At 36.3% G+C, this 121,896-nt stretch overlaps 1 protein-coding gene across 2 annotated transcripts; it reads left to right on the forward strand.

Annotated features, from left to right (window-relative positions):
* Positions 1-51,255: 51,255 nt before the first annotated feature.
* On the forward strand, positions 51,256-104,278 carry OPRM1 (opioid receptor mu 1; the record flags this gene model as incomplete). Of its 2 annotated transcripts, XM_082669212.1 has the most annotated exons (5): positions 51,256-51,413; positions 51,516-51,917; positions 84,581-84,933; positions 85,847-86,367; positions 104,240-104,278. In XM_082669212.1, the coding sequence occupies 4 exons, from the start codon at positions 51,625-51,627 to the stop codon at positions 104,276-104,278; spliced, it is 1,206 nt and encodes a 401-aa protein (XP_082525338.1). The 2 variants fall into 2 exon arrangements, with proteins under 2 accessions (XP_082525338.1, XP_082525337.1); XM_082669211.1 differs by lacking the exons at positions 51,256-51,413; positions 104,240-104,278 and adding an exon at positions 88,972-89,016 and having other exon boundaries at positions 51,625-51,917.
* Positions 104,279-121,896: the final 17,618 nt, after the last annotated feature.

Genomic DNA, 121,896 nt, shown 5'->3' on the forward strand with positions numbered 1-121,896 from the left:
ATTGGCAATTATTTATTTCATTATATTTTCCAATGAAAATACACTGACTTTTGTAATAAGACAAATGTCTCTGACATCACTATTACCTAAAGGGAAAAGAAATAGTAACTGTGAAAATTATCTTCCAAATATAAGTTATCTTTTATAAATCCATTTAGAGATACAAAATGATATTGTATCCCCTCTATATAAATATCTTAGGAAAGAAATTGGAAATTTGAAGCAATTTGTTATGTGATGTAATGTCTTCAATGTTACTTTCGTAAAGGAAAGTAAAAGACATGTTGTATTTTTTTAAAAAATACCTACTGGCTAATTTGTAATTGCTATTCAATAATTTCCCCAAATTGGTATTAGACACATTCGAAATTGCATCCCCTTCCAATTGTGGATTTGACTTTTTAAAAATTTGAAGTGTAGTTGCTGTGCAGTATTATATAAGTTACAGGTATACAATATTGTGGTTCACAATTTTAAAGGTTATACTACATTTATAGTTATTATAAAATATTGGCTATATTCCCCATGTTTGACTTTTTAAGATGGTTATGGAGGAGAATTAGGAAGTGTCTCCTCAGAATGACAATGAGCTGAAACTTCTTTTTTTTCTTTTTTCACACACACACACACACACACACACACTGTATTTTATTTTTACAAGAGATAAATCAACTGACACAAAGCATTGTAACTGGATGATCACAACAAAAGCAACAATGATTGCAATTACCAAACACGAAACACACTCATACTATGTCATAATATTGACATTCAGTCCAGGAATCCTCCACTGTAACAGCTCCTTTACTTTGCAGTGAAAATTGATTTGTATATTTTTTGCCTCTGAGTGCTTGTGGGATTTTTTTTTATTCAAACAGAAAGTCACAAAAATTATAATCATCCTCATCAGTTCACTCATTTCTCTTTTATCCTCATTATGAGAAAATAGCAGAAGATAATTTTCAACACTGCTTATATTCCTCACTAAGAAGTCAATTAGGGAAAAAAGGACCTATCTCAAATAAATATCCTTTTCAATAAATGTTCCTGATAATTTTCCTTGTATTAACCTTTATATTAAATATAGAAACAGTGACTTAGAAATCCTGATTTCAAATTATTTTCCCAAACTTAAGGTTTCATTTATTCATGTTCAATCATTCATTAAACAAAAATGTAGACCTACCAATCTTTGGACTTGGGCTAAGTACTTAGGTCACAAAGTGGTCACATATAGTTTCTGCCTTCATGGAGTTTTGTTTAGTTTTTCTGCAGTAGTAATTATTAGTATGCTACATATATCAAATAATTAATGACTATAATTATAAGCTTTTAAAAACTTTTTATTGTAAGATGTTATATGTATAATGAAAAGGAAAAACGTGAAAGAGTTATATAGGTGAATTAGAATTTGTTACACGAAGCTTTAAAAAGGCCTTCTTATTTCTTGGAAATTGCTCTAAAGAAATCATAAGAGTTTATGCAAAGATGTATGTACAACAATAGGGATTGGTTAAAATGATGATGAAATATCCATACAATGGATGTAATTCAGCCTTAATGTCATAATGTAGAAGTGTGTTTAGCAACTTATAAATATATTTACAAAATATGTTAAGCGAGTAAAAGGTGAATATACCACAATCCACTTATTAAAATACACCAAAATTATAACAATAGCTATCTCTAGGGTTGGTATTACAGGTGACATTTTTTTCATTTTGTTTATTTTCTAATTTTGTATAATGAACACATACAACATTTTCAAGTTATTTAAAAATAAATGCCTTACCCCAGAATCAGATATTTTGAAAATAAGTGTAAGAAGTAAAGACATCACAGTGCTTCTACTGCTAAATTACCAAAAAAATTGCATCTCAACCTGATGAGAAACATACCAAAGATTTCCATGCTTTCAAATCCACAAAACTCTGCCTGAATCCTAAGTAAAGTAAATATAATAAGGACATTAATATGAACAAACCATCAAAACAAGCTACGTATGATCCTGCAATCTCACTTCTGAGCATATACCCAGAGAAAACCATAATTCGAAAAGATACATGCACCACAATGTTCATTGCAGCACTGTTTACAATACCCAGGGCATGGAAGCAACCTAAATGTCCATCAACAGATGAATGGATAAAGAAGATGTGGTATATATATATATATAAAACACACACACACACATATATATACACACATATATATATACACGTATATACACACATATATATATACACATATATATACATATATATATAATGGAATATTACTCAGTCATAAAGAAAATGAAATAATACCATTTTCAGCAATATGGATGGACCTAGTGATTATCATAAGTGAAATAGGTCAAAGACAAATATCATATGATACCACTTATATGTGGAATCTAAAAACATGATACAAATGAACTTATTTACAAAACAGAAACAGACTCACAGACATAGCAAATTTACAGTTACCAAAGGGAAAGGTTGGGGAGAGGGATAATTTAGAATTTGGGATTAACATATACACACTACTATATATAAAATAGATAAACAATAAGGACCTACCATATAGCACAGAGAACTACACTCAATATTTTGTAATAACCTATACAAAAGAATAGGGAAAAGAATCTGTAAAAGAATATATTTATATATATATATATAAAACTGAATCACTTTGCTGTACACCGGAAACTAACACAGCATTGTAAATCAACTATAATTCAATTAAAAAAAAAATTTACAAAATCCATCAAAACCACAATGCAAACTTTTTTACCATGAGTTTGATGAGAATTAGCCAACATGGAAGCTACTTATCAACATGTGTTCAAAAATAAACCATGCACAGAGGTCAAGATGTGGTTGTGTGAGTGCAGATGTATTTGCAAGGACACTTTCCTATCTTAGCTAATAAGAATGAAACTTTATGAATGGTCATCCAGTTAGATATCAGAATTACATTTCTGTTGGTGATTTATCTTCAGAAGTACTCCATGAGAACTCTTGCTACAAAACACCTTCATTATTTCATTTGCGAATGACATAGATCTCCACTCCCAGAGCAGGATTTCCTGCCTCTAAGTCTTTTGTTCTTGCTATTTGTTTTGTCAGAAATAATCTTCCTCCAAATTTTTAAACTCAAGTGCATTTTGTTCATTTCTATTATTCCTCAGTGCATGAACCAAACCTGGTACATAGTAAGAGCTAAATAAATATTTGATATTTGATGAATGAATGAGTAATTGAAATGCTAATTCTCTGTGGCTTGCACTTCAGATAAAAGTGTTTTTGCCTTCCTCCAAATGTCTATAATATTTTGTTGGTATTTTTCATAGGTTACTTAAAACATACTGCCTAAAACTACTGTTTTGTTCTTAGATAGGTTCCTCCCCAATAAATTGAGAGACTATGAGTGATTATTGTTTTAATCTTTAATTTTATTTAAGAAATTTCCCTCCATGGGAAAAAAGACAGCTTTAAATAAAATAGACCAAAAAAGTAATACACAAGGGCAATCAGAATGGAAAATAAAATTTTAAATGTAACTAATATGTTTCTGGAGTCTTGTCCAAAACCTTATTTAGTCTACATTATTTCAAGTGGAATAAACTATAAATAAAGAATTTATCAAATATGTTGCTAAAGATAAACTTGATGGGAGTGTGAATTAATTGAACAACTGAGTTCATATCAAAAAAGAACTTTTTAAGGCTGCAATAATTGATGAAAGTCTAACACACTAGAATTTAATTGATATAATTATATGGGACTACATTCATATCCAGATAGAACAACTATATAAATTCTAGTTCTGAGTGATTTTAACTTAACAGTAACTTACATAAGACTAATTTAGTTGATTTTTTCTACATTAAAATGAATACGCACCAAAAACTTGATGTGAATGGTCAAAAATCAGCAGAACAGGAAGACGATATCATATTTACTAGGTACTGATGAGAATACCCTGAACAATTATATTCAGTTTTATTTATTTATTTTTTAATTTTTTAAAGACTTTTTTTTGATGTGGACAATTTTTACAGTCTTTATTGAATTTGTTACAATATTGCTTCTGGGTTTTTTTATGTTTTGGTTTCTTGGCCACAAGGCATGTGGGATCTTAGTTCCCCGACCAGGGATCGAACCTGCACCCTCTGTATTGGAAGAGTGGAGTCATAACCACTGGACTGCCAGGGAAGTCCCCATATTCAGTTTTAGACCACACTTATAAAAGGTACAGAAACCTGGAGAGCAAGCAGGTGGGTGATGGGCCTGGAAACCAAGTTACACAGAATTCTTAGTTGAGTTCAGAGAAGAGTCAAGAGGACATGATGGCTTCAATTATTAAAGGAATTATCATGAAAGAGTGAAAGTCACAGAAAGAGAGGTTAGGACCCAAGTTAAAGTGGGAATGTAAATGGTCAGAGCTGGCAGGTGATAGACTAGGCTGATCCTAGAGAGATTAGGGTTTCCTGCCACTGAAGGTGTCCACATCCCTGATGAAGGACCACGTGATGTACTCTGCAGCAATAAGAGCATGATATAAATGATTTAAATAGATAATCTTAATGTGATTTTCCTTGCAAAGCTGAAATTCTAATTTAAGGTCTTAACAGCATAATTTGCTAAGTGAGCTGCTATGAAGACTCTATCTTGGCTGTCCCCCTATATGCATTAGATTGGTCCAAGATTAGGGATCTTTCTCCTTCAAGTTCCCTTGCCCACTCAGAAGAGCTACTACAATACATTAGAACTATTGTAAGATTTTCTTTGTAGTTTCTCTTTGTGCTGCAGTGTGGCAGCAAATGAAAAATCACCCAATAATTTTTAATTGACTGAAAGCCTCAAACAGTAAGAGTTAGTCTGCCAGAAACAGACTTAAGAATTAGATATGCTACATAAAGAATGAAAAAAAGATAGCAGGACAGAACACCGAAATATGATCATTCAATCATGAAAAACAATAAGCTTATCAAAGTTGTGTGCTGAAAACCAGGGACAAGCGAAAATTGAGTTGATGCTTATCAAATAAATGAGCACGGAAAGATGAAACTCTGAATGAATAGTCCCCTGTTAGCTATTGGTATATGACATGGCAATCTCTTTCTTCCTGAACTTGAGATTCCTAGTAAATATTATTTTCTATCTCTTAAGAACATACTAGAACAACTCATTTGCACCAACTTTTCTGAAGCTAATTCCTTAACACAAATTTTAGTTGGAGCTTTCAGATAGATGGGAATAAGGAGTGATAATATAGAAGGTCTGAAACAGCAAGTTTTTAATATTTTTAAATAAACTCTTAAACACTGTTACCTGTGAATTTCAATCTCTTCTGTCTCTTATTTATCATTCTATAATGAAAAAAGCATAAGTTTTGAGAACAGGTAAGCTGGGTCTGAATCCCAGCAATTCTGTTAATTAGATAGATGTATGACATTTCTCAGTTATGTAATTTTTATGAGAGTTGATTTGGGGGAAAATGATCTTATAAAGGAGTGTTTTGATCTTATTCCTTTAAGTTTATGTGTTTACACTCTAAAAGGGCAACTTGAAAGCAGAACAGTAAGCTCAAGTTTGTAATACTTAACAGCTACTCAAAAAAATTACAAGATGTATGTGAGTGAAACTTGGCTGCGATAAATCCTTAAATTTCATTTTTAAAGCATTCTTTTAAACATTCTCCTAATGTTCCTGAAGAAATAACACAGTTTAAAGCACCTTGATTAGCTGAGCTGTACCTATTGGCTTGGCTGGATTCCATAGTTTTTCCCATTTTCATCTGTTTACAGAAATTTTTGCCTTCCATTGATCCTTGAATAGCCCTTTTTTGCAGATACCTGAGCAATATATAGTACACACCTCTAATTTGAAATTAGTCCTTGAGAGTCAATATTATTCTCAATAATGTTTGGGGTATATTTTTTAATCTTCCCTACTTCATATATATGCTGCGCATTCAATCACATGTATCAAACATTCACTATGTACCTAGAACCAGGCTTAGCAATTTGTGTGCTCTGAAGAAGCCACTTTTCTATTGGTATTATGCATAGGGTTGCCAGATTTAGCAAATCAAAATACAGGAGGCCTACTCCAACTTGAATTTCAGATGAACAACTTATAATTTCTTCATATATGTGTATCCCATGCAATATGTGGCATCCTGTATTTTATCTGACAGACCTAATTATGCCCCACATTGTATTATACAGCATTCTTCGTGAGCACATTGCTGAGCCAGATCTAAAGGATATTCAGATCAAGGTAATGTTTAGATTAATATAATATTGTAATATTAATACTAGTGTATTATTGCTTATCCCAGATAAACTAGAAAATATAACCATACCATGTTTTCATGATATTTTCTGAATTTGTTCAAAGCCACTGTGTACGTACAATAAAGCCTAAAGCATCCTTAATTCTAACTGTAGAACTTTTGAATCTATTATTGTACACTTTACATTATGTCCTGAAAACAGTGCATGATAAGCCAAATATAGAAGGAAATTGACTATGGGTGGAAAGAAAACCAACTTTAGAAGGTAAACTCTTTGAAAGCACTTAAACCTACATTAGCAAGGTCCATGTAGATATAAATATTGAATTAATTTTTCTATGCTCATTCCCATTTGTTTTTCATTTTTAAAATCTATTTAACTTTTTCTCTAAGAGATCGTTACCCAACAGAAACAAATTAGATACTAGTGCTGATACTATGTATAAGAAATTACATAAAATTATACTTCATTTTTATAACTGTGTAATTCAAAGTTCTATAATTCCCAAATTTTATTTACTTTTGAAGAAGTTTATTGTAATTTATTTCCATGAATACTAGATGTTTTATATTTATATCAGGTAATTTCACAGCTGTATTATCTGAAGTTTTGCTGATGCAAAGGGCTTATGGATTACCATTTTCCTAAACAAGGATGAATTACTCTTCCTCAAATAAGGGTTGGAAAATGAGTCAAAATAATCTTATCCCACAGATTCACATAAAAATACTTGTTTGTCTGTCTTTAGAAATTGTCATATTATATGAAGAACTCATAGAACTTAAAGAAGAACTCAAGAAAGCTTTAAAAATAATTCACAATTAAAAACTAATTCACAACTGAAGAATGAACAGCAGTTTGTGTTGTCCGTTAGCATCTACTAGGAATATATTCCAAACTGTTCATCACTTATAGATAGATTGATAATAGAGATAGATAGATGATTAATAGACAGACAGATAGATAGAGTGAGCTATTTTAAGGCTCTAATTTAATCCATAAAATGAATCAGAGCAATGATTGAAAAGTGGTAGAAATGTTTCCTCAATCAGAGATTTTTATTCATTTTGGAGTTGGTAACACTAAAAGAAACTGTGAATTAGAATTTCATGTATTCTTGGGAACTCTGCCTCCTTTACTCATGAGACTTGGCTTTCTTTAAATGCTTTGTCAACTTCATTTCACTGTAAATCCTGAAATGGTGTGTTTTCCTACTTTGAAAATTGGTTCATAAAATAGATCTCTGATATTTCCATGAAATTTAATTCTCTGTGTGTCAACTTTTGTCATAACCATCCTGAAACCTCTGATGTCACTCAGCATTGTGTAAAACTATCACATACAATTATCTCTGGCAATTGGAAATCTTGCTGTCCAAATTTTGGAAGAATTTTGGGCAAATACTTGATGAATGCTTTACTATTCAAAATCTCCTAAAAAAAAAAAAAAAAAAAGCAAAAAACCAAAATCTCCTTATTCATTCTATGAAATCAAGGACCCAAATGGAATTGGATATCAATATATCCTCTTTATACCTGGCATTGTTATTGATAGTTTCATTAATCAAACTCAGGAAATAGAGAGATTTGACTATTAGAATATATATATATATATCCACAAACAAACAAATGTAAATATCTCTATGTTGAAAGAAATCAAAAGGTACCCTAATGATGCATTAAGAAAGACTACATGTTGAGAAAAGGAATTTCCAAGTCTCCATCATAATAAAGATCAAGCTTAATATCCACTGAATAACAATTATTTTATAGCAAACACCATTCCAATCATAACTGCCTGGTTTCCATAGCACATAATAATACATTAAAATAATCAGCAATTTTAATAACATAATCATTGAAATTATTATATTTCTAAAAAGCTATGATACCTTTTATTTTTAATTTTTTTTAATATACAAAATATTTGCTGTCTAAAATATATGTGTTCATGTATCTCCTATCACAAATATTCCCCAAGCTGGTTTTTCCTTCCCAGCTTAACTGAAATGACTGATGGAGAGCTGCTTTTTATATCCCACTGCTAATATAGAAACATTTGGAAACTTGACAAAGTAACCAAATATTATTAAAATTTCTTCTAAAGAACTGAAGATGATGTACCTTACCTAACAAAAAAGATGTTGTTTTACCAATGCCAATGGTAAATAGACTTTAAAAGGTTACCTTTAAATAATAACCCAAGGAGGTAACATTCTCATATATAAAGCAATAATCACATAAAAAATGAATACATTCTTTAGAACTAATTTTATTAGGTTTCAAACTACTGAGATTTCTTATGCTAAACTGATGTGACTGAATTCCTAAATTTATCACAATGTAACAGAAAACCTTATGTACATCGTAAGTTCTTTAGAATATACTAAGGCTTCCTTTGAGACCTAGTACCTGATTGATTTTCTTGTAAGTGTGTTGTAAAGATAAGTTTACATTATCTTTCTTGGATGCAGATCCTCTCTATATCTTTTAGGTCAGTTTTGTGAATCATTTTTAAATTGTCCATATCTTGTACTTTTTGAGATTTATCTATTTCTCCCTGTGATTGGAACTTATGCTCCATAGGGTCAAAGACTTTGCCTTTTTTGTTATGTATACCTAATGCTAAAAGATTGTTAAATGAATGAAGGATTAATTATATAATCGATCTCAGCAGTATTGGAAGACAAATTAACATCTGATTCTGAATATATTATTGAATAATAAAGGTACAATAATAATTAAAATGTGATAAAATGAGAAATAATGGGTTTTGCAGCCTAATAGATACTGGCATATTACAAAGCTATAAAAATTGACTTCTTTTAAACTTGATCCATGCTATTTTTTATTCTTTACATATTATTAGAAATAATATACCATCAGTCCATACAAAGCTGAATTGTTTCCTTCATCTGAAATAATAACAACAGAAACTGTAACAGTTGACAAAAACAATATAAGACTAGATAAGAAAGGTAAATAGAATTATAGAAACAAAATAGAAAATCCAAAAACACTTCTACATGTTTATAGAAATTGGGTATATAAAAATGTGCCATCACAAATGCTCATGTAGGAGCTAACATAAAAGTACTCACTCTATGCCAGATACGATTATAAGTTCTTTACATAAGTCACAGCTATTCATGATATGCATGGTATTTTTATCTGCGTTTTACAGATTAGAAAACCAAGCCACAGAGAAATGATAAAATTTGCCCAAGGCCAGAAAACTAAGAAATAGCAGAGCCAGAACTTGAAACAGGGTAGTCCTAACCATTCTGTCATGCCGCCTTTCCCACAAATAGGTGGAAAGGAGATAGATAACTTATTAAATGTTGGAAAAATGAGTTCAATACACAGAAAAAATGAAATTAAAATTAGATCATTTTAACACTTTATTAAAAATACAATACATAAAGTTTAAAGAAAAATGTAAAATTCAAAACTGTAAAATTATTCTGATAAAATATGAGACTACATTTCTGTAACTGAATTGGAGAACAAAGTTTTAAGTGTAAAACCTACTTCCAGTTCTAGCCGTAATGGAGTAACTGATATCAAAGTTACCCAGTACCCTCAAAAATGAAATACATAAAGCACCCATTTTTAGGCATTGAAGGGCTGTGATACTTAAGAGAAGGGAAACACATGAAATGATCTCAGGTTTCTCTTGGCTTCCTGCCTGGTGACAATTGTCAAACCATGGTCCAGGGAAGTAGAGTCCAAGCAGGGAGGATCAGCCTCACTGAGTGGAAGAAACAGAAATCAAGTTCCAGAGAGGCTGGGGTGATTGGAAATAGCGGGACAGGATTTTCCCAGAACATTTGGCTATATAAACATCTATATAGTTTCCGCCAAATACGACCAAGCTGTTTATGCCAAAGGCAAGACTCAAGGCAGTCAAAAAACAGATCCTGTGGGTTGTAGGCTGATTGAGATCTGAGAGATTACATAGTGCTGGCAGCATAGTGCTGACCATTCAAAGTGGACAGAATACACCGAACACCTGACCTTCAGTGAAGACTTCAAAAAAGCCACTTCTTGAAAGTAGGGCTAATCTGGAGAGAAAACAAAAATACAACTTTGGACAAAAGTTGATACAGACCATTTAATACTGAATTAGTAATTATGTAAGGTAATGGATCTTAAGGCTGAAAAATGAATTCTTTGGGTATCTGTGCAAAAAAAAAAAATCAAGTAACTGTTATAAAGAGATTAAAAATCAGACTGGCTTTATTTATATTTCTGCCCAGGCACATTCAATACTGGAAACAATGAAGCAAATATTTCTCAGCCTCAGCACTACGATATTTTGGGTCGCATAAATTTGTGTGTGTGTGTGTGTGTGTGGTATGCGGGCCTCTCACTGCTGTGACCTCTCCCATTGTGGAGCACAGGCTCCGGACACACAGCCTCAGTGGCCATGGCTCACAGGCCCAGCTGCTCCGTGGCATGTGGGATCTTCCCGGACCGGGACATGAACCCATGTCCCCTGCATCGACAGACAGGTGGACTCTCAACCACTGCACCACCAGGGAAGCCCTGGGTTGCATAAATTTTTATTGTGAGGTGCTGTCCTATACCTCTATCTACAAGATGCCTGAAGCACATGGTCCTCCTAACAAATGTGACTCAATATTCCTGATGTTACTGCTATGGTCTGAATGTTTGTGTCCTCCCAAAATTCATATGCTGAAATCCTAACCCCCAAGGTGATGGTATTAGGATGTGGCACTTTTGGGAGGTGATTAGGTCATGAGGGTGGAGCCCTCATGATAGGAATTAGTGCCCTTATAAAAGGAGCCCAAGAAAACCCACTTGCCCCATTTTATATGTGAAGACACAGCAAGAAGGTGCCCTCATCAGATACCAAATCTGCCAGCGTCTTAATCTTAGATTTCCCAGCCTTCAAAACTAAGAAATGAATTTTTTTTAATGAAGTCACCCAGCTGGCAATATTTTGTTATAGCAGCCCAAAGATAATAAGACAATCCCCATAGTGGAGGATGAAATTAAAATTGACTTGTCATTCAAAACTACTGAGCGAGAGTATTAAGGTAGAGAGGGAAAGTATGATCTAAAAGAACTGTATCAAGGATGCCATACAATCCAAAAAATGAAAGAACCATTGGAAGTCATTCTTGAATGATATGAATCATTCTTTAAAATGAAAATCAACAATAGAACCCAGGAGACCAAGCAATAGGAGTATATGTCCAAGTCAGACTAGCAGCTTATGATTATTGACTCTATTCAAATAATAAGGAATAAATCTAAACAACCATGGATATATGGCCACAGAAGATAAAAGCTATAAATGGAAGAATCCAAAATAACACTTTAACAAGTAAAATCTGTGAGATGGTGACAGAAAATAAATTGAAGAATATATGTAATTTCATCATATGTCTTAAAGGAAATTCAACAGCTCTGGTAATGGATAATTTAAGGATGAATGAGTAAGTCAATTAGATAAATTTATTAAAAGAGAAGAAATAAAATCTTTACAAGGAAGAAGGCAGATGTAGTAGAAATATGTTTATGTTCTCCTCTTTCAAAATAAGATATTAATGGATGAACCTACAGTGGTTATACAAAGAGATAAAGGGTTAAGTGTTATAAAGATTCTCAGTAAAAGAAGTAAAAATAGGCTAGAAACCTTAAAAACAGTCACATAGAAACTCACACATTCACTCTATTCCACATAGAACAAAACGGAAAAAAGGAAGTCCAACTAGCAAAAATAGAGTCTAGGAAACGTTCTAAACAGAAAATAAGATTTAAAAATAAACACTAGTTATATCAATTTTATCAGAAATTTTAACTGGAACTTGAGCTAACCTATTGAAACATAAAGATTCATACCTGGTTGAATAAACCAAGACAAGCTATGTGTTTTGTACAAGTAACACAACCAAAATGTGCCTCAGATAGATTACAAGTAAAAGGATGAAAATATTAAATTAAGAAAGTAATAACAAAAAGGATATTGGAATTGCAAAAATAATATCAACTAAGGTTGAATTCACAACAGGTAATGTTAAATAAATCAAAGAAGGGCCCTAAATTTATCAATTAATAAAAACAGGGATATTTAGCCTCTCTAAAATATGGAGTCTTTCATTTAAAAAGAAAGATATTACAAAATGTATTTTAAATTTTTTTTAGTGTTCTTAAAAGTGTGTTTATCTTTGTATTAATAGAAAGAAAACTAGATTTTTTAAAATTACACAAACCTTTTGATACAGCGTTCCTACATTGGGGACTATGTCTTACAGAAATAAATTTTCCATTATGTGAGGTTTTGTATGTAAAACTGTTTACCACAGCTGGGTTAGAAGTTTGAAAGTATAATGTATATACATCCAAAAGTGAATGGCTGCATAAATTATGGTATATCAAAACTACTAGGAATTACTTAAAACAATGGGTTACATAAAATCTATCAGGAACTGCACTTTAAGTTGCAGATTGATATATAATGTATAGTTCTTAAACATATGCACAACACAATACCCATACTCCATGCATGCTTCTTTCTGTTTGATTAATCATAGAGCAACTTGTGGAGTATATACATCAAACTGTTAATATTTTTTATTCCTGGCAGGGAGATTTTACAGATTTGGTAAAAAGATTTTAATTTTTTCTAAAAGCATCTCTTAATTATTTGATTTGCTATAAAAAGCAAGTAGTACTTTGGCAGTTTAAAATATAAAATCTTAAGAATTCAGAAAGAAAATTTTAAAAAAAAGGCTGTTTCCTGAAAGATATATTATTGAGTCTAAACATAGAGGCACTCAATATTATTCTAGATCAGGAAGTACCATGTGGGTGTTTTTCTGTCTTCTATGTTAAGGTAGGCAAATGTTATCTGTAAAGGGCCAAATTGTAAGTATCTTAAGCTTACAATAATATTAATAATTAAGAAAAATAATACTTCTATAGCAAAATATGGTCTCTATCACAACTACTCAGCCAGTACAAAAGCAACCACGGGCAGGCAGACAAATGACAGTGTTCTAATAAACTTTATTTGTGGACACCAAAATCTAAGTTTCATTTCATTTTCATGTGTCACAAAATATTATTCTTCTTTTGATATCTTGTCAACTATATAAAAAGGCAAAAACCATCCTTGGTTCACAGGTTTCCGCGAAACAGGCTTTGGACTAGAGTCTCCAACCCTTGTACTAGGGAGTGCAAGTGGAAATGGAAATACACCTGCTGGAATTGGGTCCCACTGTCCAAGCCAATGCCTTTGGGACCCTGGCGAGCCCAGTGCAGAACTTACATAAGATTGGAGGTTATCTCTCCGCCATGACATGGTATATGGATTTGGAAAAATAATATCTCTCCATGTTCTTTCCTGGTAAAATGTACTCGATTACTTTACCAGCTCTAATTCTATACTTAGAAGTCTCATTGTTTCAAAAAAAACAAAAAAAAGCTAAAATTCTAAGGGAGAGAAATGCATCAGGCTGTGCTCTCTCTCACTGTGTTGAATAGTGAAAATGATTTTCTCCTAACAACTATACCCAGAAAAAGGAGGTTGTAATGGGGTAGAAGAGAGGAGGAAAGCCCCCTTGTAGGTAATGGACCACTACTAAGAAAGGCTGGATGAGCTGTGAAGGTGGGGTGTTGACCAGGAACGGAGAGACGAGGCACGAGAGACAGGGCGAGGGAGGCAATGCAGACACTGGGAGCGTAGGAGCAAACAAGATAAAACAAATGTGTTAATAGTTGGCCCCATTCTGCTCAGTACTCTGTAATAACCTAAATGGGAAAAGCATCTGAAAAAGAATAGATACTTGTATATGTATAACTGAATCACTTTGCTGTACCCCTGAAAATAACACAACATTGTTAATCAACTCTACTCCAAAATAAAATTAAAATTAAAAAATAAAAATAGCTCGCCCCAGACAGTATCCTGGTTTTACCACTAAGATCGAAACTGAATTTTTTTAAAAGGCATTTGAAGGAAGGAAAGAAGAAAAGCAAGAATCGTTTCCACTTTAATTCAGATTTCTAGCTAGGAATTACTCAGATGCCTTTCAGTCAGAGAGCAAAACTGCATCATGCATTGAAAATGTGGGCCTCTAGAGTATGTCTTAAAGGCCAACCAGGATTTCATGAAGTGGGAACGTTGAAGGGAAAATGTTCAGGTTCAAAAAAATTTGAGGAAGAATGTGTTAAGGAGGTTCATTTTCTGTAGGACTATTTAAAGTCTTAAATATTCTCATATGATTTGTTAACCTCCAAAGACAGTGCGTGTATATGTGTGTGTGTGTGTGTGTGTGTGTGTGTCTAAAACCTCTCAAGATTAATCCCCACAAAACATATTTTGGAAAAATACTACCTTAGTTGTAACGTTCTATGACAAAAATTTGCCTTAAGACAATAGATATCACCAAGCACATACACACACTAATGTAGAGGGGGAAACAAAATTTTAATATGCATTTATGTGCAGTTATATGCATTTAACAGAATTGTCCTCTTGTGGCATAGATAGTGGGAGATTTTCTAAAAGCAAAGATTTCAAAATACCAAAGGGATTTCGTATTCTAAAAGTTCGTTTGTGTTACTCTTAATAACTCAGAATATACTTCTAATAGAAACTAATAAAAATGGTGGCGAAGTTCCCAGCCAAGCCTAATACTTTTTAAAATAAATTTGAAATAAAATTACTGGTGATGCAGTAAAACTTTAAAAAAAAAACCACTATTGTTAAAACCATAGTAGTTAAATAAAATGGAAATGCAGAGATCTATTTTTAAAATAGTATATTAAATTTAGTGCTTCTGGAAAAGAAAAACAAGTGAAAGGAGGTATAAAAGTTTAAGAAAATTATAAAGGGAATTTTGTTGCCTGCCACAAGGTTGAGGTACTTGGTTTTATTTTTTAATAGTTTTATTTTCTTTCAAACTACAAACAAAATGGTATAACAAAATATGTAAAATAAAGAACACTGAAGAGTATAAAATCATCTGTAATTTTACCATACAGTGTAATTGGTTCAAAATATATATTCCCAGACTATTTTGTTTGTCTACATGCACATTTATCAGAAAGAGATTTTGCCTTAATAATATTCCTTTTAAATCTTTTTATTTAAGCGTAACAAAAACACAGAAAATGTGTTCAGAACAAATATTCATCTCTGTGATTTATCACAAGATGAATACCCTGTAACCACCACTTAAAAGATATTGTATGCATGCCAAAAGCATCCTTGAACAAATTCACAATCATTACCCCTCCCTCCTCACATATAACATGATCCTGACTTCTAACATAATCATTACTTTGCAAGTTTTTGAAATTTATGAAAAGGAAAAACACAGTATATCTTCTGCTAGGTATGGCTCTTTTTAGTCAATATTATGTTTGTGAGATTTATCCATGTAATCATTTCTTGCTGTAAATTGTTTACCTTTATTGATGAATAGTGTACCACTATATGAACATGCTACTATTTAACTACTTTTATTTTCAGGTTTTGGCTTTTTTACATTGATATGTCGTTGATACCTAGCAGTGGAATAGCTAGGTCATTGGGACTAAGTATGCTCTAATTTAGTAGATAATTCCACAATTTTGCAAAGTGGTAGTTGTTATTTACATTTCTTCCAGAGTTTCCATTGCTTCATATCTACGTTAACACTTGGTATTATCAGTGTGTTGAATTTAGCCATTCTGTATATGTATGGAATGTCATTATGTTTTCGTTTACATTTCTTTAATCACCTTTTTATATATTTATTGAACATTTGTGTATCTTCTTTTCCATTCAAGACACTTGCCCATAATTTTACTAGGTCATCTATCTTTTTTATTTTTATTTTATTTTAATAGTTCATATTATAGCCTGGATAAGCCCCATCTTATTTTTCAAATTATTTTTTTTAATTTCACATTTTGGTGAGTTTGTCAGGTTAAGCTAAGCATATGCTGAGGGAATAAATAACCCCAATGATCAATGGATTCACACATAAATGTTTAGATTTGCTGCAGGTCATTGAATTTGGGGACAGCTACTTTGCTCCACACTGTCCTTCAAGATTCCAGAGTGATCAGTGTTCCACCACTTGGAATGTTGCTTGTTACCGAGGCAAGGAAAAAGAAAGAAACTGGAAAATGTCACACCAGAAGTGATACGTTTTATTTCTGCTCATATGATGTTATCCAGAACTATTCACTTGTTCATACCTAACCATGAAGAGATGGGAGGTACAGTCTCCAAAAAGCCCAGGAAGGAAAGGGGGATGCAATATTTGTGGGAACTAGTAATCTACCATGTCTGGACACTTTCCTTCTCAATAATATAAATCTACCTTCATGTTTCTAATATTTGCTGTACATTCCAGTGGGCTTATACTTTAGTTAATTACTTCTTCAAATTATTCACACAACAGCACAAGAAAAATAATATTTCTGTAGCAACATAGGATAAATACTGGGGTATTGGATCATGCCAGTGGCATCTATATGGTATGTGGTAAAACAAATGTATTACACTTTCTTTTTATTATTTATTAGAAAAACAAAGTGTTCAGTCATACAACGCATGATGAATTTCTATAAAACATTGAAATTACAGGTTTTCAAAAATGTAAATGAGAAATTTGAACTTGTTTCTGTAAACATGTACATTTAGTATCAGATTTTGGCTTGAAATGGTAAGAGGTACTTCCTGATCAAGGCTTTTAAGTGATGATATTTTCAAGTTCTTGATGTGATCATCAATAAAACTTTGTTCCTAATAAGTTTGTGGGAAAAAAATTAAATTACCACATTAGAAATTATATTTGAAGATTCCAACAGCACTTCTTTTTCTTTCTTGACAAATTAATGTTGAGATTGCTTATGAAAATATGGATGGATTTTGAAAACCGATTCAACATTGTCAACTCAACTCTTCCAAATTACTGATGAAGGTCTAGTTTGCAGAACATGCATGCATTGTTAGAGCAATACTCTACCACTAGCATAAACATTGAAAAGGGACACAGCCGCAAAGGGATAAAAGTATCCGATTTATGCAAAAACAAAAATTTAGAGATTGGGCCAGGTACACGCCACCAAGAGCCCCTGCCTACCTCCATACCTAGAACTGCATGCATTAACCCTTGGACTTCCAAAGCACCACTCCTCCTAGCAGCACACGGACCCCAGGATCCTGACGTGCAGCAACACACTCTGCAGCTGGCCGCTAATGAACTTGTCAAGGTGATAGATGCTGACCAGTGTGTGGCAGAGAAGTCATTAGTGCCAGATGTTGCTGATCAACTGCAGAGAACTTGAATGTATCACAGCCTAGCTCCAAGGAGCTCTGCGGGAGCTTCATGCTAAGGCAGAGGCAACTGGCAAGAAGACGTGTTTGGCTAAGCTCCATGTGGCTGGACTCTGACTTTTTTCACAACATTTTGGGCACCAATTAACTAGACTGAAACAGGAGGTCACGGTGACATTCACTCAACTTAACACATGAGGAATCGGGGCACAGAAAGATCTAATGACTTATGCACGGTGACACAGATTGTTAAATGGAGAGTTAGGATTTGAAACCAGGGAATTTGGCTCCATTACTGGCACTCCACATTCTAGAGACATTCATTGATTTTTCTCAAGGTGAAACAAAAATGACACAGTTGAAAAGAATGGATATGTTGTGTTGATTTTAACTATCCTTCAGGGTGTGCCCTGTTGATCTACAGATCGTAAACATCTGCAGATTTGTACTAAAAAATTAGTGCAAACACACTAATTTTTGCAACACATCATGACACTGGCTCTTCCTTACTGAACGAAATGAACTGAGGAGAACTAGTTTGCCTACAAGTTTAACATATTAGAATCATATGATGAAAATTGTAGTGGTTTCAGTTGTAGTTTGGAGAGAACGTTTAAATTTTTCAGTGTTTGAACATGGTGTTAATTATATCATAAAATTGTGTTGGATACTTTTTTTTCATGGTGAGGCAAGTAGAATTTTAGTTGCCAGAATTGGTCATTCATTAAATTAGAGTTTGAGTAGGTACATTATTTTAGTAACACAGTTTCCGTATTCTCTTGTAACAATAAAAAAGTCACATCTACACTAAGGAAATCAAAAATTATTTAAAGTAATGTGATCTTGAGAACTCTTTATCAAGCATATTCTCAATCTATTTTCTTATACAAGATTCGTCTAGTTAATATGATTACTTAAACTCTACTGACAAAGGAGTATTACTGGAGATTTCCTTAAAGTACATAATTACATTATAGGAGCTATACTAGCAGATTTAGATTAGTAAAAATAAATCTAGTAAACTTTTCTGACACCTAGATCTTTAGAAATGAGGGAATCCATATGGCATTATCTTTCTAACTAAAGCAGATCTGATAATATTTTAATTTCAATCCAATACCCAAAATCTAAGAAAATATTACATAAGCTAAGCATAGTTTGAGCTCCAACAAGATCCTGCAGCAGGGTGTGCTACACACAATATTATTCTGATATGGTTCTTGCCTTGTCCAATTTGTTGATTTTTGATATGATTTCACTGCATAAATTGCAACTTAAAGGAAATAGGAAATAGCTTGTTATTTTGTTGTGTTTTCTGGAAGGCCATTTTATTCTTTTGGACTTCAAGTGCATAGAATTTGGGCAATCAGCCATAGTTTATGACACACTATAATACTTGCTCTCTGTATTCTTCTTTTTTAATTTATTTTCATCTGCTTTTATTTTCCTTACCTTTCTCCCTTTGTATCATCCCTAGTATCACCTCATCTTCACCCCCACCCATCTTATCACCATAAATTATGTAAATACAATTTACCAAATGGCTTGGGGCTATTCAACTCTTTTTGGTTTTAATTTTTTACTTTTTGGCCACGCCACGTGGCATGCAGGATCTTTGTTCCCTGACCAATGGTTGAATCTGCGCACCCTGGAGTGGAAGCACAGAATCTTAACCACTGGGCCACCAGGGAAGTCCCTATTCAACTCTTTATGTTACTTCAACATTTTCGTTCAAAATACTCTTGTGCGTCTCTATTCTGTACCCTGCAGGCACAGTAGTTTCCTTTTCACTGTAGCGTGGTATTCCTTCATTGGCAATACCACATTTTACCTATCCAGTCCCTGTTGATGGTTATTTAGATGATTTCCCATTCTTTGATTTTACTAGCAATGCTGGAAATTTCTTTGTGTAGATATAGAATGGTTTTTTCTCAAGAGTACATCTCAAGAAATAGAGTTGATGAGTTATGCACATGTACATACACAAATTCACTGCAAATTGCCCTGAAGAATAATCCACCTATTTATATTTCAGAAGTAGGAAGAGATTCAGTTTTCCAAGCAATTTCTTGTATGCTTAAGATTTTAATCCTTTTTAGTTGTATATTATGCCAGAATCATCTCCAGTTCTACGCCTCTCTGTTAATTTTGTCCATGATGCTATTTGGATAACAGAAATCTTTATTTGTGCTGTATTCAAAGCCCCTAAACTTTGCATTTATGTGTATGCTTTTTGCACATTTTATTTTTTAAGGTTTTGTTGAGGTCAAACATGCATAAAGAACACAAATTTTGAGTGTACAGTTTGATGAATGTTTATGAATGCTTGTATATGTGTAAACCCTTGCTTCCGTTCCCAGACAAAACCCACTCTTATACCTCCTAGACCCAGATAGCCACCATTCTATAGCCAGACATTAGTTTTGTTTGTTCTTCAACTTCATATAAATAGAATCATACATTTTGTACTCTTTTTGTGTAGTTTTGTTTACCCATCATTATGACAGTGCGATTCATCCATGTTGTTACAGGTGGCAGTAGTTATATTTAGTAGCTGTGTGGTTATATATAAATATACCGTAATGTATCTAACCATTCTACTATTAATAGGCATTTAGGTTGTTTCCAGTTTGGAGCTATTATCAATAAGATGTTACATATTACACAAAATATTTTACAGACATATTTTGTAAATATCTTTAAGTGGAAGTATACACGTATTTCTCTTGAATACATTTACACAAACTATATTACATACATACATAAGTATATATAAAATTTCTGTCTCAAGGGTTGTGTATGTATTTCGTATTAGCAGATATTGCAAAACTGGTTTCCAAAGTGGCTGTCCCAATTTACACTCCAATGAGAGCTCTAACTGCACCACATCTCTGCAAGATTTTGTATTGTTGGTCTGTTTAATTATAGCCATTTTTATGAGTGTGTAGTAAAATCACATTGTTTTCATTCTTTTTTTTTCCCTCTATATTTGACTTCATTTCTCTGACTTCTTTGTCAATTGTTTTGATGAGAGCATTGCCTGGAGTACCTCAGTACTAAAGTTATTGCCTATGGGCTATTATTGCCTATAGTATGGATAAATCAATTTCCTATTCCAACACATTATTTAACAAGGTAAATTTCCAATCACAGGTAATAACCTTTATCAATTTTATTTTCAGCATTTATTTACATGTAAAATTACTATTTTAATGTATTCATTGCTGAATTATATCACTAGCTTTTCTGGTGCTGAGCCTTTGTTACATAACTAGAGTAAAATGCAGTTTATTGCACTGCTAATGTTTTGTTTGCTTAGAATCTGTTTACTTAAACTGTTTCTATCAGTATCCATATGTGAGTTTGAGTTACTTTTATGTGCTATATTTTGGGGGAATTAAGATCAAGGTTATGTTTGTTTCATATAATAAATCGGAAATATTTTGTTTCTCTTCTCTGGAACGGGTCAAATAGTATTCATTAGATCTTGTTCAGAGCAAAGCAGAATTCTCTTTGCCTCTCTCTAGCCTGATGCTTTTTTCTGGAAATAACATTTTGACAGCAATTTCTATTTCTTCTGTGGCATTTGGCTTGCTTATGTTTTCTTAGAGGCAATGTAGTAAACTTGCTGAAATCATGGACTCTGGTGCTGGAAGCCCACTGTTAGAATCTTGGTTTCAGCACTTCCTAGCTATGTGTCCTTAGCGAAGCATTTATCCTTCTGTGCCTCCATTTCTTCATTGAAGAATACGAATGATAAAAAATAATGATAATTCTTACCTCATAAAATTGTTGTGAAGATTAAAAGAATTAAGGTATGGAAAGCTCTCAGAACAGTACCTGGCACAGGATAAACAACACTTAGTACTATTATTTTCTCTCTTTGGGGGGCAGTTTGGGCAGTTTACATTCTTGTAGAAAATGTATTTCATCAAATTAAAATGCATAATATGGGCAGAACCATCTCTTTTGCATCTTTAAATTACCTTTGTAGCTTTTGTTATTTCCTTATTATCATTTTCTATTCTTTATTGTCAAATTCTCCTCTCTTTTCCTTGACTGGTTTTGCTAACAATTTTAATAATTTTATGGTCTTGTTTTGTTACCTAAAAAACCAACACAAGATTTGTTCATTATTTCTAATGATTTTCATTTTCTAATTCATTATTTTCTGCTTTTACTTCTATTTATTTCTTACTTGTTTTCTCTAGGTTTATTTTTTTTTTCTAAGTTCTTATGTTAGGTGCTTAATTTTTTTTTCTTTTCATCTTTCTTGATTATTTACTTAGTTTATTCCAACTATATGACAAATGTTCAGGTATGTAGTCTTTTCATTATTTTTATTTTTCAGATATAGACTTCCTCTTTTACCAAATAATTCTTTGAGAGGTTTTTATCTGTTGATTTTGTTTTTCTATTGTTTCAATTTTCTTTTTATAAATATTGTCTTATTCTCCAATTCTCTTATGAGTAAATTAATATTTATTGAATTATGATCAGGGGAATTCCCTGGTAGCCCAGTAGTTAGGACTCTGCACTTCCACTGCAGGGGACAGGGGTTCAATCCCTGGTCAGGGAACTGAGATCCTGCAGCGTGGCCAAAAAAGAAAATTCCTCTGAGTTTTGATAAGAAAATGTGCAAATGTCTTCTGTTTTTCTATAACTTGTTTTTCGCTTTTCCTAGTGTTGTCTTTTAATGAACAGAGTTCTTTAATTTAGGGAAATTTGTCAAATGTTTTATTTATTGTTATTTTACAAATATTATTTTTAAAAAAATTTTATTTCTCAAAGGTCATACAGATTCAGCCTTCATTTTTTCTATTTTCATTTTGCTTTTCACATTTAATGCTTTAATCTACCTGAAATCAATTTTTGTATGCGATATGGGGTTCAACTTCAATTTTCCCCATTTCTAATCTATTTTCACAACATAGTCTATTACATTTTTCCTCTTCTACAATTCCACTTCTCATATCTCTTGTGTTTATATAGATTTATCAGTTTGTCTTTCCTAAGTCCAATACTACACGGACCTAAACTATCATATCTCTATAAAGGTTTGATGGTTGATAGGACAATTTTCTGCCTGTCATCTTAAATACCTTGCTAAATTTCACACACATACACAAATTTAATCCTTATTGGAATTTTAATTTCATTTGTGTTCAACTGACAGATCAATTTGGGGAGAATCAACATCTTCTAAGCTAATAACACAATATACTTCTCTATTTACTTTCTTGACTATGTGTCAGAAGATGTTTACCTTTTTTTCATACATCATTTGCCTATCCATTGTTAGACTTAAATCTAGGTAGCTTATATGCTAGCTTTAATAGACATATTAATTTATTTTTCAAATTTAATTGCTTGTGTATAGAAATGCAATGAGTTTTAATATATTGACATTACATTCAGCTGTGTTAGTGAACTCTATTTCTTCTAATGGTTTGAGTATCTTTTTAAACTTTGCCTCTTTTATTTTCTTGCCTTACAGTGGTAACAGGAATTTTATCTTATTCCTAAAATAAAATGAGCTTTTAAAATATTATATCATTCAAAATGTTTGCTTTTGGTTTATGTTAGATTTCAATTATCAAGTAAAGGAAATCCTATTTTCTATTTTGATAAGAATTTTATCATGACTAGATGTTGAATTTCATCAAATGCTTTTCTTATATGTAGCAGTATGACCATATATATTTGTCTTGTTAATATGTTAACGTGGTAGAAGATATTTCTAGAGACTTATGCCTTCCTGGGATAAATTAAACTTGTTCATGATTTTATTCATCAACATTTTGCTTGGGAATTTTGCATCTTGTTGAGTGAGATAGGTCTGTAATTTTGTCTAATATGGACATAAAGTTTCTATTGGATTCAAATGAGTTAGGAGATATCTCTTATTCTATTCTCTAGAATAGTTTTTATAAGATTGCAATATTCTGTTCCTCAAGAATTTATTAGAATCAGCCTGTAAGGCCATCTGGTGCGAGTGTTTACCTTGGGAGAAAAATTTTAACTATAAAGTCAATTGTATGAAGTTTGTAGGAGTAGTCAGACTATTTCTTTTTAATAAATTATAGTAAATTACATTTATGCCCATTTTATCTCCCTAATCTTATTTTATTTTGTCTAACAGTTTTCTTGCTAAAACTCTACAAAGATTTTCCTTTTATTTTTTTTTTTTGCAAAAGAACCAACTTTAGATTTTGTTGAGACTATGTCATCTTTGGTTTCTGTTTCATTAATGCCTACTGTAACCTCTTTATATTCTTCTTTCACTTTTTAAAAATTTTGTTCTGTTCTATATGTGTGTGTGCATATATATATACATTAAGTTCTACCCTGTTAGCAAATTTCACTTGTATAATACAGTGTTATCAACTATAGTAACCATGTTATACATTAGATCCTCAGACCTTATTCATCATACAGCTAAAAGTAGTTCTGTTCTTTTTCTCATTTCTTAGGTTGACTGCTTAGCTCATTCATTTTCAATCTTTCTTTTGTTCTAATACAAGATTTTAAAGCTATCAATTTCCCCTTAAATAGTGCTTTTCTTACATTTCACTATTTTTCTATGATTCTTTTTAATTTTCTGCTTTATTTTCCTTTTGTTCTTTCATTCTTAAGTTTATATATATGTATGTATATTACACACTTATATATATATATATATATATACATACTTGTGTGTGTACATTTGATTGTGTTTTTTTATTATTGTTCTTATTGTGTTCTAGTACAATTACACTATAGTCAAGGAACATTGTTTGTGTGTTCCAAAGTCATTTATTGAGGTCGACTTTAAGGCCTGTATGGGATCAAGTTCTGTAACAGTCCCGTGCATATTTGAGAAGATTGTAGTTGGGTCTAGTTTTATAACTGTGCTTTTCAAATCTTAGACATGTTTTCTAAGTTTTTCATTTTCTTAGCTTCTCAGTGATTGAGAAAACTGTGCTAAAATCCAGTATGACAGTAAATTTGTCAGTATCTCCCAATAAGTCTCCAAATTTTTGCTTCAAGTATTTCAAGGCTATTTTAATTGACATATACTCTATTAGAATTACTCTGTCATTTTGGTGAACTGAATTTTTTATCGTTAAGTACTATCCCCTTGAACTTTAATAATATGTTTTTTCTTAATGTCAGTTTTTTTCTGATAGCAATATAGCTACCTCAGCTTTCTTTTGGATAGTGTTTGTACATGTTTTCTATATCTTTAAACTCCATCCATGTCCTTAAGTTTTAGAGTGTCTCTTGTAAACCACATACCGCTAAGTTTTTAACTTATTTTGCTTCATTTTATTCAAATTCACATTATTTTTTAAATTAACAAGTTAATTCGTGAATTATTAATAAAGTTACTAATATATTTGACTCACTACTGCCATAATACTTTTAGCCGTTTTTGCTATTTTTTTCTCTTCTTTTTTCTCTGTTTTATTGCATTTTCTTATTTATTTCTCATATTCGATTTTACTCCATCTTATCTAATTGTAATGTATACAATCTATTACTATACCTATTAAGCTTAACAAAGTCCAAATTGTATTTTTTAACCCTCGAAAACAATACAGGAACTTTGATTGCTTAAGTGTAGATCAATCTCCTCCACCTTAAGTTCTACTATTTTTCCACTTTCTAGTGCTGTCACGTGGGTCCTAATAATTAGACATCATTATTATTACTATTTTTTATGAATTTCTTTGCACACCGTTATTTCTTACATCAGAAGTTCCTTCTGAAATAAGTTGCCTGCTTCTGCAGATTCATCTTTTAGAATTTAATTTAGTCTCTCTTCCTGGTATATATTACTAATATTCAGCAATGCCCTTCCCTTCTCTGATACTACATGGTTCCTGCGTAATTAGGTAGGCCTTTTGACTACTTCTTGGCTAAGGAAGTGAGAAACGCTTTCTCTGCCTTACAGATGAAAGTTCTATGCCAACATGGAGTCAGAAGATATAGTATATAAAATCCTAAGTAAAACATTTGGAAAGGTCTACCTTGGAAAACCCTAGAAGCACAGCAAAATTCGTATGATTAAGAAATAACTTTTTAATGTTTTCAGCCGCTGAGATTTGAGGTGAATTCATACTGGATCCTAACCTAGAGTTACTCTGTCTAATGTAACATATTTTTTGGTGAACCAAATTTTTGTTTATTTGAAAAAGTCTTTATTCCTTCTTTGTTATTTAAAAATAGTTTTGTTGAATACATAATGCTAAGTTGTCAAATATTGTTCCTCTGGACTTCACTTATATTAATATTATACTATTGGCTTCTGGCTTAATTTTTTTTTCCTGTTGAGAAATCTATTAACTGCCCAAACTTTATTCCTTGTGGGTGACTTCCTTTTTATCTGATGGCTTTTAAGATTTTTCTCTATACCTATTGTTTTCTTCAGTTTCACCACAATTTATGTAAGTATAAATTTCATTGTGCTTATCCAGACTGATGGGTGTTTTGCTCTCTTGGGAGTCTATGGATTTGTTTCTTTAATCTATCAAATACTCAGAGAGTATCTCTTCAAGTAGTCCCTTTTATACACTTTTTTCTATGCTCTTTTACTGGAAGTCTACTTAAACAGTTTAAACCTTCTCATTTTTTTATCCCTCTATCTTAACCTGTCTCATTGTTTCCATCTCCTTGTCTCTCTGGGATGCATTAATTACCACAGTAGTACCTTCAAGCATGTTTATTCTGAGCTATGTCTTTGAGTTATTCCAGCATTTTCTATTTCCAAAAGTTATATTTGGTTCTTTTTTCATATCTGCCTATTTATTTTTCTAGTGCCTTTTACTTGTTCATTTTTATGTCACTATTTATTTCTTTAAACATTTTATCCATAGTTATATTGTCTTTTCTGTTTCAAGGATTTTTACTCTAAGAGAGCCTACCTGAATTCTTCTACACCGACAGTTCGATAATTTCTGGAGTCACAATATTTTTTTCCGTTAGGAGATGATTTAAGATGAACTTAGAGCCCTTAGTGTTGCAAATGAATAGTCAACTGTCAGACTAACTTTTTCCTTTGTAGATAACTTATTCTATCTCTATTGACTTTTATAAGATTGTCCTGTTTTTTTTTTTTTTTTTTTTTTTTGCGGTACACGGGCCTCTCCCGTTGCAGAGCACAGGCTCCGGACGCACAGGCTTCGTGGCCGTGGCTCACGGATGCAGCCGCTCTGCGGCATGTGGGATCCTCCCGGACCGGGGCACGAACCCGCGTCCCCTGCATCAGCAGGCGGACTCTCAACCACTGCACCACCAGGGAAGCCCTGTCCTGTATTCTTAGAGTTAATAAATATTATCAGAATATGTTTGAACCAGTTAATTTTTCATCTTTCCTACTAGGAATTTGATAAGCCCTCTTCAATTTATAGATGCAACTTTATCTTCAGCTCAGAGATTTTGTTTTTCTTTTTTTAAGTAATATATATCCTTTATATATTTTTTTTTCTTTCCTTTCACAATTATTCACGTTAGGTTCCTGGATCTATCAAACAAATCTGTTATCTTTCCCCTCTTAATTGTGATCTCCTTGTCTTTATTCTCGGTTTTGAGATAATTTATGCTCTTTGACCTCAAAGGCTTTTCATTCTGGCCTCAACAGTGACAATATATTCCCTCAATTCATCTACTGAATGGATTTATTTAGATAATCGTGGTTTCTAACTCCAGAAAAATCTTTTGTGTGCTGCATTTGTATCTCCTTAAATGCTGTCAGGGTATCCCTAAATTTTTTATCTGTCTATAAAAATCTGGTCTATTATACCAAGTGTCTATTTGTTTTAATTGATAACCATTTTTCCAGCTGTTGGATCCCCTTAGGGGAGGTATATTATTCTTACCCAGTCATCACAAAAGCTGAGCAGCAAAATGCCTGTAATATAGAATGAGACATGCTTCTTGCCAATGCACCTGGAAGAGGCCTCCCTTCTCTTTAGAATCCTGAACTCTACCGCCTCAAGGACTGGAATGACTTAGTTCTCCTTCAGCTTCTTTGACCCTCTGGGTCATGGAGACACCAAGCTCCCTGGTGGTACGTCTGCCCGCTCTGATGCTTTCCAGGGCTCGTCCCAGAATGCCCGGCAAAGCGTCAAAAGCTCTGCACAATTTTCTCTGCAGAGACCCCAAGGGAGCCCTATTGTTTGTACCTAATTGCCTATAGGCCCATCATTTCTGTATTTTGGCTTTGCTTTCCACTATTTGTCCCTCATTTAGCTATTTATAGGAGACAGAGAAATATTTTAAGATTTGGACTTATTCGACCATCTAAAAATGGTATTTTTTTCTAGAACTGGGTTTGGTGTTATTGCTGCTGTTTTGTTTTCTCTATAAAATTTTTTTCCATGACCCTCCAGATTGGAATTATTTTAGTGTCCCTGTCCTCCAGATATTGCGATAGTGCTTCTCTAAGTGCCACAGTAAGGGTTATTATAATTACCAGGATCACCATTTAGTACTTGTGACCCTTATGGTTTTATGTAAATTAAATTGTTGTACTTTTCCAAATCTTAGGAGATTTCTGTTTGTATCCTGTGGCAGACAGAATGGAATTAGAACCAGACTCCTCATGTCTTCTGAATAAAACATAGTAGAAAGAGAAAAAATACTTTTTCCTTATGACAAACATTGCCTTGGCTCTATACGAGAAGTTGTTCATTCTGAGAAGCTTCTTCCTCTGTCTCCTGAGCTCTAAACATGCTGGAAGAGCCCTCCTGGCACAATGAAAGCTTTGCTATGACTGTTCCATGGTGCCTGAGCTCCTCGTCCATGTCCAATATCAATAGATGAGAAAAATACCCCAAAGTACACCAATCCTATATTTCAGGGGAAAGGTGAAACAATCTAAGAAAACTAAAAGGCAAGTTAATATCATGTGGCTTTGTTTCACAGATAAGGAAATGCAAGGTAGGAGTCTTTACCATTATTTAATTCAGCTATAGTTATAATTCTAATTCCCAGTATTTATATTGAGAACCCAAGATACCCATCTCCTATTCTATTCCACCTTAACAAGGCCAGGCACCCTCAGGCACCCTCTCAGCTTTTCCCTCTAGTGAATGGGAAACGTGTGTTCTTTCAGCTATCCTCCCAATAACTGTTGTCTGGCCGTGCCCTGCTACACCAACTTATTACATACCTGAATACCTTCTTGCCATGCTTTGGTCTGAGTTTAACCCCAGCCTGTGGACATCCATCAGCCCCATTTCCAGAAGTTCAATTACTTGGACTAAACAGTTTCTCTAGAGCCACAGGGCTGAGAAAATTCTGGGTGCTATCACTGTTATTTCAAAAGCTAATTCCCATTCCACAGAATGAAATATTTATCCCCCAGGGGAACCAAAGAAGCTAAAGAATACGTTGAAATCATCTGCCCATTATCACTTCTGAATGCTTTTGCTGCTCGTTCCATTAGACAATCAGTAACTCAAAGCCAGATGTCTTTTTTTTATCCCCAAATGAGAAGTCCTACATTTGACCTAAAATTACAAATATACTGCAGTACAGAAAATGACACTCTGAAATTGGCCAGAGGGTTTGTATTTAACATCAGAGCACTTAGAGCATTTCTGAACTAGCACCAGAAATTTCTCTCTCATAAGTATATTCTCTGTATCAGTATGTGTTTCATGATGTATCAATACTTACTATTCTGACCAATAAGACTTTGTTTTCATACAGCTCTGGTATGAGGTAAATGAAGTTATGGCTCAAAAATAGATTGTGACAACTTCTTTTTTCTTTTGGCTCTGGGAAAGACAAATCACATTTCCCTGTTACTCCTCCATGAGTTTCATCACCAGGTCATTTCTTTTCTCCTTCTACGATGTTGGATATTCTATTCATTTTTTAAAAATACAGTAAATAGTCTATTCTTAAAACAGGCTTCTGCTAGCAATTTTTTTATTTACCACTTGATGAATAACTGAATGATTATCTTTTAAAATCAGTTATATATATATGTACATATATATATATATATATATATATACGCGCACACACACACACATATATATATATATGCACCTCAGGAATCCATGGTATTCAGGAGTTTAAGATCTTGCTGTAGTCCTATGGTTCTTCACTGATAAATAAGGAATAAGTCAGAAAAAAAAATGTGTTGATGGATGAAAATGTGTTGACAAAAATGCTGGAGCAGCAAGATAGAATGATAACACACTAATAATAATTCATAGTCATCTGAAGAACAAGAACCATCCTGAAGCCAGCTGCATGGCTTCAACAAGTCAGCATATGCAGAGCAAACACAGTTTCTACCTCCAGAATGAAATAATATCCTTTGAAAGAACTCTGCCATAGGGTGATGTTAAAATTTTCACAATGTTAGGCAAAGGCATTTCTGCCTATATTGAGTCTGATCAATACCTCACACAGTGGCACGTCCATCCTGAATCTGTCCCTAACACATATGGAATCTGGGACAACTCACTCAGCCTACTTACATAAGCAGTCTGGCAATATTAATTCAGAACAATTTCAGCCATGAGTTTTGGGCAGAACAGCACAGTATGTAGCAACAAAACAGAGAGTCAGGATCACATCATTCTTCTGTAGAGAAACAGAAACTCAGAACTTCAAATATGCGTCCAGATGCCTGGTCCGTTTACTCTACTCAGATGCTTATTTCACAATATTTTATTTCTCCTCAAAACTCTATCATCATGTCCCCCAAACATCATTCTAGAAACAAAAACAGAAGCATCAGAAGATAACTTCCTCATTCCATTCCATCAAATCCACCAAGATCAAACATCTGTCCTTTGTACACTGCTTCCTTCCTGAATGATAGGTGAACAGCATTTCTCTTAGATAAAGTCAATTCCTCCAACTGTGTTCTGGATCCTAGCTCCTGAAATTACCTATTTCATCTCCCCTGCCATCAGGTTTCTCCATTCACTGGATTATTCTCAAGACGTAACATATATGCAACATCTTCCTGCTTTTAGAAATCCTCTTGCAATCCTACATACCTCCAATTTTGGACATACTTCTCTGCTCCTTTAGTGGCAAAAAGATATAAAACCATTTTTATCCTCGTTGTCTCCATTATTTCATCACCAACTCTCTCTTGATCTTGTCATGTCAGACTTTTATCTTCTCTACTCCAGTGAAACTAGTCTTGTTCTTGGCCAATAATGATAGTCATAAGGTCACATCCAATGGTCATGGTTGATCCTCTTCTTACACAATCTCTCAGGAGCATTTGACTCAACAATTCACACTTTCTTCTTTCAAACACCTCTTTACTTGGATTTAAGGACATCATATTTTTCTGATTTTCCTCTCTCACTGGTCATTTCTTCTTGGTCTCTTTTTTTGGATTCTACAAATCTTCCTGACTTCTAAGTACTGGCATACTTGGGACTACACCTTGGACCACTTCTGTTCTCTGACTACAGTCATTTCTGGCTGACCTCATCCAGCACCATAGATTAGTGTCACCCACACATTAGTGCCTCCAATAATAATACCTCAACTCCAACATTCCCTCTGGGATCTATCTAACTACTTATATGACATCTCTATTCAATATCTAATAGTCACATTAATAGTGATAGCTAAAAGTTCAACTCCTATTTGTCCTTCTTAAATAGATTTTTTCTAAGTTTTTCTCAACTCTATGTGGTATCATTGCTATCCCAGTCATGCCAGCCAATAAACATGGAATACCTTGATTTTTCTGTTTATCTCCCACCCCACCATCAGTCCATCAACAAATCCCATCATCTCTGACTCCAATGTCTTCTTACCTCCTGAAATGTTAGTTCAAGACCACGTCATCTCTCACCTGGACAACTGAATAACCCTCTGTTCTCTCTTCTTCTTTTGCTTTTCCACATCAATGTTCTATCTATTGTTGTGTAACAAACTTTCTTAGAGCATAGTGACTTGAAAACAACAATAATTTTATTGTTCTTCATGGTTCTGTGTGATGACTTGGCTCAGCTGAGCAATTATTTGGTTCATCTCACTTGATGTCTTTAACACAGTTGCAGTTGGATAGTGATTAGGACACTGAAAAACCTGGACCTTTCTTTCTCCATGTGGTCTCAGGGTTTGTCCTTTTTGGGGCCCAGAGTAGGCCACCCCAAAACGTGCCTCCATGGCATACTGATTATTCTGAATTACAGTTTCTTAAGAAATGGCCAACACAAGAGGGACACTCTGACCCTTCTTTCTGTCTCCTTGAAAGCAGGAAATAAATCTTCTGCACCTGGAGGTAGAAGGACACCCTATCACCAAAGACAGGAACGTCAGGCTGAGAAGCCTGTACAAACAAAACTTGTTAGTTCTTTAATTTACTACTCCAAATGCAAACTCTGTTTAGATTCTTCACTAATTGGGTACCTAAAACCTGAGTTTCATTGTCCTGTCAGTTCTTCAGAAAGGTTTTCCTTCTTTTTCTAAAGAGTATGAAAGCTGCCTGCTTTGACCACTTCTTAAGTTTCATTTCTATGAGATCTCGTTGTGCAAGAATTAAAATTTGCTTTTTTCTCCTGTTAATCTGTCTTGTGTCAATGTTATTATTAGTCCAGCCACAAAAAAATCAAGATGTATAGAGAGGGAAATTTCTCCCTCTCTAACATCTTCTCCGTGTGATCTCTTCAGTATGATAACCAGGCTTATTACATGGTAGGTAAAGACTCCCGAAGTAAGTGACAGTCCTCTTAAAAACTAGACCTGGAACTGGTACAGCAACACTTTTGTACATTTTATTGGTTAGTATAAGTCAAAGGCCAGGCCATATTCATTGTGGTGGGAGAGAACTACACAAGTGTATGAATTCTGGGAAATATGGCCCATTTTGAGCCATCTTTTGAGACTACCTGCCACATTCTTTTTTTTTTTTTTTTTGCGGTACGCAGCCTCTCACTGCTGTGGCCTCTCCCGCTGCGGAGCACAGGCTCCGGACGCGCAGGCTCAGCGGCCATGGTTCACGGGCCCAGCCGCTCCGCGGCATGTGGGATCCTCCCGGACCGGGGCACAAGCCCGTGTCCCCTGCATCGGCAGGCGGACTCTCAACCACTGCGCCACCAGGGAAGCCCAAGAGATCCTTTTAAAACATAAATTATATCATGTAACTCTGCTCTCAATGCTCCAGAAAAATTTCCATGACTGTCAAAATAGATTTCAAAGTCCTTCACGTGGCCTACCAGTTCCTACACGACCTTGCTCCTGGGTACCTCGCTAATGTTATTTACTGCCACTCTCTGGAAATGCCAAACACAAGTGTACTGGTTTTCTAAATTATCTGCACAATGGCTTCCATGTTTTAATTCATCTTACATTTTTAGTCTCTGATGGACGGTAGGAAATGCATATCCAAACAAATTCACAGGTGAAAGAGTGGATAAGAAATTAGCATTGTTCCTGCAGAACCAAGAGACTCAAAAACACCATTTCTATTACCTTCTAGGGTTTTGTTGCCTGTAAAGGCCATCACATTTATCACATCCCCTGAACACTGCACTAACAGGCAAACTGGGAATTATTTTCCTAGTTTTCAATTTAAGAACCCATAGTGACTTGTCTAATGTCAGAGATGTAGTAAGTGGTAGAGCCAGGACATAAACTCAACAACTCTAATTACTTACTCAGTGTTCTGGCTACTTTCTCATAATAAAAGTTCAGACAGGAGAAACTCCGAGATATCAGACTATCACAAAAGAATAAACTGCATCAATTTATACTTGTAGTGTGCTGTCTTATCTCCTCAATTCAGTTACTGGATAAAAATTATGTTGCAAGGTGCTCCTTGACATTTTATTTACTTTATTGTAGACAATAACCAGAGGCACATGGGCACAAATTATAGTCTTCACAGAGCTTTTTAACATGGGCTGGAGTGATTTGGGATTCTCCTTATCCTGGTATTCATTAATTTATCAATACATTCACACTTTCTTTCCTTCATTTGACCACTCAACAATATCTTTAAGTGCTAGGCAACCCCTGTTTGTGCAATGCCTTTGTAACTGGTGCCACCTGCGCCAAACAAATAAAGGACAAGCTCTCTCCAAAAAGGATTTGAAGCCTAACTGGAAGGATAAGAAGGACATACATAACAATGTAAGAACAAAGCAAGAAATTTAGCCACAATGCAAAATAACAAAAGTAAATGTGGGCACATGAAAGACTTTTAAAAAGTTCATTACCTCCTAAAGGAAGGTCTCAAATTATTACTGGTCCCAGGCATAGACTGCTTCTCACACCATTCCCAGGAATTGATGCTTCTCAACTGTTATTGGGAAAGCTATTCCCTACAAAGATCTGAGGGACTTTAGAATATATAGTTATTCTTTTGGACAACTCACCCACTTATTTTACCTAAATATTTGCAATATGTTATCAAACTGGCTCACACTGATGAAGTCTAGTTACTGAATAAACTTCAAAACTTGCCTCATTTTGCAGACAAACATCATGCCCACTGTGCTTAACATTAAAGGCTAGAAAGGATAACCCATATATTTTCATCATTAGCTTCAGAAATCTAACAAGCCATGCTGATTCACAGACAACCAGAGCAACCTCTCCTGTAGAATTTCAACCTCAAAGCATGTGGGGGTGTGTCTAAATAAAAATAGAAGCCATAAGAACAGAGTGGAGCATATTTCCAAAGCAGTACGCTCACAGATGTCCTTGTCCATTGACAGCCACGTGACTTGCCTATCCATTTTATGAGAACCAGCAGGGAAAGGTACCCTTGGTCTCAGTAGCAGGAAGAGTTGTGCTTCTACAGAGAAACTAGGTATTGAACTTTGTGAAACACATAACTGCTTATAGTCCTTTTTTAGCAAGTGTATAATATTTCATGACTGTGATGATTAATTTTGTGTCAACTGGGCTGGAGTGTGGTGCCCAGTTATGTGGTCAAATATTATTCTGATTATTCTGTGAGGGTAATTTTTTTGGATAAGATTAACATTTGAATCAGAGGACTCTGTGTAAAGCAGATCGTCCCCTATATGTGGATGGGCCTCATCCAATCTGTTGAAGGAATTAATAGAACAAAATGTTGACCTCCCCTGAGCAAGAGGGAATTCTGCCTGCACACGGCCTTCAGACTTGAACTGCAGCATTGATTCTTCCTGGGTCTCCAGCTTGCCAACCCACACTACAAATTTTGGACTCACCAGCCTCCATAATCATGTGAGCCAATCCTTAGAATAAATATTTATTATTTATTATAAATACTTATTATATTTATTTCTTGAGTACATATTACATGCCAGGCTCTGTACAAAGCAGTGAACAAAACAGACAAGATCCCTGCCCTCACGAGATTTATAGTTTAGACCTGTGCTAATCAATAACTACCATAGCTGCTAGACACATGTGGCTATGGACCACTTAAAATATGGCTAGTCCAAGTTGAAATGTGCTGTAAGTATAAAATGCATACTGAATTTCAAACACTTAGTATGAAAAAAAGTTAAATATCTCAAATTTTTATATTGATTACTTGTTGAAATGATAATAGTTTGGAGATATTGGGGGAAATAAAATATATTAACAATTTTTTAAAGACACAACCTGGTACAACCATTTCTACACATCCACAAAGAGAAGGGCAACCCTGGCAGAAAGAGAGCAGGTAACTGATGACACAAACTATTTATCCCGAGATGTGGTCCACAATTGAGGTGGTAGAAACAAAAGAATCCTGGTAGCAGTGTATGCTGAGAACTGCAGTTTTTATGCTCTATAGTAATTCAGAGTATAAAAGGAAATTAAGAGCCCAAGAACAGGAAAATTATGATGAGCCCTAAAACCAGATAAAGTAGAGGAACTTCTAAATAAAATTAAATTAAGACTTCCCTGGTTGTCCAGTGGTTAAGACTCCACCCTTCCACTCCAGGAGTAACGGGTTCTATCCCTGGTTGGGGAAGTTCCACATGCCATGCAACCAAGAAATTAACTAATTGATTAATTTAATTTAATACAAATATGAACTTTTTTTCTTAAAGAGAATCTACATTTTGAGGAAAAAAAAGGTATATATCTTCTATATACATATTTTATCTGTTCTGTTTCTCTGGAGAACCTTAATACAATGGTGCACATTTTAGATACTGTGTATTCTTTTGGCTTTCACAGGCTTTCTTATCATTAATGCTTCTTTGACTGATTTCTCTTACCAAGTTTCATTTTAGTTTATCTAGAGACAGAGAAATGCAGTCCCTGACAGTCAGGAGCCAATCTGGCATTCATAGCTAGACCTTGACGCTCTCCTATGGAAAGTCATTTCAGAGAACATCCATGTCACACAAGGCCAACTGTGACTCTGATGGATCAAGGACAAGAGCATAATCATGTCTGAATACAAACAAAAATATTACCATTGCCCGAACCACAAAAATGTCTAAACATCCCCCTATCTTGGCTAGTAGGAATGACTACAATTTTAGCCTCAGTCTAGTCTTTTCTCCTTTTAGATAAGATTTATTAAGATAGAATTACTCCCACTCTCTGACAGCATCCAATTCAGAACAAAGTCTGCTTCCTCAGTTCTATTCAAAATTGATAAACCCAAACCCTTTAAAATGTTATTTCTAAAACTCTTCTACTGAGGTGACTCACAGTTCTTGATGGTGTGTATTTTCTTTTGAAGAAACAAGCAGTAAACCCAACTTGTTCAACCATAAGTATATTTCTGATGGTCTTTGGCTAGAGAGCATTGACAACTTATCATGTATCATTAGTTGCCTTCAATTACCTCTGGATCAAATCAAGGTGGCTGCAATATTTAAGCAACAGCAACACAAAGTGTGAAATTTAAAAAGACCAATAATAGTTTTGTATTCTAAACACATTCTCAATGCTACATTTGCTGATTTCAATGTTTATTTTAGTATATTATGGCTATAATCCAATGCTGAATATCAAAAGCACTCTACAAATTGCTGTCTAGGAGTATAAAATTAATCTCAAATAGCTATATTGTTTCCTTTTCCTGAAGAAAACTATGGATTTATAATCATTGTAATTCTAGGTGTTATGAGTATTCTATAGCAAATACTTTTTAACTGCCACTGTTAATGCAACCACCAAAAGAAAAAATGTAGGATTATAAATTCCAATTCAATTTAGGAGGTAACAGAATGACACAGTTACAAACTCAAATGATAAAAAAGACCAAACAAATTTGAGCACAGAAAAGAAGTACAAAGAGAAAACAGAAAATAACATGACAAACAAATCCAAATGTATAAAAATACAAAACAAATTTAAAGTTCTTCTACTATCAAAAGTGGAGTTATAGAGACTTAATTAATGATCCTACTGAAGGAATCAAAAACAGGATAAAATAAGTAAAACAGAAGTCTTCAAGACATCGGACTATGGCAACAAAGGATGGTGATGCCTGAGAAATGCAAATGAGGTGCGTCCTAAAATTGCCCCTAAAATTTGCCTTCAAGTGTTTCTAGACCACTGAAACAGGAAGGGGGAACTTAGGCAGAGAATCTGAGTCATAAGGAGATGGAGCTAAGAGCCCAGGTAAAGCAAGACAACTAGACTTTACCAGACAGAATTCTCAAGAGGAAAGGGCTACACAGAGAAAGGACACTGAAATCTGCAGAAGATCCTTCTTGAGTATTTGACATAGTACTGAACATTGCATATGTATGAAGAAAATATCAGAGGTCAGGGAAAAAATCACCCAAAAGGATTACCTGTCATACAGGGCTGAAACAATGCCCGTTCCTACCAACCAAATGAGAAAACATTGTATTTTATGGAGCATTGGGTAGAGTATTCAGATAGTTCTCTATTCTAATATTGAAAAAACACACTCGGGCTTTCCTGGTGGCGCAGTGGTTGAGAGTCTGCCTGCCGATGCAGGGGACACGGGTTCGTGCCTCGGTCCAGGAAGATCCCACATGCTGTGGAGCGGCTGGGCCCATGAGCCATGGCTGCTGGGCCTGCGCGTCCAGAGCCTGTGCTCTGCAACAGGAGAGGCCACAACAGTGAGAGGCCCACGTACGGCAAACACACACACACACAGACACACACACACACACAAGTACATGGGTTAAGAAGGGAAATGATGTTCCTGCAATTTTATTTATTTTCTTAAACATCAGCCTTTATTTTCATTAATTTTCTCTATTGTTTTTCTGTTTTTTATTTCATTGATTTCTTCTCTGACCTGAATCATTTCCTTTCTTTTGCTTGCTTTGGGATTAATTTACTCTTCTTTTTCTAGTGTCTTAAAGTTGGAAACTGAGGTCATCAATTTGAGACACTTTTTTCCCCTAATATAGGAGTGTAGTGCTATAAATTTCCCTCTAAGTACTGTTTTAGCTGCAACAGGAAAATTTTAATATGTTGTGTTTTTCATTCATTTTCATTCCCTTCAAAATACTTTCTAATTTCCTTTTTAATTCTTTGTCTTATGGGTTATTTAGAAGATCTCTAAAATTCCAAAGTTTATTTTTATTACTTCTAATTTAATTCCATCGTGCTCACAGAACATACTTTCTATGAACTGAATCTTTGAAGATTTATTGAGACTCATTTTATGTTCCAGAATATTATCTATGTTGTTTAATGTTCAATGTGCATTTAAAAAATTGAGCAGTTTAGGTTGGTTTGGGAGAATGTTCAATAAATGTAATTAGGTCAAATTGTTTGAGAGTATTATTCAAGTTCTCTACAACCTTACTGGTTTTCTGTCTCCTTGTATTATTAATATCGAGAGTAGATGTTGAAATATTCAACTGTAATTGTGGATTTGTCTATTTTTCTTTGCTGTTCTTTCAGTTTTTGCTTGATGTATGTTCAAGCTCTATTATTAAATGCATAAATAATTAGTATATTTAAGTCCTCATAATGAACTTCTCCCCCTTATCACTATAAAATGACTCTATTTATTGCTGATAATGTTCATTCTAAAATCTACTTTGATATCAATATAGCCACTCCAGGTTCTTTTGATTACTCTTACAATGGCATATTTTCATTTTACTTTTATCTATTTCTGTCATTTTAAAAAATACTTCTTTATACTATTTTCTTATTCCCTTCTCCTTTAGGGACTCCATTTTACATTTATTAAGCTGCTTGAAGTTCTCCCACAGCTCTCTGATGTTACCTTCATTTTGTCATTCTTTTCACCTATTTCCTTTTGAAAACTCTCATTACTCTATCTGTAATTCTCTGATGTCTAATCTACTGTTAATCTCATCTAATGTATTTATCATCTTGGACATTGTAGCTTTCATCTTAAGAAGTTTGATGTGAAGATATATATTTTTTCTTCATTTCTCTACTTAATATGCTCAGTCTTTTCCCAGCTTCTTGAACATATGGATTACAATCACAGTTCTAACATTCTTATTTACTAATTTTGTCATGTGTTGCATTTGGGGGTTGTTTTACTTGATTTTTAGTTTTACTCCTCAATATTGATCATATTTTCTGCTTCTGTGACATGCCTGGTAATTTTTTATTATATGCTGACATTATGAATTTCACTTCGTTGTATGTTGGATATTTTTGTATTTCTATAAATACTCTTTATCTTTATTCTGGGACAGAGATAAGTTACTCTGAAACAGTAGACTTACTTTGGGTCTTGCTTTTCAACTTTCTTAGGCAGGACCAGAGCAGTATGTAATCCATGATGAATTTTCCCTACTACTGAGATGCAAGCCTTTTGAGTACTTTCCTTGATGTCCTATGAATTAAGAGGCTTTCCACTCTGGCTGGTGGGAATAGGAACTATTCTCAATCTTAGTTAAAGTACTATTTTCTTTAATCCTTTCAGGTAATTCTTCCTCTGGTTTCAGATATTTCCTTTACATGCAAGTATTTAATCAGTATACACAGAAAGACTTGAGGGGGAATTCTTCAGCTCTCTCTATGTGCAGCTCTCTTTTCTCTGCTGCTTTTCCCTGCCAACTCAAGCCACCTTGGTCTCCATGGGCTCACAACATTCTCTTCTCGGTTGAAGGAGGCCGTTGGATTCTATCTGGGTTTTCTCTGCCTGTAACACAGCCTCAGAGCTTCCTCCAGGCAAAAACCGGGGCAGTGTTCAAGTTCATCTTGTTTGTATACAGTCTCCCAGACTTCATTGTCCTTTGTTGCCTGATGTCCAGTATCTTTAAAACCACTTTCGTATACGTTTAGTTATTTCAGAGGTTATTTCTAGTCCCTTGTATTGCATCCCCACTGGGAGTAGATCCCAGAATTGAGGCTTTAAATTGACAAAATACTGATGCCAAATAGGAAAAAGAATCCAAGTTTGATATAGTATGACCTGATTCTGCCCAAGTATGTAATTACTGGTCCAAGATATGAATGATTATTAAGAATGATAACGATTGATATTTCTTTAATATTTTTTATTTCATACACAATAAAGGGAAGAAGAAAAATGTTTCCCATTAAAGGCATCCGAGTCTACCCCTACTTTTATTTTCTAAACTGTTATGGTCTATTAATTCTCCCACCAGCTACATCAAAGGAGTGACTGGATAGCTCTCATCTGTTATGGACACAATTTTCTGCATTTAGAACAATACAGAGAATCATACTGGCAATAATTTGGGGAAGCAGAGACTATGAACTCTGCTCATGGTGTTTCATTTTTACTGTTGCTTTATGGACTTCATATCATACTTGAGTTGAAGTTCATAGAAGTTTTAATAAGTGTAAACCCAGGGAGCTCATAAGCCATGTCCCAAACTCTACAACTGTGGTCATTCTTTATTTTGCTCTGTTGTAAGGAATGCTGATTCATACCCATATCTCAAAGCAATTTTCCACTCCATTTAGCTTACATGTTTATTTAGGAAATACTTATTGAGTGCCTACTATGTCAAGGCACTGTGTGAGACACTAATTTTATAAAATATGAAACAAAGAATAGTCTCTGTACTAATGAAGTATATAATCTAGTGATGACATAGATAATACAGGTTATCAAATAAATAAGTATTTAAATACAAATTGTATTCATTGCTATGAAAGAAAGTAACAAGGGGCTATGCTAGAGAATAAAAAGCAATCAATTCTGATAACACGGAGAGGTCCTATCTAAGACAGTATCATGTAAGTGACCCACTGAAGGAAGAGAGCTAATCATAGCAATAGCACAAAAGAGAGCTGACAGAGACATATGTTTGTACTTACATATTATGAAAGGAAAGACAAAGTTGTTGTGTTCAAGGATATGAAATAAAGCCATTGTGGCTGAAGTGCAGCAAGGGAGAGAGCGGAACAAGATGAGGTTGGAAGATAAGCAGATGCCATATCACACAGGGTCCTAAGTGCAATAGTCATTGAAGACTTTAAACCATGGGGATGTCAGAATCATCTTTATGTTCTTGGTATATTACTCAGCCATAAAAACGAATGAAATAATCCCATTTGCAGCAACATGGATAGACCTAGAGATTATCATACTAAGTGAAGTAAGTCAGACAGAGAAAGACAAATATCATATGATATCACTCATATGTGGAATCTAATTTTTAAAGATACAAATGAACTTATTTACAAAACAGAAACAGACTTACAGATATTTAAAACAAACTTATGGTTACCAAATGGGAAACATGGTGGGGGGAGGGATAAATCAGGAACTTGGGGTTAACATACACACACTACTATATACAAGATAGATAACAAACAAGGACCTACTGTATAGCACAGGGAACTCTACTCAATATTCTGTGATACCTATATGAGAAAAGAATCTGAAAAAGAATGAATATATGTATATGTATAACTTAATCACTTTGCTGTACACCTGAAACAAACACAAAATTGTAAATCGACTGTACTCCAATAAAAAAAATTTTTATTAAAAAAAAGAGTAATCTTTATGCTCTTGAAAGATCACTCTAACTTCCATATGTATAACAGACTGGAGGAAGCAAAAGTAGAAGCAAAGATATCAACTAGGGAACTAATGCAGGAGTCCAGATGAGAAAGACAGTGAAATACACTGAGATGGTGGTGGTGGTGGAGATTCAGAGAGTGGGTGACTACATGTTAGGATAGAGAATTTGTTTATGGATGGATATTTGAGGGTAAGGGAGGGGAGGAATAAACCTTAAGTCTCAAGTTTCTGATTTAACAATTAAATCAACAATGATGTTGTTTACTGAGATGGGAAAAGTCTAAGTGAGAAAAAGTTTTAGAGGTGAAATCAAGAGCTCATTTTTGGGCCATTCAGTTTGGAATGCCCAGGGGTTATCAAAATAAAGATGTTAAGTAGCCAGCTGAATAAATAATTCCGAGGAGGAGTTTGAAATGGAAATAAAATCTCGGTAGTTATTAGAATTTAGGGCATATTTAAAGACATGAGATTGGATAAACTAGCTAAGGAGAGAATGTAATCAGGGGAACTTAAGACTTATCCTCAAGTATGATAGCTAATATTATATGTCAACTTGACTGAATCATAGGATGCCCAGATGTCTGGTTAAACATTATTTCTGGGTGTGATTGTGAGGAGATTTACAGAAGCGATTAGCATTTGAATTGGTAGACTAAATAAAGTACATTGCCGTCCCCAATGTGGTTGGGCATCACCCAATCCACTGAGGACCTGAATAGAATAAGGAGGAGGAGGGGAGTATTTGCCTTCTCCCACTGTCTGACTGTTGAGTTGGAACATTGACCTTCTCCTGCCCTTAGCACTTCTGATTCTCAGGCCTTCAGACTCAGAATGGAATCTACACCATTGAATCTCTGGCTCTCAGGCCTTCAAACTACATGACTGCTCTTCCTGGGTCTCCAGATTGCAGATGGTAGACCATGGGACTTTTCAACCTCTATAATCACTTGAGCCAATACCTTTTTGATAAATAGATTATAGATAGATAGATAGATAGATAGAAAGATAGATATAGAGATATAGAGATAAGTTCTTTTTCTCTGGAGAACCCTAATACACCAATAAACTCCAACATCTAGATTTCAGGCAGAAGAAGAAGAGTACCATAGAAGAAGGGGGGGAAAGAGGACAGAGTGATATTATAAAAGCCAAAGGAGGAAAGTGTTTTAAGGAATATAATGTGAGTAGATTGAGGAAAGGCATGTGTCAATTAGTTTCAAATGTCAATAGCGCTCTTGTGAAGAACAGTTTTTATGAAACATTAGAAGTAACAGCCAGATTGAATAGGTTGAAAAGAGATAGGAAGTGAGGAAGTAGAGACTGCATGTCTGACAAATAACTTGGGAAAAAATTATTTGGAAGGAAATCAGTGTAGTGGGGTGGTTAATAGAGGGTGACATGGGGTTAAGGAAGGAGTTTGTTAAGAGATATATATCTATATATAGATATAGATGTAGATGTAGGTATAGATTTAGATAGATATATCCTTTCTCATTTTTCTTACTGAATTAGACCCTGAATATTTGTCCTGGTACCAATTTGAAACATACAAATAAGTTAGGGGAAAAAAATAAAGTTACCTAGCATCATCAAGGATGGAAGGCTTCATGGCAGTTCACTGTCCTGAAAGGTATGTGGAAAGCCACTCCATCAATATTTGTACAAAGCGACGTATTTTAAAAACTTACTAGTATCAACACAATTTTACAAAACAACTATCCAATCAAAAATAGCCTTTCTGTTTAACAAGAAATATTTTTGACACAGATCCTTGTAAAATTGCAGTAATTCATATATGTGTAGCTATGAAAAGCTTTCTTTCTCTGACTGTATAAAACTAAGCACTACCAGACCTAAGACAGAGGGTTTGCCCTCAAATTTAACTTCAAGATTTGCTTTTCCTGCACTTTTACTGCAAAAAGAGCTAAACTCACAGGACATTTCCAGCAAACATGAGAATTTTTCAGTTCTTTCCCCACATACTGTGTGAGTTATGGATAGGTGAAGAGTAGATAAATAAGCATAGATGAAGAAATGAGCAAAGCCCCTAATTGCAAGGGAGCAGTTTAGAAACTAGTCTTATTATTTAATATAAAAACATATAAAGTTTAAGGGAAAGGATTGTTTTTTAATTTAGTAGTTTCTATCCAAGAATGCCCAGCATATTCCATTCACTCTTGCTGAACACAATGAGGTTGACCTTATTATTTTAATTTTACAGATGAAGAAACTAGGTTTTATGGAAGTTAAGCATCTTACCTAAGTATATACAACTGGTAAGTATCAGAGCTAGGGTTTAAGTCCAGCTTTTCCAAGTCCAAAGCCAATGTTTCCAAAGATATAGCATAATGATCTGCAGCAGAAGGAAGTGGTTAGGAATGTAGGCTAGGAACCAGACTGCCTGAGTTCAATACCTAATTCCACTCCACTTTAATCTGTGAATTTGTTCAAGTTATTTCTTCTGCTCTATCTCAGTTTTCTCATTTATAAAATGGGGATAATGATATTTACCTCATAGGGTTTTTATGAGAATTAAATGAGTTTAAACAGTGCTTGAACAATATACCTCAGTAAATGACAACCATTAACACACTAACATTCTTTTAAGAAAAACAGTTCTTCTCTATTTGGTAAGGTTACCCTTTTATGAAGAGTGCTCTTAGTAACTAGTGAGCAAAAATGCTTCACAGTCAAATCACCCTAAACTATTTTTGATCTTATATCTGAACACAGACAACCAGAATTTTAATTTCAAAATTCTGACAAAATTGTCTTCGGTCCATCACTGCTTATGTATTTGCTTTTTGTTCAAGCTTTCCCTACCCCACCCTCCAGTAAGTCTTTGTTTATCTTCCTGTAAAAAAAAGGACAGTGACTAAATCCAGCAGCACCAAAGCTGGGAAAGCTTCCAAGTTCATTTGCAGAATACTCCACAGAGCTAGAGATATGTGATCTGTCACAATATTGTAAGTTTGCACTAAGTCTGCATTCTAAAAACTCACTGGGAAAAAGGAAAGCAAACAGGAAGGAACAGCTGGGTCAGTGGGCTTCTCCATTCATTGCATGGTAATGACTTTGCCCACACTCATTGCCCATTTCTCCTACAAACAATAGAATTCAGATGAGTAGATGTGTCAGAACTGGGTTGCTCTAAGATGACAGAAAAAGACTCCTGTCTTTTATATAATTGTAGCCTTTTGGCCTTGTGGTTGTTACATGCAATAAATGTCATTTTAAGAGGACTAGCCCTTACATCCCATCAAAATCTTCCCAGGAAACCTGGAGCATAGAACTCTGGTATTCTCTCATATTGTGGCAGAACAGCAGCAGTACAGGCACATTACCGAAATAGCATGGTCCAAGGGAGGTAAAGCTGATCTGTTTTGTGGTAGAAAGCCTTTCCATTGAATTTGCTGGAAAATCAGGAGAAAGAGCTACTTAACACTCATCTTTTGAATATTATGCATCCTGCCTTGTCCCTGTGATGGAAGAGCAGAAAAATGAGGGACTGCAAACAGAAAAAAGGAATCAACAATCTGAGGATAAAATGATACTGGCGTGTATGTGTGCATGTCCGTGTTTTCCTGGAGTGGCTGGGGAATAAATGATATTTATGCCAAAGTATGGCTTTATAGAAATTATTTCAGAGTTCTTGTGGTTACTCCTAAATTTTATTACATATTTGGAAGTTTGATAAACAAAGGGAAATCCAAAGCTCCTAGCTATGGGAATTAAATACTTAGAAAAATCAGCTAAAGGCAAAAGAGAAGAGAGAAAAGCTTCAACAGATTAAAAGTTTCACAAAAGTGTCATTTTCCAATGTAAATATAAACTACCTCATAATTGTCTGTGTGTTTACCCATGTGCATATATGTGTGCATTCATACATGGTCACATGCACAAAGAATTTAAAGCCACGCAGTTTGAATTGAAATAATACATATGTCTCAATTATCTGGATGCTACAAGAAAAAGCAAAAATGATTCTGACCAGAATAACTTTTATAATTGTTTTAGTTTTCCATTTCAATCATGTGTAGACTATTTTAGAACAGTTGTTTTTCTTTTTAAGAAAATTATTTGGCAATCATTGGAATGGAGAACAAAATAGGCCCATTTCTTTATTTTTTTCAGATGGACTACTAATACAGATGGTGCTATTAAAATTATGTCAAAGTAATGTTCACAGAAAAGTGGGATTTAAATTCAAATATTTTTAAAAGTTCATTCAGAAAGAAAAAGAGTGATACTTTGAGTCAAGATAAGACAACCTTCCAAATAATTTATGCAATACTTCAACTATCAACAAAATAATTTACGTTATTGAACTTCCTCTTCCAAATGTAAAAATTTAAATATCTCCTACAATTCTTTTCATTATTCCATGGAGTCTTCATCTCAAGAACACTGGTAAAGGAGAGGAATAATTGCATCGTTAGCACTTGTTTGATGGGGTCTACTCAAAAATACCAGTGGAATTGACTATTTATCATTATTGCTTCAGCAAATGGTTTCATATGGGCTAAATAATAAAAAATATAACAAGCTAGGATTTCTTAGAGGTGGGCTTGACTATTTGACAAACTTCTGAAATAATCTCAAGCAAGTAAAACTCAACAGAAATAAACATTTGTCTTCTAATTGCTGTCATGATAAAAACTTTCCATAACTTATAAATTATTGAATTATACTCCTCAGACTGGAGCAGTAGGTGGATAACCAACCTTTGGTCTAGATCATAGCTTGGATACATTGCTTTCCTTCCTCTGAGTTGTTAGGTACATTAAGACAGAAAATACAAATTTGCAGAGCTCCCACTGTTGGCAGAACAATGGCATATACGACAATATCTGATTTCCAGAGCCCTTCTTAGGTATCATACTTCCAAAGGTTTAAAGTGGCAAATAATGCCACATTCTAGCACCTGGGAGCCAAGCTGGGATCTTACATTCAAAGTCAGATTTTTTAGTCAAGATGGGTATATGTTTTTAATTACATTTCAATCAAGTTAAAATGTTTTTTTTCTTTAAACTATTCATCCTCAGCCATAATGTTTAAAAACAAAAATAGGCTCTATGAAATATTTTCTAGAAATATATGAAATATGAGTAAACTTGTTTAGTAATATTTATTGCTCAATATCCTTAATCATTTACACCTTTAAAAGAGAGAAGGAGAGTTTTCCAGTGTGTTTATCCTTGAACTCTAAACATTTTGGTTCCTGCCTTTTTAAGGCAGCCCAAAATCCAGAGAAAACAAGGACGATGAAGAGAGTTATATAAAGAGTCAACAACCAGTTGCAGTCAGAATACTTTCAAAGAATTGTGTATGAAATTCTAAGGAGAACTGAGAGACAGCTATGTACATTTAATTTAAATCACCAGTGCAAGTGTATATGAGAGAATAATTAGTTTGAAAAATTCTATTAACAATGTCATTCAAGTGCCTGAAATAATCAATGCATGTTGGCAAAACTTACAAAGATAAGTTTTATGAATTTATTCATATAACAAATGTTTATTGAGAACTCATTGTATGCCAGAAAAATTCCCTGCCTTCATGAAATTAATATTAAATAGTAAAAAACTATATACATCCAAATAAAATATATAATGGGTTGACTGGTGATAAGTGCTAAATAAAACTTTATTTTATGTTGTAAAATAAAGTTGCAATGGTGTGTTTGTTAGTTATCTATTACCACAATATTGCAGCATTCAGCAATAGGTATATATTGCACGTGCGTCAACTATGCTGATCTGGCTGGGGTTGGCTGGCTGTAGGATGATGAAGTTGATCTCAGGTGAGATGACTGGGGCAACTCAGCTCTAATCCACGTGTTTCTCAACTTCCGGGAGGCCAGTCTGAGCAGGTTCTCAGGGACTTGGAAGGGGTGTGAGGGAGTAAATGCAGACAGTCAACGTTTCTTGAGACCTAGACTCAGAACTGGCACACTGTCACTTCTAATTCATTCTACTGGCTAAAGAAAGTCATATTATAGAACCTAGACACAAAGAACAGTGTAGGTCATCCCACCCACTGGGAGAGAGAACTGGAGAGTCAAGAGTAAACAGTATGGATACAAGGAGAGGTAAAAAAGGGGCCAGTGATACATTTACAGTGTGGAGGCTACTTGAAAAGAGTGGTCAAGAAAGAGGTTATTGATCTCTTTGATCCAATTGATCAGACACCTTAGGGAAGTGAAGGGGTGAGCCACTGGGATATCTAGAAGAAATACTTCACGTGAAATGGCCATGAGGCAGAATGGAGAAAATGAGGGGAAGTGGTAGAATACAGGGTTACAGAGGTGGTAAGGGAGGTGAATTGGAGCAAAGATCCTTCAGGGCCTTGTAGGCCCTTGAAAGATGTTTGATTTTACTCTAAGTAAGATAAGAAGCCATTTAAAGATTATGAGAAAAGACAAAACATAATTTAATATTTAGGGGATTTACTACAACTAACGAAATGCTGGGTAGACTAGTGGTTGTCATGAAAATTGAAAGATTAATTGAGAGCCATAGACAGATATGCACTTATAGACAATAAGAAGAATTGGTAAATTCTACATGTACAATCCTATATACAAAACTATGTATATAATACCTTAAAGGAAATTTAATGGTTATTGAAGGTAAAGTGATTTACAACCTGCTTATGTTGAATTTAGAAAATAGCCCAGCTAAGCAAAGACTTCACTATAGCTATGACCTTGGATGTATTACTGCTGTTAATCATGTGTTCCATTAACAGCCACTCTCCAAAATATCAGAACTAAGCTATTAAAATAAGGGTGGGATGATGATGGCAGTTATATGAATAACTAAAGCCAATATATTTTGAAGTTCAAGGAAGAGGAGGGACTTTTAGTACTTGCCTAAGATCCAGCTTGGCTTTTACTGAATACGTTGCTTTGAAGCAAATATTTTTATGAAAAAATGTATGATATGGGTTTTATATCAATGGTAAATCTTGATTGATAGATAAGTTTTTCTTTCTTCAAATAGAACATATAGGCTAAGCAAAAAATATTAACAAAATCACAGATATTGCTAGTATACAGGTAACATAGTAAGGCTCAAGGAAACTAAAGGTTATATGGTTAGAATCCATGTTATAGAAAATAATTAGGCTTGTAATAAATTGACTTATTTATTTACAGTCCACCTCCTTTCACAAGAGACTTGAGGTTTCACGTAGACTTGAGATAACTCAGCTAGGAAATGTGCAATTATGGAGAAAAGAAAGAACACTTCAAAAGAGTAACTAAGATATAATGTAAACTGGAATTTCAAGTCTCTTTACAGAATATACCAAGTGGTATTTTTTTCTATAAAAGCTCTTTTCTGGGTTTCTCAAGGTTGTCTTGATATTTGAAAGAGAAATTAAATTTGTTCTGCATTTTCCCAAATTGGATATTGAATAGATGGTACACACTGAGATATAGATGTTAAGACAACTTCAGGGAAGCCTTGAAATCGTGTCCAGAATATCCTGCATTCAAAACTGAGATAATAATTCTCCTTAATCAAAATTGAGAAAAGTAATAGAAAAGGAAAATATCAAACTTCAGTTAAAAATATATAGTTAAAGCTCAAATTCCTACTCCATAGAACAACTACACTTTTATAAAATAGAATGAAAACCAAAAATGTTTCTGGAGAAGGACAGTGGAAACTGGATTGCTCTTTGACAGTAGTTCTAGAAGAAAAGTCACATGACCAGTTGATTTGTCTACATATAAAGTCCTGGCTGGTTGACAAAATATACTGAGTTAAAAGATTAAAATGTTATCATTAGAGTATACTTGAAGTTTTTAAGATGTGTCATTTAAAAAATCACTCAAATTATTTTAGGTGACATTATTGTCTTAGTCATTTGGGGCTGCTATAACAAAATACCATAAACTGAGTGGCTTATACACAACAGAAATTATTTCTCACCGTTCTGAAAGCTGGAGGTCTAAAATCATGGCGCCAGCATGGTCAGGTTCTGGTAAGGGCTCTCTTCTGCATTGCAGACTGCCAAACTGCTGTCTTCTCATTGTACCCTCACATAGCAAAAAGGGAGCTAGGGAGATCTCTGGGGTTTCTTTTACGAGGGTAATAATCCCACTCATAAAGTTCCCACCCTCATGATCTACTTACCTCCCAAAGACCCCATCTTCTAACACCATCACTCTGGGGGTTAGGATTTCAATACATGAATTGGGGGGAGGGGCACAAACATTCTGTCCATAGCATTTATGAAACATGCTAATTATTTTTCAACTTTTTTTTCCACTGATGAGAAAACTGTCCCTCAGCCAGGTAAAGTAACGTATCCAAACTCCCTCAGCTAAAAAAGTTTAAAAAACATACAAATCTAAGGTTCACAAAATGATCTGACTTCAAGGCAAGGGCTTATTATACTGTGCTTATTTGTCTTTCACATGAAGTAAGTTTAGACTGATTCTGTGTGTCCTCAAGAGATTGAATAATGGCAGATAAATTTCAGCTCAATATGAGTGAATTAATATACTAGTTCATAGGAGAGTATGTGGTAAGGCATTTTTATTCATCTTTAGGAGATCTCTGTAGCTTTTTTTGGCTGAAATTATACCCTTCAACATAAAAAGATAAAAATAATACTGAACATTGGCAAAATCACCTATGATTAGTAGAGTTTACTGGTGTTATCTGTTTTCAAGACAAATGATAAAAATAATAGGGGAATTAAATGTTCTTACCAAGCTCCCTACCTCACCCCCGTCCCTGCTGCCCAAGAATATAGCTTTCTACAACCAATTGGGCATATTTAATGATAATGTTTTTGTTAAAATATATATACATAAACAAATATTCCCATGTATGGAAATGAGAATTACTTCAGAATTAGTGTTAACTTTACCAAAACATAGACAAACAAAACAAAACAAAACCTTACTCCTGGTTGATCTACAAATTTATTTATAAAGTAGACACTTTTGCAGATTTAGAGTTGAGTTATCAAATTTTAAAACGTATCAATAATCCTCAGCCTTGTGTGAGCTGTTCCAGTTCCAGATGTCTATGTATCAATAGTTTCTCCTGGAATGTCTACACTAGAAAACACTGAAATAATGCAAATGTTTGGTTTTCACAATCTTCTACTAAGAAGCACATGTAGGAAGTCTGGAGATAAAAACAATAATTAATAATTCCAAATGTATGAGATTTATATATGGGATGTCACCGTTGTCTTTCTTTGACTTTTCTGGACACCACAACTCCCTGATTTCTGTACCCAGTTCCTACGCCTCTTCCTCACCAGGATAGAAATCAGATGCAAATAAAGCTTCTACTCTAGGAGAAATAAAGGAATATGGAGTAAAGGGAATAGGTTTCCTTTCTAAAAGTTTGTTTTTCATTTCTTTTTCAGAGAAGGAATCACTCTTGTTTCAGGCAGGTTTGAAGGGTTGGAAATTCTCACTTGGTGATAGGAAACACACGGTTACATTTTCGCGGACAGGCGGGTCTGAGGCAAGGAGGGCTAAAGAAGAAGATTTTGTGTACCCTGCCCCCAAACGATTGCTTAGGCAGTAAGGATGGAAGAGCGCTGGGGTGTAGGGTGGTCAGAGTTGCATCAAGTCAATGTCTTTCCTGTCATGTTATACTGAGAAAACGGCGCTGGAAAAAGAGTGATGTCAGCCCCCTTTCTTATGCTTTACAGTCTCCAAAACCTAACTCTCTGTTTGTCTCACTCCCAACCCCTTCTCTCCAACTCCCTTCCTTGTTCTGCCCCTCCTTAGAGGTGTTTGCACAGACGAGTGCCGAGTGAGGAAACCAAGTCGTTGGATCGCTTTGCGCAAAATCCACTTCTCTCTCCTCCCTCCGCTCCAGCCTCTGGATCCCGCACAGCCCTCCTTCCCCTCCCCCCAGCGGTGTGGGGTTGACGATGTGTCTCTGTACTTCTAAGGTGGGAGGGGGCTACAAGCAGAGGATACCGTCAGATGCTTAGCTCTCTCCTTCTGCCTGACTCTCCTCTCTGGCTCCGCCAGGGTTGGTCTATAAGAAATAGCCGGAGCTGTGGCAGCGGCGAGAGGAAGCAGCGGAGGCGCGTAGACCCTGAAAGTCCGGGTGCTCGCGGTTACTCGCAACGCGGTCCCAGCCGGCCGGTCGTCAGCACCATGGACAGCAGCAGCGTCCCCAAGAACGCCAGCAATTGCACTGATCCCTTCACGCACTCTTCAAGTTGCTCCCCGGGACCCAGCCCTAGTTCCTGGGTCAACTTCTCCCACTTAGAAGGCAACCTGTCCGACCCATGCGGTCCGAACCGCACCGAGCTGGGCGGGAGCGACAGCCTGTGCCCTTCGACCGGCAGTCCTTCCATGATCACGGCCATCACCATCATGGCCCTCTACTCCATTGTGTGCGTGGTGGGTCTCTTCGGAAACTTCCTGGTCATGTATGTGATTGTCAGGTAAGGAAGGCTACAGGGCTCCGAGTGTAGATTTCAGTGGCTAATAGGGGCATAAAGGGTGTCCGGCGGGAGGGTGAGAAAAGGGAGGTGAGCAGGGGAGAGTATGGAGGTGACAGTGGATGGAATGGTTGCTGTTTGAGTACAAAATCCTACTTTTCTATTCTTCGCTCCGTTGATAAAGACATAATCCAAAATTTTGGGAACGGAGAAGTTGCTCTGGTAAAACTATAAAGTTCTGGCAAAAAAAAAAAAAAAAGTCTATCTTACAGCTTGCTTATACTGAGCCAAGAGGGCTCTCAGCTCTTGAGCACAGTGTCCCACAGTCCCTTCCAAAGGAGCTGTGGAAACAATAATTTGTGAATAATGGAAGAGAAATTCTAGTTATTTTACCCCTAATTGGGGAGAGGAGGGGCAGGTTTCCTGCTCAGTTCTTTTCAGAGATGAACCTTGGCAACTTTCCTACTCCTGCTGGTGCCAGGGTATTTTGCTGCACCACTGGCCCACCTTCCTCTTCCTCGGTCATAGCAGCCCTTATTCCACTCTTTCTTCCATCCTGAGACCACACTCATAGAGGAAGTTTTTCTGGTGTCTTTCCACAGTAAATAGTGTCGTTTTGCTGTGACAAACATGACAGCTGTGTTGCCTAGACCAGTTTGCAGTTGGCAGCTGCAGATCTGCTAGGAGAGTCACAAACTGAATGGGGATAGGTAGGGTGGTTCAGAACTGCAGGTCATGACAGTTTTTCAATGCCTCCAAAAGCTGAAACTAGTTAGAAGTGACCAAAGGCAGCATAATTCTGGATTATAAACTATTACATAAGAAGTTGTAATGGTTGCTCTGGAAAAATTAAGAAGTGTCTTTATCCAATGAAATTGTTTCAAAAGAGTTCGTGGCCCACTTTCTATTTGCCCAGATGTTCCAGGTTTATCTGGCAAAGAGTGTGCAAACTCTCAGCATTGAGATTGATGTAAATAGATTGTGTTAGTGTTGATGTGCATATTCAAATCCTACATGTTAATATGGAATACTATATTTTCACTTTTGTTGAAGTAGATAATTATTTTAATACTTTAAAATGGCTCCTGATTTAGGATTTTCTTTCTACTAGGGGTTCTATGTATGTAGCAAGCATGGCATTTTCATATTGGCTACAATACTGGCTTCATCTATTCAACAAGTATTGCAGGTTTCAATGGAGCTCTTTAATCGTTTAACAATCATTTTCTCCATTATGCTTCCATTATCAACGTGCTGCAAGTTGCTTATCGATTCTTTCTACTTTGATGTACGATTTCTTTAATTGATGATTGTTAAAGAGTGAAACTAATTTTCCTGATCTTTTGATGAGGAATAAGATAAGTAGTTTCTCTGAGAAAAGAGCACCATCTGTTGCAAAGAAGGCTAACAACAAAAGGAAAAATGCAGGGAGAAAATCAATGGAAGAATTTATTTTTTAAAACATTACTTTATGTAATTCAATATAAAGCTTCATATAAAAGATAAAAATTGTCTCTTTTGCATTTATCATAATAAAAATAACAATTAAAGGTCTGCTTCATGAAGGGAAAATGTTTCTCATTTCTCCTAAGAAAATTCATAGAATCATGAGTTTATAGAGCTAGAAGGGAAACTAGAGCTTTTCTAGGCTAGGTGATTAAAATGTGGCAGAGAAAATATAAATGATTTCTCCAAGGACAGATAATTCATTAGTTCAGTACCATGGAATTGCTCTTAGCTAATATAATTTTGTGTTTATTAGAGTGGCAAATCATGATTTGAGTTAATTCAACTAGAAGATTGACAGAGTAGGTTTAGATAATAATGTGGAAATAATAAATCAGTCCAAATTTATGCCTGTAATCCTGGATAATGAAGGATAAATAGAAATTACCAAACCATCTTGATACCCTGCCATCTCAAACATAATCTTTTATGCTCTGTTATTGCTTCTCTTGGTATTTTCCTTCCTGACTTTTCTCCTCTCTAGTTTATGCTTTTCTATAAAGTGAGAGCCAATAGAGCAGCAGCTGGCTGTGAAATAAGCAGATCGGTTTTATTCTAGTGTTTAAGAGATTACTACTTGGGTGAGTTTGTTCTAAAGGCATTAAAATGTAAAACCTCTGAACTTTTGATGACTTGGAAAAGGATGGTGACACTGTCTCTGAGAACATGATATTATGCTTTATTTTTCTGTGCTTAAAGTTTTAACAAAATACATTCACTTTTTTTATACAACAGAAACTAACCCAACATTGTAAAGCAATTATACTCCAATAAAGGTGTTAAAAGAAGATAAAAAAAGGGCACCCCAAACACCCACCTGTGGCAAGCCAGGTGTTTAATTCCAAGGTCAGGTAATCCTCTGGGTATATGACTGTGAAACAGAAAAATAGTTCAGTGACAAATGAAGTGATGAGGAAAGCCTCTGGGGAGTGAAGAAACTATATCTATTTAGCTGAGAAATTTAACTGGACTGTCTCCAGGCTGTGGTTATTTCACTACAAAATGATCAGTTCGGGGACATTATTGCCTCTGTTAGAAAGATGAATATAATGCTGCATCTATTAAAGTACTGAGGTGAAATGCTTACTTCTTGCTATTATTTAAAATTCAACAAATACTTCTGAATTTTCAAGTAGTTACGGTTTTCTAATCAGATTAAGATTATATTTATTAGAATGTCTTAACACATTGAGTGAACCATGAGGTTCGATGACTATGGCAACAAAAAACAACAACAAAAATAACAGGTAATATAGATGCCATGAATGATTAATGATTTTCAGTTCTGTATCTTAACTCCACCATCATCATAACTTCATCAACAACATTACTAAATAATATAACTTAAGTAACATTCTTACACAGTGCTGTTCTAAGGAACATAAGGGAGGAAAAGAGATGCTGCTACATGATTTAAAATTTTAAAATCCAGATGTTAAATGATAGACTGTTATAACTGTTCATTATCTGAAAGCTTTTTTGGTTTTAAAGTACTTGCATGGTAACTATATATTAAAAATTACCACAGTTATTCTGGAAAAATAAGGCGATAAAATATTACAATATGTGGCAATCATTTAAAATGGGATAATAGTATATTATTGTCAAGAAGGTTTTAAAGAAAAAAAATCAATCAAAATAATACACAAAGTTATAGCCACCAGGAGTGTTTCACTTATTGAAAATATTTGACCAAAGTAAAGAATTAACCATAGCTGTAAAAACTGATATAGTCCCAGATGTATTTATTTTGTGAGTTTTTTTCAAGAGATTTGTCCATTTAGTTATGGTCTATGCAGACACTGTTGGAAAAAGTAAAGGGTTAGAAACTGTTAGATCTCTGGGGGCTATGTAAGCCATCCTTCCAAATAAAGTTCCAATGAAGAGTGCCAAATTATATGGCCTTCTTTTTTAAGATTATTTCTTAACTTGACGAGATGAATTCTCAATATTAGTTATCAGATAAGAGCATTTAAATATATGCAAGATGTTATTATCTTTGATTTCACTAAGAAGTATTTCTAATTTTAAAACATGTCCTATGATCTCTGTGTATTAAATATTATTAAATATTTGATTCAGGTTTAAAGTACAGAATGATCAGTGGAGAGCTCCTAGTAACATCTATCACAATGTGAACTGTAACTGCTGTTTCCCGTACAGGTGCTAATTCTGTTGGGAACACCTCTTTCTCAGTGTGTCCTGACAACACTAAATTGTTTTTCATTTCCTCCATTGTAAGCTATGTCTCTGTCATTTGCATAGAGTTATCACTGAGTTTCTTTTCCTTCTCTCCTTTCATGAATGAGCTATCTTATACTTTATGAAATATTTCCAACATAAAGAAATGTATAGAGAATAATATGATTCTTCACCTTTAAACCTTATATATAATTATGATAATTATATATACCTCTAATAATATATAATATATGTTATATTATATATAGTATATATTTATATATACATAATACATAATTGTATATAATTTACATATTTTATACAATACATAGTGTAATATATAATATGTAATTGTATATACATAATAATATATAATATATATAAGAAGCCATCTCTCTTCTCCCATTATACTCCCTCCCTTGAGACTATCACTGTTGTAAATTTGGTGGTTATTATTCATATACATATTTTAAAATTTTTATTTCACATGTGTGTTTCCACAAATGAAGGGTAATCATTTAAACATGCTCTTCAAACTGCATATATTATTTATATTTTATATTAATGTTGATATACATAATTTCACTATTTGCCCAGAGTTGTTCTAGTTCCAGCAGATCAAGGATAAAAACAAACGTCAAACACAACAACATAAAAGCAAACAAACAAACAAAAACTCAGGTCATTACCCCTCCTATATCCTTTTACTTTATCTCTAAGGATGTGTTTTAAATTAATGTAAAGATTTCTTTGTGTTTTCCCATAGTGACAAATATTTCCATGTTACTTATCTACAATATTCAAAAAAATGTTTTCAGCAACTGCTGCAACAAATATATCTGTTCATGAATGTAACCCAGGCATAATTTCTCCACTTCTGAGAAGGAAATAGAAATAATTTCTGACTACTTCAAAATGTCATTCAAGATAAATACTGGCAATATTTACTTTGGGGTTTTGTAAGCCTTGGAGGACCCCTTACACATAAAAGCTGAAATGTTATTTCTTCTAGTAATGCACTTTAGTTATGAATTGAAACCAAATTGTTTCAGTCAGCAGGAAAAGATAAACTCATTTCAATAGATAATAGCTGATTCACTTTGTTATAAAGCAGAAACTAACACACCATTGTAAAGCAATTATACTCCAATAAAGATGTTAAAAAAAAGAATACATATTTCTTAAGAATCCTGTCTTATAACTTCTGTTCTAAATCTTAGTTATAGAATTGTCATCATATAAATTAAAACAAGTTGCTAAACACTAAAAACAAAAAGTAGCATTTTAAAATATATTGATAAGTATGAAGACTAAATGTTGAGTGGAATTTTAAAATATGAGACTCTCATTTTCTCCTAATTCATAGAGAAATTGCCTGAATATTTGCCTTCAGAAATTAATCACATTCTGGATGTTGCATTGCAAAACTGATCAGAGAGATAGTGGCTCTACCGAATCTAACCAAGTGAACCTTTATAAGCCAATAGGTAGGGCAGGTAGGGCTTTTACACGTGATGAAACACGTGATGGGTTCTATCAGATGAGAGAGAGAGATCAATCTATTCTAGATATCAGATTCTGTCTAGGCAAGAATATTATCAAGTACAGTTTGCTTTTTTAATTCAATTATGTATTAGTTTGTCATTTGCATATATTTAAACTTCTGTTTTTAGAAATACAAGGGAATCAATTTAATTTTGAGAATTTTATTTCAATATGCAGAATTAAACAGACCACATAAGTTTTTAAATCAGGGCGCCATACCTAGGTATCTAGTGACAGACTGATAATTGAAACATATGGATATCCATTTTGTTTTCAAGCTATTCCCTCTAATTTTGATAAATGATAATACAAACATAAACTTGTCTTCATGCCATGAACTCACTGTCATATTTAATATGGAACTTAGCTTGTGGATTTTCTTCTTCAGAAGAATGTTTTTAAAATATTCCCTTGAAGAATGTTGCATATGTAGTCCACCTTCATTATTCATAGATTCTGTATTTGCAAACAAGCTTACTTGCTAAAGTTTATCTGTAACCCTAAAATCCGTATTCATGGGCTTTTGGGGTCTGTCACAGACAAGGGCAGAGTTGCTCTGATGGGCAAATTCCCAGCTGAGGTCAAACGAAACAACACTCTGCCTTCCTGTTTCAGCTCTCAGAGTGTAAATATTTCCTTTCTGAGGTCTATTTAGGGCCACATTTTTAGCGTTTTTGAAGTTTTTGTTGTTGGTGATTTCACTGTTTAAAATGGCCCCAGGTAAGGCTTCCCTGGTGGTGCAGTGGTTGAGAGTCCGCCTGCCGATGCAGGGGACACGGGCGCGGAGTGGCTGGGCCCGTGAGCCATGGCCCCTGAGCCTGCACGTCCGGAGCCTGTGCTCTGCAACAGGAGAGGTCACAACAGTGAGAGACCAGCGTACCGCAAAAAATAATAATAATAATAAATAAATAAAATGGCCCCAGGTGGATTGACATGTACCCACTGTTATATTTAAAATAGAGAACCAACAAGGACAGTTCCCTGTATAGCACAGGAAACTCTGCTCAATATTCTGTAATAACCTAAATGGGAAAAGAATTTGAAAAAAAATAGATACATGCATAGGTATATCTGAAACACTTTGCTGTACACCTGAAGCTAACACAACATTGTTAATCTGCTATACTCCAATATAAAATAAAAATTTTTTAAATGACCCCAGGTGTAGTGTTGACGTGCTGTGCAGTGTCCTAAGCACAAGATGGCTGTGAGGTACCTAATGGAAAAAGGAGGCGTATTAGATAAGCTTCATGTGGGTGTTATAGGGGTGTTGGTCATGAGTTCAGAGTCAATGAATCAACAATATATATTAAATAATATGCCTTTAAACAGGAACACACATAACAGAACGTTATGTATTGATTAGTTGATGAAAATGTGATTGGAGGCTCACAGGAACCTCCCCCTGTATTTATTTGCTCCAGAAACAAAGCTTCAGTCTTCTCTAATTCAGTAGGTAAAGTGAGTCTATAGAACAAAACTACCATGAATATTGAGAATTGACTGTACTAACTTTTTTTTTCACTCTTTAAAATTTTACTTTCTATGTTTAAATTATAAGAGTAACAATCTATTTCCCATTCAAAGTTTGTGGACTTATGTGTAGGTATATATGTGTTTTATTTGAATTTATTATTTGCTGATATCAATCCACTGGTACAGCTCAGTTTTCATAATTTTGCATATTGAAATAAAATTCTCAAAATTAAATTGATTCCCTTATATTTCTAAAAATAGAAGCTTAAATATAATTGGGATTATGTAATAATCCCATGTGAATGCCTAGATTATTCTTACAATTTAGGATTTAGTTCAGTTGTCTGAAGTCTTATGCTTCTATTTCCAGTGAAGATCTAAACTCCAGAAAGAAAACTTTCACCTAATAAGTGGTATGTAATTGCACTATAGTCATACAATCACAACTATTACTTGATACTTTTTGTTTGCTAATCACTTTATTTTTAATTTTTTATTTTATATTGGAGTATAGTTCACTTACAATGTCGTGTTAGTTTCAGGTGTACAGCAAAGTGATTTAGTTATACATACACCTATATCTATTCTTTTTCAGATTCTTTTCCCATATAGGTTATTACAGAACATTGAGAGGAGTTCCCTGTGTTATACAGGAGGTCTTTGTTGATTATCTATTTTATATATAGTGTACGTGATACTTTTTACTCAACAAACTTTGGAGTAAGTTTTAAGCCACAAAATTCTTACTCTAGTTTTCAATAAGAAACTAAACTGCCTACAAGTTAATGGCTCCAGGTGTGTGAATTAGCCTGGTCCCTCCACACTGAGAAGGGTGAGAATGCTCAAATAAAGTAGGGACGTAATCTGGAACCTAAAAACCTATTTTATACCAAGATATTTTCATGAGCCAATGTAAAGTTTGGATTTAAATGATTCCAAGATAAGAATCTCACCTCATTTTACTATATTTAGGTGCACATACAACTCACACCCATCAAGTGAAGAGGGATCACCTCAGGGGGTGACAAATGTTACTGTAAAGGGCCCGAAAGTAAATATTTTAGGCTTTGCAATCACATGGTCTCTGTCACAATTATTCCACTCTGCCATTGTAGCCCCAAAGTAGCCATGGACAAAATGCAAATGAATGGACATGACTATGTTCCAATAAAACTTTAGGTAGACACTAAAATTTGAATTTCCATATAATTTTCATGTGCCTCAAAATATTATTTTTCTCAACCATTAAAAAATATATAACTTCCTACAAACTTATTTTTGTTTTTTGATTATTCTAACTGTGAAGACGTAAAAACTTAGCTCCTAAAATATTTCTCATTAATGACAAAAAAAAGATTGATTTTCTAACTAGCATTTTTTAATAATTTTATCTAATCTTTTAGTTGACTTTTATGAAAAGCCATACATTTGATTATCAGGAAAATAATCATGCCTCACCTTCTTTTGTTAACTCATTTTACAAGAATGAAATGATTCTTCATTCAGTACAAAAAAATGCAAACCTTCATTTTGGTTTACTTGATTATACAATGCAAATTATTCCATAATAAGTGTTACCAAATTACTTCCTTGTAGCAGCCTCAGATTAAAAACAGCCAAATTGGGCTTCCCTGGTGGCACAGTGGTTAAGAGTCCGCCTGCCGATGCAGGGGACACGGGTTCATGCCCCAGTCCGGGAAGATCCCACGTGCTGCTGCGGATCGGCTGCGCCCGTGAGCCATGGCCGCTGAGCCTGCGCGCCTGGAGCCTGTTGCTCCACAACGGGAGAGGCCACAACAGTGAGAGGCCCGCATACCGCAAAAAAAAAAAAAAAAAAAAAAAAACAGCCAAACTAATTATTATACATATAAAAAAATTAAAATACAAATTAGAATGTAAAACCATTCTTAGCTGACAGATTTGGCCCACAAGCTGTCATTTGCCAAACTCTGGTACAAACGTGCTAAATAAAACTTAGTGGTCATAAAAGAGAACATATCTCCTTCTTCGGCAAATTTGATTGCATTTTGTTGTTTACTAGATGGAAACAAAGCATTTTGTAAAAATAACCTAGTACCACCTTGCAGTATTTTTCAACATGAGGAAATATCAATACAAAATGAAGTTTAACACAAATCAGAAAAGTGGTCATAGATTTTTATGACAGAGGATACTGCTTTTCTGAAACTGATGTTGAAGTTAAAATGCTTAAAATAGTAATCACACAGGATCATCTCCATGTCACCCCAGGTGTCCACCTTCAACCCCCAACTCTTCATCCAACCCAGACAAACCACAATATTCATTACCACTCTTGGCCAGTGATTAAGGAGTAAGTGCTTAGAAAATTGCGGTTCTTAAAAATTTCCATCTATTGAATATGCTTTGTGGTTATCTTAAATCAGTGCAATTTTCTAGGCTTTTCCACAGTATTTTCATCTTCAGTCATTTGAAGCTTTCAGGAAAAATTGAAATTGTCATCTGTAAATTCACATTAACTTCTTAGCAAATATGAAATCTGTCCTCAAAGACACTTATGCCTACACACACACCCACCCCCATGCACCCAGATGGTGACTAGCAGCTTCATTGCCCTCCACCTCTCTTTAGGCCCTTAGAAGCACAAAAGCTCATTGCTTGGATTTTTTTTCATCTTCTTTTTGACTTACGTAACTTGCTCATTTTTTTTAAATTTGTTTTCTGTGGTTCTCAAAAGTCGCTTTGAAAAATGTTATTCCCTGTGTTTTAGAACTTAGACTGTCCAGCTGCATAAAGAGGACTAGGGTAAGCCTAGGTGTTCTGTGGTGTTTGTAATCCCTTGACTTCCTGCCCATGGTTTCCCTCAATCATTTCCTAAAACTCACTGAAATCTCCTCCCTGCCTGATTTCTCATTTTTAATTCAGTCCCCATCTGTATCCAAATGACTGCTTCTTTGACCACTTGTGTTCAGAGAGAACTTTCTAGCATGTACACGAATTCTTTAAATCAGCCAGATGGCCACCAGGTACAAGTTTGCAAGGAGAGCTAAGTTAAGGAGAGTTTTAACTGGGTGATAAAGAGTCCAGCTGAAGAATGCTACAGTTCCCAGAATCTCTTAGGTGAGATTTGGATCTACATTCTAGCAAGAAACCCAGACAGGATAAAATGAATAATAAAAGTTGAATTTCCTTCCAATTATGGAACATCAGAGCTATTGCATAAATCCTTGCAACGCACTTAAGAGACAAAGAAGGAGAAGACCTCCCAGATATTCCATTCCAGTGGTTCTCAATCTTGGTTGCACATCAGATTCACCTGGGAAGCCTTTAAAGAAAGAAAACCCACTTCCACCTATGGCTAATTAAATTAGAAACTCTGGGCATAACTCCCGGATGCAGGTAGGTCTAAAAGCTCCCTTGGTGAGTCTTATGTGCAGTCAGGATTGGGACACACAGATCTGGACCAACCTACCTATTTCATGGATGAGAGAGCAGTCCTGTTTGACAAGGAAGTTTAAGAGATCTGTCCATGTTTCATTTCTCTGAACATTATGAAGCTGCTTGTAGAATAAATAGTAAATTAAACTACCTCCCAGAAAAGCTAAAGCTCACGATGTTTTAACAATTTTCCTAAAGTTGACCAATCATCTCCCTTCATAGCAGGCACACTGGCATGGAAACAGTGCTAATTCTGGAATGAGGAATACTAATCATATTCAACCTCACATAAATTTTAGGTCCAAATTAGATAAGATATATGGAAATGGGTGTTACATTCTAAAAGTGCTATATGAGAGACATGTTTTGTTATTTGCTTCCCTCCCACTGGGAATTTCTTCCCTTCCCTCCCACTGGGCTCACACCATCGGCATGCAAGATCTCAACATTCACCCACTACTCCTGCCTTACCCTAGATCAATCATATTATTATTCTTACATTTTGAAATGCAGTTTATCATTTTGGAATCACAGTTTCTGCAGAGACAAGGCAAGGCGTTGCATGGGTGTTATTGTTGTCATTCTTTGATTCATTCCAATGCACTGGATCACTCCAATATCATTTTGTTTAGCAACCATGATGATGGGAAGAGAATTCTAAGGACACATAACTGCAGTTTACTTGGCTCCCTATTGATAAGTCTTTCTATATTATATGATAAGTTAATGGAGAAAAAAGATGCAAACCAATTTTTTTTTGAAAAAGAATAGCTATTTTTAACTTAAATATTTCACATTTAAATCGGTGTTATAGTCCAAGTGTCTAAAGCAGAATCCAAGTCTAAATGCTGACTGCATATAATGAAACTCCTTTTTACTCAGCAGAGTAGTTTACTTGAATTAAAAGAAATAACTTATAATAATGGTGTCCTTTGAACACGAGCTTTGGAAATTCAGGAATTTAACATACCATCCCTGTGAAAAGTCCTGGCTTCTGTCATGAGTCTGACTCACTAATCACAGTAAAACTGTTCAAAAAGATGGAGGTCTTCATGGAGGATGTATTTGTGATGGTACAGTGAGTCCATGTGAATGTCTGTTCCTAACACCTTCTTAATGGATTTTTCCAGGACTTGCAAGGCAATGCCTGTCAACTTTTAAATCAGAGTAGTAAACTCTATAAATAAAGCAAGCACAAGATAGAAAATAATATCCTTGAGACCCACTCAAGAGAACTGAGAACTGAGAGTTCTCTGAGAGTATTCCAAGTACAGAAACTGTGGAACAAGGAGATCAGTGAAAGAAAAGGCCTTTGCTTCTGAGCATTTTTTCACTGAAACACTGGGTTCAGTGCCACTGAAATGTTGAGCAGTTTTGTGGGGGACTATTAATGTTAATTGAAAAATGCTGCTGGCAGTATAACCTGAACATCGGAACTTGACTGTGCCTGCCAAGAAGAACAAGGGAAATTTTTATCAACATTATAACTTAACACTTACTCAGCCCCATCAGCTCTAAAGAGGAAACCATATGGGTTGAAGGAATTTATATATGAGCATGTTTCTGATGATGTTGGTGACCCAAGGCCACGAAAATAAGAGGTTCTATTAAAAGCAGACAATGTTAATTGAGATCCTTCAAACAGTCATTCCTTCTGATGATAAAAGGAAGCTTATTTAACCACTTTGCAAAATAAGCAAAATAGATATTTAAAGAATAAATGTAATGCCTTAAAATTATATAGGACTTTAATTTTTTCATTACATTGAATAATATAATTTTGTAAAATTTTTGTGAGTTTAAACAAGGAAAAAAATTGTAAGTCAAACCAATACTAAAGAAGATGAAACTGAAGCTCATTTATTTGCTATGTTTGTTCAACACTACTTACAAAGCACCCTCCTAGAAGCTCCGAAATCTACCACTGAGCAAAACAGACCCAGTCCTACCTCTCTCCAAAAGTACAGTCTAGTGGAAAAGAAAATTAAATCATTTCACCAGCTGATAAATGCCAAAGATAGGACCAGGATAACTAACCCAGTGTTCTTCAACCACACTACCAGACAAACACTATTCCCAAGGTTTATTACAATTACTGTAGCTTATCTTCCTCCATCTCCAAGCCTAGCAATGGGAAACCTTTTGATTTAAGTCTTTATTAATTTTCTGAATTTCATTAAAGGTATTATTTATGTTTCAGATACAAGATAGAGAAAAGTGAGTGGAGAGAGCCTTGGTTAATTTTCATAGAACAATGAAACAGAATCCTATTGACCAGGATTTACAAGTATTTCTCAAAGCAGATGTTATAAACATTCCACAAATACTAAGGATAAAGCAATGGAATAGTAGAGTCTGGAATGAATGGGACTCACAGGAAGAAAATCTCAAGAACCATTGCTGTAGGACATTCATTAGTGTGTCACTACACTGAAACAATGTCCATTTTATTTCTGAATACCCTGTCACACATAAACATAGGCAGCAGAAATCTCAAGGTAGAAGTCAGACCCAAACTTCTGTTCTTTAAAATTACTACCCATTTTGTGGAATTTAGAATACAAGTATCAAAGGAGAAATGGATGCCATCTTTTGAAAAAGGATCATTACTCTGACAAAATGCAGACGTTTCCTGCCTATAAATAAATATGTCACATTCCCACAAAATACATTGGTACATTGGTACTAGTCAATGCCACAAAGCATACATTAAAATACAAACCACGCCAATGATAATTTCCACAAGAGTACTATTTTCTCAACACTTTAGAAACTCAAAAATAAGAACATATGAATGAATGAATGAACGTGCCCATCTACACACCCTTGCAGACCTACTAGAGAATGGACTTGAGGATATGGGGAGGGGGAAGGGTAAGCTGGGACCAAGTGAGAGAGAGGCATGGACATATATACACTACCAAACGTAAAATAGCTAGCTAGTGGGAAGCAGCCGCATAGCACAGGGAGATCAGCTCAGTGCTTTGTGACCACCTAGAGGGGTGGGATAGGGAGGGTGGGAGGGAGGGAGATGCAAGAGGGAAGAGATATGGGAACATATGTATATGTATAAATGATTCATTTTGTTATAAAGCAGAAACTAACACACCATTGTAAAGCAGTCATACTCTAATAAAGATGTTTTTAAAAAATGAAAAAAAAAGCATATTTTACATAAAGATATATGTCCTTTATCAAAAAATGTACTCTTCTGGAATAATAATAGAAACCATGCTTTGGTATAGCTGAGATATTTTGTCCACACAGTAGTTTGAAGTTAAGTTGATATTTGAAACATAATATATTGGTCAACTTTCTAGTTAAAATAGATGAAGAGGTGGAGTTTAACATACCAAATCCTTGGGTGGGGGAGATAATTGGTGAAGGAAAATAGCTGTGATTTTAGAACGATCTAGGCTATGACGCATCAGTTATCTTTAGCACACATGAGAAAGCATGCTAAAAAAATTAGTATAAGCAAAAGTAACACTTTTATAAGTATAAACATTTAAGCTGTGTCTTGTCAGAGAATAGTATCTGCCTCATTAAATTTGAAACCCATGACAGGCATCATCAACATCAAGACCACCTTAGCTAACATTTATTGAAAGTTACTACAAATTAGACTCCAAACCAATAATCCTTAAATATACTATTTTAAAATTTTTTCATATTTATACCAACCATTTAAGGAAGACACCAATATCTTCCAAGTTTTACAGATGAAGAAAATAAAACTCAGAAAATTTAATTAATAAGCCCAAATTTGTCCAGCTAATAAATGATAGTACTAAGATTTGAATCAAGATCTATAGGACCCTGAAACTTAAGGTCTTTCAAGACTGCTATATTTACTTGCGTCAAGGTGAGATTTTCAAGCTAGTTACTGAGGCTTCACTAGGCTAGCTGATTAGCCTGTTATCTTACCTTACATATCATACCTCCCAGAATGTTCCCTAATTGACAACCTGTTCATAACTTTTTTCTTTATTGATAGCCTGTACTCCCACTGAAGTGAGAATAAAGAAAATAGGAAACTTGTCTTTTCACAGGTCAAAATCTGGAGTCTTTCCTTCATATTAGGCCATGACATTTTGAATTGAACTTATGTCTCTGGGTTAACTGGATTCAGGTCTCTGAGTCTGCCTTTCAACCTGGAAAAAAACAGAATCCATTAATTATTTGTGGAACTTCTAACTACAGAAACTCAATTGTGATATAAAGGTACTCTTATACTTTATCCCCAGCAGCATAATGTTATGCTGTGACCAGTATATACGAATAATGTACATCAACAAACTGATCAGGAGCCAGCCAGAGCACCAGACTCAGTGCTGAGAGTGACGACGGATCAAACAAGGCTTTCTGGATCTGTTATTCAGCCAGGCACCAGGCCGTTTTCCTAGTTCCCTTTATTTCAGTGATCCTTTTTCACATTTTTGAAAAAAACTGAAATTTCCAATTTGGAAAATTGTAAGCTCCTTGAGGATGAGCCTATCTTTTTTTTTTTTTTTTTTAACATTCTCCTATCCCTGAATTTAACAGAATAACAAATGGTAATAGAACATAATGTAGCTGAAATGTTTCAATACATGGAATATACTGATTATACTGTTTTGTTAATACCGTATTTGTTTCAGCCCTCTGTGTTTCAGTGTCCCATTTCTGGTTGGCAAAATTAGAACTTTTAGAACATTGTTTCTCTGAGTGTTACTAGTGGAAAGAAACTTGGAATTCCCAAAAGTAAAATTCTTATAACACAGGTATCTTCTGTTTAATTTGAGAGCAAAAATATTTTCTGCATTCAAGTTGAGACGAGCACCTGAGTCCGTAGAGTCCCTGCCTTCTCCTTCTTCAACTTCATTGTCTGCAGGAATCCAAATGAGAGGGGGGTTATAAGGAGATAATAGTGACAGAAAAATTAGATCTGCAAGAATTAGTTCTGGAAGAATCTGAGAAGAATTCATGCCTCTGTCTCTCTCCTGAGCAAAACACCAGACAAACAAGCAAGGGTCAAGTCAGCTGGAATTACTGCCAAGTGAAAGTAACCAGGCTTGTCAGTGTTACTCCAGAGAGCCTGAGTAAGGTCAACAGATGCCGAAAGTACTAAAAATCCTCCCTTCTCACTCATGACTCTCACCTATAAGTTTCTTTGCTTCTCAAATGTTTATGGAGTCACTTAGGAAAAGTGTGGAAACCTATCCTATTCATTTTCCATGCCAACTTCTATCCCAGTTCATTTCCCTTTCCATGCTTTAAAAGCAGATTAGCGAACGTGAGGTATCTGGGGAGATCACTAGTACATGGAATCTTGCTTCTTGCATCAACATGATAAAATGAAAACTGACAGATGCTGGGAGAAGAATTCTCAGTGGAGAGATTTTTTTTCTCCCCGAAAAATCAACGGACATATGCCTCCCCAGGAGAAGAAAGACGAGGTGACAATAGCCCTAATATCAGGAGAATAACAGGAGTGGGGTTCTTCCCAGGACATAGAAAGAGACAAATCACAAGATAACATGTGACTAAGGAATCCGGATCCATCTCAGCGATGTGTCACACAAGAAGCCACCCTAGGTGACTAGAGGAACTTTTCTGGTCTCGACTATGGACCAAGCATTTCACAGACATTTAAAAGTACAAAGTTTAGGCCAAGAAAAAGACGTTCTACTTCACTGAGCAGAAAATAAACTGGTAAAATTTGATAATTATTCACTATCAGTAAAATGGTAGTAAAATTTGCCAATTTAAATGTATTTAACAGAGGTTTGTATCTGTTTCTGAAAAACAGGTACATGATAGACTAATTGGAGAAACTAGATTTACATTTATTTCTGGAAAACAGACAATAGATAGACTTATTTGGGGTCAACCTTCTACTAATCCCTTCCTGCCACCATCAGAGACAAAATCCTTGGCAGCCTGGGCCCGTCATATAACTCCGAGAAACAAATTTAATACTTTCACGGACACTGTCCATGTGATGAAACAAATGTCGAATAATGCAACTTTCTTGAAAACTGAATCCAAGTTTAGCACTTCTTTCAACATTGCCATATCACCCGTTACCTTGCCGTAATACCTAACATACTGTTTGGAAAGCACTTGTTTCTGGTCTCTCACCAGACTGAAGGACCTTCCAAGATATGTCTCAGTTGAGAACCACTGCCCAGCACAGTACTCGGCAAAAATAAAAATAAAAAAAGGTGTTAAATAAACGTATGCTTGACTCAGTGTTGACACTTAGAGGGTTTTATGATGGAAAAAGTCATTAGAAAAATACAAATGGGAATATTTTTTATTTATGAAAATTAAAAACGTGTATAATTCTTAAGATGTTCTATTTCATACATAAAGTCCAATATAATTAGTAAGCTAGGAGGAATGTGAAATATAACTTTGATCACAGAGTTAGAGCATTAAACATACAATGTTATGAGTTTCTCTCTACCTATTAAGCTTATGGTGATTCGTAGTTTACTTTTTATATTCTTCAGGTTCTAAACAAATTGAAGTGCAGTGATAGAATGAGGAAAACCACAATTAATAATATGAAAATAAAAGGGGAGAAAATTTCAAAAGTAATAGATGATCCTGAAATGTAATAAAATATTGCATTTGAGAGTTTTTTCACTAAAATATAAATCAAGGTCATGTTTGCAGTTTTCCTATTTAAAATACTGTTACATACATTCATTAGTGACTAAAAATGTTGTCAGTGCCAAGTGATTCTATTCCAAGTGGAAAACAATTCTATATTGATTTAATAACCCTTATTGCACCATAAGTCTAAAATTTCAATCTTTAAAAATTAAAGGGACTTCCTTGCTTTACCAAATTACTGGTTTATTCATGAATCATATTTTCTCCTAACAAGTGCTGTTGAATTCTCCACACGGGAAGGAAAAATACGTTCCAAAAAATCTCTCTGCCTGAAAATACTTCTTTAAAAATCTCAACAGGGCTTCCCTGGTGGCGCAGTGGTTGAGAGTCCACCTGCCGATGCAGGGAACACGGGTTCGTGCCCCCGTCCGGGAGGATCCCATATGCCGCGGAGCGGCTGGGCCCGTGAGCCATGGCCGCTGAGCCTGCGCGTCCAGAGCCTGTGCTCCGCAGCGGGAGAGGCCACAACAGTGAGAGGCCCGCGTACCGCAAAAAAAAAAAAATCTCAACAAATTGCTTTTTGTTTCCTAGAAAAATCCCAGGTCAGCATGATAGTTAAGTTATAAAGGATTATATAATTCTTGGATGGAAAACAGTTATTATAAATACACGATTTTATATATGCCAAGATCTACAGGCACTAATTGCATTACTTTTATTTTTTCCTTCAGTTGGTCCTAAAAGATTTTTGGACAGTTTCTGCTGCAGGAATTAATTGAATGTGAAAATATTTAGATATCAGGAGGTGCTATGACACATTAAAAGGGATAAACAGGGAATGCTCATCAACAGTTCTGACAAATAGAATTTAAATTAAGTCTTCATGGATTTTAATTAAATCTCTGTTGCAAAATCCAGGAGCAATGAGAACATTCTTATTTCAACTCCCTACATAGTATCCTAATGTATAATTCTCTCCAACGTGTTGTGCTAATATTAAACACTGCTAATGGTTCAATCTACGGGACACACACACACACTCACACAATAAAATATCCAACCTATCCAGGCATTTAGTTTTCATGGCAGCAAACACCCAAGTATTTCAAATTTACTATGTTAAGCATTTTTGTCCTTGACAGCTGTTCTGAACCTCAGTTCTCTTTAAAATAGGGATAATACTCATAGTTGTTTTAGCTAATAGGATTTTTGTGAGCATCAGTTTATACAAATGTATATGTAAGTGTTTGTAAACCCTACTGCACTTTATAAAAGTTATTATTTATCATACAGAGAGCTTATATTACATGGTGCGTACTGCAGTAGTGTAATGTAATAGCAAAGAGCATCAACTATAAAACATAGGTGTGGACTTAAATTCTGCCTCTGCAACCGTTGTTCTTGCGCAAGTTACTCAACCTCCATAAAAGCTGGTTTATTCATCTATAAAAGAAGTGATCATGTGCAACTTACAAGTGTGTTACGAAGATTAAGTAATCAAGTGAACTGTGTGTAGTAACACCTAGCACAGAGTGAGCACTCAGTAAATGTTGGCTGTAGTTGCAATGCTCAAAAAACAGCACCTAGGACCATCATCATTTAATTTGTTTTAATGGTAATTTTTAGTGGTGATATAATCACCTCTTTACAGTTGTGGAAATGGAAGCTCAGCCACGTGGCCAAGGTCACAAGACATAGCACGTAGACCTATGTATCGTACTTCCAAATCCAATATTCTTCCTACTAGGCTATGCTGGAGTTTTACTCCTAACTTGATTAAAAAGCCAAATTGGGAGAAAATTAACAAGATCAAGGTACTTTTAGTTACTCACTGCTGTGTGGGTTCATAGCATTTTAATAGGGTTGGCCTCGTTCTTAAGATTAAGTAAACATTGGTATGACTGGAGAATTGTCACGAATGAATGGTCCTGAAAGGTAAGATTTTCGATCTTTAATCTCCTAACACTTAAGATTTTAATTAAGGGAACATCAGATAGTCATTTTAAAATTCAAAATAGCTCTAAAAGATATTGAAAATAAGCACACTAAATATAAACCAGATGACTACAATTGAGCAAGCAGGTCTTTGCTTTGATGACTTCTAGACCTAAAGATGCACATTCAGCAGTACTTGAAGCGATAGAATGCATAATAGGTGAGGGGCGTTAATCTGCAGCCTGATGAGGGTGCAGCTAAGGATGCAGCATTTGTTATAGTCTCTGAAAGAGGGGAGCAGCCCTGATAAAAGGGGAGATAGTATGGAATGTGAGTTTTCACAGCCCCCAGTTCCACCAGCAATAGATTCTGCCTGCTACAGATAGACACTGGGTGAATGTATTTGCCAAGATTCCAGTGATGCAGGCAGCTTTTGTGGCCACCATGCCCTCTAAGTGGCCTGTACCCATCTGTGGACACCACTGGAAGATACCTATCACCTCCCGCCAGTCGCTGATTGCTGTTGGTCTGCTGCTGCTGGCCCCTCCTGAGGCGAGGACACTCTACTATCAATGCTCACCAGACAAAGTCACCAGGAATACTGCTGGGAACAAAATTTGTCTTATTAAGTTTGTTACAACAAGGAAGACAACATCACAGGAATTTTAATTTATACTTGATGATTTAGAAGAGGATTCAAGGAAGCAGAGGTCTGTTTAGATAGGTCACTGTCTCAAAGCAAGAGGAATTTGAAACACGGGCATCAAAGATTTTTTTTTAATCTAGGAGACAGAATTAATAGAGTAGGGCTAGAGTTGTCATTGAATAATAAGCAGCAGTCACTTAATGTTAATCAGGAAAGGGGAGATGTTTGTTATTTTTATGGTTATGGGTGATCTTGGTTTTATCTCTGATCCTGCATGGTTATAGAGTCCACTTGTTTTTGTCTTGTGGCATCACGGTCACAAAGTCTTCATCTGAGGTTGATATTCTATGGAATTACTTTCCACAAAGGAATATCACAACCTGGCTGTTAGCAACTAGACTTGTTCCCTAAAAGCTCTCAGGGGCTTTTTTCTTTCTCACCATTACTCAACCCCACTACTCTCACATGCCATTCCCTCTTCTCCTCTGGCAAGAGGGGAGGGGTAAAAATGTAGATCAATGTGAGAATGATAAGATGACATAGGATGGGCTGGTATGATTTATTCTTAGGGGTTGGGAATGCTTTAAGAACATGAGATGAATAGGAATTTCATATTTAAAGAAATTATATAGATGTGGGCATTAGGGTCAGGAGAATTGATCCTGCCATTCAGACAAGCACGTAGCAGAGTACAGATTGGTCCTGGTCTCTATACTCCACAGGCTTACAAACAAAACAACAAAACAGATAATACAAATATAATCTGCACGTGTGTTACATAGCACTGAGATTTCATGTGCAAGTATACAAAAGGCTGAAATTTTTTCTCAAGTTCATTAATAGCACAAGATTGCCCTTTATTACTCAAACTAAAAGTGAATATGAAACAATCTTTCATTTTCAGGATGATCGAGAACAGGCACAAAACTTTACTTCTGACCCCTGAACTCCAGAACATCTTTCAGAAATTATCTTTTAAAAGAACACAAATTAAATCAATAAATCAATGAAGAGCCATACATAAATTTTTGAAAATGATAGAGAAATTCTTCGTAGGCAATATGAATGCTTAAATAGTCTTTTTTTTTAATAGATTTATTACATTTTATTTTCGGCTGCGTCGGGTCTTTGTTGTGGCACACGGGCTTTCTCTAGTTGCGGCGAGAGGGGCTACTCTTCGTTGCAGCATGCGTGCTTCTCATTGCGGTGGCTTCTCTTGTTTGTGGCACACGGGCTTCAGTAGTTGTGGCACACGGGCTCAGTAGTTGTGGCTCACGGGCTCTAGAGCTCAGGCTCAGTAGTTGTGGTGCACAGGTTTAGTTGCTCCACAGCATGTGGGATCTTCCCCGACCAGGAATCGAACCCATGTACCCCGCATTGGCAGGTGGATTCTTAACCACTGCGTCACCAGGGAAGTCCCTAAATGGTCTTATTCAATGTCATTCCTACTTTCTCTTCTGATGTTTGAACCAACTGAGAGATAATGCAAAATGAATCAGCAGAGAAAAAAAATGTCAGCTTTATTACTGATAAATACTTTGCTGATGTGACATAGCTGTACAGTAATAATGGCTTCTTAATTAAATCCCAGAATGAAATACACTAACCCACAGGCCTGGACCACCAACAACTTCTCCATACGGGGACCAGCTCCTTTAAAATTTGGAAGCTGGAGTAGTGGGATGTAACATGCATTTCCTTCGAGCAGCTGAATCTCAGAAAGCAACAGGAAAAGGAGCAGAGCTGTACATAACCAAGTCTTTATCTTAAACATAAACTAGATAAGTCATTCTTTCTTTTGAAAAGAGTGAATGATGCAACAGGAAGATCAATAATGTTAAGATCATAATAACGTTACTGACGACTTTACTCTCGAATTATGAATTCAGAAGAAAGGAGATTCTTTCACTTCAGATAAAGTAAAATGCCAAAAGAATGCCTGGGACAGAGAATAGACAGTGTGAGCCTCAGGTTGGGGAGGCCCCCCTGAGGGTTCCATAATGGGGTAGATGTCCACAATGGTGGAGGCCATGTGAGTTGACCCTTGTGTGTTTTCCAGTCTACAAGCTAGACAGAAGCAATAATGTCCATTTGAAAACTGGTGCAGTGCTTGGCGCAGAGATACTAGGCTGAACCTGGAGACCAGCAATGCTCTGGAGGATTAGAAGGTAGCCACCTGTGTACTATGTCGACCTCAAGCCCACCCCATCCTCCATTCTTATTGAGAACAGTATGGTACACAAGCCTCAGGAGCTGATTCCAACCCCTGTCCCGTCAGTGAACAGTCTAGCAAGGAATATTAACTTTAAGGGTCAACTCAAAATCAATGGTCATCATATTGTTAATGAGTGACTACACCATGAAAGAGATGGGAGAGTGTGCATAACAAACAGAAGAATTTACACTTGAGGAAACAGAATTAAAAAGTAATCAGATAAGGACTTTAAAATCAGTTATATTTAATATCTTCAGAGAGGTGAAAGAAAGTATTGTTTCCATGAAACAAGGAGAAGCCGTCTGAAAATAAGAAGAGATGATTATTAACAAGCAAAGCATAGCAGCTAAAGACCCAAATAATGTGAGCTCAAACCCTGCCTCCAACAATTGCCAGTCAGGGGTCCCTAGGGCAAATTATCTAACCAGTCTGTGCCTTAGTTTGCTCATCTGTATAATGGAGATAATCATAACACTTACCTAACTATTTAACAAATGTAGAACACTCAGAGCAATAGCCTACATATAAGTTTCTTACATAAGAAATCAAATTTGAAATTCTGAAGATAACAACCACAATATTTGGCATTCAATATTCTATGGGTAACACAAAAAGAGGGAAGATCAAGAGTATGTTCATGAGCTAGAAGAATGTAGTCAATGAGATAGAAATGGAAAGGATGAAAAAACAAATGTGATACCAGAAGTGTAGACAGAGAAAAGCTATCCATTAGAAGTAAACAACAGAGGGAATGGAAGAGAGGCACTATTTGAAGAAATAATAGCCCCACATTTCCCATAACTAAAGAAAGTGATGAGACTTCAAACTGGAGGGACTCTCTGAGTGACAAGCACAATCAATCTTTAAAAAAAAAGTCTCATCATATATTAATGAGATTCCAGAACATAAAAGAGATAAAATTGCAAGACAGAGAAGGGATAATTCATTGCAAAGGAAGAAAACCAGAATTTTCCATCAACACCATTGGAGTAAAGAAGAAGACGGATGGAATAAAGTGAGCCAAACCATTGTGAATGTCAAGCCAAAGTAGATATTTCAGAGGTAACTCCCTCAACATACTCTAGAAGCATGTTATTTAGAGGTATTGAAGTAAAGATGAGACAATCAGTTACAAATACTGACAATGACCACATAAGCAATAGGAATGAGATAGGAGAAGAGGAACTGACATTTTTCATCACAAGGATGAAATTATGTTCAGGTGTTTCTTGAATACAGATTAACAGTATGAACAGTATGGAGTTTCCTTAAAAAGCTAAAAAATAGAATTACCATATGACCCAGCAATCCCACTACTGGGCATATACCCAGAGAAAACCATAATTCAAAAAGACACATGAACACCAATGTTCATTGCAGCACTATTTACAATAGCCAGGTCATGGAAGCAACCTAAATGCCCATCGACTGACAAATGGATAAAGAAGATGTGGTACATATATACAATGGAATATTACTCAGCCATAAAAAGGAACGAAGTTGGGTCATTTGTAGAGATGTGGATGGATCTAGAGACTGTCATACAGAGTGAAGTAAGTCAGAAAAGAAAAACAAATATCATATATTAACACATATATGTGGAACCTAGAAAAATGGCACAGATGAACCAGTTTGCATGGCAGAAATTGAGACACAGATGTAGAGAACAAACATATGGACACCAAGGGGGGAAAGTGGTGGGAGGGGTGGGGGGGTGATGAATTGGGAGACTGGGTATACATGTATACATGTATACAGTAATATGTATAAAATGGATAACTAATAAGAACCTGCTGTATAAAAAAATAAATAAAATTCTAAAATTAAAAAACTAATAAAATTTTAATTTTTTAAAAAAAGATTAAATATATTTTTAGATAACCAAATAAAATTAGCATTTTTGAGCATCTCCTATATGCTGGGCTTGGAAGAGTAACAAGACTCAAATCCTACCTCTGTGACATTCTGATACATTAGAGGGGGGCAGCATGGAGCAGTGAACAGACCTGAGGTAACACCAGTTCTGTCACTTATGGGCTTTACAACTTTGGGTAAGGTAGCAGATCTCTGAGGCTTAGTTTGCTCATCTGTAATATGGGGATGATGAAGTACCTCTCCCTTCAGTTTTGTAAATTTACTTATTGCAATGCCAGGTCAGTAGCCAGTATTAATGAACGTTACTCTTCTCATGTATAAGAAGATGTTTAGAAGGATGTTGGCTCAAGTGCTATCTCCAGGTGGTAGAGTTCCAGGTTTCTATTTCCTTTGTGCTTTCCTGTATTATTTATTTTTACAATAAGCATGCATCATATTTTTTTAATTAAAAATATATTCTGAAAAATCTATTTTTTAAATTTTTAAAAGGAAATTTCAGTCACATTTTAATAACCTCATAATAAGAAAGGCCTTTAATGAAAAATGGGCACACACACACACATACACACACCATCAAGGAAGTTAAAATTCGATAGTTTTAAGGAACAGCAAAACATGGTGAATATTTTTAAGCAGTAGCAGTCTGAGAATAAATATTTACAGTTGCAGTATACGTTTTAATCTCTGACAAGTCAATAAGAAAAAAATGAGCAAAAAATAAAAACAAATTAATAGAAGAGGCAGTATAATTGACCAAGGAATACATAAAATTATTTTCAACCTCTAGAGTAATCAGTAGAATGTTAATTAAAATGATGACATACTACATGTCACTCATAGATTGGTAGATATTTTAAAGTTTTTTAACAATTTTGCATTATCATTTCTTATAGGTAAGTAGAAAATAATTTAATTTTTTCTCTATCCTAGTTGATCAAAATGTACTTATTTTTATTAGGACTATAGAAAAATGTCTTTCCATTCTACAAATTTATATTGGAATTGTAATGTAAATTTCTAAGATGATCACATTTGGGGAAATTTCTATCAAATTTCTTATATGAGCTATAAGATTTATAGGGAAATATGTATCATATAAGTAAGAAGTGTTCTAATCTATTAGAATATATAAAATATGTGAGTTCACATATAGACATACTCATGGCTGTGGTACTGCTACAGACTTGTGTTTTCAAAAGCAAGAATTCTGATAAATTCTATTTCACGCAACTGCCATCAGTGTTATAGTCTATGAATAATTGCGTTTTACATTGTATAATCAAATATAGTCATGATAGAAAATAACTATTTTGTTGGTTATTGATAAAAATCAAACCTCCCATTTACAAAAATGTATGTCTGCTGATTAGAAGAGTTTTCCACAGAAGAGCTTCTAGCTCTGACATTTTACAACTCATTTCTCTCCCATTCACATTCTGATGCATCATGGATAACATATTCACACCTTCTGTCTCTCCCTTGTTCTCTCCTTCTCTTCTTTTCTGTCCCTTTATGGAACTTTGTTCTTCTCTGACTTCACATTTTGCAACATACAAAAAGGCAATCTCATCCACTTGCCTGACTGGAATTAACATCTAGAGGCTGATGACATAAATATTGCTCCAGCTGAACTGCAAACATATATTTGGGTACTTGATAGTCATTTTCCTTTTGTCCCACAACACAGTACACTCAAAACTGAACTTTCTATCAACACCAAAACTGCTTTTCCTCTCTTCCTTCTCTGTTAAACAATGATATTGCCATCTGTCCATTCTTCCATGCTAGAATTTGGGAGTCGTATTTCACCCTTCCCCTTCTACTCCCTATTTCTAAAAATTTAATTAACTTTTGTCTTCCTAATTATCTCAACTCTCCATTTGTTACATCTTCTTCAACGATGTTATTGATTATTTTGCTATTATTGATTGTGCTGATGGTGATGGTAGTGTTGTTGTTGGGGGATAAGAAAGAATAAGCACACTTTGACAAGTATTGCATTTGAGAAGTCAGTAGCAGATTACAGATGTCCCAAAGAGAGTTGGAAAGGTAGTCATGGAATTTGAGAGAGAGGTTGTGTGTCAACTACATAGAAATGATAGGCTTAAATCATGGATTGTGAAAGAGTAAAGCAAAGGAAATGGAGCAAACTCAATTCTCCTTTAAAAAATATGATTCTGTTACAACATTCGAAATAATGAGAAAATATCTCAAAATTCCCAAGATATTCCCAGCATGGGCATCTTTGAAAAGAAGATTAAGAAGCTTTGCATGCCTACCTTGCTTTAGCTACACAGTGGGTTGAGTATATCAGCAATGAACATCCAGAAATACACATAGCCCACAATGCAGTTACAGCACAGAAGGTACATTTCTGTTTTAAATGAAGCTTAGGGAAGTGGGGGGAAAAGGTCTCAAACATTTGTACGTCTCTCTGTGCTTAGTTTCTTCCACCATAAAAAAAGGTGATCAGACTGTGTGGTCTTGAAAACCCCTTTCAGATCTTACTTCTCATCATTCCATGACCTTCTATGACCAAAGTTCTTTTTAATTTGACAACAAAATGACAAGGCAAAAAGGAATATTCCCTGTTTACTTCAAAAGCCACGGATTCCCTAAAAAAAAAAAAGGTTGTTTCATCTTATCATAAAGAAAAATAATTATAATCCAAACCCTTCTTCCTGTATTCAATTCCATTTACTGGTGAGCATCTTGTGCTGGATTCTGTTTTGAATGGATAAGTTAATTATAGCTTTTTTTTTTTTTTTTTTGCGGTACGCGGGCCTCTCACTGCTGTGGCCTCTCCCATTGCGGAGCACAGGCTCCGGACGCGCAGGCCCAGCGGCCATGGCTCACGGGCCTTAGCCGCTCCGCGGCATGCGGGATCCTCCCGGACCGGAGCACGAACCCGCGTCCCCCGCATCGGCAGGCGGACTCTCAACCACTGCGCCACCAGGGAAGCCCTAATTATAGCTTTTAAACTTTTCTGTTCATGCTATCTTTCATATAATACTTGTATTGAGTGATTATACGTACATCATCACAAAAAGTATAGGTGAAATCTTAAATTTGTTGCACTAAGTGCAGTAGATAATAATTCTACTCATAGTCTACTCTCTCTAAAAATTTATAATCTACAGCATACACTTGAGCTTCTTCAAAAAGCAATTTTCTAATATTGACATTGGTAGAATTGTTTTATTATATTTTGAAGTTTTCTCTTTTGTTCCTTCAATATTAAAGAAATACCTAGGGATATATTATTATTTGATGTTAGTGGTAATGCACCTTTGATTATTTTTTACATTCAGAACTTTCAGATCCTAAAATAAAAGGAATTTCCTTTTCTCTTAGAACTCCCAAGTTTGGAAGCTAAAGTATTTCTTTTTTTTCTTTTGGCTGTGTTAGGTCTTCATTGCTGCTCACAGGCTTTCTCTAGTGCAGCAAGCTGAGGCTACTCTTTGTTGCGGTGCGTGGGCTTCTCATTGCATTGGCTTCTCTTGTTGCGGATCACAGGCTATAGGCGTGCGGGCTTCAGTAGTTGCAGCACGTGGGTTCAGTAGTTGTGGTGCACAGGCTCAGTAGCTATGGCTTGCGGGCTTAGTTGCTCCAAAGCATATGGGACCTTCCCGGACCAGGGATCAAACCTGTGTTCCCTGCATTGGCAGGCAAATTCTTAACCACTGCATCACCAGGGAAGTCCCTAAAGTATTTCTAAATTTTAAGAACCAGGCCTTTAGAATAAAAATAAAACATTGTTATCTAAGAAGCAAAAGGCTGAGACAGATATTCTGATGCTGTTTTTGACGGAATTTGGTCTAAAGAGACAAAAATCTATATTTCAGGAAACAAAAATCTAAAGTCACAGATAAGAATATTTCACCAAATTATAATGGTTTACGTACATCAGAGGATTTAGCATGGTAATATGTTTCTATAATAGGTAAATTTTATTTATCACAGAATACAGGAATCAAGGAAAAAACATTATTTTTTTTCATATAAACTTCTGCTGAAATAAATATCCTGAAGTATATAAAATTTTCAGAAATCAAATAAAGCAGAAAACAAGCACTTCCGAAAGGTGTAATGCAAACAATGGTCAAGCGAAGTCTCTTGACCATAATGGAAGAGTCTCTCTTTTCATTTCCTTCCCTCTCCATTGATGTGTGGGCCTGTTCTTTCCCCATCCTCCACCTCAGTTCCCAATTCTAACAAGAGGATTTAAAGAGCCTTACAAAAATGCATGCAACAAAATAAGAAAAATAAAGAAGAAAATAGACAAATTGGAAGCCAAAAGAGAATGAAATGATGAGGTTCGCAGGATTCAGTACAATAGAAGTATATTAGATTCTAGTGCCATTAGAATTCTATGCAATTATTAAAAGGAGCGAAACATTTTATTCTGATTTTTTCTAGCACCAAATGCGAAAATAAAAATATGATCCGTTACTCGTTTTGCATTTTCTATTTATAAAGTTCATCCACTGCTTGAAGAAAGCAGATTTTTGTTCTTGTTCCATCCGAAGGCTATTTTTTTCATGAATTTTCATTAATGGGACATGGAGTAGGAGGAAAGTAGGAATATAGAGAAAAACAACAACAACAAAAAGGCAGTATGGATGAAAAAAAAAAGAGTACCACTCAACGAAAAAGACTCTGATGGTTGTTACACTCCGGTGGCACAGAGACAGAAAGAGGTAATTGACCTCTGGAAGGAGGTGCCTCTCTGTTTAATTTCCTGTAAACCTCTCTCTGTCTTCTCTTCTGAGACAAATTAGTAAACAATAATCACTTTTCTGTCTGCAGGGCTCAGAGGTCTCAGAATATTACTTTCTCCTTTTGCTAGTATAAACTCATTGGAAATTTGGTCACTGACCACAGAAACCACTTTGAAATAAATGTAAGTAAAATGTTTTAGAATATTTTATAGCAAAGTGAGAAATCCCCTGTTCCCTCCACTAAGCTAGTTGAGAAGATAACAGAGAATAATACACTAATATATGGTCTCTTTCTGTGTTTATACCTAATGAGAATGTATCATAGGCTTTGGTTGTTTTCAACCTCTCTCTCTCTCTCTCTTTCACACACACACACACACACACACACGTACGTTTGCCTGAGACAACAGAATGGAATGGATAATAAAGGAGAGATTCAGGTAGGTACTAATGTGACCATTTTCTTCATCTAAATTATAACCTGAAATGTAGCACAAGTGCCTTTATTTCATTGGATTTATCCAATTAATCATGAGTATTTAAAGACAACACTCTAAGTAGGTTTTTTCTCCATTAAAAATGTGAATTTCTCTATGTGAGGGTAAGTGGATATAAAAGTCATGACAGATGTGAAAAAGGTATCTTTCCAAGCACAATGCTGAACATATAAAAGGGGCTCATTGAATCCTTACTGAGTTAGACATCTTTCTTCTTCACTGATGTTAGAAAAAAAAAAAAAACCTCCATTTGGTAAAACATGAAAGGGCAGAAAATCAGCCCAAAAAGAGGTGAAAATCTTCTGTACATCCCAGCTGGTTCTATTGTGAACTCCTAAAATAGGTAGAGAGCCATGTGAAGCACATGATGGGGTACAAAGCTGACAGGCTGGATTCTGGGATACTTTCTTCCTCTTTTCAAGCATCCTTGGTCTGTTTTTTTTTTCTGGACAGAGATAGGGTCATCACAATTCAAGAATTAACACAAAAACAAAATAGAACAACAACAACAAAAGGTTTGCAAAGCCCATCCCATTGGTATACAAGAGTAATTTATTCAGTTTGGCTTCATTTAGCACCAGTGGGTCAAAAATCAATGATGTTTTGGTAAGTGGTAATATTTGAAGAAATGGAATGAAGAATGCATCTGAAGATAAATAGGAATTATAACCACAAAAAAGGAAGGGTACTTACAAACCAAAGGTATGTATGGAACACAGGAGAATAGGTGAGCTGCCAATGAAATGGGCTTATAATGACTCTTCCCCAACACAGCATCTGGAGGCTTCATAAAATCACTCTAACGGGTCAAGCATTGAAGGTCCTGAGAAGAATATTTTTTTTAATAGTTGCATTGTAATTCATTTGGATTCATATAGCAAATAAACTACTCGGTCATTTAGAACAAATTTTTTTAAATACATACTAGGAAAATTTCAGTGGGCTAACTAGAAAGGAAAAAATAGCTTGGCTCACCGCCTAGAGGAAAAGATCTAATTCAGTGAGCATAGCAGGAACAGTCAATGTCAAAAAGGTCCTGTAGTACAGGTGGGACACTCTGAGAACGTGTCACCTATCCCTCCCAGTTTGTTTTGCCCACTTTGCCACTAAACTCATCTATGACACAGTAAGAACTCATAGGTACAAAAGATGGAAAAAGGATTGTGTGTTGACATCCAGGAGTTCTACTCAGACCCACCCAGGTAAACTGAACCCAAAGGTAATCCTTCCTCCGGCTCACCTCTTCGGCATGCTTGCTAACTCTGGTTCGTATACTCCTATAACTTATAGTGTGACTCTGATTGTTCCTGTAACTTTCCTGGAGCAATGTTCATGCCACCACATCAGAACAGAACAGAATGAAAAGCCCATGTTTGCTGGACTGCATGACCCCTTTTCTGGTCAGACTATCCCTTCAGATTGAAGGCTTTGGAGATATGCCAGAGGCAAGTGGAATTCCCAAACCTTTAGTCTTGTATAATTATTCTCCTCCACATATTTTGGAAACTGCTGAACCCTCTCTTATATGCTGCTGTGATTCAGAGGGTAAGTAATTGGGATATGAATACTGGCTATCTTTAGAGGAAAGCTCTTTGGATAAATGGAGAAAAACAGCATTATTCCTGTAAAATGCCAATTGACATAGCTTTTATAGATAAATATTCACTTTTCCTTTTGTGATGTGGAAACCTAACCTAATTTTGCTTCACAAACATCTCATTCTGGGGGAGGAAAGGATTTTTTTTTTTAATGAAACAATCATACATCCATAAGTACCTGGTGCTAAGATGAGCCTGAAGAAAATGTTAAAAGTATGATGAGTCATAAACTGACAGTAAAGAACCCGATTATTTGACATAAAACATTCTGCTAAAGATAAGATGTGAAATGTAAGGTCTGCTGGCTGGGAAGTGTCGAGTGTGCCTTTACATCATGCAGGCTTCAGGCATGGGTTTCTCTCTCACTCTCTCAGATCCACACGCTATGGGTTAAATCCATTTTCAGACAGGCTCTTCCAGCAACTACATACCTTGCATCCTCTCGGGTTTAATTATTTAAAACTAATATACTCTTTCCCCAGAAGTCCCCCCAAAATCTCACTGGCTCTAGTTGAAACATGAGACCATTGCTGGGCATTCACTTTAAATCTCCATGCCTTGAACTAGCAATGGAGCCCATCGCAAAGTACATGGACTGAGAATGGGAAATGAGTGGCTCCTTAGAGTGAAATTGAGGTCCTGTTACCAACAGCAGAGCAGATAGACGTGGAGTGTCAAACATATTTGACACTTTGACAATATATTTGCTAGATATTCTTCTACCATCAGATGTAATTCATTAGTGTCTCGCGTACCTGTTTGTCTTGTACTTGGTAGTTCTAATTTCTGCGGCTTTGAGGACACATAACACTCCTAAATACTTATCCCAGAGACAGAAAAACATAAGTCCATGCAAATACTTGTACAAAACTGTTCATAACAGCTCATTAGTGATATCTAAAGAGTGGATGCCACCCAATTCCCATTCATAGGTGAGTGGATAGACAAGTTATGGCATATCCATACAATGGAATACCACTGGACAATAAAAAAGAATGAATCATTGATGCATGCAACAATGTGAATAAATTTCAAAATAATTGTGCTGAGTGAAAGAAGCTAGACAAAAAAAGAGTACATATTGGGTGATTCTATTTACATAAAAAGTCTAGAAAATGAAAACTAATCTATAATGACAGAAAGGAGATCAAGATCAGTAATTGCCTATAGAACAGTGGGAGTGGGGGTCAAGGCAGGGAGGGGCAAGATGGAAGGATTAGAGAGCTGCACAAGGAAGCATTGAGGGGGGAGTGACTGACATGTTCATCGTCTTGATCAAGAGTTGGCATTTTTTGCTGTAAAGGGCCAGATAGTAAATATTTTAGGCTTTGCAAACCATATAGTCTCTTACTCAACTCTGCCACTGCATCATCAAAACAGTTATAGATAAGAAGTAATTAAATGGGTGTGAGTGTGTACCAATAGAACTGTTTACAAAAATCAGGTGCAGTCGAGTGTGCAAGCCAATCCCTGCTCTTGGTTATGGTGATGGGTTCGAAAGTGTGTACATATAGCAAAACATCAAATTGTATACTTTTATTATATGCCTCCATAAAGTTATTAAATAATAAAAACAAGACAAACAACCTTAGCTTCCCCATCACAAAGTGGATAAAATCTAATCTTCTTACCATGGTATACAAGTCCCTCTATGAACTGGCCTCTATATTCCTCCCCTATCAGATTCATTGTCATTCCTGCTGGCATTTTTACTCTTTCAGTGCCAAACATACACATCATGCCATTTCACCTCTTTGCCTTTGCTCGAGCTTTCTCTCTGTCTTGAATGACCTACTCCTACCAACTGTAAGATTAAACTTGCGCGTGTACACTCTCAAGATGCATTCCTGCTTTCCTTATGATACCCCTACTGTTCCCTTTGCCTCAACTCTATGACTCCATAATAGCCTGTATATTTGTCTGTGTGTTCATGTGTATGTGTATACACCTACATATACATACACTCTTGCACGATTACATTGTTCCATAATTTTAACTATATAGCTGAAATTTTTCTCATATATTTAGAATTAAAATGTATTATTACCCCATGTCTGGATACTTGACTGAGCCCTCCCTGTGTCTATTACACCTATCACAGTGTCCGGCACATTTTTTAAAAAAGCAAATAAACCAATAAATCAGTATGGCAGCTCTTATTATAACTTTTTTACAGATAATGAAAGTGATGGTTAGAGAAGGTATATATATAGCCCATAGGCACATGGTTATAAATGACCAATCTAGTACTGTGAAAGAGTTCCTCTGTATCTAATCTCAAATGCTTCCCACTAATCCTTGCAATTGTTTTTGCTTTGGTTTTGGGGGGGTTTGTTTTGTTCTGTTTTTTTGTTTTTTAGTTTTTGCTTTTTAATTGAAAGCTTAACTACATTTCACCCTGATGGTTTTATTTCTTTCTGGCGGTGCCACTGCTCTTCCTTCATCTCTTAGATACACCAAAATGAAGACTGCCACCAACATCTATATTTTCAACCTTGCTCTGGCAGATGCCCTAGCAACCAGTACCCTGCCCTTCCAGAGTGTCAATTACCTAATGGGAACATGGCCATTTGGAACCATCCTCTGCAAGATTGTGATCTCCATAGATTACTATAATATGTTCACCAGCATATTCACCCTCTGCACCATGAGCATTGATCGCTACATCGCAGTCTGCCATCCCGTCAAGGCCCTGGATTTCCGCACTCCCCGCAATGCCAAGATCGTCAACATCTGCAACTGGATCCTCTCTTCAGCCATTGGTCTGCCTGTGATGTTCATGGCAACAACAAAGTACCGGCAAGGTGAGTACGGCTGCAGGCCTGAGGGATAGAGAGAATATAGATAGATATGTTAGTGAAGTCATGAGCCAAGTAGAAATTATGGAGTGGTCCCATGCTGTAGACAAACAGTAATTTTAATGATTCTTTTTAGCAAAATAGTTTTGAATATTTTGAAATAGGAATTTTCCCCTATAATTTTAAGTCCAGTAAACATTTGAAAGAGAAGATAAACCATAATCTATCGATTCCTGATTTCTCTGCACTTACTTCATCAAAATGACAGGAAAATAAGAACACAGCTCTTTCAAGAGTAATTAGAGCTTAAACCCAAAGAACATTAAGTGGACGCTTGTTTTAAAACCTCAAGTGGCTGCCTACATGACAAATTTATCTTTTTAGACTTCACTTCAGAATGATAAATCACCCATCAAAAAGTGGAGTTAAGGGAATCCCCTGGTGGTCCAGTGGTTAGGACTCAGCACTTTCACTGCGGTGGTGTCCGGGTTGGGGAACTAAGATCTCGCAAGCCACATGGGTGGCCAAAAAAAAAAACCCAGAAAATAAAGTGAAGACATCCATTACCTGGAAACCCCTATAGAATCTTGACAGTGATTATATTTTTATATCAGCCTAGACCCCATAGAGGATCTAGCTCACGGTGAGAGATTCATAACTGTTGACTGAATGAAAGCTTAACGTCATCAAAGTGGAAAACCTAAATGACGTATCTGGAAAAAATAACTCTCCTGAAAATCAAGAGAGAACTGAATTTCTTCCATGGTTTCTTTAAATCTTCCTTTTCTGGCTTGTGTAGTAATAGCCAGAAGTTAACCCAGGTCAAGGTGATAAATTAGAGAGCAAAAGGGCAATCGTAACACCTCATGACATCATTAAAAGTTGCTGCTAGTTCTTCCTTATCATTCTTCTCTTCTAGGCTCCATAGATTGTACACTAACATTTTCTCACCCAACCTGGTACTGGGAGAACCTGCTGAAAATCTGTGTTTTCATCTTTGCTTTCATCATGCCTGTCCTCGTCATTACGGTGTGTTACGGACTGATGATCTTACGCCTCAAGAGCGTCCGCATGCTCTCTGGCTCCAAAGAAAAGGATCGGAACCTGCGAAGAATCACCAGGATGGTGCTGGTGGTTGTGGCTGTGTTCATCGTCTGCTGGACCCCCATTCACATTTATGTCATCGTCAAAGCCTTGATCACAATCCCAGAAACTACTTTCCAGACTGTTTCATGGCACTTCTGCATTGCTCTCGGTTACACAAACAGCTGCCTGAACCCGGTCCTTTATGCATTTCTGGATGAAAACTTCAAACGATGCTTCAGAGAGTTCTGCATCCCAACTTCCTCCACCATTGAGCAGCAAAACTCCACTAGAATACGTCAGAACACCAGAGACCATCCCTCCACGGCCAACACAGTGGATAGGACTAACCATCAGGTAGGCAGCTTCTAGGATTGGGTGTACCTCCTGGGGATGACAGAAAAGTTATAGAGCTTCTTAAAAGCCAAGATTTGAATCCACTGGAAAAGGATGAGTAACCAGGGGATTGAGGCTGAGCTCTATGTATTTTGTACATATGCATTCAGATATAGAGACATTCCAATCAGATATCCATAAATCTACTAAAAATCTACTATCTTCACAGCCTTTGCTTCTATGCAAAATTAATGACTTCAGCACATTGTGGAAGTGATCTTAATCTAGAATTCTTCTCATTCCCCCCAATGTTAGGTGTTTCATGCATATCACTCCAATGTCCCTGTCACTTCTCAAAAGCCAGTCCTGCTCTGAATCTGTGGTTACAGAGAAAGTGTCAGCACTTTGTCCACTGTAGTGATGGGTGATGATGTTCCCAGCAACTCACTGTCACACCAAAGGAGAAAAGAGGATTCAATGGCCCGTCCTTAACTTGGTTGAGTCACTGATTTATAAATTTTTTTACCTGAACTCTAGAGAAAACATCAAACTTATTACTTAATTATTAGAAGTAAGTTAGTTTTGCAACAGTCATCATACCAGTTGAGGTTATAATGAGGAGTGACTATCTGTTGGAAGATATATCCCTATGCACAGAAGAGTACAGATGGGAGCCTGCACAGAAGATGCAAGGTTTACACACAGCAGAATAATCACATGAGAAATCAAAAAGGAGGAAAGAGAAAAAAAATCTGTCTCTAAGTTAATATCGCCTTGTTAAGCCACTGGTTTGGAAATTTTGGGGTCTGGCCTGTAAAGTAAATCAGTCACTGAATTATTAAAATTAACTTAAGTAAGTAAATTTCTGAATGATGGTACCAGCATCCAAAAATCACAGCCTGTGGAATTTTATAACACAGAACTCAAATTCAAACTCCCTGTGAAAGTAAATCCTCATGTCAGAATCTTAGGTAAAGTTTCTAGGGTCAGGGAGCAGAACAGTGGGGACAGATGTCTCCCTAAAAATCATCAGGAAGTCAAGTCGCGGAGCCAGAGAGAGAGCCTGGCTCCCTTAGGATGCAGCTGCTTCCTCTCTGCTTCCTGTTCCCCACTCCTCGCTGTCCCTTGTGACGGCCACTACTGCCACCCAACCCACCCAACCCAGCCCAATTAGAAGGGCTCACCCCTTCTAATTGACCACAGGACCAATGTAATATGGCCCAGAAGGATCTGCCATGGCGACATGAATCCTCATACTCTTGATATTAAATAATGTTAAAATGAACCCAGGAACTCGCAAGCCCTGGGGAGCATGAGGTAATGATGGCAGGCCTATTTCCAACCAAAGGGAAATTATTAACTTATTATGTCTTACTTCTAATTCCATTTCAGAAACAAAAGCCAGAAAGAACAGTTTTTCTACTCTGCTTCTTTAATTTTTTTTTTTTCACATCAAGATCTCTAAGCCTGCTCCTTTTACTAAGCAGCTCTCCTTCTCAGTGATTCTGGAAATCTTGTGAATAACTTAAAGATGGTAGGAATTTAAATAGATTTTTCTCTAACTTGAAGATAATACGTTAAAGAATGCAACTTAAAACCCTCAGTCCTAAACTAAGGTTAAAATATTTACCATTGGAGCAAAACGATGGCCATTGTAAAGGATTCGTTCTCTCTCCTTAAGCACCTGTTTATACCCTCCCTCTCCTTTCAGGCACTTTGGGGAGTGGCTGCTGGTATTGTACCCTGTACCACTGCCGAGGTCTCTTGTCATATCTGATCCTCTCAGAACCCTTCACCTGCCTTGCTTTCCTGGAAGTACAGCTCCCAGCTTGTCTGGTGGAGTGTTTTTCCTGAGTTCAGCATGAGTGTCCTTCAGCTGCCCCGACACTGCCCTTGACTCCCCTCCAAATCCAGCAGTTTCACAGCCACATGTGTGGTTCTTGCACAGCCAGAGAGAGGAGAAAGGAAGCTAACTGGGGAAGCTCTGGTCTAAGTAACTAAAAGGTTTGCTTTAAAAATACATCCAAATGGAGCTTATCTTCATTGCTGCCTCTGTGAAGCAGCATCAGTGTCAGATAACAGCAGAAACACATTAACCCTGGAATTGGCTGCTTTCCCAAAACGCCCAGCTGGGAGAGCTGGACACAGAAGAGTGGATGCCAGGAAAAGAGGAAAAGACACTGACATATTTGAAAATTAAGATAAATCAAATATCCCTTTCACTAATCTCCACTGAGGTGTCATCATTAGAATCAAGGCAGTTACACACAGACATCTGGAACAATACGTAAGTCTTTGGTGATCTTTTCACTAATATATCAAAATAATAAAATTATTTGGGGGAAAAATTGGAGACTTTACGGCTGTGTCTATAGGTCATTGATTCGTTTACAAATTCAGTATCTGACGAGGAGGTGTTATTTTCTTTTTTTCTTTTTTTTTTAAGTCATGAACCGTCATGTTAGGAAACAAAGCTAATTGGATTTGCATTAACTGTTTAACTGCTGTCTGTACCATTGTAGATGTTTATGTCCTACCTATCTATGTATTTGTATTTTCTCCAAGAAATATGTTGTACTGTATGTGTCACATGTCAAGCACATTAGTCAACTTCATATTCTGCAGATCAGAGATCCAATATCAAACCTTCCCAGGGTGTCTGTATTCTGAAACTGTACACTGAGATCATGTCCATGCAACGCAAAGTCAAGTGGAGAGTTGGCAGTTATCAAGGTAATTTGATCATATAAGAAAATTATGTGCCCAAGATAAACTTTGAGTCATACTTACATAGCTAAGGGCTACTTGGTCAGCTTTTGCTGCATAAAAAATCATTCCAAAATTTAATGGCTGAAAGCAACCATTTATTTAGTTTACAATTCTATAGATCAGTAATTTGGGCTGGGCTGGGCTGGGCTGGGCTAGACAGTTCTTCCAGTCTTAGCTGGGCTCACTCTGTGGTGAGCTGCCCTATCGGCTGTCAGCCAGCTGATCTAAGGTGGCCATAGCAAGAATGGCTAGCTCCTCATGGATCCTCATCTTCCATCATCTGTGTCAGCCCAGGCTTGTTCTCATGGCCATCACAGGTTCTAGGTTCAAAGGGTTGGAAAACAGACTCCACCTATTGATGGAGCTGCAGTCACATTGCAAAGGGGTGTGAATGTAGGGAGGGAAGTCATTGTGGCCACTTTTGCTAACCATCTACAGTAGGCACATGGTGCATGGGACAAGTTAGCCTTAGCTCCCTGAGAGCACAAATTATATCTGTCTTGCTCCTTCTTGTATCTCCAGTATCTGCCTAGCACAGTAAAGTGTACTCCAAAAACATCTGTTGAATAAATGAATGATTGAATAAATATCTTTTCAGGAGATCTGGAGGGGGTAGGAGCGACCCCTTTCTTGCAACTGATTGACAAGCTAAAGGATTGTGTAATACCCTGACATTATTTCAGGCTCACCCTTCAGTAAAAAAAATATTCACAGGAGGGATTCTTTATTTTTTCTCTCCAGCCTTTAGTCCTCTGATCCAAAGTTACACTTTTCAAAAATTTTCTTACATTGGTGCTTGCCTTCTAATTTTATTTTTAATAAGTGTTATTGATAAGGGGGTCAAGAACCAGACTCAGTGCCCTAAAGAGCTCATACCCTGGCTTAATGTGGAAAAAAAAAAAAAAAAGATGGTCTCATATTCTATTATGCATTCCAGGGTCCAGCATACTGCTCCAGCTGTAGTGTTCCATGCCTGATTTATGTTCAGCTTGTTGTCTTTATGTCTTCTAGATCTTTGGTAGGTAGACTTAGGCAAAGGCATTCATTTTCCATCTGCTCTCAATGCAACTTAATTTCTTTGTACCCTGTTGTTGTCCTCATTCGGTTCCACTTGGCTTCAAAACACTTCCATCATTTGCTCAAATCAGTCCAGGTCCAACTCAGACCTGAGATGCTGGCCTGCCTTCACTGCTTGGTTTCCACCCTGATCACATTCTCTAATGTATTTTTAGTTTTGACACCTAGATTATTTTTTAATGTATAACATTATATGGGAAAAGACAACTCTGTTATGTCAGTTAGATTATTATTTAAAGAGTTTGCATTAACTATAACCATAATAATAATGCTATCTTTCCCTTATATGATAGCATGAAGATTAAAAAGTGCTTTTATCACATCAGCTTCCTATAGTAACCCTAATGGGTAAACATGAAAAAAAAAATGTTCAGGGAGGTTAAATGATTATACAAGATCAAACCACCAGTAAGAGGCAGAACCCAGACAAATATCTAGACTTCTCATATTAATCCAAAACTTTTCTCTGCTATCCCACAAAATACCACTTTGCACTCAAATATTAGTATATGGTCTCAGGCAGAGGATCTCAGGCTTTACAGTGAGCTCCAGAAAGTGTAACTTTTGAGGAACTCTAAGAAATCTGGTTCACTGAGTCAAAGTAGGGTCCAATAATCTGAATTTTGAACAAAACACTAAACTGAAAGCTGATTTAAAAGGTAACTTCATCCAAACACTACCAAAGTTACTGTTTTGTCTAACCTGAGTAACCCATTTGGTCAAGCTGATTGATACTAATTTTTTTCACCAAATGAATGTTGTGTTTAGCAAAATAATGTAGTTATCTTGTGACAAAGCCTTAACTTTCTAATATATCAATCAGTGAGTCTTATAGAACAAAGTAATATAACAATGATAAAGCTAACATTATGGTACCTCCTGCTAACTCCACATCAATATGGCAAGCCCATTCCTAAACCCTTAGGTTACTATTTTTTAAGCAGCTTCTTGACATTTTGATCAAAGTAGCAGGTCAAGAAATGAGGAGATGCTTTGCATTTGCGTTAACTAAAAAACTATATTATCCCCAGCTAAACTAAAAGCAGAAGCCTAATTTGTCAAATCACTCTCAAAATTTGGCTCTCGACTTTTTTACAAGACATCTGTGGAGAACCAATTTGAGAAGGAAAAGCATTTCAATTCCATGACAAAAGTCCCAAATGAGGATAGCTCACAAAATTACCAGGTTTGACCACATTAATGCATATTTTGTGAATGAGGCCAAAGTGGCTATTCTTTCAATTCTTTGGTTTAAAAAGAAAACAGTTCCAGTTAAGAGAGTGTGTATGTGTGTGTGTGTGTGTGTGTGTGTGTGTGTGAGAGAGAGAGAGAGAGAGAGAGCATACACATGCATGATATAGGCGTGCTTCTATGCATGTGCAGCACTAGAGTATATCTAAGTTTAAAATGAATTATCCCTTTCATAAATATAGCAGAAGAGCTTAATATGTTTCTGTAAATAGGCTACAATCTGGGATGAGAAAATATTGTTTACTTGGAAATATGTTTATTGCCACAAAATATTTAACTATTAGTAATAACAGACCTAAATAGACATTTCTCCAAAGAAGACATACAGATGGCCAACAGGCACATGGAAAGATGCTCAATATCACTAACTATTAGAGAAATGCAAATTAAAGCAACAATGAGGTATCATCTCATACAAGCCAGGATGACCATCATTAAAATGTCTACAAATAATAAATGCTGGAGAGGGTGTGGAAAAAAAGGAACCTTCCTGCACTGTTGGTGGGAATGTAAAATGGTGCAGCCACTATGGAGAACAGTATAGAGTTTCCTTAAAAAACTAAAAGTAGAGTTACCATATGATCCTGCAATCCCATTCCTGGGCATATATCCAGACAAAACTCTAATTCGAAAAGATACGTGCACCCCAATGTTCACTGCAACACTATTTACAACAGCCAAGACATGGAAGCAACCTAAATGTCCATGGACAGAGCAATGGATAAAGAAGATGTGGTACATATATACTATGGAATATTACTCAGCCAGAGAAAAGAATGAAATAATGCCATTTGCAGCATGGGCCTAGAGATTACCATACTAAGTAAAGTCAGTCAGAAAGAGAAAGACAAATACCATGTGATATCACTTATGTGTGGAATCTAAAAATATGATACCAATGAACTTATTTCCAAAACAGAAACAGACTCAGACATAGAAAGCAAACTTATGGTTACCAAAGGGTTTAATGGGAGGGAGGAGATAAATTAGGAGTTTGGGATTAACATACACACGTTACTATACATAAAATAGGTAAACAAGAAGACCTATTGTATAACACAGGAAACTATATTCAATATCCTGTAATAACCTATAATGGAAAAGAATTTGAAAAAGAATATATATATACATATAGCTGAATCAATTTGCTGCACACTTAAAACTAACACAAAATTGTAAATTAACTATACTTCAATAAAAAATGGTTAAAAAAAGGAATTACAATATTTGCATTGAATAAATATAGGTTTATGTAAAAAAAAAGACTTTAGTAATAACATTTATTGACTGGTTTGTATCCAGTATATCTTATTTAATCATATGAGGTGTGGATTATCTCTGCAGTTGAGGAAACCAATGCTTAAGGAATTAACTTGCCTAAGGTCATAGGTAAAGGGCAGTGGCTGAGGAATGAACCCAGTTGAATTTGATATTATAACCCAGACTTTTAATTAATGTGCCCTACTATCCCCCAGTCTGGTTTTCACTACGCTCAGTGGTGTCTCCTAGAACTAAATTTTAACATTTATATACTGACAGTTTGAATGCCATAAGGCCTTTATATGGGCTTGTTTAGATGTATTCTTGGTGTATTTGCATATCTGTATATAAAAGTAAACACATAGATTAATGACTATCACGGGGAATTAGAAATCCAATAATGGGGATCGTGGTTACCCTTATATGAGCTCAAATTATTTGGCTAAAATCTTTTGCTGTGAGTAAAGTCATATTGACTCTTACTGAATGATAGAATTTTCTTTTCCACAGTTAAAATTTTTGATTAACATCAGAGAAGTTCATTTAATATTTTCATAAACTGACTTTAGGATTGTGAGTCCAATCACATCTATCCTACTAGAGAAGGCAGCTTGGCGGGCTGGTGGTGCCAGAGGAACCAGGACAGGGAGTCAGTTGAATGTTCTAGTTGTCGTGCTGCCCCTGACCAGCATGTGATGGAGGAAACCCTTCATCTTGCAAGAACTCAGTCTTTTCAGCTATCACCTTGGTGGGCTGATTGATACTTCTGGTGGGCAGAAGATTGTTCTGTACAGCAGAACAGTACAGTGGACACTGATATATGAATTAGCTAGAGTTCTTCCTGACTGAATACTATGAACTTTTAGGGAGGTTGAGTTTTAAAGATTGGATTAACTAATATAATTACTGCAGCATTTTCTTGTGCTTGTTATTCCAATTAATGTAACTAACTGATAAAATATGGCAACACACTTTTCTTTAAAAAATTAACTCAAAATGATGTGTCATTAATTTGGCAACCTTAAGTGGTAAATTGCTATTTTATAAACATTTATCATGAAAAAGTCCTTACATTGAGATTTAGTGCATTGGAACATGTTGATCTTATTTTCTTTTTTTTAAACTTTTTATTTTATATTGGAGTATAGTTGATTAACAATGTTATGTTAGTTTCAGTTGTACAACAAAGTGATTCAGTTATACATATAAATGTATCTATTCTTTTTAGCTTTGGGAGTCAGCTATGAGAGGCAGATTCTTTTCTCTTTTAACTTTCTACAACACATGTATTCTTACTTCTACGTTTATGAATTTGAAATTCAGTTTTATAGTATTTTTTGCTTTTATATTTTTTCCTCACTTCAAACAACGTTATCATTGGAATGAAGATGACCAACCACTAACTTCTGAATATCATTCTGATGTGGTTATCTTTTGGTCAGTTGCAATAAATATTTACAAATCGCTACAATTTTTTTAAAATTATAAAATTATTTTGGGGGTGACGTTGTGAGAACTACAACTTTCTAGAATAAAATATGTCTTAATATTTCCTTTTTGATTATTATCACCCTGGAAATCAAGCACCTAGAGCCATAACTTTTGCCTGCCTTCTCCCTTTACACTCAAGAATTTCTTTCTTATATAGTAGAGTTCCTAGCTTTGAAATGAGTAGAAATTTTTCACGATGAAAAGAAATATTAGAACCGTATTGTCTATGATTTATACTTTTACTGCAATAAAATAACATATATATAAAATAATAAAATACCATATAGTATAACATACCAATACCAATAAAATACCATATAAATAGAATACTATATATATATATACATACACACACACACACACACACACACACATATATATACACACACACACATATGGTGTGGGTAAGTGGAGGCTAGAAACAGGATTTATTCTTAGTGCTAAAAAATTGTAATAGTACTTTTCAAAACGTGAATGGCATTCCTGATACATATCCAAAAGATTATAATACCAGCTTTCAAGACCCCATGTGAGTTTGGTCATCCCCATTGCCAATGATGTATGCAGAAGGAATGCATATCTGGCAATGTAAATATTAACCATACCTGGGTGGGAGATTAGTATGAATTTAATTTAGTGCTTGTTGCTTCACTGTGAATCAAAGGAAATGAACAACTTTTTCTTTCTATAACACCTGCCTTATTAGGAACACATGCAAATAACTAGCCTGATAAATTAGTTCCATGTAATTACAAATATCAAATAAATATAAGCTGAAAGTTTCACTATAATTTAAAATAATGGCCCCCTTGGTCCAAGAATGAGAATGAATATGTAGAAAAAGAATTTGTCTGTGTAGAGTGCAGTATTTATTAGGAAGGAAGAAAGGAAGGAAGGGAGAGAAAAAAGCTGACACAGAATATATTTTGTGTTGGAAATTAGTCACATTCTTCCTACTATTCTGTTTTCCATATAGACAACAGAAATTCAGGGATACTGGAAATCTACAAAATCTATCAAGCCCTACTTATTTCCTTTTTTTCCTACATACATTATCAAATCTTCATAAAGATTAAAAAATACTATATATAAGATATATATATGATCCAGAGTCCCATATGATATGTCTAAGTCCCTTAAAGCACAAGAAATGAATAAAATTTTTCTTGTGATAAAATAGGTACCTCTAAGACATCTGATATGAAAGCAAAAAAGTAAAGCCTATGGAAATTGACATTAATAAATAAGAATATCTTAAGAAAAGTCAAATTACTAAAAATAAACTTAACAATGAGAAAATTCAGTGAATAGTGGATGTGAAATAGAATATGGCCATTCTATGTTTCACAATGCAATCACCAACTTAATCCATCCCATAATTTAACAACTTAGCAAAAATATCTCACTCTTGTTGTTCTTTCTTTTTCTCTGACATGTCAGCTAACATGTTCTTATACTCAGAAATCCTCAAATATAGTTACATGTGAGCTCATTCAAATTCAAAACATCAACTTTTAAAAAGTGCTGTCTTCGAGATACTCTTTGGAAACAGACGAGATACATGCCACTCCTAGAACCTTAAAATGCTGCAGATAGAGGCTTGCAGAATGGCTAGTATGCCCTTTAACAACTGAAGATTTTTCTGGTTATTTCAGAAATTCAGTGGAACAAATAACCTTTCAAATGGCTACACTGTAAGTAAATATCAACATCTAAATCCCAATAATGCGATTGGATTTATCAAGAAGATGAAAAATATTCACAGTTCTAGAATATTGGAACTGAAAAAGTATATAGATCATCTAATCCAAACCGCCTGATGTTATAAATGGAGAAATTGTAGGCCAGAAATGTATTTTTTTATTGTATGCTTTTTTCCAAATATAAAATATATAATTGTGAGAGTCTTTTCAAATACCTAGTTTCCAAATAGAGTTTTTAAAAATTGTGACTAAAGAAAAAGATAGATAATTATATTTTATGTAAACTCTACTATGTGTAAATTTAATTTAGAATACCAGCAGATAAAGGGAAACTTTATAATTAAATAAGAATAGCAAATATAATATAAAATCTTAAATATAATATAATATAAATATAATATAAAATCTTAAAAATTTAGATGACTCATTTATTTGGCCAGATCCTACCATTGACCAGATGAATTTCCCTGTGGAATTTCCTGAGACTGTCTATATTTCAATGTCCTTACATGTAAGAATGGTCGTAACTATAGTGTCTAACAGTTATTTTGATGTGAATGTGATGCATAATTAGCCATGTAAAATACATAGCACAGTGCCAGGAAACTGGCTAGTAATACTAGTGTAAGCCACTTAGTGAGGTTTTACTGTTTTCACCTCCTCTATTCTCTTTCCCCCAAGAAGTTGAATTATAGCTCTTGTAATGAAAAGTTTAAAGGAATGAACTAATGCTGCTAAAAGGGATCGTAAAGTTGGTCTATCCCAACATTTCTCAACCTTGGCTCTAGTGACATTTTGGGCCAGATAATTCTCTGTTGTGAGGGGATGCACATTGCAGGATATCTAGCAGCATCCCTGTCTTCTACCCACTAGACGCCAGTATCACCCACCCATCCCCAGTTGTGACAGCCAAAATGTCTCCAGACATTGCCCCCCCCCCCCGAGGAAAACAATCAGTTGAAAACCATTAGCGTAAATATCAGTTGAGAACCACTGATCTAAGCTGACCAATGATGTTTAATAGATGAAGAAACATCAAGGTCCAAATTAGTCATGTCCTTAAAGCACCACCTGAGAGTTGGAACTAGACCCCAGGTATTCTGACTTTAGACTAGATCTCCTCTGAAATATCACACTGATTTCTCAAACAAAGCTTTAGTCTGCACTGCTAACCAGTTGCAAAGAATAAGACTCAGTATTAATGGAAGACAAGAGAAAGCAAAATTCTTCAACGCTGATTTTATTTCAAGCTTCTCTTTCAGAGAAACGATCTTCAGCCTGAAACATTATTAAGAAAGAATTGAAGACCAGTAAAGGTGAAGATATTGTTAGAGAACATTCAGAAATGAACTCGAATCTCTTGGAGATCTTAAAACACTAAGAGAACTTGTAAATGAAACACAATTAATGAAACACAAATCATAACTTCAAAGGCAAAGGAGTTATGAAAACTACAAAGACCACGTAGCTTTGTGCTAATTGTTTTAAGAACCTAGATCAGATTATTAAAGTGTATTTTGAGAGCACTTAGAAAGGAAGCAGTAACCTCTAGGAGGTGAGATAAGTTCTCAAGAATTAGTTACAAGACAAATTTTATTTTCTTAGAGGACAGAGAAATCAGGTACCCCAGTATCAATAGTGTTTTTGACAAGAGATTTGACAAACACTTGTTAATTTCTACACTTCTATCCTATATTGAATTATGATCTGAATATAATGGTACAGCTTTGATTCCCACCTGAAGGGTCCCAATCAATGGAGAAATGCTCAATAACCTATGATCAGGTAAGGAGTCAAACATACTAGAAGAGCGAGAAAAAACTAAAACTATAGTAGTTACTAGAAGAAAAACTTTAGTCCAAAAATTCAATTATAGAAAGATAGAATGTGAGTGATAACAGATGTGCAAAAAGTCATAAAGATTTTATTTCATGAACCAACAATATGATATAGGCCATATCAACTCTTGGAATTATAGATAATCACATCAATAGAATTTTGGTTTCTAGAACCAAAGAAATATTAGCATCACTCTAATAGACAACACACTTCAGGAATGAAATAAGCAAAATAGATTGTGTTCAGAGATGAACAACCAAGAAGGCAAAAGGAGTTAAAATTCCTTAATATGACAAATGGTTGAAATAAGTGCCCATGGTTACCTGGGAAATAGAAGGCTCAAACGGCACAAGATAGTTGTCTTCATATACTTAAAGGGATGTGAGCAGGGAATTGGACTTACCAATACGACTCCAATAATTAAAGCCAACAGGTGGAAGCTACAGGGAAAGGGATTGCAATACAACCAAAGAAAGGCTTTTCTAAGCTTTGAGACACTAGGATTCCCTTGTCACTGGAAGTCTTGAATGTCCAAACATCAGCATTTTGCCTACATAAAAGGGGATGTTACAAGAACTCAAGTGTTAAGATTTGATGTTTAGGGAATCAGAACAAGTGACTCTTTCATAAGTTTTTTTAGTTTTTTACAAGTTCCACTGAGTTCCTATAGAAAGTGCTAATATGTGGTCCGTTAAAAAATAGCTTTTAGACAAATGTTCAGAAACGTTGCATATCTTATTTTGGTCATGGGGACTGATACTTGGATTAGCATTTTAAAGGCTTTGAAAAGCCCTATTGGTATTCGTGTGTGTGTGTGTGTGTGTGTGTGTGTGTGTGTGTGTGTGTGTGCTGCATTTAGTCCTGTATATATACTTGCATCTAGTCCTTTAAGCTAAAGTTCTCAAATTTATCTGAGCACCGTCTCAGTTTTTCAAGAGACACGTTGTAACATCTCACAGAATGGTTTCCGCTAAGCATTTCAAAAAGCCCACTGTAGATCATTAGTCCCAGTTATGGACAAATCTGTTCCAAATCCAATGCTTTACTAGAATAAATGGCAATGTCCCATAATTTCAGGCATTAACCAGGGTTCTAAAATTGATTATCAATCTCTTATTCTCACTCATTCAAAATATATGGCCTAAATACAAACAAGATATTGAAACTTCATATCTCTGAGAATAGAACAGACTGTGTTTTGTTTGGGTTTTCACTTTTGTTTGGCTGTGTTTTGAAGCCTGTCACTTTCTGGTTACAATCCTAAAGGAGGAAATCTTTTAAAAGTGATCAATTGTCAACTGTGAGAAGCGTGCCAAAGGCTAACTAATTACAATCTTTCTTGTGAAAGAATGCAAGATAGAAGCCAAGCCACCTGGGTTCTGGTGCCAGGCTGCTGATAACCAGCTGTGTGGACTTGGCATCCCATGCTAATGACTGCCAAGGGGATCTCTTCATAAGCAGGACTTTCCCAGCTTCTGTCGACGGCCAGTGAATTAGGGCTCATTTCTGGGCTTGATTAATTACCCCTATTCAGAGTCTGGGGGCTAGCTTCTCGTAGTAAACAACAAAAGTAACCACCAAAGCTTCCTTTTGTGAAAGAACTTATTATATTGAACAAAAAATTCATATTAAAAGCAGAAGGAAGCATATGGCATATTGAGTCTGGATCCTTTGAACTAGCAGATTATTCCACCTCTCCTTGAATTCTCCTTCACTGAAGTGTGACCCCTTGTTATACTCTAGATCCCAATATGTTTGATTCCGGCAATGGAACTTGGAAGAAGGGATGAGTTCTCCATTATTTAGGTATATGGAGACCTTTACCTATGAGTCATCCACTCCCAAAGTTTTTTTTGTGTGGCTCTGTTATTATGGCTTCTGTAATGAATGGGAATTTGAAGTCTATTACTGGCTGAAACACTAATCAGCTTCAGAGGGACCCAAGTCTGGTACTGGCTTCAACTGTAACTTTGGATGGCATCACAAATAGGACAGAGAAAATAGAAGTGGAAGAGAGTGCTGCAAAGAGCAAAAATAAAAATATTAAATGGGCTTTTCTCAACGGATACTCTTGGGCCTGTCACTTCCCCTCTCAAGACCTCTATTTCCTCCCATAGATTAATGAAATTGGAAAAGGCAATCTTTTAAACTCCTTCCAGGGATAGGAAGCACATGTCAATCATTGTATGGATAGAGATTAAAAGTGCTTTAAAGAAGCTTCAGTTTGAACCTTAAAGCTTTTCAAAACTTTATTTTTCAAAATAGGTTAAAAAATAGCCCAAGTGGATTTACTAGTTGGCTTTCTGGAAAAAATAACAGTTTAAGAAGCTCTTGAAAAAACTGGAAAGCTGATGGTAGATGAAAATATTTTATCTATGTCAAATGTTAAATTTACTGAATCTCTAATGGTACTGTGGTACTGTCAGGAAAGAAGCCCAGTCTTAGAAAATGGCAGGGAGTAGCAAGTTTCCAAAAGAGTTATCTCAGCCACTAAACAGTTCAGCTTGTTATGACTCTCTGGGTGCCAAAAATAGACAATGTGACCCAGTGGTTCAGAGAAAACAGTTTATTACAGCACAGCAAACAGTAGGAGCGTCAACACAGGAGTGCTGGTTCCCTTGCCCCCATGTCCCATGGAGTGACACAATAGACCCTGATTGTCACTATGCACACAGTTGATCGCACCACACCTGACAAGCCCAGAGCTAGCGCTTAACCACCCTTTGTAGCAAGCAGTGAACAAAGCAATCTTCCTCCCGTAAGAGCAAGGAATCGCACATTGGTCCTACTGTGGTCCTTATGTGATTTGGCAGTAAAGGGTCTTCCTTGACTCTGTGGCTATAGAAAGTACTTGGAGTCAGAAGATAGTAAGGCCTTGCAGCTCAGCTCAGTCAGCAAGAATGTACAGGGATGCCTGATGAGCTGCCTCCCACGGTAATGCACCTGTCAGCTCCACTTATTCTTGGCTCAATTCAATTTTCCTAGGATTACGCCGCCCCATCAGCAATTTGGATTAGACATACTGATAGAGGCTAGGACCCAATCTGTCTCATTTATCTCAATAAATATGTGATTAGGGTTATTGTCCATAGGATCCCTATCGACAGGATCAGGTCAACCTGCACTTTTGACCTCAGCCATGTACTTCCAGACCACAGACTGAATTCATTAAGTCCCAGAGAGGGCTGACAGGTCTTACTGCAGATACTCATGTAGCTTTTTTCTCATGATGTGCATGGATTGCACCACGATATTGTTATTGATAGCATGGATGCCAACACAACAGGTGTGGTTGGCAACCATACTTATCAGAATGTAGTCAAAGGCCAATCAGTGACTCAGTTACAGTCAGGGAGTTTAGCCTGGCCTGTTGCTTTCCTATGGCCTATTCCACCTCATTGGCTATGGTAGCTAAAGTCAAGGGTGAGTGCCTGGCCTATCTCTAGAAAGTGGACTCTGATGCCAGGGAACAGTACTCACACTACTGTATGACGCAGGGATTCATGTATCCTTTGGGTAGCACAGTCTTCTTTATTTGAGGGCCTATCGAAAAGAATGTAATCCAAGGAGTGGTGTCATTGCTGATAATTGCAGGGTGTCAAAGAGGCACTAATCCTCCTGTCCCCACGCCTAGTAGAGAGATAGCCTGTAGCACTCTCTCTCCCGTGTAACAAACATATAACTGAAGGGGGCAGGTTATTCCAATTCTAGACTTGTTGCTGAACGTGATTCGGATCACAATTACATTGATCTGGAGAACCTATAGGAGCAGGGTCACCAAATAGTTGTGGCCTTGATAGCCACACATGGCATGACCCAAGGGCAGTCAGGTATCAGGAGAAGCTTAAGAATTGGTATGAGCTTAAATGAAACAAGATTGCCTCTATCTGTGTGTGTTTGTACACATACAAGGTTTTCACATTTAGGAGCTGCATTAGGCATAGCGCAAGACCAGCCAAACCCACATGAGTTCCTCTGACCTCACAGCACACAGACCGGGGTGATAAACCCCGCAGTAGGTCAGTGCGGCAATCAGAGCTGTTTCGTGTCCAGTGGACCACATGATTGCTTTGCCAGTCTGCGGGGCTGGAATCTGGAGACAGAGAGAGCATTCATCATTTCCCCCTCCCAGCAACACCAAAGCCTAAGATATTCCTGCCGCAGCTGAAGTGGGGAATGGTGCCAGGAAGGCTCCTAGGGATACCCCTCATGGAGGCTGCCTCCTCTTACAGAAATCTGTGGTTCAGAAAGCTCCAGGGCTGGGCTGCTCTTGCAGTGCCTCCAGTGCCGCATGCTTAGGTCCTCAGGCAAATTTGACAGATTATATGACGAACCTGCAGACAACTAAACGCGTACATAGACAAGGCACACATTGTCTCCAATGGCTGGACAGTGAAATGAAGTGCTGAGCTATGTTTCTGGTAATGGGGAGTCATAGCGCAAAGAATATTTTCTTTATTGCCTCTGGAAGCCACTTTCGAGTCATAGCCCACCCAAGATTTTGACAGCCGAGGTGCTCCATTCACCCTCTAAGAGCATAACCTTCCTCACTCCTCCGTCAGCTCTGGGTCTAACAGTTGCTCCGTCTGTTGATTGAAATGCCCCTGGGCTGGCTTCTTTCCCTCTCACTAAGGGTCTATAAGTTGGTGTTCACTGTAGGGACATATCGACCTCTGGATGTTCCCGGTTGTGACTTAAGACTGAATGCATTTGTGCTTTCCTCCATGGCGGGGCCTGGGGTGCTCTCCTGGTTCCCTAGTCCACAGGAGAGCAAGCAGCAACCATGACACCACTTGGGAAGCTGCTTAGATTTTTTCCCTCACTGCTCAGCCTCCATCCATCAACTCAACTCATGTTTAACAACAGGTAGGACAGGGTGGACCATTCGCTCCCTGTCTCTGCACCACATGGGCCAGAACATTTGCCACTAGCTCCCAAGGAGTTTCTTCACCTCCTCAAATCTCATCCATGAGCCCTTGTCTTTTCTCTTTCAAAAAGTCATCATCCATCTTGACACACTGTTTGTTGTACAGTTTGGGAAGCATCTCATCCTCTTAGAAGATGACAAGATAACGAGACTCCAAAGGAGTTGACTGAGCAAGCAAACAGGTTGTCTTGCCACAAGTCCATAGGGGCCCAAAGTAGATAAAAATACTTAGGGGCACAGTGAGCTGTAGAAGCTTTAGCTTGGTAGGTTCTCCCTGCTCCCAAGTCCCACGGGGTGATGCGATGGGACCAGATGGTGGCTGCACACACAATGGGTTGAGTCACAGTCAAGGAACCCATAGCTAAAATCTCAGTCCCTTTGGCAGCAAGCAATAAACCAACCTCCCAGGAGTAAGCAGTCCACAGTGATCAATGCTATGGTCACCTTGACCTACTTAATCGTCTAAGTTACCATCGTAGGAACTGTTCAGGGTCAGACACTGGTTAGCCTTACAGTTTGGCACAATCAGCAAGGATGAGCAGGGGCATCCAGGGCTCATACTGCCTCTTCCACAGCGATCACATAGTGATCGCTGTATCCCTTATTCTTAGGAAATGTATATTGAAATATTGAGGGATCAGTTTAGCATCAAATGGTTCAATAAGATAATGCGTGTGTGTGTGTGTGTGTGTCTTTGTGTCAGTTTGGAAGGAGAAAAAAAGAAGAGAAAGCAAATGGTATAGTGAAAGGGGTACAATCTTAACAGTAGGTGAATCTGGGTAAAGGGTACACGTGTGTTCTTTGTACCGTTCTAATTCTTACACTTTTCCTGAAGTTTGAAAGTTACCAAAATGAAGTTAAAGGAAAACAATTCTCATCCCTTTACACTTACTATACAAACACCTCCTTTCTTCTCAACAAAAATGTTAAAAACCAGGACACAGCAATTATCTGTTAATTATAAAATTTGTTTCATGTTCATAATCCTCCTCCCTTATTTGAAAATATCAAGCCATAATTTTGTGTGGGAACAAATGTCCCATTTTTGCTCAACAGATATGCTAGCTTTACAGTGGAGGTGGGGATGGGGAAATCTCTGAACTTCAAATCAGTTGCTTCAGAAAAAAGAATCCACTGATTTGGAGAATTGGGTGAAATATAAAATTTCTTTACCTAGAAATAAAGAATGTAAACAGTACTACAAAAAGAGATGTTGCTTTTCTTTTGAAAGTTTGGTCAAATCATGAACAATTTGAAGACAAGGAGGGAAGAGAGTCAAGGACAGAGGGAAACAGAGTTTGGGTTAAAATATATTTTTTCAAGAACCCATCAATAACATCTCTTTCATGACTAGTGTATAATTCCTATTCATTTGTGTGTACAAATGCAATAGCATATTCATAATGACCCAGGAGATTAAATAACGTCTTGATATTTAGGAAAAACTCTGAAAGTTGCAGGTGAAAGTATACATGAAGGTTCTCAATATAATTCTGCCACATAGAAGATGCCCAGTAAATGTGCACTGCAACCTTATCTGAAACATTCACTGTCTTTGCTCTTTCTCGACTTTCAGCTAGAAAATCTGGAAGCAGAAACCGCTCCACTACCCTAACTGGGTCTCATGCCACTCAGACCCTCACTGAGCTTAGAAGCCACCATCTATGTGGAAGCAGGTCACTGCAAGAATGTTGGAAAGCTCTGGTTTCCTAGGAAAGTGCCTGCTCTGAGTCATCAAAACTCTTTCCTCGCTGGCCACTCCATTCTGCACATGAGAGGGACAACCAAACTAAATCAAGCACTAGGAAGGAAAGAACCAAACCACACTGAGTTTGCTTGCGTACATAATCACAAGGAAGATGCCCAAAGGGACCGAAACGTGCTGTGGTATGTGCATTGAGGTTACCATCGCAGATGGCCCTTCTGCATGTAATATTGCTTTCAAGCAAACATTTACAGTCTCATCAAAGAAAAACCATTAATTATTAAATTCACTGTAGTAACATGTAAAGTAAATGCTACCTCTGATCAAAGCAACTGATGTGGAATTCCAAGACTTTCCAGTCTTCTGTAAGAGAATACTTTGCTCTATTTTGACCTTTAATGTTAACCTTAAAATTATCTTCAGTTAAGACATAACTTCCACCTTCATGTCTTGTTTTGTATTTTTTTTAAAAAAAATAACATCTCTTACCTAGCTCCATTATTGCAAGGGAAGAAATTAACATGAAAGGTAATCTGAAACCCAGTAACGTGTCCGCTGCAGAAAGGTTGGTTCTTGTGCACTGTGAGTCCTTCCTGAGAGTCATAGTGGGAGATTTTCCACTCGTAGGCTTTCAGTGGTTTTCTCCCCAGTTTTAACTGTGCAGTTTCTTTGCTCCCATCCAAGTGTTCGAAAAGGTAATAGTGGGTCGATGAGCTCATCACTTTATCCCTGCAGGAAGTCAAGCACTAAAATGTACTCTTTATTTCTCAATAATTTCTCCTTACTACATGCTCCCTTTACATCGTATTTTCTTTTTTTAAAACTCTGCTCAGAATACTTATGCCTTTTGAATCAGCAAGATAAAATGACAGAAGTTATTTGTTGATTTTCAGAACAGTTTAAACTTTTTAAAAAAAATATGGATCCAGTCAGCTTAATCTCAAAATAGAAAGATTCAAATGACCGTGGAGAAAAATCGGTGATCTACTTTTCACTCCTCTGTAGTTACCTGGTCATGAAATGTTAACAATGACCCAAGAATATTTTCCTGATTATTATGTTTCTATAATGTCATCACCAATATGTTGGTCTTTTTGATCTTTGCTACATGTCAAGGTTTCCTTTGTAAAATGTCAGTCTTCTAAGTAGTTTCTCTAAGACAATTCGTCTCTTTGGTTTTCTTTGGCATGAAATACAGTTAGAGATTTGGCAATCACCCATTTTATTTGATCTATATCGACAAGCAAATTAGATGGCCCATGACCTAAAGCTCTCCACTTTGAACTTTTGTCTGCATTGATTAAATGAATCAAGTACACTGTAGTTTCCTTTGAAGACACAGTAGAAAACAGGGTGCCAGCTTCCCTTATAAGAATATTCCTGAATCTACAACCTGCCAGTAGTCTCAACCTTACAATCTGCGTTCATTCTTCAATCTAACAAGGCACAAATATGCACCAGATACACAAGGGCAATGTTTCAGGAAGACAGCTGTCGTGGATTGGAATAAATGAATTTACTATCTCAGATCCTATAGGTTGTCGTTATGCGGATCCAGCCCACATCTCTGTTGGATGAGAAAAAAAAACAAAACAAAGGATAAGTGTTTTAGTGTTTCCTTCTGATGAAGTCTTATATTTGCCTCTAACAATCACCATTTCTCAAATATAATGTCCCAGAATGGATATGCATTATTTTTAATTTTTTTACATTTCCTGATCAAAATAATTAAAACCAGGACTGTGAAAAGATTTAGAAAGTCAAATAAATGCATTTGTTTATATACATTATATACATATATACACTACTAGAGCCTCCACAAGTAAAAGGGGTGATTCAAACGAAGCACAATAAGGGAGAATGAAATATTTGTATATAAGTCATTGGGGAGGAAAGTTCTTATTTTTAATGGGCCATAATAACATGAGTTTTCTCAAGGGATTACATAGTACAGCTTTCTGCTTATAAGGCTGTTTCTCAATGATCATTATTTCTGCCTAATGACCAGCTCTTAGTTAAGACATTCTAAAGTGAATAATACAGTAGTGTGTTTTTTATATTTTTCATTCAAAATCATTTTTTTATTTTCATGGAAACATTTCTCCTGTTCTTTTTTTTTTACATTTTTATTGGCGTATAGTTGATTTATAATGTTGTGTTAGTTTCAGGTGTACAGCAAAGTGAATCAGTTATACATGTACATATAACTACTCCTTTTTATCGTAAATTTGCTAGAACTACATTACAATTCCGTGGCAAATAGAGAAGTAACAGCCCGGACTCGGTTGGATGAGCTAAAGCTTCTTATGAAATCAAGATTAAGAAAATGTAATGTTCTGCTTTGTTCTTTTATTCTTTTATTTCACCCTTGTCCTTATGCATGGAATTTCTTCCTCATTGGGCATTTCAGTAATGCCGACTCTAGATACGAAATGGAAGTTTTGCTTCTTTACCTGATTTCTTGCTGTGGAATTTCTCACCTCTAGTATATAGTGGCCTTTCCTCTTTGGTCTCTACCTTCACTGTTATTTTGCTCCGGCATCCTTCTCTCCCTGGAGGGAGGTGAGGCTCAGCTGGAGCAAAAGTGAGTCACCAGGACTTTACTGCCAATACCCCTACTCAGGGGAGGGGCTCCTCGGAAGGGGATTTGATCACACGTTTGTTTTAAACTTTTGCTGTAATATTCTGGATCCACCCCAACAATCTGATGATGTCAAATAAAAGAGTTTAGTGGCGAAGCTAAAAGGTTGAGCTTCAAGGTCATCAAGATCCATGTCTGAAAACATATTGTGGCATTTTTTGGCTTCTGGCCTTGAGCAACGTATTTCAGCCCTTTTACCTTCAGCCTTCTCTTAAAAGTAAGGCCTTTGGTAGCATCCTTATGGGGTTATGGTCAGGATCAAGTGAGGTCATGTATATAAAAATCTAGACCTACCATGTAGCAAATGCTCCCTATGTGGAATGAAAATTATAAATGAAAACTATCCATGTAAAAAAAAAAAGAGAGAGAGAGAGAGAGTAACTTGGTGAATTCATTGGGAATCACCTCTAACCACCTTTGGCACAAAACCCTGAGAGGGACCTCTTTTAAGAAAACAGGAAGCACCTCAAGCAGAATTTCCTGTGATAGAAGAGCATCCCAACTGTGCCATCAGAAGAACAAGACTCTTAGCTTGGCCACTTGAAATACTTCTCAACATTGAAATAGACAGTTGGCAGTTTTAAAATAAAGTCATCGAAAAAACAGCTTTGAGTTGGTAAGAGAATATTCATTTCCTTAGATAATATGACATGTTTTGCTAAAACTGATACCCATTCACTTGCAAATTTCATTATTGAAAAAGCACACTTAGCTTATTTAATATTACCCCCCAAAAAAGATGCTAATAAAGTTCTATTTTCAGCGTTATCACAGCGGACCTTTTATGTCTCAAGATACAGGCAAAAGTTGAAATTCAGAAGCACAGATTCTAAACCTAGTAGAGAAATGTAACTAAGGTACAAAGAAAGTACCTCTGAAAAGATTCTCTCTGACCACATTTATTACAAAGACCCCAAATCTTTCAAAGTCCTTACTTAAGTCAGGTATATATTTTTTTGAATTTTATTTTATTCATTTTTTTATACAGCAGGTTCTTGTTAGTCATCAATTTTATACACATCAGTGTACACATGTCAATCCCAATCGCCCAGTTCATCCCACCACCACTCCCACCCACGGCCGCTTTCCCCCCTTGGTGTCCATACGTTTGTTCTCTACATCTGTGTCTCAATTTCTGCCCTGCGAGCCGGTTCATCTGTACCATTTTTCTAGGTTCCACATATATGTGTTAATATACGATGTTTGTTTTTCCCTTTCTGACTTACTTCACTCAGTATGACAGTCTCTAGATCAATCCACATCTCTACAAATGACCCAATTTCGTTCTTTTTTATGTCTGAGTAATATTCCATTGTATATATGTACCACATCTTCTTTATCCATTCATCTGTCAGTGGGCATTTAGGTTGCTTCCATGACCTGGCTATTGTGAATAGTGCTGCAGTGAACATTGGGGTGCATGTATCTTTTTGAATTATGGTTTTCTCTGGGTACATGCCCAGTAGTGGGATTGCTGGATCATATGGTAATTCTATTTTTAGTTTTTGAAGGAACCTCTCTACTGTTCTCCATAGTGGCTGTATCATTTTCATTCCCACCAACAGTTCAAGAGGGTTCCCTTTTCTCCACACCCTCTCCAGCATTTGTTGTTTGTAGATTTTCTGATGATGCCCATTCTAACTGGTGTGAGGTGATACCTCATTGTAGTTTTGATTTGCATTTCTCTAATAATTAGTGGTGTTGAGCAGCTTTTCACGTGTTTCTTGGCCATCTGTATGTCTTCTTTGGAGAAATATCTATTTAGGACTTCTACCCATTTTTTTATTGGACTGTTTGTTTTTTTAATATTGAGCTACATGAGCTGTTTATATATTTTGGAGATTAATTCTTTGCCCGTTGATTCGTTTGCAAATATTTTCTCCCATTTTGAGGGTTGCCTTTTCGTCTTGTTTATGGTTTCCTTTGCTGTGCAAAACCTTTGAAGTTCATTAGGTTCCATTTGTTTATTTTTGTTTCTATTTCCATTACTCTAGGAGGTGGGTCAAAAAAGATCTTGCTGTGATTTATGTCAAAGAGTGTTCTTCCTATGTTTTCCTCTAAGAGTTTTATAGTGTCCGGTCTTACATTTAGTTCTCTAATCCATTTTGAGTTTATTTTTGTGTATGGTGTTAGGGCGTGTTCTAATTTCATTCTTTTACATGTAGCTGGCCAGTTTTCCCAGCACCACTTATTGAAGAGACTGTCTTTTCTCCAACCTATATCCTTGCCTCGTTTGTCATAGATTAGTTGACCATAGATGGGTGTGTTTATCTCTGGGCTTTCTATCCTGTTCCATTGATCTATATTTCTGTTTTTGTGCAAGTACCATATTGTCTTGATTACTGTAGCTTTGTAGTATAGTCTGATGTCAGGGAGTCTAATTCCTCTAGCTCCGTTTTTTTCCCTCAAGACTGCTTTGTATATTCGGGGTCTTTTGTGTCTCCATACAAATTTTAAGATTTTTTGTTCTAGTTCCGTAAAAAAATGCATTGGTAATTTGATAGGGATTGCATTGAATCTGTAGATTGCTTTGGGTAGTATAGTCATTTTCACAATATTGATTCTTCCAATCCAAGAACATGGTATATCTCTCCATCTGTTGGTATCATCTTTAATTTCTTTCATCAGTGTCTTATAGTGTTCTGCATACAGGTCTTTTGTCTCCCTAGGTAGGTTTATTCCTAGGTATTTTATTCTTTTTGTTGCAATGGTAAATGGGAGTGTTTCCTTAATTTCTCTTTCAGATTTTTCATCATTAGTGTATAGGAATGCAAGAGATTTCTGTGCATTAATTTTGTATTCTGCATCTTTACCAAATTCATTGATTAGCTCTAGTAGTTTTCTGGTGGCATCGTTAGGATTCTCTATATATAGTATCATGTCATCTGCAAACAGTGACAGTTTTACTTCTTCTTTTCCAATTTGTATTCCTTTTATTTCTTTTTCTTCTCTGATTGCCATGGCTAGGACTTCCAAAATTATGTTGAATAATAGTGGTGAGAGTGGACATCCTTGTTTTGTTCCTGATCTTAGAGGAAATGCTTTCAGTTTTTCACCATTGAGAATGATGTTTGCTGTGGGTTTGATGTATATGGCTTTTATTAAGTAAAGTATATTTATATGTTCAAAAGTGAAAATAAGATCCTCTTGATAAAGCTTGGACTAAATGTTTCATTCAAAATGCATGGAAATGATAAGATGTCTGCTGCATCTCATTTAATAGAAGTAATCAGTTTATACAGACCTCTTCTCTGTATACTGGCAATTACCAAGATGAGGTGGCCCACAGGTGACTTTTCCAGCTTCAGCCATGAATACTGCAGGAGGTGATATTATCCCTTGGGGTTTTCCAAGCTCTGCAGTGTTCTAGCCAGAGCAGACTTAGGATAGGACATGGTAGCCTCAGCTTCTTGGCTTCTTTACTGACCACATATGTCTCTGCTATGGCTGTGCAACTGCAGAAGTTGGTCATAATCAAAAACACTATCCTCTTCATAGGCTATCCACCAACAGGAAATGAGTGCCTTTAGGGATCCTTACTGCCATTATAGAAGCAACAAAATTCTTGCCTAGATTCTCAACATAATTCTTTTTTCAAGAGCCATATTGTTTGGGTTAGGCAGGAGATGGGAACAAGCATGAATCTTCATCAATGTCTTGGCCTAACCACTGCATTTTCCCTGGTGTGAGATGCTTCTGGATTCGTAGTCACAGAACACGGCATCCAGATTATACTTAAGACCACTGTCGTTAGTTGCAGGAAAACAAGCTCAGGGCTCCCACTGATTCTGTATTATGGTGAGTTGTATAATTATTTCATTATATATTACAATGTAATATTAATAGAAATAAAGTGCACAATAAATGTAATGCACTTGAATCATCCTGAAACCATCCCTTCCCCCCACCCCGGTCCGTGGAAAAATTGTCTTCCACGAAACCGGTCCCTGGTGCCAAAAAGTTGGGGACCGCTGCTATAGCATCTATCAGACCAGAAGCAAGACCTACTGAAACCACATCTGAGTGCAGACAGCTACACTAGATAGTTTTACAGCTCTGTGTTTCTGGAAAACCTCTGCACTTGTGGCAATAGCACAAACAGCCCTATGTTAGTGTAAAAATTTCCCAGTGTTAATCATAGCAGGTCCCAATTTTTCAACGGAAGCATAAATATGTTTATATTTTTCAGATAGTATGTCTTCTTCAGTTTTGGCTTTGAAAGAATGGTTCTTGACACATGAGTTACAAGTATATATCTTATGAAAGGAGATACAGTTTTCACAGTAACTAAATTTGCCTCTGTCTGTACATCTCAATGATTGCACTTCTCATGATTTTCTGTCACTCAAATCTACCTCATGAATCAAATATGCTTTGCTTTTCACCCCACAGTCATGTGCATGAAGTCTAGATCAGTGCAATCAAAAAAGGGGGTGCCTATTACTTATGTTCGAACTAATAGTATCCCATTCTTAGCAAGTCTTTATAGACTTACATTGTCTATAAAGGAAAATGCATATTTTTTTAATGGTTTCAGAGAAGGAACACAGGGGTCCTTTTGGAGACAGTGAGAAAAATTCACCTTAGTATTGTCACATGCCCTGTAATAAGAATGTTTAGCAGCAAAAAATCTCCTGGGACAAGGTGGTTTTAAACATTATCTGCAAGTTCCTTCTTCTTACCTTGCAATTTGATTTTTAAAAGAACCTAAATCTTGAGAACAGGCTATCATATTTGTTGTCAAATCTCTTTAAAAAATTTTCTGTTGTTTTACTTAAAATACATAAATGTCTTATTTAATTAGCATTACCCACTAATGTTAGAAATTTTTCAATGAATCAACAGGATTACAAAACACCAAATGGAAATGAGAGGAGAAGTAGTCCAAGCTGAGGGAGATATAAGAAGGGGATAGGAGAGAATAAAGGAGGCAACTCTTTTCCTAAGAGTCTGGGTGAAACTGAGCATACTCACTTACACTGGACAACATGACTGAGCTTCATAAATTTAACACATTCTATAGTTTTCCTGGCAGAGTAGTACATGTGACTTTTCTCTTGCTGTGGTCAAGATATCATGCTCTGATGTCCTGACCACGTGCATATTGTTGTCTAAGCTTTCTGACAACCAGAGACTTCCAAAAGAGAAGAGTTCCCATTTATAAAGTGAATTTGAATAAAATGATCAGTTAGGTGTTTCAGAATGCCTGCTCCTCATTTGTTGACCCTTGGAGACTTTTTTGTTAGTTGGCTGGTTAGCTAGATGGTTAGGGGGTTTTTGCTGCTGCTGTTCAGGTCTCTCTGGAATGCTTGTCACCACACAGATACATACTCCTCTATTCTCTCTACTGAATGGATTTCCCTATGCAATGACCAGTGTAGGAGGTCAGCATCACAGGAATAAAGTGGAAAATTGCAATTACCTTTGCTGATGGCTTGACATCACAGAGGAGCCACCTACATCCATTTCACCAAACAATGGCCCCCTCCTCTACATAATTTTGATTTTAGAACTAGTCAGAATTCAATCTCCAATATCCTATCTAGCACAGGAAACCCATCTTCTGAATCTCTTCTGCATCTCTGCAGGTGATTCCTATCGCCTGCTCCGGGGCCTCCACAGGGGTCCATTCAGAAACAGAAAAATAAAAATGTCTTCCTGTTACTCTCTTTGGCTGTGAGACAATTTGTTCCCATCTGCCCCCAGGCTCACCTAGCACTCTGACTCAGCTGGAAGCCGCTACCGATCACTGCTGTATTAACTAATTTGCTTTATGGAAATTCATGGCCCGTATTTCTCAAGGGAATGGAAAAACCAGTAGACCTCCTACCAGCTGGGTACTTTCCGTACAAGCTCCTGCATCTACATAAATTAAGTTGAAATAAATTATTTCCAGGGTTTACAAATTCAATATTGCAAATAGTAGAACCTGGCAGATGTTCTCAGGATCCCCTTGCTACCTGTGAACCAATCACATAACTTCTACGTGGACTGGGGAAAAATAACAACAGTAAGAAAAACTTGGGTTTACATGAAAAACTGACCAATGATTTTGTTTGTTTGTTTGTTTTAATAAACTCCATCCATTTACTAGCGGGGGTTGGTGGGGGGGAAGTAAACCCTGATTACATGATTCCTTTTTCACTTTTATTATGAAATCCTTCCTTCTCCAAGAAGGCACTAAATCTTATCATAACCATTTCACATACCAATTTCAGTAGGAAATTGGGAGATCAATTTGGTTAGTTTTCTTATTGATTCTGAAGATCTTTGAAGCAATTCTGCCAGTTGCTTTCTAACTGGTTGGTTTCTCACTTAGAGACAAGTGAACACTGAGCAATTAAAGACACCATGAGAAAAAAAAAAAAAAAAAGGCTGCCTTATACATCCCGCAGAGCTGAGGGAGAAGAGAGGGGAATGCCTGTAACAGCCATGCTATCTCTGACATAAATTGGAAAACCGGAAGTGTTTCCTCTAGCTCTGTTTTTGCGTAGCACACAGATATCTTTGTAAATAATAGGAAATTAATGTTAGGTTGGATCTATAAACTAAGTCAATTTGACTCTGTTATGTTAAAAGAGCATAGTTTCAGCCTGTATCCGTATTTTAAAGTATTTGAAATCTAAGAAGTTCATGTCAACATGATATAATATTGGAGACGTCCACATACAAATATTATTTGAATTTGAGTGCCCCTGTTTGAGAAAATGCCTAATGGAAAAACTAAAACATCAATCATACTTTTAGATTGTATTTTATTTCTTGTAAGAATATCCACATACATTTGAAAGATAGTCCTACGTATATTCTCAAACATATTTATTTAGTTCATGGCCTGATAACATGTGACTCCCTAACTGTTAGGAATAGCTCTGCAGCCTCTCGAGGATCAGAGAACCCTGTGATTTTTTAAGTGACTAGTTTGGATGAAGTTTCTGTTATCAATCAGGTACTTTACAGTATAACTACAGTATAACCTTTAAAATAGCTATCATTGGCACACACACACCAATACACACCCCATAGCAAAATGAAGCCTTGGAAATTATATGGTAATTGTAATCAAAATAGAAAGCAATTAATAAAATGAAATTTATCGAAAATGTAGCTCCTCATTTGAAAGTCTAGATTCAATAAACTACTTGTAAACTTAAAATGAAAATTAGAAAATGCTTTCAACTACACATTCTCTATTTAAATCTTAAGTTGAACTTTAAATGATGCTATGGTCTCCACCCAAACCATCAATTTCAATGAAAAGCTTGAATGGTCATCAATTCTGAATCCATAAAATTCAATGCTGCTGTTTATAATTTAATACTCCCACCATAAAAAATTTCTGCTCTATGAATATCAGAATATAAATTCCCATTAATTTAATGAGAAACAAATTAGGAATATTGGCATATATATTTTCCATTATATGTCCCATTAAATGTGAATATATATCTCATATAAGTGGAATATATATATTTATATAAACTTACCTATATATTTATATTGGCATATAAATTCCCATTAGTTTAATGGGAATTAAAGAAGAAATGCCAGTTTCCACTAACTCATCCTTCCCTTCGTAAAACATTTTCTGAAACTTTTCATCTACTGACGTAATTCTGGAAACTTAAAATAACAAGTTTCTTGTTTTCATTTTGTTCTGTTAAATGAAAAAAAGAAACCACTTTGCAAGTGGTGCTTTAAAAGAAAAAAGAAATTGAAAAATCTGCTCTATCAAATGGAGAAAAAAGACAAGTTTAAAAAAGGTCTGAATCAATATTAGGTGCTCTGTCACTTGTTATTAAATTTTTTGTAACATTATTGAGACATTTTTGCTTTCTAAAGGTAATTTCCATTAGAAAAGAGAAGATGTGCTGTATGTTTTCAATTACATTTGAAATTCAGGTAACTAAAAACATTTAGTTTATAAAGGTAACCATAATGTTTCTGTGGGGAAAATATCATAAAGGAATATGTTTCATTAAATGAGATTCTCTGTAGTTGACTTAGTTCAAATATTTTTAAACAAGTCCTTGCCCACAAACTGCTTTTCTCCCCAGCAATAGAAATGGTAGCAGAATTGTTACCTCCTGTTTCTATAGCTTAAAGTCAAACCTAACATAAGCAATCAACTCAATGCATGGATCCCATTCAAGTGGCTCCCATCCAGGGTCTGAGAGAAGAGCAGAATTGATCATTTTCCTTGAAAGTATTGGGAGTAAAAGAAAAGAAACAGATCTGCTGTTCTGCCTATGGATTCAGCTTTCCTGCAGCAATTAATATTCTAAAGAGCAAGTAGAAGAAATGCCAACTAGTAACATAAAAAGGCAGTCTAGAATAGCTCATGTTTTACAGATTTTTGTATCCAAGTAATGAAATCATAACCACATCTTTTTGTTTTTTTGCTATACGCCGGCCTCTCACTGTTGTGGCCTCTCCCGTTGCGGAGCACAGGCTCCAGACCCACAGGCCCAGTGGCCATGGCTCACGGGCCCAGCCGCTCCACGGCACGTGGGATCTTCCTGGACCGGGGCACGAACCCGTGTCCCCTGCATCGGCAGGCAGACTCTCAACCACTGCCCCCCAGGGAAGCCCATAACCACATCTTTTGAAACATACCATGAAATCCATAAATTTAACAATGAATACAACATGCTTCCTGTATTTATTTTTCAGATCTTCCTCCCGTATCTGTCTTCATCACAATAAGACAAAAGTATTGCCTGGTATCTGTACTTCACCTATGTGCCCCTGCCAGGAAAATAGAGACATATAAATATATTGTTGGTTACGGTAACACACACAAGAGAATGTTTTAAAAATATACAGCATTCTTTTCATTTTGATGGTCTGGTAGTTTTTCTTTAGCTTTTTGTCTATGTTTTGGTTTTAATTAGTGTGTTAGTCCCATCAGAATGTCCTTTTCACTGTTGAAAAACAAATATTTTCACTTACAGTAAAGACCAAGCTATCATTTAATGCACATTTCCGAGTAGGATAGGATGATCAGCTGTAGCTTTCAAAAGAATGAGCTGTCAAATCACAATGGTCTCATATGCAGATCAAAATGTTGACCCGTACATCAAACTGAGCATATCGCTAAATTAATTTTACATTATTCCTATCTGACAGTTTAAGATAGTTGTGTGTAAAAACATAAACTTTTGCATTGTATTACTCTTGTGACGGAATATATATACATTTTGGTCTATATTGTGATTTTTTTGCATGTAATGTGTGATGATATATATGACCAATAAAGAAAACCTGATAGTAACAGAAATCTAGAATTTCCTCTTGTCTTTCTCATTCACACATAATAACTGGCCTGTTTAAAAAGAATATTCTCCAGGTAAATGTTCCAATGTACGTAAAGAGCCTAAGAATCAGACTAACAGATGACTTTGACACTGAATAAGCACTTAGAAATGAGTGAAAGAAGTGGGCTTTTTCTCTTCACGAATTACTTCTATTTTTAGAACTAAAGTGTCCCTAATCTTAACTTCATGACTCCTTCAGCTAGAACTGCCAACCAAACTGTACAAAGAGGAAAAAAAATCCTCTGCTGTAAAGTCCATAGTTGAAAATAAACAAAGTTTCTTTCACTTCTAGTCCATTTTTTGAAATGAATTCAATGTCTTAAGCAATGAAATTCTTTACAAGAAACAAGAAGTTCAACAGGGTGAAATTTAAAGCATACTTTAATTTGTTAGGTATGATCTTTTGAATGTAGAAGCAATCTTGACATGAAAACACTTTATGGTAAGAAAAAAGTATTTCAAAATAACATTGGATCACTCCAGATTATATATTAAAAAAGAGTTGTAGGGCTTCCCTGATGGCGCAGTGGTTGAGAGTCCGCCTGCCGATGCAGGGGACACGGGTTCGTGCCCCGGTCCGGGAAGATCCCACATGCCGTGGAGCAGCTGGGCCCGTGGGCCATGGCCGCTGAGCCTGCGCGTCCGGAGCCTGTGCTCCGCAACGGGAGAGGCCACAACGGTGAGAGGCCCACGTACCGCAAAAATTAAAAATAAAATAAAATAAAATAAAGAGTTGTAAACCTGAACATTTTGAAAAGAAAAACCTGTGTCCAAATCCCAATATGTGCAAACATCTTCTCTGCATAGCATGACCAGATACAACTTCTTCATTCACAACTCTGTTCTCTGCTGAACACCTCTGAATGGTGTTCTATTACCTAACAATTAAAGTCCAATCCCTTTGCATGACATCCAAGGGACTTCATACTCTGTGTGAATATACCACAATTTATTCATCCCTTCACTTATTGATGGACAGTCAGGTTGTTTCCAGTCTGAGACTATCATAAACAATACTAGTATATACATATCTTTTGGTGCACATATATCAATATATGCATTTCTCCTGGGTACGTACCTGGGGATGGAATTATTTGGTAAATGAACACCAAATGGTTTTCTCAGGTGACTTCACAAATTTACTCTCCCTCGAGCAGTGTGTGAGAGAGTTCCACTGCTACACAACCTTGCCAATGTTTCATTTTGTCAGCTTTTAACAAATGTATTTATTAATTTATTTATATGTATTAAATGAAGAAGGAACAGTAGGCACAGTATTCATTGTTGTTTCCATATGGACATCCAATTGGTCCACCACCACTGACTGAAAAGACTATTTCCCCTCTGCACTGCAGCATACCTATGCTGTAATTCAGGTAACCTTATATGGGTGGGTCTGTTTATGTTTACTCTGGGCCATTGGTCTATTTTAGATACCATAACTTTACAATGATTCTTGATTATCTAATAGCATATGGCCTCCTTTGTTCTTCATCCTCAAGATTGACTTTGCTATTCTTGGCCCTTTAAGTTCCCATACAAATTTTTGAGACAGCTTGTTGATTTCTACAGAAAAGGCCAAAGGCATTTTGATTAATATAAAGTGTTGCCTACTGGAAATGGCTTATGACTGGGGCATAGGGTTTGAGAGCTGAATGATGGAAGAAGCTTTAACTTTGGCTAAAGCCAAATTTTAAGGGACTTGGATGTTATTTAAGAAATGTATACTTTATTAAGTCAGATGATTAGATTGGCATTTTTGAAAGATCACCAGGAAGCAGCATCGATACCCAACTCCATCCACCGAAATTCCCAGATGCCTACCTTGAAAGTAAGGTTATGTTCATACCCAGGTGCTGAGAACCCGAAAGCAGAGAAGTTGTTTCATGCCTAGTGGTGGCGGGGGAATGTCGTCCCCTTTTAGAGTAAACACAGCCAGCAATGTGCTCCTTTCCGATGCGCCAACATTCAGTCCAAATTTTGGTCTGAGAGGCAGGAGAGGCAGGCTACCCTCTCTGAACCACTTTATATCTGCATGGAAGACATGGAGTTCTCTGGGATGTTGAGATGATGAGAGCAGATACAATGGCTCTGGTACTTCAGCTGTGCCCAAATTACCCATCCTCTTCTCCACCCATCCCTTCCCCTTCATCTAACTCCCAGACTGAGGCAGGGAACATTCTCAGCACTAAAAGAGCTGGACATAATACATCCAGAAGCCACATTGTGTGCAGTAAAATGCACATAAAACAGCAACTCGTTAAAAGATATTCAACCATGACTCAGGTTTCTTCCCCTCCAACTTATTGACCCAGATAGCAGGAGCAGCCAGGCAGTCCTACAAAAGTACAGACAGTTCTCTCCCAGAAACTGCCTGTCTGAGCAGCTCATTTAAAAATTCATACGCATTTTTAGGACAAGAGTCAAAGGAAAACACTCTTTGAGAAGAGGAAATGGGAATAGTAGCTAAACCACTTATCAAAAATAGGTGGCAGGAACTATCTACCTAAATTAAATTTTATGTTGAAAAGAGAAGACCTCTGAGCTCTTCTTTATTTCCCACCCATCCCCTACGGGATCATGGGACTTCCAGGGGCAGTTTGATGGCAGACTGAACCTTAGATCATTTCTTTAGGTCAAATCTGTACTCCACCTCTTGACAAAGCTTTGTTCACTGTGTGTATCATGGAATTGATTGCAGATGCCTTTTGCAAAACCAAGATAGACCATAATAACTAGAAGTCTATGAGAACAGCTGTTTTCCCTTATCAAGTCTGTGTATCCATCCTAAGGGATATTGATAGCCTGAATCTTTGTCCGGATCTAAGGGAAACTTTAGTTCTCTTTTAATTTCTGTCTTCTCCCTTGACATCTGCAAATTTTCCACGTTAGAGCAGCTACCTGATGAATTTAATCCACCTCCATTTCCGTGTGTAGGACCGACAGACACACAGATGGACACCCGAGGGCCACTTGTAACCCTGACGTAAAGAGCTGCCAGGCTCGCAGAGCTGCACTTACCTATTTCTCTTTCTTGCTACGTTTTCTTGTTTGTTTCTTTGTGTTGACTTTGTCCCTGGCATAATTTTCCACTCTAAGTCAAACAAGTCTCCTACGTATTGTGTATGTTTAAAACGACAGAACTATTGGTTCTTCATTTGGAAAAAAAAAAAGATTCAATCTTTTATCACACACCCTTTTCAAACAAACGTCACAGACCTCTCCGTCGCACGATCGCTATTTTGGGTACCATCACCAGCTCTCGGCATCGTCCGACCAGCCGGCAGCCCAGTGATGCTGCGGTTCGCCCCCGCTCAAGCCAGGAGCAGCGGCTGGGATGGAGCAGAAGCTGCCTGTTAACGCCAGGGCCTTGGAAGCAGGCGCCCTCCGTCCGGGTAAGCATTGGAAACACCCAGCTTTGCAACAGGAAATGCTCCTCAACCTTTTAGAACCGAGTCCAGTACTAAGGCTGACGTCTCTCCTACAACAAATAAAAGCGAGAGGAAAGGAAACAAAGGTGAGAGAAGGAGAAGTAGGAGGCCCGCACGGCCTCAGCCCACGCTTCTCCGAAAGAAAGCCACTCACCTTTCCAGAGGGTTCTGCGGGTCAGAGCTGAGCAGCATGCAAACAGAAAGAGGGCTTTGGCCTTATTGTGAATTTTTACACGTCATTGTCATAACATTTATTTACGGGTAGTTATTTTGTTTTATTTTGTTTTGTTTTTGTTTCTGGCAGTACGCGGGCCTCTCACTGTTGCGGCCTCTCCCGTTGCGGAGCACAGGCTCCGGACGCGCAGGCTCAGCGGCCATGGCTCACGGGCCCAGCCGCTCCGCGGCACGTGGGATCCTCCCGGACCGGGGCACGAACCCACGTCCCCTGCATCGGCAGGCGGACTCTCAACCACTGCGCCACCAGGGAAGCCCCACGGGTGGTTATATTGGTATTTAATTTTTTGTTTAAAGAGAGGAAAAACCCGTGTTTTCCTAGTGGAATGAGACGGCTCAGAATGGAAGATTTAGGCAATTTTAAAACATTGATTAGTTCCCTAAAGACCAAATAGGATCAATCTGTTCTACGTGTTGTGTGTCAGTCCACGGCATGGAGCTGTCACAGTGCTATTGCAGATAATGCATATTAAAAATTATGACATTGAAATAAATAAATAAATTCTGTCTTCTCCCTAGTGACAGGCTCCATGGTGGCATAGGAAAGGCTTGGACCAGCCACAGTGCCCAATGTTTCTGAGCCACCTGGGCCTCATATCCAGGCCTCCAGTGCCTCTCAGCTTTGGCAGGGACACACGGATGCTCTAAGACGATGAAAGCAGTAGTTGGAGCCCCATTCAGACTCTTCCCATTGCACCCTGATACTGGAGCAGTGCCAAGCTTCCCCACTGAATCTAGACATGCCCTTTCTTAGAGGAAAATCAAAGCAGGTGTATTAAAAACACTGAGATAGAGGGAAAATTGAAAGAATTTAATATTCAATATTCCCTAAGGAAGAACCAATATAATCATAATAGAAAAATCCAAGCTCACTGGACTTTCTTTTTTTTAGTGTTGAGTATTTTCACTATTTTAATTTACATATGGAAGGTGGGGAACCACTATCTTTTGCATGTTTAGAACCTATAAAGACATAATTCAGTTCTGCCCATGCTGAAAGCCTGAGACATTACACCCAGCGAGACCTGGTTGGTCACATGGGAGTGACTGAATGAATTTGTTGGGACCTGGTTATCATAAAAGAGTGAGAAGCCATATCAAAGGGATCCTATGCACAATCTTACCTGTGTCACAACCTGTCACCAGTGCTGTTTTCCTGGGATCCTGCTTCTCCATCTCTCTGTCACCACTCCCCCCTGCCTTCCCCATTCCTGACTGCACCAGAGTTCCATTCTGAGGCTGAATATTTAATGTGAAAAATACTCTGCCCAAGGTAGAAGGACAGAAGTAGAAATGAGAGAAACCTCTATAGGAATTTACGACATTCGCCTATCCTGGACTCTTCTAGTAAAACAATGGTATCAAATTTCAGCTGAATAATGTAGAAAGAGATGCCACATATGTAGCCAAGTGATTCTGCAGACTAAGCTCATCTAAATCTCTCATGCTGACCTTTTGCTCCCTCTTTAGAATGGCTAGGGGACCTCATGTCCCACCTAAACCTTCAGCCACTCAGCTCCTTTCCTGAGTCCTCTTCCCCCACTGGCCCAGCATCCCCATAGACAGAGGCCAAGCCACATTCTGAAATGTAGGCACAACACAAAGGTACAGCTCCTTAGATTCCAATATGTGGGGAGTGCAATGAAAACCGCTACTGCTTTTTGGGATCCACCCACGCAATGTGGATGGAGTGAGCTTTGAAGGGGTTCCCACCTGTTCGCTCACGATAGGAAGGCAAAAGAGTGAGGCAAGCAGAGTAGTAGGTAGCTGCCCACACCTACCTGCTGAGAAAAGTCCCCACGACTAGTTGGGAATATAAAGGGCACTCATTTTAAAACTCTTATAATGATAATAAAGATATAATATGGATATCGTGAACATTCATCAAGTGCAAACTACAGTTGT

This window comes from Grampus griseus (assembly GCF_964374135.1).
Source record: "Grampus griseus genome assembly, chromosome: 13".
NCBI lineage: Eukaryota > Metazoa > Chordata > Mammalia > Artiodactyla > Delphinidae > Grampus > Grampus griseus.